The sequence below is a fragment of the Hemiscyllium ocellatum genome, chromosome 8 (assembly GCF_020745735.1).
Source record: "Hemiscyllium ocellatum isolate sHemOce1 chromosome 8, sHemOce1.pat.X.cur, whole genome shotgun sequence".
Lineage (NCBI taxonomy): Eukaryota > Metazoa > Chordata > Chondrichthyes > Orectolobiformes > Hemiscylliidae > Hemiscyllium > Hemiscyllium ocellatum.
This window is the reverse complement of record NC_083408.1, coordinates 38,931,199-39,052,251: the sequence shown is the minus strand read 5'-3', so window position 1 is coordinate 39,052,251 and position 121,053 is coordinate 38,931,199. Positions and strand designations below refer to the sequence as shown.

Below are 121,053 nucleotides of genomic sequence, written 5' to 3'. Positions count from 1 at the left end.
TTGTAAGAATCGGTGCCCAGCAGGATACTGAAATCGCTGTTGCAACTGTCCATCATACGCCACTAAAGTCTCCCTCTTTCCCGAGGTGGGTGGTTGGGCGGGGGATGGTTCACCAGGAGACAGAGCAGCGATCCAACTCCTTGTCATCACTGCTGAATGGTTCACTAGCAGCATGCGTGATCTACTGGTTATACTGGTCAGCCAAAGTTTTCCTGATTGGCCTTGGTTAACCAACGCAGTAAAGAATCTCATAGTAAATGAAGTCCACCTGGTTCCAATTATTACATATATCTTTAAGTTTTATAATGCTCCTTGAACCGCCTTGGGATATTTATTGCATTAAAAGGGTTTATAAATACAATGTTTTTTATTATTATGGCAACATTTTGAAATGCTTCTTAACTTTTTTTCAGATTACATTTGATATTTGACTTATATCAGGAATCTATCTTTTTTGTACTGGGGAGCTTTGGTAAAAGGTAGAATGGAAAGCTTTATTCGTCTAGGATTGAACATTGATTACTTTTCTATATCTGGAAAGCTCCAAACCTGTCTGATATTCCTGGACAAATACCAAACAAAGTGGAATTGACCAATGCTCAGTTCTATTGCAGTTGATGGAGTGTAATGGGTGGCCTATTTTATCATGGCCATTTTACACTTGCAGTCGGAAATCACTCTCTATTTCATCAATCTTGAGCAACCGTGGTCAAATATTAATGATCTTGTTTCATAATGCCAAGGTAAGCAATATAGGTGCTTTAATAAAGGATTCTAAAAATGCTTCTCCATCTCTGTCCTCACTCAATTTCACTCTTAGTGCCACATTGGAGGTGAGTTGTCTGCACAAGAATGCTCAACCACATCCTGAGGTCTGGAGAGAATACACATTCCATGCTAAATGACCCTCTTACAATTAGTTTCACCATTTTTCACAAGTTTTCCTGTCTTTCTCTGGTCTGTCAGTACATTGGTCATCAATCTTTTAAACATTTTTCTCATTCTTTCTAAAGTCCCAGTGTGTCAAATACATATAAAGGTACAATTCAGGAGTAGGAGAAGGCCATTTAGCATACTCCATTATCTGATAAAATCATTGCAGATCTGACCCTTTGATCCAACCAGTCCATGCCAAACATAATACCAAACTAAGCTCGTCTCACCTGCCTGTTCCTGCCCCAAATCCCTCCAAACCTTTCCTATTTAAGTACTTATTCATGTGTCTTTTTGTAATTGTACCTGCATTCATCACTTTCTCAGGAAGTTCATTCCACACATGAACCACCCTTTTGTGTAAAACATTTGCCCCTCATGTCTGTTTTCAAATCTCTCTCCTCTCACCTTAAAAATGTGCCCTTCATTCTTGAAATCTCCCATCCTAGGGAAAAGACACCTACTGCTTACCCTATCTATACTCCTCATGATTTTATAAGTCTTTAAAAGGTCACCTCTCAACTTACTACACTCCAGCGAACAAATCCCACTATATCCAGCCTTGCTTTTGGCAAATTTGCCAAAATGGTTTGGAATTTCAGTGCCACTAACATTTGTTGGTGCTTATTTTGGATTTAAGATATGGGTGAATTTCCCAAAATGGTTCCTGCTCATACACTTGGAAAATGAAGTTATTTCACCCACGTGTTTAAAATTGTGGGAAAATAAATTATTTCTGGGACACACCAGCAAAGAAAACTCTAAAACCATCTTTTAGCTGAGCCAGGGCAATAGAACATGAGTCAGGTATGTCAGGAGTGAATTTTGAACTGACTCTGGGAGGTTTGCCTTAACACACAGTGATCATACTGTTGTTGTAGCTTGTTGACTTTAAGGTGAGAGGGGAAAGATTCAAAAGGAACCTGAGGGATAACTTTATCATGCAGTACATGTATGAAGTGAGCTGTCAGAGGAGTTGATGAAGACAGGTACAATTATAACATTTATAAGGCATCTGGATGGGTAAATAAATAAAAAGGGTTTCGAGGGATTGGGCCAAGTGCTGGCAAACGGGATTGGATCTGTTTAGGGTATCTGGTCAGTGTGGACACATTGTATTGAAGGTTGTGTTGGCCGTACTCGGTGACTCTATGACTCTGTGAATCTATGATGTCCTGTTATCATCAGTTCTCTTCCATTCTTAAAAGCCAAACTAAATACATTGTCTTCTCATCTAATTTCCCAGATCTCCTGTAACTCCCTATCTCTTTCCATGCTCCCATCAACAACAGCAAATGTTGATATGACATCATAAATTTATATAGGGTATTAAAGTGTCCCAGGGATTTTCGCAGCAACTGATCCAAAGGAGCAGATGTCAGGAGGCAGCTGGAAGATTAGTGGAGGAGAAGAATTTAGGAGACGCCTTAAAGATGGAGATGCAGCTCTTACAGTCTTCAGCCTTTGAAGTTCATGTTTGTTATCACCTTATTTAAATGTATCTTCTGCTCTTTTTAATATTGGCTCAGAAATCTGGACAATATATTTCCACTTCAAGACTAGAGTGGTGCTGGAAAAGCACCGTAGGTCAGGCTACATCCAAGGAGCAGGAAAGTCAAATGCTGCCTGACCTGCTGTGTTTTTCCAGCACCACTCTAATCTTGACTCTGATCTCCTATACCTGCAGTCCTCACTTTCGCCTAATATATTTCCACCTGTGTAACTACTAACAGCCCTAATTCACTTTGTCACTGCTACTTTTGTCTCTCCAGGTCTAACATTTCCAATGTTTACCCTGTCATTTTCACCTTCATCCAACACAACCTCTATGTCATCCAACATATTATATATTCTAAGCTGTCCTGTCCCAAATGCTATCTTTACTGACCTCCACGAGGCTCTATCACTACTGTTTTCAAGAGCAGCATTCCCCTTTACAGATCTACGCATGGCCATGCCAAAATCTCAGCTCTCACTGTCCCCATTGTCCATACTGGCTGTGTGAAGTTACACATTCTCCCCAGGTTTTCTCCACGAAATTTGGTTTCCTTTCACTTTTCAAAGATGTGCAGGTTGGGTGAAATGTCCCATCATGTCCAGGGACATTTCTCATTCATGAACATATCCAAATGTCTTTTTAATACTATAGCTATACCTGCATTCAGCATTTCCTCTGGAACTTGATGGGCCAAATGGCCCGCTTCTGTACTGTCGGGACTCTATGACATTTATTGGCCTGCTGAATGTTTTTCACTTCCTCTCTCACTCTGTTTTAGTTAAACAGTAACTGATGGTGTGGGTCCTGTAACAATTTTTGTTTAATTTACAGCTGTCCATATAACATGCACGGAACAGCTAGATCAAAGTATTTAGAGGTGGATTAAAAAATAATTTTTAACAGATGAGGATTTGTAAGAATGCCAGCTTGGCCATTGAAGAATTATAACAGATGATACCAGGTGAACAGCTAATTGTCCTGTGCCCAATGCCAAAACAAGAATGCAATGGAATTAATACTTCAGCAACACCAAGTTAAATATGTTCTGTCTCCAGCACCTGATAGTAGATATCAATAATAATCATGGATGAACACTCTGAGGCATGAAATTCAGCTCTGTTGAATCCAATTGCTTTCTTAAGATACCCACTATACTGCCAGCTGCTTCTGGCATACCCTGTGTGAGATATCTTCCTCAAAATTTACTTCCTAAACATTACTTCTTTCCTTATGTTAATTTATTTCAATTTCACAACCTCACAAGAGGAAGTCTCAAAGAGACTTCTGTGTCTTCTTTGCTGAAGACTAACAAAAAGTACTTACTTAGCTTTTCTGTCAACTATCTATTTCTGATTAAAAATTCTCCTGTCTCTGCCTGTACTGGAATATTATTTGCCTTTCCTAATCTTGTCCTTTTTACATACTTATTTTACAACCCTATTTTATTTCATATTGTTTCTCTTTATCTGTTTTTGGTCCATCCTTACTGAATTTTAATATTCTCCAAGTCTTCAGGACCTCTACATTTTTGATAACTTTTTAAGCCTGTATTTGGTTCTGATACTAGCTTTAGCTCCTTCTGTTAGCTATAGTTCTCTTGATGTTCCTTATTTAAGTTACATTTGCCTTAAATTAATGCATGTTTTTAAAAAATTGACTGATTCTTTAAATACTAGCCATTGCTTGTCCACTATAAAGTGTCCTAATACATTTTTCCAATTTACCACAACAACTTGCTCCTTATACATTTAAAATTGCTTAGATTTTGACCTTAGATTGAGACTGACCCACATTTTCTTCAGTCTTAATAGAAACTTCTGTCACGTTATGGTCACTATTGCTTATGTGTTCTTTTACAACCACATTATGAATGAGTCATTTCTCATTGCAAAATCCAAGATCCGAGATAGAGCCTGTTCCCCAGTTGGTTCCTCAACATACCACTCCAGATATATATTGCTCACACATATTCCAGAAATTCTTCCTCCACACCATTGATGCTCATTAGATTTCCACAAGCAATGGCAGGCTGGGGTCCCCAGATGCATTCCCCGAAGGCTTTGAGAAATGTAGTCCCTAAAAGGAAAGATGTGCTTTTTCATCTATCCAGAAGAAGAAATCTTTCAAAAGGGTGACAGACTGTCACAAAGAGAACATTGGTCCATTGCAGAAAATTTGTAAATAATTTGATAAGGTCTGGAAAGGCAATTGGCAAACAAAATAGAAGATGTACAGAAAATGCTTATATTACAAGACAAAGATGACTTAGAATGGTGTCTTGGATTCTTCAACTTTTTAATCCTATATATTCCAAACTTGGGACCAAAGGATCTCTTCTTCAAAATCTTCTCAATGAAGACACACCATATATATAGCAGGAAGATAGAGTCATGTAGCATGGAAACAGGCCCTTCAGCCCAACTCATCCATGTCACGAATGTATGTCTCAGTCTCAAAAAAATGTTTTATCATTCAACAAATGTGTACTCCAACATCATGATCCCCCAAGCTCACCACATTGGAAATAAATGTATTAGAGAAAGAGTTCAAAATGTGAATATGACAGGGTGGCAAGCCCATTGCATCTGGTTCTAAGACTCTTACGACAGTTCAGGCTAACACTCCAACACTGAAAAAAGATTGCAGCTTCAGTTTTTAGGATACAACAGTTTCACATGTACCTATTTGACAAGTAGTTCATTGTTTATTTCAACCTCAACCTCACACATGCACCATGACTACAATATCTGCCTGTGGAGATCCAAGGTAGAAGTATCAAGCAAACTAAGTTCCCAAATGACCTTTTCCAATGATTTTTGCAGACTTCCAAACCCCATGAAGAACATTTGGTCGACAAACTATTGAACCTGAACTGGAATACAGTCTCCACAATGACCTCGTAGATTTTGGTCACATCCAAACACAACAGATTCAGCAAATTGGATCAGATCATGACCAATTGCAACAGCTCAAAAAAACCATCAACAGCAGGTGACCTAAATGCATCTCTGAGCTATTCTTTTTTAAAATTTAGTCACAGGACGTGGATGTTGCTGGCTCAGCCAACATTTATTGACTAGTTGCTCTTGAGAAGGTGGTGGTGAGCTGCCTTCTTGAACTGCTACAATCCATGTGCTGTAGATAACCCACAAGGGTTGGAATCCCAAGGTTTTGAGCCAGCAGCAATGAAGGAATTGCAATATATTTCCAAGTGAGGACAGTGAGTAGTTTGGAGGGGAACTTGCAGTTGGTGGTATTCCCATGTATCTCCTACCTTTGTCCTTCGAGATAGAAGTAGTCATGGGTTTGGAAGGTGCTGTCTAAGGGTCTTTGTCAAACATCTGCAATGCATCTGGTAGTACACACTGCTGCTACTGAGCATTGATATGTTCGTTCTGAGCATTTAAAGACAAATTAGTACTTTCCAAAAATGTAGTCTTCAAAGGCAAACAAACAATAATTTTGCAGCTCTATATCAAGATACACTTGTCCACAGATCTTATAGGTCAAATGAGATCAGAAAAGAAGCAAGAGGTTGGTACATGAATCCAAATTTGGTAAAATATATTTACCGTGAATACTAAAGGAACGTTGTCATAAGATTGGGTTTGACACATTGAACTAACAGGAATTGACATCCCCCTATTTCAGTATCCAAGCTAAGTGAATTCTCATGTAACCAGCAATCTGAAAGGTACCTCCCTTGGCATGTGGTGGTTCTCCCATAATGCAACAGTCCAAGATTCAAAAGGGGAAATCAGAATTGTGACTTCTTGAAGGACTTACTAAGGCAGAGTGACTTACTGACCAGAGACAGAGTGAATGAGAGCTAACAGAGAGAAGAGTGTGACTCTTACCCTTGCAGAATGGAGGCAGTCATTGATCTTCTTCCTACATTGCTGGCTATTTCTCTGGACTGTGGAAACAGCACTGACCTAGTTGATCACTTTGGACCACACAGTGCCAGTAGGTATTTCTTATTCCTGCCACAGGTTACTTTTATAAAATAATGATATGGCACTAACTGGGGTATCTAAATGGAAATATCAATAGCTTCAAACAATTCAGCATCATCTGTTGAAATAAGATTAAAGGCTGCTCCCTATCACTGGAACAGTGAAAAAGATTGAGTCATCAGTTTAGATTCACTATTGTAAAATCAACAGAAATGTTTTCAGTTGCAGTTAAGGCCTCTTGGGGGAAGCCAGGATTTTCTTTCAAGGAGTGCTCACAACCTACATTACTCATTGTTAGACATTTCCAGAATGGTTATCTAAGTTTAATATTTAATCTTTGAGTTAAACTGGATTCAAGAAATTCCCTCAAGTACAAATAGGTGTACATTCTCAACATCCTCGATGAACTCAACACAACAGTATTAGCATGTTACGACCACTTGTGCAGTTATAACAAATTACCTCTTCCTTGAGTGACACGTCTGAATTGAATCAGATCACTTGTTCTTTCCAGTTTCTTGGAATGATGTCTCTGTGCTTCTGAGTTTTTTGGTTTTGTTGAGGCAATGATACTGTGTGGGGGTGGGGGGAAGGGGGGTTGGTAATGAACAAAATTTGATTGTGTATGCTTAAGTACCTGTGATTTGCTCTTAAACTGAATCCTAGTTACTCAGGGTTTTGCTTTAGCTAAAAAGAATTGCAACTTTAAATGGTTTGAGATTTTTCAATGTGTGTACCTTTTTAAACTGAAGCAAAGATTGATGTTGACTTTAAGTCATTAAAAAATAAACAAAAACATCTGATGACTTTCCTTAGTTAGCCAAATAATATATATATACATTTTTAAAATTTTGAACATAAAAGAAGGCGATCCAATATTTACTCTGATGATCTATAATCCCTTTGTTCTCAATCTCTTTCTGTCACTTTCCCCCACCCTGATCTATGGGCCATCTGGGACACAAGTGTAACATGCTTATGGCTTCGGTCAATGATAATCTGAGATAACTGCTCAAAGGCCCACAACGCAGCCTGGGGTTAACAGCTATTTTACCAAATGCCTTTGCCCTGCAGATAAGCATCCAGCCTTCACTTAACTCAGTGGGGGAGTTGGGAGTAACTGGGAACTTCACTCTGGTGCTGCAATGCCATTATGTTGCAGCTGTACAGGATATTGGTTAGGCCACTTTTGGAATACAGGTTCAAATCTGGTCTCCCAGCTATAGGAAAGATGTTGTCAAACTTGAAAGGTTCAGAAAAGAATTGCAAGGATGTTGCCTGGCTTGGAAGGTTTGAGCTCTAGAGAGAGGCTGAATAGGCTGAGACTATTTTTCCTGGAGTGTCAGAGGTTGAGAGATGACCTTATAAATCATGAGGTGCATGGATAGGTTGAATAGTCAAGGTCTTTTTCCCAGAGTAGGGGAGTCCAGAACTAGAGGGCATAGGTTTAAGGTGAGAGGAGAAAGATATAAAAGGGACTTAAGTGGCAACGTTTTCATGCAGAGAGTGGTGTGTGTATGGAATGAGTTGCAAAAGAAGTGGTGGAGGCTGGTAAAATTATAACATTTTAAAGGGTAAATGATTAGGAAAGATTTAGAGAAATAGGGACCAAATGCTGGATAATGGGACTGGATTAATTTAAGATATCTGGTCAGCGTGGACGAGTTGGATGGAAGGGTCTGTTTCCATGCTGTATATCTCTATACTCTATGAATGTATGCTCAGCAGGAATGAGCTGATCCATTTTTATCATGAGTACCTCAGCTGTAAACTAAATGCTAACGTTCCCAGGATGACTTTACCTCTGATGGATTCACTGCAGCTGAACAGGAGACATTATATGAAACTTCCTTTTAATATTGATTTTGAATGTGATTCTCTTTCTCCATTGAGCATCAGCAAAGTTCAATATCATTCCTCTTGTGCGATGCTTTAAACCATGCGTCTGAATGGATAAGAGATTCCAGGGAGTGTTATTGCAATCTTTCCACATATGCTACTTTACTGTTCTCTGACTTGTTGTCACCTGGGTGATTGTATTCCAGTTAAAAAAAACATATGCCTTTCTAACAGCAAGTCTCTTGGCACTTTAATAAGCTGCAACTGTAAATCCAGTCATACAACTTGCACTCCATTTCCTGCAGCAATTTCCTTGCAAAATTCAATTAAATGATTCAAACTCACTCTGCCTTTACAAGCCCATGTTGATAGTCCATGACTTAATCAATGTTTTTGTTTTGAAACTTCATTTTGTTGTGGCTAAATCACCTTCAATTTGGTTGCTTATTTAGAAACCTCACAGACGATTAAGTACTGAAACAATTACTTAAACTATATTGCACAAAGCAACCAAAATAAGACCCCTCAAGTAAGCAAGTTAAGTCTCATAATTCAACTTGGCTTTCACCTGATTAATGGTAGAACTTAGCTGCAATTCCAACCAGCTATGTCTGTCTCTGATGTCCAAGGTTTGATCCTTGTGCAGTGTTGTTCTTTGAAGTTCTGCTGTTGAGGAATTCTGGTGGTTGGATTCTTACACAGTTTTTTTTATCCCTCATGTCCATGGTATGACATTACTGATGATCTTTTAGATTCTATCATCCACAATATTGCAAATCGCCAGCTTGCCTTCTTATCAGATGCAGCTTCTTCATTCCTTGTTGTTCTCTTCATGTGTAACAGTTTATCTGTGTTGATTCTTTCCATCTATAAATAGTTATTCAACTTCTGAAGTTTACACTATCAATTCATCCTATGTTAAAGCTTTACCCACAAAAGGAAACTAATTGGCCTTTTGTTTCTGAGCTAAACATGGTTGTGAGATTAGATACTCTCCAGTCCTTTGACACGTTTATTTTTTTTCCAAAAATGTCCTTGAAAACTTTTGTTGACACTTCTATTTTCTCCTTCCCAAGATTCTTGAATGTGCCTGGTAAGTTTCAGGCTCACCTTTTAATTATTTCTTTTAGTTGTCTGCAGCATGATGCTTTTGAATTCTCCTGTTGTCATCCTGTCAAGAAAAGATGGGTTGGATGTTTAGACACTGATGAGCATGACTGACATTGTTCTAATTATCCAGTTTCATTGTTATTTGATTTCCATTGCTACAATTATGAACTTTGATTGAATGTATTCTTGGAGGACTTTTTATCTTGAAACCTGCCCCACACTCCCACCATTGCTCAGCCAATGTGTAGATCAGTAGAACCCATTATTGCCTTTGGACAGCCAATGGATGTGAAACATTGATGTTTTAGGACACGTTGTGCAAGATGAGAGACTGAATACATCTGAGTGAATATATTTACCATGACCATTAAAGGAACGTTGTTGTAAGATTGGGCTTGACCACATTGAACTAATCGGAATTGACTTTAACCTCATTTCAGTACAAATGTTGTCAGGGGAACTTGGGAAGTGTAGAACAGGTTCTACTTATTGAAGTACGGAGCTTTTAAAATATGGTCTTGGGCCTAAAATGTGACCATCACAGTGCAGCACACAGTTTCATAAAGGTGCTGATCGGTGCTTGGCCTGCAGGGGGCATTCTGGATTGTTGTGTGACATGAGGCGACATTGACCACCGGACACTGCTTAGTAAACATAATTTTCAATATTCTCTGTACTGAGGCCAGGCCAGTCTCTCAATGTCGCACCCAAGCAATCAAGATGGGGAGAAATACAGAGAAAAATGGCAGACAAAACTAGGAGCTGATTGTATGATTATATCACATGTTGCGGCATGCATGTTCTCTCTGTGCATAAGCATAGCCATGCAAACCATTTCACAAGACCAACGTGTATCAGTTCCATCAGTTAAGTGCCTTCACAGTATGTTTTGGGAGGGATGGGGCAAAGGAAGCAACAATGTCTCCACCAAGTGGCTGACCTGCAATGCCCTCCTCCCATAATCAGAGCCCAATATCACTGCTCCCCTCCCACCCACACTCAATCCAATTTCTTCTTACTCTGCAATCTTGCCTGCCCCTCCACCCCACGGAAACACTGGTAGCAAAGTCTCCCTCTGCTCTGTCTTTCTGCCACAGGTTTGTACAGGAGATAGCTAGCCGCCTAATCAATTAAGCCTGGCTATTGGGCAGGAAAGCTGTTGCAAGATGTTCAGCCCACTTTGCAGTTTTCCCTTTTCTTACCTCTCCCTGATATACCGAATGTGCTTCCAAGGTAACATCAGGGCCTAAATGCATTTGCAATCTGTAATTTGCAAACTAAATTCTACTTTATTTTGTGGAGAGATTTATGTTTTAGCAGGTGAATTGCCAGTAAACTAGCTCAACGCTGAAACCTCTTCATCCAAAGTGCAAAGATAATTGGAAACAGAAGTTCTGTGAACAGGCAGAATTTAGGCTTAATGAGGGATATGTGACTTGTTGAATCAAGGTGAGATTTGGTTATATTTGTTACTCGATTAAAGCAAGCTCCAAATTTGCTATGGTTTAACTTTAAGTCTTAAGTGCCTTGCAGGTCCGCTGACTAACATTAATCAATGTTCAAAAAATAATGGGTTCAAATGATAAAATAAAGTTGAATTTTGTTTGATAAGTGATGGGGGGAATAACACCAACAGCCTACTCTTTGGAGAGAATATTGATAGCTTCCTGCATATATCATAAACCTACTTTATAAAAGTTACCACTAAAAGTACAAACAAAATAACTGCCATTTATTTTTGTATTCACAACTAGTAGGCCACAGTCTTTTTTTTTAGATCGAAACTCCTGTAGAATGCTTAAGCACCAACGTTAACTTAAACAGGGATAGGGAAGAAAAATTGTTGCAACAAGCTTGTTTGGCTGGGATCCATCACTGCAGTGAGTGTGCAGACAGAATCCAGGCAGGGTGGCATACTTAAAGTGCTGGGCACTTGTTTTCTCTCAAACTGGGCAAACTGGACTGGTGAAAAGATTATTGATGAGTTTCCAGCTGTTATGGCTTTTGTTTCTTCAACATCCTTCAATGTTTGATTACTTTCTTGTGCTAGAGCAGTGCCTGGGAATTTGGCATTTCATGAATTTGCCTGGATAATTATATCAATGCCTGAGTCTCTGAACCTGAGCAAGGTCTGGGTGCATGGTGGGCTCACCATAATATGTGGGCATGTGGTGCTGTCGGAGCACTATATGCATTTACGGCATTCAGTGTACTATTTGGATGTGTGACATTTCAAGTTAATGTGTAGACGTATGAAACGATCAGTGTAATATCGAATCAAATTGCACATCTGGCTAACATCTCCATGGATGCCAAATCCATGTTTTTAGTGTGGGGAGACCAGCAACAAGATGAGATTGGTGAGATTTGCCCTCTAGCATTGAGTATATCACCATCCATTCCTATTTGAGAATGAAGATGAAATCTGTACATATTTAATGGATACATTATTTCATTACTTTTCCCCCAAAATGTGCTTCTTCACAATTTCTCTACTATAGATTAGATTCCCTACAGCGTGGAAACAGGCATTTCAGTTACACAAGTCCACACCAACCCTCCAAAGAGTAACCCACCTAGACCCATTTCCCTCTGACTAATGCACCTAACACTATGGGCAAATTAGCATGGCCAGTTCACCTAACCTGCACATCTTTGAAATGTGGGAGGAAACCAGAGCACCCCCACACAGATACGGGAGAATGTATAAACTCCACACAGACACTCACCCAAGGTTGGAACTGAACCCAGGTCCCTGGAGCTGTGAGGCCACAGTGCTAACCACCAGGCCACTATGCCAACTGCAGAACTGCAGAAGTCATTTTAGACCCTAAGCTTTTTGTTTTCCTGCAATATCTTACATTCCTGGTTAAAGTTTCAATGGTCAATATCATCAGTAAACTATAATGTTATTATTTCTATTTATAAAAATAGAAAACAAAGCATGTTCAGTTACACAACAGGGATCATGTCAAGACCTACATTAATCTGATTGACTATCCTAGGTTCTGGGATTTACTTTCTGTAAGATAGTCATTCCTCTGCCTTTATCCATCCGACTGAATTCTTTCCATATGCCTTAATTTTCTTTCTCTTACATGGCACCTTATCAATGCCTCTGAAAAACACTTCTACAACTTCCTTCCCAATCCAGTTTTATTATCTTCCAAAAGTGCCATTACATTATTTAAACATGATCTGCAATTAACAAGTCTATGCTGACTGTTCTTGTTTCTTTAAATATTCATGCATGTCGTGTCATATCATCAACTCTTCGTGGTCTGATTTTATGATAGTACGTCACTGGCATGGAGTTCTGGCTACCCATCATGCATTGAGGGAGCATGACTCAGGATTTTCTGGAGAAAACCTACAACCATTGCGATAGATCATTGAAATGATTAGTTTTGGGCTGTGTGACGGGGTTGGGGGAGTGTTGGTAGTCGATATGTCAATTAAATACAGATGGTAATTAGAGAGAACTTTACAGCGTCACATGTCCATTTTTTGCACGCTACGTAACCTAAGCCCTGTACATCTATTCTAGTTTGAATCATAGAATCTCTACAGTGTGAAAACAGGCTATTCGGCCCATCCAGTCCACAATGATCCTCTGAAGAGTCTGACTTAAACCCAGCTCCTTATCCCTGTAAACTTGCATTTCCTGTGTCTAATCCATTTAACCTACACATCCCTGACACTATGGGCAATTTAGCATGGCCAGTTGACATAACCTGAACATCTTTGGACTGTGTGGAGGAAACTGGAACACCTGAAGGAAACCCATGCAGACACGGGGAGAATGTGCAAACTCCACACGGACAGTTGCCTGAGGCTGGAATCCAATCCAGGTCCCTAGTGCTGTGTGGCAGTGGTGCTAACTACTGAGCCACTGTGCTGTCCTCTAGCCATTCTCTAACTCTGTTTAGTTTTTGTTCTGTGTTTTCTCTTTTCTGTTAAAAAACGATAGTTATCTATTAATGCCATTTCATTCCATCTCTACCTAAGGTTCACTGAAAAATGTTCTCTCAGTCTGTTTTTGCACTAATTATCTCTAACTCTTCAACAATTTGAATTTTCATCTCAGTTCAGTTTATCCTTCCCAACCCCAACCTGTGGATTTCCTAAGCCTTTCACATTTGTACAGATATACCTTCATTGTCACCATCCCTCATGAGCCAGCTACAATTACTATGAACATTAATTTAACCTCATAACATTAACTTTGTGGTGTCTGGAGGTTCTTTTATAGCACCCCTCCTGATCCCTGTCTGAAAACTATTCTGGGTGATATCTGATTGCAACAGATCTGTTTCCAAATATGTACCATGCTCTATTTTCCTCGGTATGGTTCACTTGCCCCTCTTGTTTTGCATGAATTTTGTCATGCCCCTCGGATCCCAACGCGGGAATGATCAGGGATCCTGAGTCCAGACTTGTTACAAGCCAGACTAGCTCATTGCTTTTAATCAAAGGCCTCCTAACTGACCTCCTGCAGCCCTACATTCCAATTAAAGATGATGGGTAGGCTCTTGGTGCTGTTGGCTTAATCAGTAAGCCTCTGTAATGTCAGTAGGAGAAATGTGCACCACTGAAGCAAAACTTTGGAGAAGTAAGTATTATCAAAAGTTCTGGAAGGTGGAGGATGGAAGACCCAACTGGCCAAACGGGAGATTTATTGGATGGGGAACAAGGGCTGCCATGGAGTCAGTTTGACACTGAGTTCTATTCTTAGCTTTCCATCGTGAAGACCTCCTACTTTCCTTCCTTAACATCTCCCACCTCCTTGTCACATTCTGCTTCGCCTACTCACACATACTCCTTACTCGTTTACAAACCTGGTCCTGTCATATACTCCAGCTTATCCAAGATTCTGCCCCTCAAATTCAATGCTGCATAAAGGTCATTAATCCTGTCCTAGGTGAGCTGTGCTGGCTTTTAGTCTGTCAATCTCAAGTTTAAAATTACTATCCATGCTACTTCAATACAGTGAGTGAGATTTTTTTTCAATCTCTCCTTGCCCTTGCCATTCTCTATTCCAGCTCTAAAGGCTCTACTTTAATTTGTATTGCCGTGACAGTGACCTTTATGCAATAGTACCCTTCCTTTATTGTGGAACATAGGAAATTAAGACCATTTTCGAACCACTCCCCCCCCCAAACCTCCACCTCCAAGCCTTCTCTGCTATTCCATAAGATCACGACTGATCTGATTGTGGACATGGCTCCACTTCTCTGTGGAGTCACAACATCTGAATCCATTGCAGATCAAACATTTGGATTAGATTAGATTACTTACAGTGTGGAAACAGGCCTTTCGGCCCAACAAGACCAAACCGACCCACCGAAGCGCCACCCAGACCCATTCCCCTACAGTTAGTCCTTCACCTAACACTACAGGTAATTTAGCATGGCCAATTACCTAACCTGCACATTTTTGGATTGTGGGAGGAAACCGGAGCAAACCCACGCAGATATGGGGAGAATGTGCAAACTCCACACACAGAGTTGCCTGAAGCAGGAATTGAACCCAGGTCTCTGGCACTGTGAGGGAGCAATGGTAACCACTGTGCCGCCCAACCTTGAATATATTCAACATCACAGCCTTGGATAGCCCCAAGTTCTAGCTTTCTCACATGAGGGCAAATCTCCTCTGAACGTCCAACCTATCAACACCCCCCCCCACCCCCCCCCGCCCAACTCTGAATTTCAATGAGATGACCTCTCAAACATTTAAATTCCAAGGAACAAGGCTCAACCTTTCCCCAACAAGACAACTCCTTCATCCCAGGAATTTGACTGTCTCAGCTCACTTTCTGTGTGACCCTCAGTCATATGTTCACGACCTTCAGACCTAAATATTCCGATATACTCCCGACAGATGTCACACATTCTACCCTCCACCATGAGGTCATCCATATCCCCGCTGCCCATTCATGAAATGCTCGTGTGACTCCTGATCAAGAAAATATTTTATTTTAAATTCTCCTCTTTGCTTTCAAATCCCTCTGTGGCCTCGACCCTCCCTATTTCTAGTAATCTCCATCAACCCTATAAACCCCGCCGCCCCCGAAATAGCTGCAATTCATAATTTTGGTATCTTGCGTATCCCACGTTTTAATCATGATTTCTGGCCATCCATTTAGTTTTTGCCTAGCCCCCAGGCCATTGGAATTCATCTCTCCAACTCACTTGCCTGCTTAAAGCTCCTTCTTCTTTTATCATCTGATTTAATACCTTCTTATGTGACTGGTGTCTGTCATACTTTGTTCTTTTTCGTAATGTAAAGCATCTTGGGATGGTTCATTACACAACTGAGGAAAAAAAGTCCTCTTCAGCAATGACCGATTGAAACAACATATAAAGGACAGGGGTCTTAGAAACATTAGAACAAGCATTGACTATTCATTGTTGATGTATATGTTAACTCAATTTCCCCACCTTTTTTCCTTAACGAATACCTTTGCTATCAATCTCAGTCTTTCAGAGGAATTTGCAGAGTTAAAGTGTTGGAATGAAAAGCAGGATTTCAAAGGTAATGAATAATTGAAGCTGTTGTTCCAAATTTTCACAGGACCTAATGCTAATGTTGAAGCAGAAGACATGTCTTTGAGAAGTTAAATTTAATGCATATCTGTGTCAGGCTTGTGTGTTGTATCATATCTGAATGAGAATGCATATCTTTTCGAGTAAGAGACAGGCAAATATCAAAACCTTGCCTTAAATAATTGAATCCAATTATTCTGCATCCAGTCGATTGGTATGCCAAAAACTGACTGAAATGTTTCTCTATTTAAATCTGTGCTTTTTTATTCTACTGGAAGGAGATGACAGGCCCTCACACCAAGTGAATGCTTTTGGAATGTGAATACCCTTATAGCTATTTCAGAAGAGCTGGAACTGCTAAATCAAAATGCAGTTCTACCAAATATATTCATTTGGCACTCCTCTCCATTTAAAAACATAACCTATTCTGATACATCATGTTCTTGCAAAAAAAAACTTTGCCTCCCTTATGGTTTAAGTGGAGCTTAGAGCTTCAACAGAAATTTGTATTCAACATAAGTGGGGCAATACTTTCAATACACAGTCAGTAAAAGTAAAGAAATGGGTTAATATTTCAGGATGGGCCCATTTGCCTGAATGGGTGCAGCTCCAACAACACTCAAGAAGCTTAACACCACCCAATAGAAAGCAGCCTGCTTGTTTGGCACTACATCCACTCCCTCTCCCATCAGTGCTCAGTAACAGCAGTGTGTAGCAGCAAGATGCACTGCAGAAATTCATCAACGATCTTTAGGCAGCACCTTTCAAACCCACAATCACTTCCATCTAGAAGGCCAAGGGCAAAACGTATACGGGAACAAGTTCCCTCCATGCCACTTATTATCTTGATTTGGAAATATATCAGCATTCCCTCACTGGGTCAAAATCCTGGAACTCCTCTCCAAAGAGTATTGTGGTTCAAGCTACAGCACATGGACTGCAGCGGCTCCAGAAGGCAGTTCACTACCACCTCTCAAGAGCTACTAGAGACGGGAAATAAATACTGGCCCAGCCAATAATTCCCACATCCCATGTGTGAATAAAATAAAAATGTGCAGAAAGACAAAGAATAATGTGACATAGAAGTGAAATGCTATTATTTAGTACTTACTGAGTAAAGGGGAAAGATCATTCACAACAAATGGGGAGAAAGGTCCAAAAATGATCACTGAAAGAAAATGAAGAGCAACAGTAGTTAATTAGTATCTTCAGTGAGAAAAGGCCTTCCATCTGTGACAATCCTCTGATGCTAAGCCTGACCATTCACAACCTTATTGCTAAGGTTAGCTTCCAATTATATAGGTAGCCATCACCAAGCTCTGTTATTTCCAGGTCCGTAATACACTCCAACTCCCAACTTCCTTTACCTGCTTACCTGCTGCTGAGATGCTCGTTCATCCATTTGTCATCTCTAGATTTGAGTGTGTCAGTTCTTACCTCATCAATCTCTCATATTTTATCCAACATAATCTCATGCACATCCAAAACTCCACTGCTCATATCTAATATTGCATCTCATTCATCACCATTCTGCTAATATACTGGCAATGCACAAGTGAATGTCTCCATGTCAAGATCTTCACCTTTATTTCCAAGACATTCAGTGGTCTTTCATCTCCCTCCTGCTGCAAAGTTCTCCAGGCCTACATCTCTTTGAGATCTCTGAGCTCTTCTGATTCTGGTCTCTTACACATTCCCAATTTTTGTAGGTTCACCTATTGGAGGTCGTAATATCACGATTAACAACAGAATCCATGGTTATCGGAGTGGATGGGAACATAAAGTTAAGGCCACAACTTATTGAATGATGGGTCGAGCTCAAGAAGCCAAGTTACCCAATTTGCATGTCAGTTAGCTCTAAGTTTTAGAATTCCCCTCTTAAGCCTCTACAACTCTCCCCTTCTTTAAAATGTACCTTCAAAACCTACCTCATAGATAAAAATCTTGGTCAGCTGTTTTGATAACTCATGCTGTGGCTTGCTGTTAAAAATGCTTCCTTTTTTGGGGGTGGTGCAGTAACTCAGTAGTTAGCACTGCTGCCTCACAGGGCCAGGGACCTGGCTTCAATTCTTGCCACGGGCAACAGTCTGTTTGGAGTTGCACATTCTCCCTGTGTCTGTGTGGGTTTCTCCTGGATGTTAGATTAGATTACTTACAGTGTGGAAACAGGCCCTTTGGCCCAACAAGTCCACACCAACCCGCCGAAGCGCAACCCACCCATACCCCTACATGTGGGTGTTTTGGTTCTTCCCACATTCCAAAGATGTACAGGTTAGATGAATTGGCCATTCTAAATTGCCCATAGTATTCAGGGATGTGTAGGTTAGGTGCATAACTCAGGGGAAATATAAAGTAATGGAGTTGGTCTGGCTGGGATACTCTTTGGAGGGTCAGTATGAACTTGTTGGGCCTAATTGCCTGTTTACTTACTGTTGGGATTCTATGATAATAATGCTTTTGTCAAATGCTCTTCTGCATTATGTGTGCTATATGAATGAAATTTGTTGCTGCTGTTTATATTGTTTAACTGCAGGAGACTAGGATAATGAAGAAACCACCTGATAGCAAAGAGACAATGGATGGAATGACAGAAAAGTAAAGTCTTATAGATGCTGATCCACCACTATTCCATGACATTCCCAAAGGGTATTCTGATTTATAAATGTAGACTAAAATACATATTAAAGTACTCCTAACAAATCTTGAAAAAAATTACTTCAGATCATGTTAGCCTGATAAAACCAATTAACCTGTTTGTAAATAGAGTGCGGCTTTCTTATGTATTATTCTATGTTTCTATCTATATAATTGTATTTGTTAATAAACTACACTTGTAGTTATTAACCTGAATCATGTGGCTGTCCAATACCATATCTATGTCATATATTCCAACAACTGATCGGTATGTTATTCAACACAAAGCAAAGCTGGATGAGTATTAGGTTCATTAGGCTGTGGTTCAATTTGTAGGCATACCGACATTTGACTTTTATATTGTACACAAGTAAATACTTTTACAAACAAAAACCCTAAATTTTGATACAATGTATTTTCAGTTGTTTCCCTCATCTGTAACTAGAAGCATGTCTGGTATCATAATTTTTAAAGTGCAGTTAGAAAATTATGTGAACCTTAGTACATCATTGCTAATAAAATTATTTTGTTGTCAAGACAAATTTTAAGTGCACAGTTACATTCTTTGTTTTTGTCTGGTACACAAATCAAGTTAAAATTAACGCACTTCATATTTCTGAGGCTGCAATCAACCAATTAAACAAACTCTTATTCTAAACGTGACATTCAAAAATTATCTTATTTATTTGTCTTAAACAGATCGTGCAGAATTTTTCCAGTTATTGTCAGAGTGGTTTTTCAAATGAGATTTATTGTGGCTAGTTCCACCATTGTCCATGTCAACTTCTGTCATACAATCTTCCATTCTTCAGTCATAAATGCGTAACTGGTCTTTTTGGTGGCTGTCTCTGGGAATTGTGCAACAGGAGAGTTGGAGGTGCTCACCAATGCTTGCACTTTGCAATGTTTACAGTGCTGTTGCCACAGTTAAACCTGACCTGTACACCACTTCAGATGTTGCAAAACAGGAACCGCCTTCACACCATTCTGTTCCAAGTGTTGATCTCGACGTTTTGTTAGACAAGATAGTGGAGAGGAAGGTTGTCCTTTTCTCTGCTGATTAACAAAGAAGGTCACATCACCTGCTTCAGGACTGAGTTAGCAGCTCAAGTCAGTCCATCAATGCAGGGAAGGGGCACATGATCTGTACTCCGCAAGGTTAAATGCCAATGTCTTTTCTCTGCTACAGTACACTCATAGGGCTACCATTAACTCTAAGTTTATCAGTACACATGCCTGAGATCAAGACTCTACAAGTCTAATACTTACTTATATTAGGTCCATTCAACAGCTCTCACCTACCTCATCCTCCCATACTACTAACCTTTTTGTCCTCTGTACTTCCTACTCACTCACTGGAAACACTTTATCAACGCTCCTGTTCGTACATCATCATTAATTACTGTTCCATCCGCTATCATCATACTTAGACCCTCCCATTTTCTCATTCCACAACATCCTGACTGACGTGTCTATAATCCCAAGGTTGATTGTACCTGACCTGCAGGACTCACCATGGCCAAAGCCCTGGACTGGTACCAGACTACCCCCTTGACTGACAATGATGGCAAACTTTAACTGACTTTGGTTCCTCCTTGATCCCAAGGGGGATGTCCTTTGAGTTTGAGAAATGGCCCTTAGATCGGGGCATAAGTAAATATACCATGTAAGCTGACATATGCTGTAGGTGCAATATTGACATAGCACAGGACCATGCAGCAACATGTCCAACCCTTGACTACTTGGTGCTCTAACCTATGACAAGCTGCGAACTTTCCCTATGCATTAAACAGCAATGCAAGCCATCGAGTCTGGCAGCCTCTAGGTGCGCAAAATGAATGGCACCGAAATGAAGGGTCATGAGTTGCAGTGTGTGTGTAAATATATGAGATGTGTGTGTGCTCATACATGCAAACTGGCCCAAAAAGCTTGCAAGTCATAAGTGTCTCTGAGCTGCATAGTGAAGTCCTGAATAGTTGAGTGGTGTGTGGGTTGGGCTGAAAGCTGCCATGATTGGACACTGTCACCTTGCTTGGAGGTAAGGTGTAAAAAGATGATGTTCATGGAGCACATAGGGGCATTGTGGTGAAGACAGACAAAGGCCTGGAGAAGCAAAATGCAAGGTGCCACTACCAGGTTACTGCATTGACTTTCATGTTGGAAATTGATGTTATCTAGTTTCTTGGGGAAAGAGAGGAGAATTGAAAGAGGCATAGAAACGAAGCAAGCTTAGCTAGTTATGAGGTGCAAATGCTTGGAAATAAGGTAACAAGATTCAGAACTCCCTGTTTAAATATAAAAGTGAAAAAGCAGCATTTTTTTCTCGTGGTCAAGAGTCTGATATCTCTGCAATCTCCCAGCTTTGTCACCATTGCCCATTGTTCTCAAGGGAAGGGAAAACACCATCAATTTTCAATTTTGGTTCTCAATGGTAAACACATTGTAACAAGGTCAGGGCAGGTTGACCTCAGAGAATATGAGTTTCCTGATTGGTGCTGTTAACCTGGTCCAATCAGGGAGCCCTGGCTGACAGATATAAATAGGAATGTTTACGTTAGGGCCCGGGTGACCTTGGAGAAGGAGCACACGGTGTCCACCAACACCCTGGAGTTGTTCAGGGAGAGGTGGGCACCGCAGGGAGTGGAGTGCATCATTTCCCCCTCCAACTCTATTTTGATTTAGTCCCTGCCCTCCCCTTCACTGTTTGTTCACACAGCATTGCCCTTTGATGTGAAGGGCACTGCTTGTCACAGGCCACTCGGGTGTTTTCCTACTTTTCCTGGTGGTGGAAATTGAATAAAGATTTGTACACCTGTGTCTCTCACTGTGCCTCACACCTGCACACACACACCATGGGTACTGGGGATAAAAATAATAAGCACTACTGCAGTTAGGCGGTAGTGTGGGGGTTAAGAAAAAAAAAGAATAAAAGAAAAGGGAAAAAAAAAATAAACAGGAGATGTCACAGGCCACTCGGGTGTTTTCCCAGTCAGGAGTTGGACCAGTGGCAGTGTGTGCCTGAAGAAGGAGAAGAAGGAAGAAGGAAAAAGAAAAAAAAAGAAAAAATAAATAGGAATGTTTACGTTAGGGCCCGGGTGACCTTGGAGAAGGAGCACACGGTGTCCACCAACACCCTGGAGTTGTTCAGGGAGAGGTGGGTGCCGCAGGGAGTGGAGTGCATCATTTCCCCCTCCAACTCTTATTTTGATTTAGTCCCTGCCCTCTCCTTCACTGTTTGATCACACAGCAGTGCCCTTTGATGTGAAGGACACTGCTTGTTACCTGCCACTTGGGTGTTTTCCTATTTTTCCTGGTGGTGGAAATTAAATAAAGATTTGTGCACTTTGTGTCTTTCACTGTGTCTCACACCTGCTCACACACACCATGGGTGCTGGGGAAAATAAGCACTACCACAGTTAGGCGGTAGTGTGGGGGTTAATAAAAAAAACCGGAAGTGTGTGGTGTTGGGGAAAAAAATAAGCACTCCCGAGAAAAAAAGAAAAAAGGGTGAAAAAAAGAAAAAAAAACAAAAAGAAAAAAAATAAACAGGGGATTCACACCTGCACACACCCACCATGGGTGCTGGGGAAAATAAACACTACCGCAGTTAGGCGGTAGTGTGGGGGTTTAAAAAAAAGAAAAAAAAAACCAAAAAAAACCCAGGAGTTGTAAGGGCACTGCTTGTAAAAAAAAATAAACAGGGGATTCACAACTGCACACACCCACCATGGGTGCTGGGGAAAAATAAGCACTACCGCAGTTAGGCGGTAGTGTGGGGGTTAATTAAAAAAAGAAGAAAAAAGCGTATAGGAGTCAAAAATAAATAAATAAATAAATAGGAATGTTTACGTTAGGGCCCGGGTGACCTTGGAGAAGGAGCACACGGTGTCCACCAACACCCTGGAGTTGTTCAGGGAGAGGTGGGCACCGCAGGGAGTGGAGTGCATCATTTCCCCCTCCAACTCTTATTTTGATTTAGTCCCTGCCCTCCCCTTCACTGTTTGATCACACAGCAGTGCCCTTTGATGTGAAGGACACTGCTTGTCACTGGCCACCCAGATGTTTTCCTATCTTCCTGGTGGTGGAAATTGAATAAAGATTCATGCACTTTGTGTCTCACACTGCATCTCACACCTGCACACACACCATTGGTGCTGGGGAAAAAATAAGCACTACTGCAGTTAGGCAGTAGTGTGGCGGTAAAGGAAAAAAAAACAAAAAGAAAAGAAAAAAAACAGGGGAAAAAAAATAAGCAGGAGATTCCCTTTGTGAAGGGCACTGCTAAAAAAAAACAGGAGATTCACACAGTAAAAAGAAAAAAAAATAGGAGTGTTTACGTTAGGGCCCGGGTGACCTTGGAGAAGGAGCACACGGTGTCCATCAACACTCTGGAGTTGTTCAGGGAGAGGTGGGCACCACAGGGAGTGGAGTGCATTATTTCCCCCTCCAACTCTTATTTTGATTTAGTCCCTGCCCTCCCCTTCACTGTTTGATCACACAGCATTGCCCTTTGATGTGAAGGGCACTGCTTGTCACTGGCCACCCGGGTGTTTTCCTATCTTCCTGGTGGTGGAAATTGATTAAAGATTCATGCACTTTGTGTCTCTCACTGTGTCTCACACCTGCACACACACACACACACCATGGGTCCTGGGGAAAAAATAAGCACAAAGAGAGAAAAAAAATAAATATTTCTACCCTGAGAGCTGGCTCTGAGAAAGCCAGTGTAATATCAAAAACAGTGCATGCATAAAAACAGGGTGACTTGGTGTTGGGATACTGACCTCTGTGGACATGTTTCCAAATCCATATAATGAGTCTTACTCTTTACTCACTAAGAGCTTCATTCCTTATCTGTTTTTGATGTCGACAACTCTACCATTCATTAATTGCTAAAGTCATCAAAATAAAGAACAGCAGTTACTGGTTCTTCCAGCTACTATATACAATATATGTTCATAGTTATTATATTCAGCATTACATTTTTATAATAGGAGTATTCAAAAAGTTGTGGGGAGAAATAGGTCAACTCCGTTGCCATTCTATGCATTGACATTTGATTTGCATTGCCCCTCCCTATTAATTTCTTTCCCCATTCTAAAAGGTGCAGTTATAGAGGTACAAGCAGTAACTAGTCACTCAATATTAACATGTACAATAATTAGAAGGTGTTTAATGGTTAGGGAAGCGAGTACTGGTTTATTGGGTGGCACCATCTGGCAGAAGAGCACCTCAGCTGAGATGCGTTTACTCAATAGATGTAGAGATGAAGTCCAGGGTCATCCTGATCTTCATGGATCAGTTGCATTTAGTAACTGAGCCTCTACGGAGAATACAGATTCTATAAGTAACATGCAAGCTGCTCATCACTATATCAAAACCAGAATTCACCATCAGGTGTACAGAGACAGCCTTGAGTTTTTTTCAGAACTCATTAGAGAACCATAAGTTTATTAGACATAGTTATCATGTTAAGTGCATGATTGCCAGAGAGGAATTTTTCTTTGCAATGTTAACCATTTTCTTACATTAAATATTCTGTTACTTCAAAGCACATTGTAAGTAAGAGTGACATCACAGTGCGGTACTTATATGAACAGAGCATTTTGCACAGACATTGAGTAGCTACAGAGCCCTGAGTGGTAAATAGTTCATCCAGCACCTTACACAATAGGTGTCACTTAGGTTTTCTATTTACTAGATATTTATCACCTAAATATTGAATTATAATCTTTAAAGCAACAACAGCAATTTATTATTATATAGCACTTTTAATAAAGTACTTCATAGGAGTATTGTGTAATGAAACATGGCAATTGGCTATGTATGGGGAAATTAAGAGAGGTGATCTTATCAGAAATGTAGGTTTTAAGAAGGATCTTGAAAGGAGAGAGAAAACTTGAGAAGAAAAATGTTAAAGATGGAAGCCCAGAGCTTTACACCTATTCAGCTGAAGACTCGTCTGCCAGTGGTGGTATGATTAAAATCAGGGATGTACAAGAGGTCAGATTGGGAGCACTGCAGGGATGTGAAAGCATTGTAGGACTGGGGGAGATAAGAATGGGTGAGGCCTTGCATTGATTTGAAGTTTAAGACAAGAGTTTTAAATTTGAGGCTTTGCCACATGGGGTGCCAATGTAGGATATTGGGCTTAGTAGTGATGGGTGAGCATGAACTGAAATGGGTGCAAGTTAGGATATAGATAGCTGAGTTTTGGGATTAGCCTCAAGTTTGAATAGAGGGGAATATTGGGTGTTGGTTGGGAAGGCAATGGAATAGTCATGTTGAGAAGTTTAAAATAAATTGGGTGATGATTTCAGCAACACATATGTTGAGGCAGAGACAGAGTGAAACACTATTATGGAGATAGATATGGGAAGTTTTGGTGACTGGGTAGATTTGTAGTTAGATGCTCATTGCTTGGTCAAATTTGGATCTAGGATTGCAAATGAGCTGTTTAACCTCAGGCATTTGCAAAAGAGAGAGATGGACAAAGTGGAGTTTGTAGTACAGACAAAAGACAGCAACTTCTGCATTCCAAATTTTAGCTATCATTTAAAAAGTCATTAGAAGGGCCTCATTGTAGTTTCCAAAAAGCTTTGGTTGATGGATTTGAGTAATTCAAACTAACAAAGGTCACTTGTTCATAATTTGCCTGACTGTGATAGATAATCACAAATGATGTAGCAGTTGGGACCTTCCTTGCAGATGGAGTAGGAACACCAACAATCAGCCACAGTTCATAATCCTCATCATTATCCGATGCTAAATGCTTAGAAGCATTTGTGCAGATGTCAAGTGCGGAGGGGATTCATTATGATGCTGTCCACAAATTTAAGTGTTTAAAATTTGACAATTTGATAATGATGAAGTGGCTTGTTCATATTTGTTCTGCCACATGGTCATTACCCCTCACCTCACCACTCTGCACGTTATTACCAGTGATCAGAGTTAAGAGCAAGCAGTGAAGGGCAGCACTTTCACACAAGAAATTCATGATTTTGTATCAAATGCATGTGCCTGCTATTTAAAAGGAGGCATCAATCCACATAAAATAAGCGTCAATATTCAGAACAACACATTACAAAGATTCCAGAATATAAACCTTACTCTCACTACCAAAATGAAACTAGTATATTTCAAACATTGTTTCTCATTATCATAGAAATTATTGTAGGGATCAAGATAATCCTGTCCACTATTCTGATGATTTTACATTCTCTCTATTTAAATATATACCTAGTTTGAATTTAAATAATATTGCCATCCCAATCTCAATATTGTCTTGTGGTGAAACGTTCTATGTTCAAATGATGTCTTACAATAATTCCTGTAATTTTCTCCCTTTGCTCTTTATGTTAGTAACATGTTTAATTTTCTTACTGTAAGTAAACAATGCTTCTCTGCTTTTGGCACAACTCTGAATAATGCATAGAAATATAACTAATACTATACTTTATGCAATTTGTGTTAGAGAGGTTTGCAGTTAACTCACATTTGAAATAGAAGATCCATGTTGAGGTACGCAGAGCTATCAACATCAAGCATTACATTAGGCTCACAGCTCATGTCACACATAACAGCTTACCTCATGGATCAGAAGGATTATGGGTTACGTTGATCCTCATTAAGAACGATCAGCTACATTTGCCAATACTGTACAAAGCAAACATGTTGCACTGTTGCACAGTAACGTAGGGTATACAAGCCAGCAGTAGGTTCAAATTGTTAACTCAGATACCCTGCCTTTAAGTTAGATTCCATCTGAACAATATTCATCTGTACCATTTGTGAAGACTGTATATTTTATCCTTCAAAGGAAAGATATGTCACCGATAAGGCCAGTCTCTGTTGCCCATGAGACATTTATTGTGAGATGTCTTCTTTAATAGAATTTGGCTTGCTACGTCACTTAGGAGTCACCCACAAAGATGTAAGTTAGGAGGCAGGTATATGGGCAAAGACATAATACACATTTCCTTTCTCTGAATGACATTAATAAACTAGATTTTTTTAAAAAAAATAATAATGCTATAGTTCCATGCTCACCAAGACAGAGTCTAGCTTTTCAATCCAGATCTTTTTCCATTTATTTAATTAATAGAATTAGAATTCATGTTTTTGGGTTATAAGTCCTGTAACATAATCACTATAGTATCGTCTATAGGAATTACCAGTTCATTAGTTAGAAATTAGTTAGCATATGAATAGTGACCAGTTCCAGGTAAAGTAAGGCCTATGACTAATAAAAATAAACATTTAAGCTTTAACATTGTCATGTCAAAATATGTGATTTTCCAAGAAAATATGATATGCTTACCATACATTTCAAACCAGTTTTGGAATTATCAGAAGGGTAAAGAGAGATATACAAGAACACACCAGTTAGTAAATTACATTGAAGGTATCTCACGATACCTTCACTCAGTTATTTTTAAACTGAGTGTTAACGATGATTCTGCACCATTTTCTTTATTTGGATTCACGTTCCTGGCAGACGGTCTATTTAATCGCAATACATAGCTGTCTTACAGCGTTTACAGTCTGGCACTCGATGCCTTTACTACGTTTGGCAGAGACTGGAGCAGATCATCTTTGCAATGAAGATCACGACCGTAGCAGCATTTCAGCCAGCCTGATTGCAAAGCATTGTGGCTCATGCAGAACAGGAGACTTGGACGATCGGAACACTTTTCCACCTGCTGAAGCTCGGTCTTAAAGCTGACACGTGAAGTTTAGGAAATAGATGATGCGGGATCAGCCCAACCAAGTCTGACATCTCCATGTGGAGCAGCCGCGCCCGATACATTAACAGACAATGTAAACAGTTTTACACCCCCGTCAGAATAGCAGACAAACTCGTTCCAGATTAACGAACGAGGCGTTTGCACAGTACTGCAGGATATAAATAAGAAATGCATGGAAAGTAGTAGGCTGCAGTTAATTAAATTATGCAGCATATTCAAAACCTGCTACTTAAACTATTGGAAACAAAATGGAATACAGTGCTAATAGAGTGCAGGCTGGCTTTAAGGTGTCCAATAGATCAGGGGAATGGGACACAGGAAGAAAACATTCTCAGATTGTTTATATTTCCAATCTGCTAAAGACAATAAGACAGTCGCTGAGTTGAACTCTTATGGACAGCAATGACTGCTTAAAACTGTAAAAGCACAATAAATCACAGTGACATGCCATAATTTACCCCTCGACCAGTCACTGACTGTGCTCATTGGTTGAGAGTAAGGATGCTGCAGTGGATTTGAATGCTGTCAGTTATGAAGGGGGAGGTGGTTTTTGGTTGAGTGTGGAATGGGGAGGCGGAGGAGGAGGGTATAGCAGGGGGACGGCGAGGTGATGAACGGTGCCAAGGGGATCGAAAGTTACGGGGAGAAAGCGGAAAAACAGATCAGCCATGACTGGATGGCAGAGCAGACTAGATGGGCCGAATGGCCTAATTTTTGCTCCTGCGATCTTACGGTGGAGGTGACACATTTAGGGCATTGCTGGTGGAGCGGGGGTCAGGTGAGGGCGTGACTGGGCGGGCACCCGATGGAACATGAGTCATTTCCAAATCTTTGTCCAAATTCATTGCCAGCTGAGCTATTTCCCAACACACAAAAACACCAACAGAATGAAAAAGGGGCGGTGGCTGGGGGAAGCAAGCTTGCACGAATCTGAGGATGGACACTCCAAAAGCTGGTCTTGGGCAGGAGATGGAGCAGTGTGAAATTAAAACAACCTGCATTTAGGGGAAGGAGGGAAGGGGGCAAAAGGTCGTGGAAACCGGGAGGGCAGAACTCCCCAATCGTTAGGCATGAAGGAAACTATCCTCTATTTTGCTTCGAACCCTCTCGCCCCCCCGGGTTTGCTCTCAGTAAGGCTGACCTGTTCCTCTGCCATTCATGGAGAAAGTGAGGACTGCAGATGCTGGAGTATCAGAGCTGAAAATGTGTTGCTGGAAAAGCGCAGCAGGTCAGGCAGCATCCAAGGAACAGGAGAATCGACGTTTCGGACAGAAGCCCTTCATCAGGAAGGGCTTATGCCCGAAACGTCGAATTTCCTGTTCCTTGGATGCTGCCTGACCTGCTGCGCTTTTCCAGCAACACATTTTCACCTCTGCCATTCATGCCCATCATTAACATCGGCGGTTCACCCACATCCCTGCTGTTAAAGTTCCATTCCCACTCCCTTAGCCTTTTCCACCTTTCCCATTGGAGCTACCTGGTCTTCTCCCTATGCTCCCCCCCGGCAGCATTAAAATGAAACTCCATCACTGTGGGGTCTTTTAGCCCAGTGTACCTAACCAATGTCATAACGCAAAGCTGATAAAAAAAATTCAATAATTAAAAAAAAACTTTTCCGGCCACCTTCAGTTCTGAAGAAGTCACATTGGACTCAAAACATTGACTCTCTCTCTCTCTCTGCACAGATGCTAACAGACCTGCTGAGGTTGTGTGGTGATGTACAAAACTGGTGATTTTTTTGTTAGAGGGTGTGGCTGATCTGGTGTGTGTGTGTATGAGAGAGAGAGATTTTTATACCCTGCAGTGAATTCGACCAATCGTTAACACGTCTTAAATGTACGATTTGAAGGGTGATTCGAGGTATATTTAACCTCGACCGCGCTTCTCTCTCTCTCTCTCCAAACCGCTTCCAACTCTCTCTGTGATTTCCTTCTTCTGCTCACCTCTCTAGACACTGATCGCTTTAAATTAAAAACTGAATCAGGGTTGGATTACGTGTGGATGGTTCCAACTCTTCCGGGTCGACAATTTACAGCCAATGATTTTTTAAAGGAGGAAAAAAACACACACACACACATAAGAAGGGCAGATCGGAGTGTGTGGTGGACAATTCCTGCAATCAGTTCTGAGCAGAGAGACGGAAACAGTCAAACCAGCCAGCAGAAGGTGTGCGAGCAAACATGAGGTCTCGGGTCGGCGCTGGTGGCAGCAGCAACAGCTAAGAGATGGAAGAGAAAGCGGTGCCTGGGACCCAGAGCAGCTCGGACGCTGGGCGGCCAGGGGATGCTGGTGGGTCAGCTACTCCCCGGACTGTCTCCAAGTGCGAGCACGGTCAGCCGGACTCCCAGGGCACCCTTCACAGAGCCCTGGACTTCAAGCTGCAGGGCAACCAGTGCTACAAGGCGAAAAAATTCCGAGAAGCCATCGGAAAGTATCACCGGGCTCTGCTGGAGATGAAGGGCTTCCTGGCGGTCACCGACCCGGACTCGTCGCCGTCCCCGTCTCCGGCTGTCCCGGCGCAGCCTTCCTCCTGCGGGAGGGCGCCGGTCACACTGACCGAGGAGGAGAGGAGGCTGCTGGAGAGTAGCGAGATCGAGTGTTACAACAGTCTGGCGGGTAAGCCTCCCCCTCCCAAAAAGCCTTGTCCCGCGCAATTTATTGCTCTGTGTGTGTGTGTTTGTCTCTCGGAGCCACCTCGCCAAGAGTTCACCCGCTCCTTTTCCAGCCGGGATCAGCCGCCCCCATTCCTTGCCCCTTCAGCATCATATCCGTCTGCTGAGGGATGGCAATAATTGGTGGCATTTCTGAGTTCGTGGACCCTCAGGTTGGAACTGAAGTACTTCAGGCAACCCTCAAGCCCAGATATTCATATTCCAACTCCCTTCCCCTACCCCTGTAACTGGCGTTGCACTGGGATTTGCCAGGATGATATATTGGCTTATCATGTTGTGGAGAGCATGACATCACTGGGTGCAGTTTACACCCAGGGTTGCGAGACTAAGGACACGTTTAGAGGATGTAATACCAGCAGAAGTGATTCACAAGGATGTTATTCAGGGAATTGCCCCTTACCCCGTGGACAGCGTGTGCTGACCAATTCCCAAGGAAATATGCCACCGTCCTATAGAAGCCGGAATTCGGCATGTTTGGAACTGTAGTCACAGAGGAAGTGGTGGAGGCTGGTATAATTACAACTTTAAAAGACATAGAGATGGGTATATGAATAGGGAGGGTTTAGAGGGATGTGGGACAACTGCTGGCAAATGGGACTACATTAATTGAGGATATCTGGTCACCACAGACCAGTTGGAGCAAAAGGTCTCTTTCCGTGCTGTACATCTCTAAAACTGCAGATGCTGGAAATCTTAAACAAATATAGAAATTGCCGGAGAACCTCAGCAGGTCTGACAACATCTGTGGAGAGAAAGCAAGGTTAATGTCCACGTCCAATGCCCCTTTTTCAGAACTGGGCAGCACAGTGATTGGCATTGCTGCCTCACAGCGCCAGGGACCTGAGCCCAATTCCAGCCTTGGGTGAGTGTGTGAAGTTTGTACCTTCTCCCTGTGTCTGCATGGGTTTCCTCTGGATGCTCCAGTATCGTCCAAGAGCCCAAAGAAGTGCAGACTAGGTGGATTGGCCATGTTAAATCTGGGATTACAGGGATAGGTTGTGGGTCTGTGTGGCATGCTCCTTGATGGGCCAAATGGGCTCCTAATGCACTGCAGGGAGTCTATGATTCTGCATCTGTATTAAACCCAGCCAGTGATTTGGCACAATATCCAAAGTAGCATATGAAGCAGTTTACAATGTTCACAGGTAGTTAAGATAAGCTACCCAAGTATAAAACATCCAATGCAGAAATGCCTCTCTGCCATGTGTGTATTAGGCTAAAAACAGTCCCCACACTACATCCTGTACCTGCCCACCTACTTGCCCACCCAGCCACATTGTCACTATATGCCCAGTAGGTACAGATGAGGACCCCTGCAATTTTGTACAATTTGTAAGCAAGCTTTAACTCCAAGCTGCTGTTATTGATTGGGTTTGATCTCCATATTCTGTGCTATGAATATTTCAGAAGAATATATTAGCATAAAGCATAATGGTCTTTGGAGAAAAGAAAACTTAGAAACATATACTCAATCAAAATGTTAGTAAGCTTTTAGAATTAAATGATTGGAGTCTTATACTAATAAATCAATAACCACATATGAAGTAGCCATGTAGTGCTTGAATGCAAACTCAAATTATGCCTATTGATCAGTGTTGCCATTTGCATGCAAAATAAATAAACTCCTGATACAAAGAAGCACCAACACGTCACAAAGTACTTGAAATATGATTGGTTCAATTTGCTACAGCAATATTAATAGCTAGACTAACAAGGAAGTTAAAGCTAGTTTATAGGTAATAACCCGAGTTAAATCTAGTCAACCATCTTAATTGTCCAAGAGGTGGCTGGCCTGTCAATTACTTGCTACAAGAAGGTACCAAGACAGCTTGAGTCCACAGGCTATTTCTTTTAAAGGCTGCTGCTGACTTCGTACCATTCAATGTCCCTTGTTCACATTTGATAGAAAGTTTAGGCTAGTATCTGCCGATATGTTCCCATTGTGACTCCATTTTGACACATGAAAATGGTCATGACCACCTTGTTGGTGAGAGCTGAGAGAGTGGGGAACCTGGCTGTTGTAACTTGATGCAAACTCAATGGTAGCCACTACTGCTTTGTATCTCACAATCTCCCTTGGAGTACCGACCTTTGTTTTGGCTTACATCAGGGGTCAACATAAGAACAAAGGCTTTAGGAATAGGCCCTTTGAGTCCACTGTACTATTCAATCAGATCATAGCTGACCTGGTTGTGGTCCACTTTCTAGAACACTTGGCTTCTTTGTCGACAAAAAAAGCCTTGTAGCTCAGGCTTGAATATATTCAATGACCCAGCCTCCACTGCTCTCTAGGGGAAGAGATTTCCACTGACTAATGAACCTCTGAGAAAATAATTGTCCAACAATGTGCAAAATGTACAACTATTGCATGATTTTGGTTTCTGAAAGAATTGAAGAAAACCTAAATTTTGCTAAGTCTGTAAGCAGACGTATGCATCATGAGTTGATTACTGAAGTGGTGGTGTCCCCAACTCTCAACCATCTGCTGCAAGCATTTTAAAGTAGAAATGTCCCTAACTTGTAGCGAGCAGACATCAGCAACCCTGCAGCTATCATGAAGGGAGATTAACCTGCTTGAGAATTCCAAAATCAGCCTGTGTGTGTAACTACAAAATAAAACATTTAAATCAAATCTGAGATTAGACTGTGACAATGAAGAGCTTGATTGATGCAGAGACTTTGCAATACGTGCAAGTGTGTGACATCACACACTTGCTTCTAACAATTGCTTCGGACTTAACACTGCAGCTGTAAAATCAGAAAAAGCATAGTTTGCAGTGGAAAATGTACATTTAAAATATTAATGGAAAATCCACAGAATGAATAGAACACCAATGGAATTCATATAACATGAGAGAATCTTCCAGTGAGCCACACAAATCCACTGTAATCCACTGCTGGTAGCTGAGCTGACTCATACATTTGAGAAGGGGAAGTGGTACAATAAAGAAATTCAGTCCGTTCTTGAGGTCTTTGAGAGAGCAAGGTAAGTCTGAATGCAAATTTCGGACTGCAGTTCAATAAAACCTACAAAGTCAATGCAAGCAAAAATCAAGACAGCTGTAAAAAGGGTGGCTAATCCAATATTCTAACCTTGTGTATGCTATCATCACAAGTTAAAATGACCTGAGCCAGTATTGACAGGGACAACAATCACCTGGGGGAAAATCATGTCCTGTCTTCATTGTACATTTACTGGCACTTTCCAGTAACAGTGGGAATAGGAATTCTTGCTGGAGGAATGAAGATAATACTTGTGACTTATGCAGGTGAAATCACCAATCAAATTCCCCTGGCCCTTAAGTTAGCACTGATGTCTACAAGCAGGAGGCTGGAAGTACACAGCAAACCAGGCAGCATCAGGGGGTGGAGAAGTCACCATTTTGGATGTAACCCTTCCTCAGGACTTCACCTCTTGATGCTGCCTGGCTTGCTGTGTTCTTCCAGCCTCCAGCTTGTCTACCTTGGATTCCAGCATCTGCAATTTTTTGTCTCTCCTTAAGTTAGTACTTGCTAGGTCTCAATGCTGTGTGTGGATACCAGTGTTTTACACATTCATTTTGAAAAGCAGAATGTATTTCACAGTTCACAATGTTGCTATTTTAATACTGAGCAGGGCTAATTTTCTTAGATTGGAACTGATATGATTAAAAATGTGTTTGTATCAAACCATCATTCCTCCAGCATTGAAGTCCTCAATGTAAGTTTATCTGTCTTCAGGTCTCTTGCTTCCTTCAGAGTTGCACATAGTTATGTTTTTGTTGGTGTAGCTTGGTTTATATTTTTCTTATTCCCACTAAGGTTTTTTTTTGGTCATTATAACTTTATTCAAAAATGCTGAGATCAATTGTATTTAACTCTTGAGTATTCATCATAGTCCTAACATTCTCTATGAGCATGTGCCCCTTATTAGTTAAGCTGATTCTGTTGAATGCTAAAGCCACATATTTGCAGGCTAGAAATACCATAGTTTAAAGTCTCTACACTAACTGCGTGTGTTTCTGGAATGGGATCCAGGTTTGTGGGGGGAGATGGATGGACATGGAGAAACAATGGATAAAATGTAGAGGAGTGTTTTCCATCGCTGCGACAAAGGCTTGTGTTGATATAGTCAGCAGGGCTACTGTAGATGGCGCTCTTGTGTCATCTCACAATCTTCAGCAATGCTATTTGCAATCACCATAATTGTCTTCGGGGCAATGGTATTTGTACCCAGAAGGAGGTACCAAGGGGTTAATAAGAATTGAAGTAGTCCGCTTTAGCAGGAAAAAAGTACTAGAGACACTTGAAGCAATAAATTCTCAGGATAGTCTACATCCCAGGACTACATAGTTGTGGATGCAATGGTTATGACTTCCCCAGCTTCTAGATCAGGCATCATGGATTGGAAGCTAGCAACTGTTCCATCAATATTCAGGATGGGAGATAATGGGGAACATGCACGCCAGTTATCCTGAATTCCTGAGTTGTTGAGGAAGATGCTGGAATTATTAAGGAAGTCCTAGCAATATACCTTGAATCAATGTGATCAGCCAAATTCAACATGGTTTTCAAAAATTGTTTCTGAAATTTATTTATTGGTGCTTTTTGATGTCTCTATTCAGGAATGTCATAGAGTAATAGAGATGTACAGCATGGAAGCAGACCCAACCCGTCCATACGACCAGATATCCCAACTCAATCTTGTCCCACCTGCTAAAGGGGAACAAGTAGATGCAGAATACTTGGATTTCCAAAAGATGTGCAATGAAGAGCCACAAAAAAAAGCACAAGACAAGGGCTGAAGAAGTGGGGGTAATATATTAACAAGAGCAAGTGATTTGGTATGGATAGGAAGAAGAAAGTAGGGATAAGCAGGACTCTGTATGAGAAAGGACAAAGACAGCGGATGTTGGATGATCTTAGGTTGAAATCTTCTTGGAGAAAGTAAGGACTGCAGATGCTGGAGATCAGAGCTGAAAATGTGTTGCTGGAAAAGCGCAGCAGGTCAGGCAGCATCCAAGGAGCAGGAGAATCGATGTTTCGGGCATGAGCCCTTCTTCCTGGCTCATGCCCGAAACGCCGATTCTCCTGCTCCTTGGATGATCTTAGGTTGATGCAAGGTAGAAAATGAAAGATCATCCAGAAGAGGTCAGTTATTGCAGAAAGAACTCTCCCTTCCTGAAAGATGGACAAACTACTGGTTCACCACATGTATCAAAGGCATGTTGCCCTATCAAACTCAGTGGGGAATGCATCCATTTCTAAAGGCTGCTTACTTGTTACATTCATTAATCTAGGTTGCACGTGTGGACTCATTTTTCTTTCATAAGAAGTGGCCATTGCTGGTTATGTCAGCATTTATTGACTGTCCACATTTGCTCTTGGGAGGCAATTAAGGAAGTAATAGCAAACCACCTTCTTGAATCATTGCACCCTATCTACATCAGGCATATCCAGATGCTGTTTGAACGCAAGTGAAAAAATAGTAATATAATTCTAAATTGTGATGATGTATCTAGGAAGAGAACTTGCAGGTGGTGGTGTCCCCATACGGCTGAAGTCCTTGTATTTCTGTGTGGTAGACCTTGCAGATTTGAAAGGTGGTTTTGAACTGGGCTCAGGAATGTTGCTGCAGTGCATCTCGTAGTTGGTACACACTGCTGTCACTGCACATCAGGTGATAGAGGAAGTAAATGCTTAAGGTGGTGAATGGAATGCATGTCAAGTGAGCTGATCAGTCCCAGATTGTGCCCACCTTCTTGAGTTGTTAAAGTCAGTCATCCAAAAAAGTGGAGCACTTTCCATCTCACTCCTGACTTCTGCCTTGTAGATGGTTGACAGGTAGGAATCACGGAGAAAACACTCTAGTCATTGGAGTTTTGCCTTGCTCTTAGGAAGATTATTTTAGGTGTTGAAGAGAATCAACACATATGACATCAGTAGAGAAGTTCCACATGGTTGTATTCCCAATTCCACCATCTTAAAGTTGTTCCAACAATGACAGGCTTCAGAAAGTCAGAGCTGAGCTACTTGTCTGAGAACTTCCAGCTTCTGAACTGTTTTTGTAGCCAGAGTACTTACAGTTCTGTTTCTAATCAACATTAACCCCAGGATTTAGATGTCTGTGTGTGCCATAGACTGCCAAAGGAAGACGATTACATTCTGTCTTGCTCTCTTGTTGCCTAATACTTTTGTGTGGCGTGAATGTTTCCTGCTGCTTATCAGCCCAAGCCTGAACATTGCTGGTCTTGCTGCATATGGTAACTGACTGCTTCAGCTCACTTTGGCCTTATGAAGGAGGGAAGGCCATTGCTGGAACAACTTTAAGATGGTGGAACTGAGAATACCACCCTGAGGAGCTTCTCCACTGATGGCATTCGTGTTCATTCTCTTCAACAACTAAAACAATCTTCCTTTGAGCAAGGCACAACTTCAATGAATCGAGTGTTTTCTTCCTGATTTCTACTTGCAACAATTTTGCTAAGGCTTCTTGTGTGAAAGTGGAAAGAAGTGTGAGAGACTGGATTCCTGCCAGTTGTTGCCATGGCAACCAGTCGTCAGTCAAAGCTGCAATGAAAACTCCTGCTTTTTTTTGTTAGTTCTTATCACTAGATTTAGAGGCTTCAATTAATTCTGGCCAGAGAAGATATGTTTCAGCACTGTTTGATTAAGATAGCGGTTTATGGGTATCTAACTATAGTTGGGTGTGAACTTTGAAGGTGAGTTTTACAGCTTTAATACCTGGCTAAGGTGCTGATACGCTGAAGCTTTGCTACTTAGCCCAGTAGTTGCCATGGAAATTGTGAGCAGCCAATTAGAAAACACTCTGATAAGGTACAGCCATAAAATATGTGCTTGGGTCCCTAATAAGATTTTGCATTATATTAAATAAATTAAAATGCAGTCTTGTTTATTTAGATATTTTCTTATATAATGCAGCTTAGATTAATAAGGTGTAGCATTCAAGAATTCAGTCAATGGTATTTTAGCCTTAATTGCAAAGGGTTGGAGTATTAGAATCAGGAAATTTCTGATTCAATTTCTGACACTAGTTCTTGAACATTTTAGGTTAAAAGATTCTCTTTCAAATAACATAGTAATCATGGATTGCATCCAAGTTATAACAGCATAAACTCATACTCATATAATATAGCAGAATTGCACGTCAAGGACATTTTAATAATGTTTTTCAGAAAACAGGTATTCACCTATACATTTCAGGAGATGGCTTTCTCTGTATCTCAATGCATAGCCTATCATTGATGTAGTGCTTGCCAGTGATACTTGTAAATCACACTATACAAAAGCAATTGTTTCTTTTTAAGGATAAAAAGGTTCAAACTGCAGAATGGGATCTCTAAACATCTGTAAAATTTCCATCTCATTTAAAAACAGAATTTGATCTATTTATAGTCTGGTTAAGCAGTGGCTCTGCAGGGCTCAGAGTGACTAATCTGAGAAGCTAAAGATTGATCTGAGACAACTTCTTAAGTTAACCCGCTACATCCCCCCGCAAACCAGTGGGAGAATCTAAAATTGGGTTCAGGATAAGAGATTATCCATTTAAGACCGATGAAGAGGAATTTCTTCTCTCCAGTTGTGAATTTTAGAATGCTTGACATCAAAGTTGCTTAGGAGTTGTGTCATCAGATATAGGTGAAGCTGAGAGGCCATTTTTGTTTTAAAATATTAAAAAGCAAGGATTACAGGGAGCAGGAAAGAACGTTTTTAGATTCAGGGTTTATTGTCACATGTACTCAAGTGCAGTGAAAAATGTACAAAGTTGCCATTCCTGGTGCCATTTAGGTACAAAGGTACCTATGTATAAAATCTTAGGTAGAAAAATAAAGAAATAAGTTTAAAAAGTTCAACACTACAGTTCTTAGTATGGCTAAGCTCAGATAGCCATGATATTACTGAGTGATGAAGCAGGTTTGAGGGCATGTAGCCTACTTGTGCTCCTATTTCGATTGCTATGTACAGCACATACACTGCCACGAAAATATGATTTAGGAGCAAGAGAAGGCCATTTGTCCCCTCAAGCACATTCTATCATTCAATGAGATCATGGCTGATCATCAGCTCCACATTCTTGCCTATCCCTGGAACCATTGGCTCCCTTGTTAGTCAAGAATTTTGCACCCTCTGCTTTTTAAAAGAATTCAGTGAACCAGCAAGCAAAAAAAACCTCTCATTCTCAGAGCTTCCAAATCTCTTCATAATCAATGAAGTATTTTTGAAGTGTAGTCACTTTTGAAATGTAAGGAATATGGCAGCCTAGGTTATGTGCTCACAATATTCTGACTCAGTGGTGAGGTTAGTATTTCTTACCCAGCACTTCATGTAGTCTTGAGGTACAAAGGATCTCACTGAGCTTACTGGGATGAACTCAAACCTGTGGAGATTCATGGTAAACCCAGGATGAAGGGCTGAAAATGACAAGGACTTGTTCTAGAATTTGTTGGGGTTAGGTAGTTGATGTCTGGGAGGAGTGTCACAGACACTCAATGCCTGAACCACTACTACTTCCAATCCAGGATGTAAAATAGTAAAAAGCTAGTCAATAATTATTGTTCTTGCCATTAATATATTGCAGTTAATGATTAAAACAGATTTTACAAAATGCTGCTGAAAGTGATTTTTGTTGAAAAGATATTAATAATGTTTAAGGATGTTATGTAGGACATTCCTCCAATTGTTCTTGTAGATTTATCCATTGCTCATTCTTGTCTGAGTATAATTTAAATTACGTGGCTAAACAAACATCTTTTATGTAAACACAACCGTTTAATGTATTAACAGTTAGCCAATTATGATTTCAATAGTTTAAATGTGTATTAACGTATCTATTCCAATCTATGAAAATGATCTGGATTCAGAAATTCAATGTAATATTCTGGAAGATCCAGAAGATGCCAAACTAGGAGGACCAGTGCATTCAAAGAAGGCAGCTCAGAAATTACAGCAAGAACTGTGCAAAATGTAATAACTGCGCAGAACAGTGACAAATGAAATTTAACGGAGAAAACAAAACATTTTGCATGTCGTAGGATGCATATGTGATAGCGATATTTGAAGAAATGTGCTAAAATTGATCTGGAGGTGCCGGTGTTGGACTGGGGTGTACACAAAAATCACACAACACCAGGTTATAGTCCAACAGGTTTGTTTGGAAGCACACTAGCTTTCGGATCGCTGTTTTTTCATCAGATGACTGTGGAACATGACCATAAGAGACAGAATTTATAGCAAAAGGTTACAGTATCATGGAAACTGTAATGATATATTAAACAAATTTCGTCTTTTGGAATGATATATGCTAGTTTCGGTTCTTTAGTATGTAAATTCCAGAACTCCTTTACAATTATGTTCTTAAGATAGCTTCAGCCTTTGGAACAATAGGTGCCATCTCAGCTCAGGCAGTGCACTAAAGGTGTGAGGTTAAAGTCTGTTTGTGTTCCAATGTTGAGTCAGACTGGTTCTATTTCAAAAGTGGGACTTACAGAATCTTACATGGATTTATGCAGTTTTTGAGCAAAATAAAATGTAATTCTGCAAGTACAAATTCACCCCATAAACTTATGGGTGCATTTGCAGGAGAGACAGATTGAGTGTGTACATGTGAGTATGTGTGACTGTGTGTGTGTGTAAGCTTGGTCAAGTATGTGTGTGAGTGTGATGGGGTAGAATTCTGTGAGAGAGTGCGCGCTTGGGTGTGAGTGCAGGGTGTGTGTGTGTGTGTGTGTGTGTGTGTGTGTGTGTGTGTGTGTGTGTGTGTGTGTGTGTGTGTGTGTGTGTGTGTGTGTGACAGAGAGAGTGTAGAGCGCAGTGGGGTCACATGTAGTGTGACATGAACCCAAGGTCTCTGTTAAGGCCATCCCCATGGGTACAAACTTGGCTATCAGCCTCTGCTCAGCCACTTTGCATTATTGCCTGTCTTGAAGTCCGCGTTGGAGGATGGTCACCCGAGGATCTGAGGTCGAATGTCCCGACCTACTGAAGTGTTCCCTGACTGAAAGGAACACTCCTTCCTGGTGATTGTTGTGGGGTGTCCATTCATCCGTTGCCGTAGTGTCAATCTTGCCAATGTACCATGCATCAAGGCATCCTTGCCTGCAACGTATGAGAGAGACCACGTTGACCGAGTCACCTGCCGCGTATATGGTGGGTGGTGTCCCCACGTGTAGTGGTGGTTACTTTGTCGAAACTCTAACATGTCTTGCAGCGGCTACCGTGACAGGGTTGTATGGTGTTGTGGACGTATGTATAGGTAAAGCTTAAAGATCCTCAAATAATGTCATCGACCAGGCTGAACCTGCCCGACCAATGTAAAGTTGGTAATCAATAAAACTGGAAGAATGTTAGATGACAGGGTCAACGTAACAGAAAAGAAGCCAAAACCAGTCATGAGCAAATGCTTTTTTGAATGAGTTGAATGCTTTGATTGGAATGAAACTTGAATGAGGCACTCAGTTGTGGTTGTCAAGACACAGAGAACCTTTTCAAACGCTTGACACAAGAGAATGCTCATGACTAGTATCCAAGAGCCTGAGCTGCCTGGAAGACAGGAGGCACTCTACCTTTTGAAACTGAAGTAAAGTTCCCTGAGAGCGAACCTTACCAGTGACATAAGGTACTTGGGAAAACAACTGGGAAATCAGAATGTCTTACAATTAGCGTTGAATTTGACATGAAAATGCGATGCAGGTTCAAACATGGGGAGGAAAAAATTAAGACGAATATGGAAATTAGCTGTGCACATGAATAATTGTAATTTGACACAGGCTTCCCGATAAAGTAATAGAGGATAAAATGTCAGCAAGATTTAAGAAGTCATTAGATACTTAAAATAAGGAGACCTTTAGATATTACTACATTAATGCATGTGCGTGGATCAAATCGTTCTCTTTTTAATCCAAAAAGCTATCTTAATGCATTATGAATGGACAGGCAGATAAGAATCTGTTCCGGTTTATGGTATAGAATTGCCAGTCTACCAATTGGAGCAAGAGAGTGGGGAATAGAATGGTTTTGTGATGACCATCTCTGAAGTGAGGTATGTGAATAGAAATGAGTGTTGTTCAATTGTATTATAATAAATGAGTTGCTGCAATCAGTACAGTTTAGCATCAATGATTTAAAGCCATGGCACCTGCCATGAGAAAGATCTCAGCCAACCCTTCAATTTATTAAAATGTTGCAATTCAGTTGATGAAGAGGTAAGTGTTTGTACCTGGGCCTCCCAGCTTTGAGTTACTTTCTTCTATTCACTCATTGACAGCAGCTGCACAGCGTTCTGTTGACGGTTCCTTGTGTATAGGTTTCAGAAAGGAATTGCTTACCATCACTTTGGAATGCAGCCTGTTCAGTGCACATCTCATTAATTTTGGCAGAAGGTTGAGTTTAAGTGGGTAATGTTCCTGTTTAAGTGTGAACTATTTGTGGAGGATTGAACACAGGGATATATTGAAAGCCTCCATTGTTACCTTTTGAATTGTTTTTTTGTGTTCATCATTTTCTAAAGATGTCTATTTCAACACACCAAACACTACAACTTATTCTCATTTCACTAGCCCCATTTACAGCCTGTGATTAAAGGTGGCATGGTGACTCAGTGCTGCCTCACAATGCCAGGGACCCGGGTTGGATTCCAGCCTCTGGAAACTGTCTACATGGAGGTTGCTTGCACGTTCTCCCCATGTCTGTGTGGGTTTCCTCCGGGTGCTCCAGTTTCCTCACACAATCCAAAAGTGTGCAGCTTAGGTGGATTAGCCATAGGAAAGCTAGGTTACAGGGAGAGGATAGGGGGATGGGTTGCTCTTTAGAGGAGCAATATGGATTTGATGTGTTGAATGGCCTGCTTCTGCACTGTAGGGATTCAATGATTAATGCAAATCGTGCTAACACCAAAGCTGACTTAAGTCATGGTGTTATTACTCAGCTGATGGTAATACTGGAAATGTCTCCGAGAAATCTGGCCTGATAAACAACAAATTTTTATTTTTCCTTTTGTTTACCTTGGACATCAGTCACCAAACCTGGTTACAAAAGACTGACAATGTAATTCAACAAAAGAATATGAAGGTTAATTACACAAAGGAAAAACACCAACTATGTTACATTATAAAATAACTGTTCAAATAATCTATGACAAACATCAGAAGGAAATGGTCATCCACTTTTCATGAGTGAAACATTTTACAGGCATTAAACTTCAGTGAAGAGCTATCCCTATCAACATCTAAAGTTTCTAATTCAGCTGGCATGGCTGAAACTGGTTTCCTTTTGGCAGATTCCTGCACATTTGCTTGATGCTATTTTCTTCAGTTTCTATTTACCTCCCAGACATTTTTAAAGCAACTAAGCTCTCCTATTGCTTAATGTGTCCCCTCAACCCATGTCTTTCACAGCCTTGTAGGATGTCTTCCTCTCTGTCTCCTCCATGGCGTTATGCTTCTGGAACTTTCTTCACACATTTCTAAAGAGCTCAGTCCTTCTCTTCAGCCCTGACTGCTGATAATAGTACCCCTCTGTTGAATATTCTGTTGGAGTCGGCATTAGTGTTGGGCTCATCCCTTCCTTTTGCTATCTCTGCTGACAGCAAGGCAAGACCAAGAGAATTGCCATGGCTTGTAAGAAGAAGCACACAGGAGGCCGTGAATAAGGGATGAGACAAATGAAATATAGGAATTCGGATGTCAGGCTGACGTTGTACAGGATATTGGTGAGATCTCTTCTGAAATACTGTGTCCCATTCTGGTCGCTGTGCTATAGAAGGATATTATATTGGAGGGGGTTCAGCAAAGATGTACCAGTGTCTTGCTGGGACTGGAGGGTTTGATTTATAAAGAGGGGCTGGGATATTTTTCACTGGAGTGTAAGAGGTTGACCTTTATAAAGATTTATAAAGTCACAAGGAACATAGATAAGGTGAATAGCGAGGGTTTTGTTTACTTAGGATAGGGAATTCAAAACAAGGGGACATATTTTTAAGGTGAGAGGAGAAAGGGTTGAAAAGGACATGAGGGGCAACTTTTTTATATAGATAGTAGTTCGTGTGTGGAATGAACTGCCAGAGAGAGTGGCAGATGTAGGTGCAGTTATAACATTCAAAATACATTTGGGTAAGTATATGAATAGGAAACATTTAGAGGGATATGGGCCAAATGCAGGCATGTGGGACCAGTTTAGTTTGGGAACTTGGTTGGTATGGACTAGTTGGGCCAAAGGATCTATTTCCACGCAGTATGACTCTATGCATTCCCAGCCTTTTCATTCATTTTACGCTTCTGTCAACAAAGCCATCTCGTTGCAGTATGCCAAAAGAGATGGTAAGGAACAAGGTCAGCAAAAACAAAGTTTAGGACCCCCTAATGTAATCTAAACATTCAATCCCAGATAACATAAGAACTTAGGTATACCACTTCTAGTGATATCTACATTTAAACTGCTAAGGTATAGCATTTACCTAAAAAGAGAAGGGGTCTTAGGAGTACTATGTGATGGATTTGCCTTGGATGACATTAAGTAATCCCTAATTTTGGCCCATTTAATATATTTTCAAAATTACATTATATTACTATTTGAAATTGTACCTTCTAGTCCCCAATTTCAAGCCTGCACTTAAATAAAAACAAGTATTTGTCTGGGCTGTTATCGAAGCACACTTCAAAATCTCCAATGCAGAGAAGAATGAAGCATTTTTACGATCTGTCTCAAAAAGGAGCCACAGTTCCAGCCAAGTTGAAAAATCACTTTGCAGACTTTTGCAAATCCATATCTTGATTGAAATTTTAAACATTTAGTTCTCAAACTCCTAATTGTCAGGATAGCAATTTCTCCTTCCATGTTCCATTTCACCACCGTGAGAGCACACAGGATTCTTCCACAACCAGTTTACATCATTTAACATGAAAAGAACAATTATATATGATTTGTTATAATGCATTGCCTTACAAAACCTTTGAGTATGTGTGTGTGTGTGTGTGTGTGTGTGTGTGCATGGGCATATATAAGGTGGGGCAGGTGATCAGGGTAGAGAGATGCGAAGTCTTATGAAATAAGGCTTTGACCTGACAAAGGACTTGGCAATGTCTGAATGGAACTAGAATTAATTGTTCTGGTAAACTTGACTCTGCAGATTTAATAGTTCTCCAGCTGGGTGAGGGGTATGTCAGACGTTTCTCCACTTATTGCCCTCCAAAGATTGTTCTTGTTCCTACTGAATGGAGACACTCTCACTGCCTATCTGCCTCTTAAGCATTATCTCTGGAGTATAACGAATAGAATAGAATGTCACATATGCTCTAATGAGTGCAGTGAAAAGTTTACAGATTGCCACTTAACAGTGCCATCTTAGGTACAAAGGTACCTAGGTATAGTTTCTTCAGTCACAAGACATTAGAATAGAGTAATAAAAAGTCCAGCATTGTAGAAATAAATGTTCAGAACAATAGTCTTCCAGTCCAGACTGTGCTGACACCTGGCCTCCTGTCCACACCGGGCCTTGGCTTCACACCTCGAAGTTCATGAGGCTGGGTGATGGCTGTGGAATAACCTCAAGACTAGGAGTCCACACTGAGGCCATGCCAGACCGAGACCGCCATACCAGGTGAGAGGACGCCTTGGCAAAAGTGAGGACTGCAAATGCTGGAGATCAGAGTCAAGATTAAAGTAGTGCTGGAAAAAGACAGCAGGTTAGGCAGCATTTGAGGAGCAGGTAAATCAATGTTTTGGGCAAAAGCCCTTCATTACCCCTTGTCATGTCCACACAGAGTCAACTGGGAGCCAGGAGAGAAGGAAAAAGAAAAGCAAAGAGAAAAATAAGAAAAGGAATAGGTGAAGCAGACAAACTGAGGCTGGAGCATCCTACTCTGCTGCCATCTTGGATTGGAATCATGAGTGTAACCGCCAAGTAAATAGTCAAAACACAAAAAGCATCATGGAAACTAAATAGAGATATCAGTTCTTTATGACGGAATTGCAATATATAACAATTAATTTGCCCCATTCATTGGTATTTCGATTGTGTCTTAATGAGTATTAAATGTTGACCCAGCCAGTAAGGCCCCCTTATTCAATGTCACTAATGGTATTGTTGGTCAACCCACACCAAGTGAACTGCAATGGTTCAGGAAGGGAGCTCACTACTACCTTCTCAAGGGTAGCTAGGGACAGGCATGAAATGATGGCCAGCCGGAAAGGAATAGTGCATTGAAGCTTTGAGACAAAATGTTTGACAAAAGAGAATTTTTAAAGCTATAGAGGTAAGATCTAGACAGGAATATGCTCACCTGTCAGATTGCTGAGATCTAAGGCAGAACATTCAAGAGCTCTGCTGTTTCCTCTCCATGTTGACCGTTCAATGTTTCATCGCCTTTAAAGACTCCTGCTCCCATTTGTTTGAAGACTTTAAATAACAGCATCATGACTTACAGCTGGCTGTAAGTGGCTTGACTATTGGTCTATTTCACCAATTCTAAGAGGGTGTGGGTGATCCCTATGAAAGGGAGGAGTGTGCTTTTATGAAGAACATTAAGACATCCCAAACAGCCAATGAAATGTGTTTTGAAATACAGTTACTGTTATAAAATAGGAAATATAACAGCAAACTTGCACACAGCAAGATCCCATACTGTTGGAGTGACCGTGTCAGCTGTTTTCAGGGATGGTGTTTGAAGGATGAAGGTTGGCCAGGTCACATTGTCAAGTCAAGAGGGTAGACTCAGACCACACCTGAGAGTTCACTTGTTCTGTTTTATTCAATCATAGGTAGTGGGCCTTACCTGGCCTGGTCAGCAGTTATTGCCCATCCCCAGTTATCGTTGAGAAAGTGGTAGTATGATGCCTTCTGGAAACGCTGCAGCCTTCTTAAGCCCATCCCCACACGCACAGCAGTAGCAAAGGAACAGCAATATATTTCCTAATCAGGATGGCAAGGAGCTTTTGAGAGGAACGTGCGGGTGGTAGTGTTCGCAAGTGTCTGTCACCCTTGTCCTTTGAGATAGTGGTGGTTGTAGGTTTGGAAGGTGCTGTTTACAAAGCCTTCATGAATTTCTGCAATGTATCTTGTAGATGCTCCACACTGCTGACATTGCATCAGTGGTGGAGAGAGCTTTAGATGGTGTTAAGCCTCATGAGTGTTGTTGGAGCTGCACTTATTCAGACGAATGGAGAATATTCCATCACATTTCTGACTTGTGCCTTGTAGATGGTGGTCAGGTTTGGAGAGTCAGGGGGTGAGTTACTTCAGACAGATTCCGCTTCACATTTTATGCCCATGTTTCCACGTGTAAGCAATGCCTGGATAATAGTTTGTGTAGGTGCAAGTATCCATGGAATATCACTAACTTGACTTTTCCACATACATGTGCTAGTGGATGTTTATGGATATTTTCTAGTCAACCTGTTTAGAGGTGTTACTACACATCTCTGGAGCAGGTGGGACTTGAACCCAGGCCTTCAGGCTCACAGGTAGAGACATTACCTCTGCATCACAAAGGGCCCATTAGTGTATGTTTATATATAAATATTTGAGCAGACTAGGCTGATTTTCACTGCTGCCATCCTTCCCCCAAACTGAGTAATGGTAGGTCCAGGTTGCAGCTCTCCTACTGCAGACTGGGGCAACTCTCCCCTCTATATGGTTACCCATGGTAGCCTTTCCAAAATTTATGGTGAACTCCATTGGAACACCCACAAATTATTGTCATTGGGAGCAGTCCCTAGAGTCTGCAGCTGAGGGGCTGAAGTATTTTGTTGAAGTATTAGCTGTGTTTAAAGAAAAATCTCTGTGAATGTCTGAACAACGCATTTTGTTCTCTTCTGCAGACAGTAGCTGTATACACGGCTGTCTTTCTGTGTGTACTCTTCTGTGTCAGCCAAAGGTACAGATATTTAACAGAGAGCTGGGCGCAATGAGTTGTGAACTCATGCTTGCTTATGTATTTTAAAAAAAGACACCAGCTCCCCCATGCATGTAATGCCACGGGAAAGGTTAAATGAATTAGCAACTTGCATAGCATGATGTAAACATTTCACTGCAGTGCATGAGAACCCGTGTCCTTTGTTTTGAGTTTTGTTGAATTCCACTGCAAATCACACAACAAAATTCACCTTATGGGGAAGTCACAGGATGAAGGCCATTCACAATTAGGAGAGAGAAGAGCTTCTGGAGTCATTAGGAGTAAAGTTCATGTTTAAATGACGTGGAGGTGCAGTGTGGACTTGGGTGGTCAAAGTTAAAAATCACACCACATCAGGTTATAGTCCAACAGGTTTATTTGAAAGTACAAGCATTTGGAGTATTACTCCTTCATGAGGTCGCTAGTGGGGCAGAATCGTAGGATACAGAATTTATAGTAAAAGATCATAGTGTCATACAACTGATGCGATATTTTGAACAAGGCTAGATTGCTGTTAAGTTTTTAATCACTTAGCATGGGGATGCAGGTTTTGATTGATTTAATATGTAAATTCCAGAACTTTTTTCACAGTCCCAAGATAACATAAGGTTTAAAGTTTAAAAAACGACATCTCAACGTAGGTAATGTATTAAAGGTGTGAGGTTAGAGTCTGTCTGTATTTCAACCTTGAGTCAGACTGGACCTAATTCCAAAGTTGGAATTTATAAAATGTGATTTGGACTGACTGCTGACAAATTGTATGCTTTTTGAACAAAATAGAATGTATCTGCAAATGCAAATTCACCCCATAGATATATGTGTGTGTGTGTGTGTGTGTGTGTGTGTGTGTGTGTGTGGGGGGGGGTGGGAGCGGGAGAGAGAGTGTGTGCGTGTGCTTGATAGAGTGTATGCATGAGTGTGACAGAGTATATGCCTGTGAGGGGTTGTGTATGCATCTGAGAGAGAAGGTCTGTGTCAGAGTGATCATGTGTAAGAGTGTGTGAGAGAATGAAGAATGTAACGGGGTCACCTATAGTATGGCATGAACTCAAGATCCCAGTTGAGGCTGTCCTCATGGGTATTGCACTTGGTTATCAGTCTCTGCTTGGCCACTCTCTGCATTGTTGTGTACCCCAAAGCCTGCCGTTGTTGTGTACCCCAAAGTCTGAAGATCTGAGGCCAAATGTCCTTGACCACTGAAGTGTTTCCGGACTGGATCCCATCTGGTGATTGTTGCATGGTGTCCGTTCATCCATTGTCATAGCTTCTGCATTTTCAGATTTGCAGGGATTGTGATTTGAAAGAAGTTCTGATATTTACATATTAATTAATCAAAACTTGCATCCCCATTCTAAAGTGATTTAAGACTTAACAGCAATCTAGCTTTGTTCAATGTATCGCATCAGTTGTACGACACTATGATCTTTTATAATAAATTCTGTGTCCTATGATCCTGCCCCACTAGCTATCTGATGAAGGAGCAACACTCCAAAAGCTTGTACTTCCAAATAAACCTGTCTGACTTTAACCTGTGTTGTGATTTTATTTTCAACTTTGTTTGAATGTGCACTTCAGAAAAATCTCCTATTCTGACCTGGTTATTAACCTTATGAAAAGAAATACCTCACAGGATTGCATCAGGAAACATGATAGAAATATTGCACAATGCAGAGGTCACCCTGTCATGAGGAGGGGTAATGTTCAATATGAAAGAGAGAACCAAATTTCTCATCTAGTCATCACCTTCTGGTAGGTGGATCAAACATGCAGAGTAGGAGGAGCCTATTTGACCCTCAAGACTGCTCCCAGTGAGGAGCAAGTCAAATGTAGGCCAATCACTACTTAAAGGAGTGAACTACATCCTTTCCCTGATACATGTTGAGGAGAAAGCCACTGAGTGTTAGCTGGAATTCTTGATGGTTATGGCAATATTTATTGCATGGGCCTCCCTGCTGTTCTAGCCAGTAAACAACTTTGCCAGGACAAATAGCAGAACACTGGGAAAACAGAGCTCTAAGAGTGATGTTGGTGGTCAGGCAGGAAAGAAAGAGAAATTCTACATTGGCCGAATTAAAACCAAGGTACTATGGATATTGGAAATCAGAAATGTAAATAGCAAGTTCTGGAGAAACTCAGCAGACCAGTTTGAAGAAGAATCATAATAGACTCAATATTTATTCTGTTTCAGTTTCCACGTATGCAGCCAGTCCTGAGTTTCTCTAATACCCTCTAGTTGTATTTCTTTCTTTTTTTGCCTCTTCCAGCAAGGCTGTCTTCATATTGAGCATGATTTAAGACTCAAAATTTGACTATTGTAGATAATTCTAAATGACAGGATTAAAGAATGAAAAAGAAATTACAGCATTGCACAGGATAATGAATAGCTTTGTAACAGACAGTTATGTTTTTGGCAGTCCCCAATTCCCTTCCTGGCAACTGACAAGCAGTGTTTATAGAGAAAAAAAAAACTGTCTCAACTCTGTCTCTCTTCTTTTCCTGTCAGGTGGAGGACAACCTGAAAAATAGAGTCTCATCTTTTGTATTCTATCAGTTGGCAAAGTGTGTAGAGGTAGAAAGGAGCCTGAGGGGTAAAATGGAAGATTGCTTTTATTTAAAACAAGGCAAGTTGGTTTTCGGATCCATTTATCTTTCTGTCTTGTTCCTCATCCATTATCTCTTTGACAGTGTGCATCTTTTCCCCCATCTGTCCTGTGTAAAATTGTCTCCATCACTTTATAACCTTTGTATTTTCTAGGTCTGAGTTTCTTTACTGTTATCTGTACATCTGTCCATGTTGGTGTATCTGTCCCTCCCTATGTGACCATTGATTCTCATTCATTTGGCGAAAGTGCCAAGGTATTGATTGCAAAGTGATTATTTACATCAATAATACTTTGTATTAAGGCATGATTATAAATACAATGAAATGTCCTGGGGTACCCCACAAGAATATTATCATACAGCATTTGACACTGAACCACACAAAGTGGCAGATAGAGCAGGTGTCCAAAGGTGTATTTTAAGGAGTGTTTTAAATGAAGAGAGAATGATGGACAGAAAGAGGAGTTTATGGAGAAAATTCCAGAGCTTGTGGCCAAGGAAGCTCCAGAGTTGGGATTCAGAATGTCAAGAATGTGTAAGAGGTCAGAATTGGAGAGGTGCAGTGACCTCCGAGGATTGTAGGGTTGGAGGAGATTACAGTGATCAGAAGGAGTGAGGCCATGAAGCCATTTGAATGCAAGGATAAGAATATTCGACTCAGGGATGTGTTCATGTATCCTGCTCTTAAAGTAAGACCCTTCAGCTCGGGTGCTTGTTGTGGTTCTGTTCGCCGAGCTGGGAATTTGTATTGCAGACGTTTCGTCCCCTGTCTAGGTGACATTCTCAGTGCTTGGGAGCCTCCTGTGAAGCGCTTCTGTGATATTTCCTCCAGCATTTATAGTGGTTTGAATCTGCCGCTTCCTGTTGGCAGTTCCAGCTGTCCGCTGCAGTGGCCGGTATATTGGGTCCAGGTCGATGTGCTTATTGATTGAATCTGTGGATGAGTGCCATGCCTCTAGGAATTCCCTGGCTGTTCTCTGTTTGGCTTATCCTATAATAGTAGTGTTGTCCCAGTCGAATTCGTGTTGCTTGTCATCTGCGTGTGTGGCTACTAAGGATAGCTGGTCGTGTCGTTTCGTGGCTAGTTAGTGTTCATGGATGCGGATCGTTAGCTGTCTTCCTGTTTGTCCTATGTAGTGTTTTGTGCAGTCCTTGCATGGGATTTTGTACACCACATTGGTTTTGCTCATGCTGGGTATCGGGTCCTTCATTCTGGCGAGTTGTTGTCTGAGAGTGGCTGTTGGTTTGTGTGCTGTTATGACCATGCAAGGACTGCACAAAACACTACATAGGGCAAACAGGAAGACGGCTAACGATCCGCATCCATGAACACCAACTAGCCACGAAACGACACGACCAGCTATCCTTAGTAGCCACACACGCAGATGACGAGCAACATGAATTCGACTGGGACAACACTACTATTATAGAACAAGCCAAACAGAGAACAGCCAGGGAATTCCTAGAGGCATGGCACTCATCCACAAATTCAATCAATAAACACATCGACCTGGACCGAGTATACCGACCACTGCAGCGGACAGCTGGAACTGACAACCGAAAGCGACAGATTCAAACCACTACAAATGCCGGAGGAAAAATCACATAAGCGCTTCACAGGAGGCTCCCAAGCACTGAGAATGTCACCTAGACAGGGGACGAAACATCTACAACACAAATTCCCAGCTTGGCGAACAGAACCACAACAGTAAGACACTTCTCTTTTTGGTCTACAGTGGTAAGGAATCCTGCATCTGTTTCACTGAGACGTGACATCCTTATCTTTGTAAAGCACTGAATTATAAATAGCACTGAGGCATCTTTTCATGAAAGGGCTATGATTTTTTTTTATTTCTAATAGGTGCAGGTAGGTGTATTTTGTATAGAAACAATTTTAATATTTCTGTTCTGAGCTATTCCTGACTTAAAGGAACTGCTTTAGCCTTGATCAGTCGAGGCGATTGTCCGATTTCTCCAATGTCTCAAATCAAACTTGATGGGATCAATAGTTTGGATCGAGGGAATATTGTAGGGGAGTTAACATCCAACCACATTGAGTGGTGGCTGCAGGTGGTGTTTGACCTCCTAGCAAGAGATCATATGGTCTTGTCTACACTCCAACCCTGCTGACACTGTAAGTCAGGCATGTCTTAGCCAAGGAGAAAGTGAAGACTGCAGATGCTGGAGATCCGAGTTGAAAAGTGTGGTGCTGGTAAAGCACAGCAGGTCAGGCAGTATCCGAGGAGCAGGAGGAATGATGTTTCGGGCATAAGTCCTTCATGCGGGAGTAGGGGAGAGAGAGTTAACAACCCCAGTCACACATTCCAAGAAAGAATGCCCCCAAATGTCCGTTCATAAATTTTCAAATTCCTTTCACATTTCTTTCATATATTTGAAGTAAGTCTTATACTCTGAGATACTACATGTTATTTCTTGGTCAGGGAAAATTAAAGCCTGCAACTAGAGAAAGGGAAAAGGAAGAGGCTACAGCAAAATGGCAAGGAATTGTCAGAGGATGAGAGAAAATGTAAGAACCACCAGTGTGGCACAAAGGGAGCAAGACACTTCAAGGAAACCCTTGTCTATGACCCTCATTATAACAAACACATTGATCCAGCAAATGGCATTGACAATAGATCAGGGATATCTAAATGAGAATTTGAATAAAAGCCAACTTCCTCATGATGTGCAAATGGTAAAGTACGATAAAGTAAGCTGTCTGGCTAACGGGATGTTATACTTCTGGGAATGATTTTCGGTCTACACATGGGAACCAGACATGCTTAATATGTCTGGAGTAGGTAGTTCATGACTCCCAAGTAGAAAGGATTACTGCTATTTTGTTGTAAGGTTGATACCTCCAGTACTTCCACAGTCCCTGAATTAAATGCAGAAAAGGATAGTCATTCTATTTGGAACCTCACTGTCAGCCACAATTGTGAAGTTATCTGTGGTCTTCAGGGTGTGTCATTGTCAGTTTTAGTTGGTGGGGTATAGGCAGAATTTCTTGGAGTAACTCTGCTTTTCTTAAACTGAAGGTCAGCTCATAGTTGACTATGCTTCAGAAAATCAACTTTTGCTTCTGAAATACAGTCCAGTGTGAAACAAGGGCATAGTCACCAGCAAATACTGGGATATCATCATCTCTGGTATCTAAGGTGAGGATTTCAGTCATCTCAGGTTGAAGAGGTTATTACTTGACGTATATTCCATCAATATTTTAGATCAGTGCCTCAGAAAACATGGCAACAAACAGTATAATGAAGAGCACAGGGCCCATGAGACACATGTATATTTGTTACATTGAAGAGGTCAATGTGTTCACCACAATCAGGGACTCTCATTGCCACTCCATCGTTAAAATGTTTGGTCAGGTTTACAACTTCAACAGGACACCCAGGTTTGACAAAAAACTTCCAAAATATTTATTGTACTAAAGGCTTTTGTACTAAAGGCTTCCATCAGTTGTTCATCAATGCATTGTTGAAGGGTGAAGATCAGATCACAAGTTCCTCTCTCTCTCTTTCCTTGACTCCCTCTGACTTTCTGGCAGTTCTCAACATGTTCCGCTGAGTAGAACTTTAGCTCAAACCTTACCAGATATCACAAGCAGCAACATTCCTCTGTGCTTATCATGCAGAGATTTTTGTCCTTTTTTCCTTTTGTGCAAGTGAACAATTGCTGGATCCTTGTGTTCCTTGAGAAAAGATTCTAAGATCTAATTATGTGAATTTTGACGGCTGTTCAGGAGCCTCCAGATTTGCAAATTTCTCCGAGGCTCCTACCTGTGCTTGGAGCCTTCGTTTAAAGATTTGGTCATTTTGTCACCCTCCCTGAAGAGAGAGTTTGCTGGCCCTGTTTTCACTCTCTGGCCAATCTGGAAGCTTGGTTCTCTTCAATAACTGCCCTGCCTGTTGGGAAAGAACCTTCCACCCCACCTTAATGCTGAGACAGAAGAGTAGCTCCTGAGGGAGGATTGGACACAGTCTTCAGGGTTTTATAGAAATTCTTCATAGAGTCGTACAGCATGAAAACAAACCCTTTAGTCCAACCAGTCCATGCTGTACACAATCTCGAACTAAACTAATCCCACTTGCTTGCTCCTGGCCCACATCCCTCCATACTATTCCTGTATCTATCCAGATGTCTTTTAAATATTGTTATTGTACCCACATCTACCATTTCCTCAGAATGTTCATTCCAAACACGAACCAAGGAAAGAATTTACTCCTCCTGTTTATTTTTAATCTCTCTGCTCGCACCTTAAACATGTGCCCCCCGAGTCTTGAAATCCCCCATCCTAGGGAAAAGACAACTACAATCAACAAACTTGGTACTCTCTCTCTGGCTTGTTTAGCTTCTTGTCCAACTTGCATTCTGCATGGCATCTGTTCCAGGTTCCTTTGGCTGTCCTGGATTGAGTTCTGCATATCTTAAAAAAGTGAAAAACTTGTTACATTGTGTTGCACGTTGAACAAGATAGCCGTCAGCAAAGGTTACCTAATAGAAAGGGATGGGCAAAATAATACCCAGAGAATAGAGCCTTCATTTTGTAGCAGGCTGATGCAAGTATACTTGAAAGCAGCATACCTGTCACTATTTCCATGGTTCTGGAAGCCATTACCTTAGCTAAAGGACCCAGGAGCTCTGCTATTTTTCCTCCATCTCCTCACTCCATTCTATAGAGTCACAGCATACTGACTTTTCTATGACAGCACTCTCAAAATGGGGTGAAACTTCCCTTTTTTTTGCAGAAAAAGCATTTCTCTCAGGGCAATTTTCCAAATCAATATCAGCAAGTACATGACTAGGACATCTAGTGACAAGCTTAGAATATTTTAAGCTCTTGCATTCAAATAAGTTCAGAAAATCAGTGGAAAGGCCTCAAGCCTTGCTGTTCTATTTTGCAAAACCTTCCTGGCTGTTTTCAGTTTGTGGTGCCTTTTTCTTTTGTTCTTTCTGAATTTGTAAATTAGGATTGGGATACTGCGTCCTTTATGGCCTAAATCTTTGTTAGTGCTCTATAAAGGGTACTTGTCACAGCACCATTTAGAGACAAATTTGATGGTAGCGGGTGATTGTGGATGCGTGCTTTCAGGAAATTTGATATGTTCACTTCGTGGAATCAGGGACTGACAGTGCAGCTGTCTGGTTTTTTTTTCCATTTGTGCAGCTGTACTAGCCAACTGTTCCAAATAAATGTTAATTTCAAACCTTGTTGAAAGCTTGCCAAGAAAGAAAACGTGCAATAACTAACAGTACCTAATGCTTGATTTTATCTATTGCCACCACTTAGTATCTGTCCCTGCTCTGTTACTACCTATCACTCTTGCATCCCTGACTTACCTTTTGCTGTTCTTTGCTAGAGTTCCCTTCTGCTTTCTGTGCTATCTGATTTTGCCCATTCAAACTTTCAACCTCCCATTTCTGCATCTTTCACTCTCTGTAATTATGTCTCCCTCATTTCCTTTGCTGGCTATTTTTCCTCTTGTGGTGGAATTTGAGTATACCAAGTTCCGCCAAAGGCGAGTTGACCTGAACCCTAGAGCTCAAATTTCCCACCTTGTGATTTTCTCTGGCTATTGTGGCCATTTTATGTTTGTATGCGCCCAATTGCTGGTAAAACTTTCCCAGTTGCAGTGGTACCTCTGAATTTGTGGCTCAGTTTGATGGGGAGGCGTATGTGGGCACTATTCTTCACGGCCGGTCAGTCTTCTGTTCTTCCTTGTGGTACATTTTTAATGCTGGAAAGTGGCATTTAATTAAGTAAAAGGACAACCCCCATCATTACCCTCCTGTCTCCAGCCCGTGGATGGCTTTCCCATGGCCGTGATCCATCGACCCCCTAAATGGGCACTTAATGCCTCATTCCTGTCCCCTGCCACGCGTAGTAACCCAGTGATGGGCAGGGAGCTCACCAAACTGAGGCACGGCCATCTGGCATTGTTGCTAGTTCAAAGGCATTTGATGCCTGATCGGGGATGGAACCGAGAATGTTTGTTACCTTTTCTAAGAGGCTATTTCTACTGTGCCCATGGTTGAGGATCTGCCTCCACATCCCTCCCCACTCTTCCATTTCTCACCTGTACTTGGGTCCTTTCTTGATCCTGCACTGGGTGTCACACCAGCAGCAGCCACGATCTTTTCCAGTAGGACTGTTGAGTAGCGATGGCTTCTGATGGTTGGTGGCTCTTGGAGGAGGCACTTTTGGCCCCACCCGGGGTCTTTGATCCTAGGGATGGGCCTGGGGAATTGGCCAACTGCTGACTTTTATTAATTGCTTGACTGGCACAAGATGCGGCAGGGTCTTCTGAAAAGAAATGAGGTGGGAGATTTTCCCACATACCAGTTGACACCTAAGACCCCAGTCATCTCTGCAAGAGTCCATTGAGAGTGCCACTGAGTGAATGAGATGTGAGAGAGTGTTGGGGTGGTGTGGGGAATGGATGTAAAAAACACCATGAGTAGGTGGCTCAAGTTCTGAATAAGTCATCGCCGACTGGAAACGTGAACTCAGTTTCCCTCTCCACGCATGCTGCCAGACCCGTTGCTCATTTCCTCATTCCAGCCTCTGCAGTATTTTAGCTTTCATTAAAGATGGCAGCTGCTTCCTCACCAAAGCACAATGTGTGATGTCTGTCTCCAGGGGATAACCACACTCCTTTGCCTGTGGTTCACCCATTTACATTTTGAACTTGCAGGCTGCATATAGTTTTCATGAAGTTCTGACCTCCTGCTGTGCACTAGCCTCCTGGAATGAGTTGCAGACACCGCAGGGCTCCTAAGTAAAGTTCCAGAGTGCTGTTGGAAAATTTCCACTAATTGCTTTATTAACATCCTCTTTCAGCTTCCCGCTGCTGCTGGGTGTGTTGCTCTTAGAACACAGAAGCTGCATCCTGGAAGAGCAGGAGGAGGCAGGAACACGTTAGACAGGAATGCCAGCAACATTTTTCTAGTATTCCTCCTTACAACCAGAGTTCCTGGTAAAGTTCATCCCTTACCTGCGCTTCACTCTCTGCAGATATGTCTAGACCTTGCATCTGTCCATATATTGCCCTCACTACGCATCCTCACGTTCACATCAAGCACAACACACACCATACAACCCACACACACCAGCATACATGCAGCCCTACCCATACTCATCATCATTGTATACACGGACATGCCACCATCACATACAAACAAGCTATATATACCTCGTCACCATCTTTTGTCATTCCTTAAAACTTGCCTCTTTGATCAAGATTTTAGCCACAGTCCTATTAACTCTGTAAGGCTTGGCTTAGAAGTGTTACACTGCAGCAAATACCTTGGGATGTGATGTTTTAAAAACACTGTGCAAATGCAGAGCTGTGTTATCTTTTCATAGTGTGGATTCAAGCTGCAGACTACTTTCACAGCACTTAGCTGTTCATGTTTCCTGTCCACACTCAGATGTGTAGAATTAGCACTTAGTGCCAGAACTTCTGCTAAGTGTGTGCTATTGAATTTTTAGAAATGAGCATAGTGGGGGGATGTCTGGGTGATGGTGGCTGGTGTGGATGGGGACATGAGACGTGTGAGGAGAGACATGCTTTAAAAATTTCCTTGAACGTGATTTAATTTTACCAATAGGATGTTTGAACTTGTCCAACTTGTTTTGTAAATAACACAGAGTTCCCATTTAATTACAAGACAACACTGCTGAGATCTGTTAAGTTATTTACTGGAGATCTCTTACCCACGAGTTTTGATGTTACTGAAAGACCAAGGAGGAGGTAGTGACAGTAAATCTAATAGTACTAATCACTACTTCCAACAGCAAAGTTTAATAACACAGCATCACTTGCACTGCAGGCAAGCAAGGGAATGAATGGCTTGACTCTGACTCATTTTTATATAACTACCTAATTGAATCTGTTTTCACAATTGCCCTTCTCAAGGGCAACTGGGGACAGGCAGTTAGGGATAGGCAAAAAATGTTGGCCTGGCTATTGACTCCCATGTCATGTGAGTGAATGAAAAGAAATGGCATTTAACAATAGATAGGAATTGCTGGACAACAACAGAAGGTAACAAGTGGGATATAATAATGTGGTGAGTTTGGAGAAGGAATGGAACTATCTTTAATTAGTGGTCAGCACTGCTGACTCACAACGCCAGGGACCGGGTTCGATTCTAGCCTTGGGTGACTGTCTGTGTGGAGTTTGCACATTCTCTCCGTGTCTGCGTGGATTTCCTCTGGGTGATCCAGTTTCCTCCCATGGTCCAAAGATGTACAGATTAGGCGAATTGGCCATGCTAAATTGCCCATAGTGTTCAGGGATGCCTGGGTTAGGTGCATTAGTCAGGGGTAAATATAGGGGGATGGGTCTGGGTGGGTTACTCTTTGGAGGTTCGGTGTGGACTTGTTGGGTCGAAGGGCCTGTTTCCGTACTGTAGGGAATCTATTTAAAAAAAGAAGTGAAGGAATGCTTTCCTTTGGAGTTAATGGTGAAGCACATGGCTTTGAAGTAGCATGGTTGACCGGAAGTGAACTTAAATCAGCATGTTAGTATTTGTACAGAGAAATGGATCATTTGTTATATTTAAAAATAAATGATTTTGCAGTCTTGGTCTTGTACAGATCAGCATCCAGTCTCCTGCCCTTCAGCAGCGTTACCTTTCGAAGCACATGAAAGAAAATGAAATTCTTGTATTTATTGAAGTTCCTTTCACAGCCTGGGGATATGTCTCCGAATGATGTAGGGTCAGTGCAATGGAGCAAGCATGCAGTCAGTCTGCACACAGCAAAGTCTCACAAACAGTCATGAGATGCTAATTTGTTTATGGTGGTGTTTGCTAAGCTCCAGGATCCTGATGCTTTTTTTTGAGGGGGAGTGGGAGTGCTGTAGGAATATTTACATCCATTTTAAACAACAGTTTAACAATATCTCGTCTGGAGCATCTCTTGTCATCGTTAACTGATGATGCAGCTTTTCCTCGTCAGAGTGCCTGTCCTGAAGAACACATTGGCTCCTCCCCAGTTTCTGATGTCATGCTGATTGGGTAATTACCACATATCATGTAAGCCTGAGCCAGAGCATAATGCCTCAACAGAAGGTGCCACTGTACTCCATAGCATAGCAAGGCCAAGGGGAGGACTGCCCTGACCTTCAGAATCTTTCATGTGCCATTTCAGAATCATCTTCAAAAACTTCATATGTCTCAGTAGTAAATGTACCTTTCCAGCATTCGAGATAAGCTCTATCACAGCCACTCTCCTGAAGATCATAAAACCCTGACACAGAAGAAACAGGCCATTCAAACCATAGCGTTCACACCATTCCTCTGAAGAGCATCCATTCTCCCATTCTCCTACCCTATCTCTGTAACCCTGCATTCCCCATGGCTCATCCACCTAACCTGCACATCTTTGGACTGTGGGAGAAAACTGGAATGCCCACAGGAAACCCACGCAGACACTGGGAGAATGTGCAAACCTCACACAGCCAGTCACCCAAGGCTGGGATCAAACCTGGGTCCCTAGTGTTGTAAGGCAGCAGCGCTAGCCACTGAGCCATGCCCAGGATGTTTAAGCTGCCCTATGTTTTGCCATTGCTGCTGTCTGCATTTAGGTGAGGCTTCAAGAATCATTTATGAAACTTAAATGATGTAGCACTCACACAATACTGCACTGTCATATCGAACAGGAATATGTGCTCAAGGTCTGTAGTGGGAAGAGAGGTAGCAGACATTGAACAGCAATTAAAGGTATTTGGAGCTAGGAGACAGAAGGTCTAGTTCAAAGGCAGGATCTTCCAACACCATTAGGACAGTCTAAACTTGAACTGTGCTGGGGCCAGAATTCTAAAGAGTCTTTTAACTATAGAGAGAGAAAGCATTACAAACTAAATAACAGGATAAAAGGGTCAAATTTCAGAAGATGAGCTAAATCACAGGCAGTTGTCCTGGTTGGTGTTGAACTTCTTGGGTTATTAGATTAGATTAGATTACTTCCAGTGTGGAAACAGGCCCTTCGGCCCAACAAGTCCACACCGACCCGCCGAAGCGCAACCCACCCATACCCCTACATTTACCCCTTACCTAACACTATGGGCAATTTAGCATGGCCAATTCACCTGACCCGCACATCTTTGGACTGTGGGAGGAAACCGGAGTACCCGGAGGAAACCCACGCAGACACGGGGAGAACGTGCAAACTCCACACAGTCTGTCGCCTGAGTCGGGAATTGAACCCAGGTCTCAGGCGCTGTGAGGCAGCAGTGCTAACCACTGTGCCACCGTGCCGCCCATTGTTGGAGCTGTACTCAGCTCAAGAGTATTCTATCACATACATGAATTTTATGTGATAGAGGGATTCTGGGGAGTCAGGAAGTGAGTCACTAATGCAGGAATCCTAGCCTCTGGCCTGCTCTTGTAACAAGCAGATTAGATAATTGAAACTGGGGCATGTAGCACGCGCAGTGCTGTCTGGTCAAAGTTGCTCCATCCTCTTGATTTGCAACAACAGGGTGAATCTGATTGCTGCTCAGTAAAGAAGTGTGATCACAATATGCAGTTGATTGAATGCTTGGGAGGAGGTTACCAGACTACCCTATTGTCTGAATATTCCTTTAATCTTCCTGATCTAAGCCCCAAAACTAGTCTGTGAAAAGTTAGAATTGTGCCATATAGATGGCATTAATGGGAACAAAGAAAAGAGAGCACCATAAATTTGCCAGGAGGCAGTACCAACAGCCACACTTTCAAAAACAATGGTGGGCTTCAAATGATTCATCGGTACAAGAAGCAGCAATGGGAGATGTGGCAGCAACCTGTCTGCCTTGCAAACTGTTGGAGTATTACACACTGCTTCCTATGGAATGCCATGAAAGACGGACTGTCAGGCAGACCAGACAAAATATGAGCATGCTGTACAAGAGAAATTCAGCAAGTCTGGGAGCATCTGTCGAAGGAGAAACTGAGTTAATGGTGAGCGCAGTATGACTCTTCCAAAAAAAAAAGGACCTGAAGTTTGAAGAAGATTCAAACTGGAATTGAATTGCCAACTCTGATTCTCCCTGTACAGATATTGAGTTGCTTGAGCACACTGTGATTATCTTAGATTTCCATCATCCACAGTATTTTGCTTTTAGTTATGGCAGTGAACACCATCTGATTGGCTTCATTGTCCAAAGTGGGACCAAGTGAACTTGCAAGACATTGTCTTAATGTAACAAGAGGTGTAGGGAAGCACCTTTCCTGGGCCTTGGTATACTGCGATCCAGCTCCAAACATAAACCGCAAGCTTTAGGACACCTACTGACATTGGTTAAAGGAACGTGAGTGGCTTCCTTCCCCATCCTTGAAACCTTTAACTCTTTATGCATTGCAAAGACAGCTCATTGATTAAGATACTTTTTGAACTTAAGAATTTCAGCACACTCAATTGTGATAAACTCTCCCTATCTATTTTTTAAAAAATTTCACCCATACTCAATTTTTGGCTCTCGCCACTACTATATTCTTTGTTTCTTGTTATTTAGTTGGACTGCTTTTTTATATAAGAATAAAGACGTTCACCGTGGCACCTTGATATTCCAATTTTTAACAATCATTTAGACTTAAACAGACTGGGGGAGGAAGGTTAAGCCTTCATTTTTTTTTTGAAAGAAAAAGTGTTCTACACAGTTTGCATTCCCCTCACTCAAAGGCTTTTTATTTGTAAATCTCTGGCCAAGAGTGGGGGTGTGGAGTGATATTTCCTACAGGACTGGGATGCTGGCATCTGAACTGAAGGGCACAGGCCTGACTCGGAGGTTTGTCTCGCGATGTGAACTTGCTGAACTTCGGGACCTCCTGTTCAGCTGCCCAGCTCAGCTTCTGCAGCCGAGAAAAAGATATTTCTATAATTAACGTTAATGTATCGGGTTCGGGGAGGAAGGGTCACTGGACCTGATTTCTCTCCACAGATGTTGCCAGACCTGCTGAGCTGTTCCATCAATTTCTGTACTTGTTTCTGATTTCCAGCAACTGCAGTTCTTTTGGTTTCTATTTCTATGGTGTGTCTGTATAGTGCACTCTCATGTTAGCTGACTGACTGGTAGTATTGATGACAATTGTCTTGTAGACAACTTAGTTAAAATTTTCCTGAAATATAAACCTAACAAGCGAATGTATTCCAAATATAAGCAGTGTTATGTTGTGCGACGAATCTGTAGAAGGGAAAACCGAGTTAATGTTGACTCATCACGAGAAGAATCTGAATTTCGATAAAGATTCATACTGGAATTGAAGTGCTAACTCTGATTCTCCCTCTGCAGATGCTGCTGGATCTACTGAGCTTCTTGAGTACTCTGATTATTTCTAGATAATTGGATGCAATCTAATAAAGTCTAGGCCATTGAGTGAAGCTAATTGTTCCAACATTAACATATGTCACCTTTCTCATAATTATTTCTGTTTGGTTGTATCTACCTGTATTAGTTCAGCAATGTATATGATAATATTCCTGATCTTTCACAGTATAACAAAGGAAATCATTTACACAATTTTGTCCTTGTGAATGTCCCTACATCACAGTGGCTAGAGTCAGCAAACCAGCTGATACATCAATTGATGTTATGTATGGCATGGGAATAAGTTTACTGGTTCACTTTCCAATATTAATTGCTGTTCTAGTGTTTTTTGTTAAATCTCTTTTGTTAACAAATTTAATCTAAATAGACAAATGATTGGCTGAACAGAGGCTCAAAGTTAGCACAATTGCGTTGGAATAGGCACTTGGGGAATTAGACTCCTAATTGCATTAATCTGAGTATAGAGTAAATTGGAATCCATTTCCTTAGTGTGGTGAAGGCAAACTGGGTTCAAACTAACCCAAAATACAGCAGTCATTCAGAATGCACTTGGAGTAATGGGATTGGCCATGAAATAAACTGCTAATGTTGTACGCACTGAATGAACTGAAGCCGCCTCTGTGTAATATACTAACCTCCGATGCTTACGTTGTAGACGCTGAAGACAGTCAGTTAGTCAGAGAGACTGTATGAGACCATCATTCTGTAAGCTTGTGTGGAAATGATTAGTCAGATGATTGCTCCATGTGCTGTTTGATGTGGTGACCTCACGGAGGTTTATAAAATCATGAGGAACATGGATAGGATAAATAGACAAGGTCTTTTCCAAGGGCTGGGGGAGTCCAAACTAGAGGGCATAGGTTTAGTGTGAAAGGGGAAAGATATAAAAGGGACCTCAGGGGTAACATTTTCATGCAGTGGGTGGTGCGTGTATGGAATGAGCTGCCAGAGGAAGTGGTGGAGGCTAGTACAATTATAACATTCAAAAGTTGAAAACCACACAACACCAGGTCTTTAGTCCAACGGATGTTTTTGGATTACAAGCTTTCAGGTAGTTGATGGAGCCGTATCATAGGACACAGAAATTTTAGCAAAAGATCATAGTATCTTACACTGATGCGAGATATTGAACACACCTAGATTGCTGTTGAGTCTTTCATCTTTTAGAAGAGGTTGCAAGTTTTGATTCATTAATATGTAAATCTCAGAACTTCCTTAAAGTCACATTTCTTAGATAACTTAAGGTTTTATTTTTAAAAAGTGACATCTCAATTCAGACAATGCATTAAAAAGGTGTGAGGCTAGAATCTGTATGTATTACAATTTTGAGTCAGACTGGTTCTATTTCTAAAGCAGCGCTCCGTAAGCTTGTACTTCCAAATAAACCTTTTGGACTATAACCTGATGTCATGTGAATTTTAACTTTGTCCACCCCAATCCAACACCAGCACCTCCACAACATTAAAAAGGCATCTGGATAGATATGTGGATAGGAAGGGTTTAGGGGGATATGGGTAAAGTGCTGGCAAATACGACTAGATTAATTTAGGATATCTGGTTGGCATGGACAAGTTGGACCGGGTCTATTTCCGTGCTGTGCATCTCTATGACTTTGTGACTGAATAACTGTGCATGTTGCGAATATGTCAAGGAATCATTCAATAATAATTCTGACCACAAGGGCAAAATCTTATAAAGTTGCTCAAGAAGATGGCTCTGCCAAAAATACAATATAAAAATTTTTCAATGGAAGTAAGATAGCAAATGCTGGAAATCAAACAAAATCTGTGTTAGAAAGACATGGCAGGCCTGTCAGCTCCTACAAATAGAAAAGACAGGTTACTGTTTCTGCTGGAACTCCTTTATTGGTTGTGCCAAAGACTCTGGAACAGAACAAACCAGAAATGTTGTGCCACCTCTCCTCCCCTGAATGTTGAGGCATCTGTTTTATAATTCCGGCGTTTTAAAATTTTGACCACATGGAGGAATTGAGAGAATAGTGTAAAATGGATTTAAGGGAAGGTAGCTAAGTGTTTAGAGGGGAGAGGAATTGAACAATATTGTGAAACGGTGAGTCAAAATAGAGTGGGAGGAGGCTCACATGGAGCAGAAACATTCATTAGCCCAATGGAATATTTTGTGGTTATAGTCTGTTACTGAGTTCAATATAGCTCAAAGTAAAATTCATATATTTTTAGAAAAAAGGAAACATTGAAATTAGAAACAGGAGTAGGCCTTTCGGCCCTTCAAACCCACTGTGTCATTCAATATGATTGTGGCTGGTTCTCTATCTCAATGGCAAATACTTGTTTTTTTTCTCATACTCTTTGATGCCTTTGAACTCTTTAAAAAAAGGGCTGTCACATTCAGTGACTTCTCCTCCACAGGTTCACTGCTTGTTTGAGTGAAGACTCCACCCCACCCCATCTCAGTCCCAAATGGTCTGCTCCATACACTGATACTTTGACCCTGACTCTAGACTCCGCAGCTAAGGAAACATCCTCCCTGCATCCTGTACAGCCTTGTTGGAAATTTGCACATTTCAATCAGATCTCCTCTCCTCCTTCTAAACTCTGGCCAATACAGGCTCACTCTAATCAATCTCTCCTCATTAAAAAGTCCTGTCATCCACAGCATCAGCCTGGTGAACATCTGCTGCAATATGACAGGTATATCATTACTGGGTGCCACAATATGGAGATGCCGGTGTTGGACTGGGGTGTACAAAATTAAAAATCACACAATACCAGGTTATAGTCCAACAGGTTTATTTGGAAGCACTAGCTTTCGGAACGCAGTTCCTTCATCAGGTAGCTGTGGAGCAGAACCATAAGACACAGAATTCATAGCAAAAGATTACAGCGTCATGTAACTGAAATGATATGTTGAACCAACCTATATTGCTGCTATGTCTTTCATCTTTTAGAATGGGTTGCAGGTTGTATTGGGTGGGGAGACAAAAACTGCATGCAATGTACCAGCTATGGTCTTACTAAGGCCTTGTATAACTGCAGTAAGATAGCTCTACTTCTGACCTCAAATTCTCCCTCAATTAATGCCAGTAAACCGTTTGGCTTCTGCATTTGCCTATTTATTTTCCTTGGCCAGTGTACAAGGACACCCAGATCCCATTGCAAGTTTACACATCCTAATATATTGCCATTTAAATAATACTCTGCCTTTCTGGTTTTCATATTGAAGTGTACAACTTCACATTTCGCCAGGTTGCATTGTTTTTTTTTAAACATTCAGACTCCTGCTTTTGAACTGAGTCTTTTGGAGTGAAGATGTCATGTAGTGCTGCGTGACTGTGAGGAGCCTCGACATCATGGGTGTTTCAAGGACATTCCCCTGTGTATTTTCTGTCACGGACTGCATTTGTCACCTTCTCCCCATTGTCTTGTGTTCCAATTCTGTCGGCTTCAGATTGCTTTATGTATCTTCTCTTTCCTGCTGCTCATGTGATGCTATCTCTCAATAGGCATCAGTAGTACCTCACATCTGAAAGTCAAGCCTGAGGAAATAGAGGAGAAACTCATCAAATGCTCGACATAAATCTCTTAATGGACACAAAAAATGCTGAAGTTAGATGTTTGTAATAATGCACGCTTTACCTTTTTACTCCTGGAAGCAATTTTCAAGAAATGGGAAAATCATCATTTTATACAAAACCATTACTTCTTAATGCACTATTTATGTATGTGCTGGCTCTAACACTCATTCTGAATTAACCCTCTAAGTGTTTGTAAGTCATAACTAGGGAAATTAAATTTTGTGAAAATCAAATTTACTGCTTTAGTTAACCATCTTACACTCCATCCTGGATAAATTTGGTGATGCACTTGTCTGGCTTATATCTCATATATTATCCAATTGATATGCATGTTGCTATAAATCATGCAAGTCCCATGTCCACTCAAGCAACAAGCAATTTAGCCTAAGGCAAACAGTATTACTAGTCATTTTACAAATCTCACATAGGTAAAACATATACTGCATATTTCTGCAGTTTATACCTAACTACCCCTCAGATCCAGTGCAAAGTTGTCAGCGTCACATGCTTTGTTCACTGTTTTGCTGTATGTCATAGTTGGCAAATTTATTTTGGAGCAATGCAGAGAGGACACTACTGCTAAATGTGCAAGAGGTTTACTCAGGGTAATTTAAAATGTCTCAGAATTGGTAGTGATTGGAAACAGCCAGGTAGATGTCCTTGGGTATTAGATCCCTGATTGAGGTTGTTAATCTGGCCCAGAATCAGAGAGCGTTGGCTGTCAGATATAAACAGGAGATTCTGTAGGGACTGGCTCTGAGCTGGCTGGTCAGATTCCATAGACTATGCACATGTAAATAAAGGGTGACTCGGTGACAGGATACCGGCCTCTGTGCAATTATTTGAATTCCCAAACATGTGATCACACGTGATCTATCTCCATCTTTGCTCTGGACGTTTCTATCTCCGATACCCTTGTAGCTCCACCTACAGGCTTAAGCAGTCGAGAAAGATAGATCAGTGAACAAAAGTCAGACACACATAAATTAATCCATTGATTTCACCTCTTTCAATGCATTGTTAAATTTTGAGTACAGGTTTGAGCAATGATGGCAAGTGTGCTAAACGCCTTCTTAACCACCCTGTCTACAAGTGATGCAAATTTCAAAGTATTATATACCTGAACCCATAGCTCTCTGCAACACTATCCAATGTTCTGCTCTAAATTGTATAAGTCCTGCCCTTGTTTGTTTTCCCAAAATGTCATACTCGCATTTATCCAAATTAAACTCCATCTGCCACACCTCAGCCCATTGACCCAATGTCTTTGTATCTTTCTTCACTGTCCACTGTACCACCAATTCTGATGTCATTCACAAGCTTACGAACCATGTCTTCTATAAATCATGTATATAAATGACAAACAAAAGTGGATGCAGCACTGATCCCTGTGGAACACCACTGGTAACAGGACTCCAATCCAAAAAACAACCCTCCATCACCACACAGTTTCCTGCTGGTAAGCCAATTTTGTATCCACATAGCAAGCACACCGTGTGATCTAACTTCATTAATTAATCAACCATGTGGAATCTTGTCAAAGGCTTTACAAAAGTCCAAATAAACAATATCTATCTTTCTGACTTTATCAATTTTCTTGGTTACTTCCTCAAAAAAAAATCAAGTTTGTAAGATACAAGTTCCTCGCTCAAAATCATGCTGACTGTCCCTAATCATTCCTTGCCTCCCTAAATGCATATAAATCCTACCTTTCTGAATCCCCTCTAACAACCTACCCACTGCTGAAGTCAGCCTCACATGTCTATAGTTGCCAGGCTTCTCTTCACATCCCTTCTTAAACAAAGACACACCGTTGTTATCTGGTACCTCACCCATAGTTATAGATGATAGAAATATTTTTGCAAGGAGCCCCACAATTTCCTCCCTAACATCCCACAATATCCTGGGATACACTAGTTCAGGTGCTGGAGATTTATCCACCTGTATATTTTCTATGACTTGGTTCTTTGTCGCTTGATCTTCTGCAATGTGAACTGTTTTCAAAACATTGACATTTATTTTTGCGCAGTAAAAACTGATGAGAAATATTCATTTAATAATATCTCTCCTGTCTACTGAGGTTCAACACCAAGATGACCTCTTTGATCTTTAAGGGACCCTACTCTCTCTCTAGTTGTTCTCTTGCTCTTAATGTATTTGAAGACTCTCTTTGGATTATCCTTAAACTTATTTGCCAAGATTGTCTCATATCTCCTCTTTGCCTTCCTGATCTCCCTCTTAAGAAAGTCCCTACATTCTTTATACTGTTCAAGAGATTCATTTGAACCCAGTTATCTATATCTAATATGACTTTTTAAAAAAATTCTTAACTAGAACCTCAATATCTTTGTTCATCCATTGTTCCCTAATCCTACCAGTGTATTACTATTCACTATAGCAGGAACATATTGTCTCTGAACTCTTGTTATCACACTTTTGAAAGCCTCCCACTTATCAGACATCCCTTTAGTTGTGAACAGTCAACTTGAAGCTGTTTGTATGTTCTTCTTTTTGTAATTGTATATACAGCCTGTGCTTCATTCTCAGGAAAAGACTTTTCTATGTGCTAAACCAATTAAATTATCTTTGACTTGTTTATTTCTACAAATCAATTGCATCTTTAATGTGCAATGGGAACACATAAACTGAATAGCTCAGGAAAGTCAAAAAAAATTGTTTTTTGAATGCACATTTTTTCTGAATTCTCAGGTATTTTAACATGCCATTTATTTGTATACAGTATTCAAATATTTGTGCTATCTACCATTCAACTGATTGAAAGTTATTGCTAACACAACAGCCACTCAATGGTGATAGAAGAATGCATTCCATTGTGATTATTTCATGTTATGTAACCACATCACAGCCCTTGTTTTTTTTTTAGATGAGACACGGCCATTTTTATCAGGTACAGTCAATTTCAGTTCAGATCCATCACCTGGAAGAGTGGTGAATGCAGTTCATTACTTATTTGCGAATGAATCTGTGTCAGTGATGTAACAGAGATTAGACAATTCCAATGATTTTCTGTTTGATCTGACAGTTCCTAACCACTTCAGCCATCCCATCATGATGGATTGTCAGTTACAATCATATCACTGGGGACCTGTACTTGCAGTCTTTGCTAGAGAAGTAAGTGTAAACTGTTGAAGAAGCCACTCCCAAAGCTAACTCTGCTTCAGAAGTCTTTCAGGACAGCACAATAATATTTTTCAAGAGGTCTTCCTTATATGTTCCATTTAAGCAGTGGCTCTCCCCACAATACCCAGTTCTGAGTGTTCAACCTTAGGAAAAATTGATGAGGATCAATATTTCTCTCACTGCTAACAGCAGTGATCTGTTGGTAATGAGGAATTCTAGGCTTTTCCAGGATAGAACAAAATCAAGAAAGCTATAATAGGACTTGGACAAGATTGTAACAATTGCAACAATTGTACAGAAGATTTGAGTCTACCATAATGGTTTGGGCTGGTTGTTCAAGCAGGAACAACTAGAATACCTTTCCTGGACACCATCTTGTTCCATGTGACTCTGAGGATGACTGAGGAACCATTGGAAAGACCGTGAAGAGTGACTCATCATAAAACAAGGAAACCGATAACAGAAACAATCCATCCAGTTCAAGATGACAATAACCATGTCAATTCATTTGTCCCTCTTGCTGCTGAGCTTACTGAAGGAAAGTTTGTAATGTAAGACTCCCGCCACAACCAAAGTTTATGAGCAGCACAGTGATTAGCACTACTGCCTCACAGCACCAGAGACCCGGGTTCAATTCCCACCTCAGATGACTCTCTGTGTGGAGTTTGCACGTTCACCCCGTGTGGTTTCCTCCAGGTGCTCCGGTTTCTTCCTACAATCCAAAAATGTGCATGTTAGGTGAATTGGCCATGCTAAATTGCCTCTAGTGTCAGGTGAAGGGGTAAATGTAGGGGAATGGGTCTGGGTGGGTGGCGGGTCGGTGTGGACTTGTTGGGCCGAAGGGCCTGTTTCCACACTGTAAGTAATCTAATCTAAAAAAAACTAACTGATGCTGTTAACTAGCTATCATGTTGAGCAAGAGGCAATATTTTTGTGTATCACATAGAGTTCAGATTGTTTGAAATTCTGAAAGAATGAAGTGGCTACTGTTCAGAATGTCGTAGTTGGAAGGGGTGCAAAGTTTTCTTCTACTAGTCTCTGCCAAGATCAGAACATTTAATAAAGAGATCCAAAACCCAGGTATTTACTAAAACAATAAAACTCTAAAGTTCGTAGTTTAAAACATTGGGATTTTACTATACCTAAGGAAAAGAAAACTGCCCTTAAGTATTCTGTTACATCAAAGATATTAAATGTACAATGAACTCTGTAACTCGTAAGCTGAACTTCTTAAATAAAATATCCTACTTCTACAACCTTTTGGCTTACACCTACCATAGCACAATGAGATACTTATCAGAAATTTGAACATTAATGACTGTGTCTGAGGACTGTTTCAGAGATTCATAAAAGGTTTGAGTCTTTTTGGATTTTTAGCTTACTTCTGGTTAACAGGGTTCCTCTGACTCTCATCCAACTGTTCCATCCAGGTGTTGCTAGCATCTTACATTTGGATCGGAACTCTCCTGGTTCCATTAATCTTTAACTTTAGGGTCTTGCATCTAAAGCCCTCTTTTCTCTTTCTGTCCTGTTTGCAGTCCTGCACTTACACTCTTGCACTCATTCTCTTATGCTTATGCTTACTCTCACCCACCAGCTCTCCTTTGTTTTATTTTGGCTGTCGCAAAAGTTCACTGTATAGCTTGGAGTACTTTGGGTAAAAATATTTGTAAGCTCATTTAGTTCACATTGAAATTCAGTCAATCCTGTTTGAATGAGATGTTTCTTGTTCCAAATGAAAATCTTAACTGCTACAGAGGCACAACCGCAATCCACTCATCCCTGTAATTAATTTTGATTGACCCTTTGCTGTTCTATTTATCTCCTGCGGCAACCCAGTCACATGATCACATATTGGAAACCAAGAGCTTGACAGAAATTATATCTTAGAGAAATCTGGGTCTTGAACTGACCATCATCTGAACATTGGATGAGATTTTCCCCAAAGGCAAATGGGCCATAACACCATGAATGACTTTTGCTGAATATTAAAACATATTCTCTTATTTTAGGTAAATTGTCAGGAACCCTGCAGTTTTAGCAGATGGAACATTCCAAATCCTAATTAGTATTTAAGATGCATCCCTGTTTATGTCTACCAGGCCCTGTTAACAGCCGAGACAGATTAGCTGACAGTACCGAGTGGGAGCTGAATTGGTGTTCAATGTTATGATAGGGGCATGAGAAATGAGACTGAAGAAAACCAGAGGTAGGAAGAAGAGAGAATTGTAGAATGAAAATCAACTCCTACTGATTCTAAAAAAGGAAGTTTTAGAAAATTATATTGAAGCAATGTCTTATTTCAGGGGTTGAGGTAACATCGTAAGACACGATTAAAATTTGAATGGTTTATGAATTGCATTTGAAACCCAGGTTTATAGTATGGCCTCATTTCCCACCAACCACAGTTGCCAATAAAATTAAAACCTTGGTGATTATGGAAGTACTTTAATTTAAAGCTTTGAGAGTTTGTAAGATCACAATTAACAGCAATTATACAAAGCTTATAATAAAGACTGCAGCATGCTTTAAACTTAGCACACTTTCAGTATGCAATTAAACACCAGCTGTAGTTTTGTGGTGATATTAAATATAGGGTGTGAACAACGCCAGTAAAACTTCACAGTGCACAGAGAGCTCAGCAAGGAAACCTAGAGATGTGTTTTCATTTCTGTGTATGCTGTGTCAATTCACTCTAAAACAAGCTGACAGAGTCAGCTTGTTCTGTCTGGTCCACGCAGCATTCTGGTCAGAGGAAATAAGATATCAGTTGATTTTATTACAAATGGCTGGTGGGACAGTCCCATAGCTCGGAGATGCTACAGTAACAGTTTTATTATTGCCTTTGCAAAGCTAAAGAGCTAAGAGCCTGCTTCCCGGAGGTGGCCAAACGTCATTTGACTAAATTCATCACTGATCTAATCTACACAAAGCGATTTGCATCAGTTAGAAGCAGAAGCTGTCTAATCTGCTTTGCTTTGAGGTAAATGCTGTAGAATAACTGGCTTATTCTATGCAGACTTAAAAATGAATTAATAACTTCATTAATAAATGTTCACATTAATGTGACGTGTCCATTTATTTTCACTTTGCTTGCAAATTGTCGGTATATTTTATAAATTAAATTGACAACCAATTGCAGATCTTTATGCACCAAAAAACATCGTGGCTAATGAATAATTAGCTTAATACCTATTCATATGTACAGTAAAAGGGAGACAGTATTTCATGAGGACTAACAAATACAGCTTTAGGGCATAGTGTATTTAATAATGATCTTTTGCATAACATATTAGGAAAAGTGTGCAACATTATCTAGCTTTAAAACACTATGAGAGGACATTTTAATCACTGTTCAAATATTAACTTGATAGAACCAAGATATGTTGGAATTGAAATCACTTACAAATCTGTGGTCTAGTATGAGAGAATGTGGGAAGATGAGGTGGTGTGAGAGCAAGAGGAAGAAGGAAAAAGGCTTGTAACCCAGAGAAGGGAGTTGAGACTGGGAAGTTGGAGGGATTGGGGTGAGGGTGCAGGAAAGGAGAGGGCTCTGCAGATCATTGGAAAAGGGAGCAGAGGGAAATGGCAATGTGGGCCATGGGTAAGTGGGAGATAACATGGGGGTCCATGGGTAAGTGGGAGATGGCATTGTGGGCTATGGGTAAGTGGGACATGACACTGGGTCATGGAGGAGAAAGAAGATGTATTAGAGTTCATTTGCGGGGTGGGCGGGGGGGGGGGAAGTGGGGGGAGCAGAAGGATGGCCATGTGGATCATGGGTGGGAGGCAGGTGGGGCTGTGGGTCACAGGTAAGTGGGAGCTGGCACTGTGGGTCACAGATAAGTGGGAGGTGGCGCTGTGGGTCATGAAGTGAAAAGGAGATGTTACTGCAGTTCATTAGTGGGATGGGACGAACGATGATACTGTGGGTCATTGTGTGAGAGGAGATGGCACTGCAGGTTGAGAGGGGAGGAGGCAGGAGAGTAACAACATTTAGTTATCTCTTCTCCCAGCTGCTTTAACAAACAGCAGTGAAAACAGCACTCCCAATGCGTGTCAGGTAACTTATTTCTTAAAAGAACGTGCAGTAATCCTTTCCAAAACCCTTGGTTTTTAAGACCTTCTTTTCTCCATTTAAGTTCACAATTTAAAAAAAGTAAAACTAAACAATACGGTCATTATAACTGACTAGGACAATTCTATAATCCCGCTATCAAGCATTGCTATGCATCCATTTCCACTATGTAAGGGCACCAAGCTGCATAGCTTTACAGATGCACAGCACCTAATAATCAGTCCTAAACTGCATTTCAATAAACAACTGGGGTAGTGGGTTTAAAATATTTGTGAATAAATAATGAGCCTAAGCGAAGCTTAACTTCAGTGTCTTGCAAAATCTAGGTCTGTGTGTTTATGGAGAAGCCTGGTTTGGAAGATAAACCTATGTTCCTGAACACATTACACCCCATTGTTTTGCAGAGAGATTGGCTGGGTTTAAATCCTTTCTCTATTTCTGAGTCCCACTCTTAACACAGTTGCTTCAGCCTGAGTCAGGTATTCCTGCAGTGATGCTACTAGGTTTAATTTATGGAACCGAAACACTATGTGAGGGAAGAGTGGAATCACACAATCCAATATATTTTTAATTTATCACCTCAGGTTGCAAGGGCTATTTGTGACTGAACTGTAGTCAACAGCTAGATTTTGCTGCACTTTGGATGCTGCCTGAACTGCTGTGCTTTTCCAGCACCACTAATCCAGAATCTGGTTTCCAGCATCTGCAGTCATTGTTTTTACCTAGCTTCTCTATACTGACAATGAAGCTCAAAGTATATGAGTAATGGAGCTTAGACTTTATCTATTAAGAATGTTTCAAATGGATTCAGTATAAAATCTTCACACTCCTGTGATCTCATTTCACTGAAATGTTATGCCCAGAGCACAGGAAATGCTACAGCCATAATCCCAACTAAAGGGAAGTGTGCTGTATCAGCAGTGAAGCATCTGATACCACATTTCATTTCTGCAGACCTCCTGTCTAAATAATGATGTGTTCTGCATAATAATACATTATTATAATAATAACAACAACAATGCCCTTTTACGTAAGAGGTCAATTATAGGAAAGTGCCTGCTACATTAGAAATGTTGAAGCTTGCATTGGACATCTCTCCCAATTATCACTATTTCCATAAAAGATTTTGTTATGCTTTTCAGTGATGTTGGCTACCAAATGTGGAGGAATGTGTGTTCACTTTAATGCTCTGTTTAGTGCATTATGTTATTGTCATTCTGTAACCACTTAAAAGAATCATTTTTGCCACATTATTCAAAACCTGTTTTGGGATGGTCATTCACTAAAAATTGCTGGGATCCACATCATTTGTTTATAATGTCTGTGCTAGTTAATAGGTCTATGTGAAGTGAAGGTCAGCATGAAAAGGAGAAAGGGAATAGTGGTAAGACAAATAAAGGTCAATGCCTTTAAAATAGCCTCCTTTCTTCAAGTCGGGAAAACAATGTGCTGTGGTTCATGCTTAGATCTAATCTGTACTTACATTCAGTGTATATTACCATAGACTATTTAAACGATGTCACTACACATTTATCTCTGACTGTAGTTAAGAACAGATCACACTTTTTTGACAACTAATGCAGAGAAATCTGAAGTGGTCCATTTGGGGGAAAAAAGCAGTAAAATGTGGAATGAGGCACTTTAGTAGCCTGAACATATTAGAGAAGCTGGGATGTTCTCCTCAGAACAGAAAGGGTTAACAGAAGAATTAATAGATGCATTTGAAACTGAGTTTTTAATGCTTTAAACAATTTTAAATTGTTTATTGCTGACAGGAGAAGTGCTGCTGAAGCATAGAGGTGACTGTGTAGCTTCTTCACAGCATGAATGACCACATTGTGAGCCAGTCTGCTAAATTGTTACATCATAGAATCCCTACTGTGTGAAAACAGGCCATTTGGCCCAACAAGTCCACACTGACCCTCCAAAGAATAACCTACCCAGACCCATTCCCCTACATTTACCCCTGACTAATGCACCTGACCTACATATTTTTGAGCACTATGGGCAATTTATCATGGCCAATTCACCTAACCTGCACATCTTTGGACTGTACATGGAGAGAATCCACATAGACGTGGGGAGAATGTGCAAACTCCACACAGACAGTCACCCAAGGCAGGAATCCGAACCCAAGTCCCTGGCACTGTGAGACAGCACTGCTAACCACTGAGCCATCCCAAAGGGTGGGGTTCTGTAACCAGAGGATACAGATTGAAGATAATTGTTGGAAGATCTGTAGTGGGTCTGGAAGAGAATGTTTTGCATGTGGCGAAATTGTTAAGTTCAGGAATGCTTTCTGATAGGGTGGCAGAAACAGATTTAGTTGTGATTTATAAAAGGGTTGTGAATGTATTTTTGCCATAAAGACTATAGTAGGCTAAGGGGAGGGAAAGAGCACAATGTTCAGACCAATAACCAAGAACAAGGAGAGGCATGACTCTGTCTTGCTTTCACCAAACCGTAGGACAAGCTGAACTGAGCCACTAGCACTGAGGGTGGGGTTTGAAGAGGTTCGAGCTGCTGTTGCCTGGAATTCCAGGTAAACAAATGGGAGAAAAAGAATTGATAGCAAACAATCTGATTTATGGGTTTAACGTTTCCATGGACTGCATCAGCGATGGACAGGCCTCTCTGTGCTGAATGTCTTCTGATGAGATAGCTGACAATATTTTAATTGCTGAGCCCATTAGTCACACGGTTGCAGGCTGGTTGGCTGGTTGTTAATCCATCTCTAACACTTCATCAGAGATTAACAGCATAACCTACCTGCTTATATCCGCTCTACTGATTCTTGAAAGGAATTAACCCAGTTGTTTCGCTTCCCTGTCATCTCTCTAGCCTTTTCTGCAAGTCGCTTTGTAAAATATTCATCCATTTTACTTTCATTTAATATTTATGGATCTGCTTCTGTTATTGTTGCTTGTGTGTGGCATTACATGTTCTGACACTATTCAGAACATAAAAGAGTATTGTCTGGAACCCCCATTCTTCTTTCTCAGCAATTATGTTATGTTTGTAATGAAATACTTGCAAGGCCTGTTACAAAGTGAATTATTGAGCAAGGGTGTTATTACCATGGTAACTTGTCCTCCGAAATAACAGAGCAATTTTCCTTGCACTAATTATTTTCTCCAGCCATTCACTATCTCCCCTTCCTCACACCCCCACGCCGCAACTCAGCCACCATCCCACAAAACCTGCACTCCTCCTCCCAATTCTGAAACAAAAGCAGAAATTGCTGGATAAGCTCAGCTGATCTGGCAGCATCTGTACAGGAATTCCAAGTTAACGTTCCGGGTCCAGGGCCCTTCTTCAGAACACCTCCAATTCTGGCCTTGTAAGAATCCCCAACTTCTATGCCCCTCCACCCCATTGGTGAGCAGCATTCAGCTCCTGGGGTTCTCCATTCGGGAATTGCCTCTCTAAGCTTCTCCATATCACTGACACTCTCTCCATGTTCGTAACTAGCTGTATTTTTAAAATAAACTCGTTGACTAAGCTCTTCGTCATGGAGATATACAGCACGGAAACAGTCCCTTCAGTTCAACCCATCCGTGCTGACCAGGTATCCCAATTTAATCAAGTCCCATTTGCCAGCACTTGGCCGATATCCCTCTAAAACCCTTCCTATTCATATACCCATCTGGATGCCTTTTAAATGTTGTAAATGTACCAGCCTCCATCACTTCCTCTGGCAGCTTGGTCCATATGGGTTACCACCCTCTACATGGAAGTGTTGCCTCTTAGGTCCCGTGTAAATCTTCCCCCTATCACCTTAAACCTATGCTCATTATTTTTGGACTCCCCTACCCAAGGAAAAAGACTCTGGCTATTCAACCTGTCCATGCTCCTCATGATTTTATAAGCCTCTATAAGGTCACCCCTCAGCCTCCAATACTCCAGAGAAAACAGCCCCAGCTTATTCAGCCTCTCCCCTTCACCCAAACCCTCCAACCCTGGCCACCTCCTTGTAAGTCTTTTTTCCACTCTTTCAAGTTTCACAACATCCTTCCTAAAGCAGGGAGACCAGATTTGAATGCAGTATTCCAAAAATGTCCTACCAATGCTCTGTAAAGCCACAACATGGCATCCCAACTCCTATACTTCATGCACTGGCCAAAAAAGGCAAGCATACCAAATGCCTTTACTACCCAATGATTGTGCCTAATTTTTTATTAGCTGGCTAAGTGTCAGATTTTATATGAAAATTTTTCCAGGGAGCACAATGGGGCAGTTTCACTACGTTAAAGAGGAGTGCAAATTGTTATGACTACTAGCAAAGGAAATTATCTCCGGCAGTAGTTAATGTGGGTGAGGTAGCCTGTCAATCTTACTGAGTATTTTACAAAAGCATTTCAAAACAGGAAAGTGATGTTTATCTTTTAGGAAAGGATAATTTTCATTTCCCCGTCAGCTTGCAAGGATGTCACAAAAACAGGAGCAGCTGGGAATGTTGATATCCAGAGTGACAGAGGACTTGTGCTCATTTATCCAGTTCCCATGGAATCTGGGACTAACGCCCCAGAAATCATGAGACTTCAAAAATATCCAGAAAAAAGTGGACACCAACCTTTTTACAAACTATCCATTCCAAAGGGCATCTTGAGCCTGAGTTTGGCACCATTTCCGGTCCTGAGCACCCACTGGCAAAACTTTGTTTTCCCTTCCCATTAAAAACAGCGAGCAAATCAACAGGTAGGATCCTTATGGACTCCAAATGCTCCAAAAGATTCCAGCTTGTAATAACATTGTTATACTGCATCTCTGGACAATTAACTCCAATATTCTTGGAGCATTGGTTACAGAGTGCACTGTGTTAGGCAGATAAAATGACTCACATTTACACTGCATTTTTCATGAACCCTGGCTATAAAGCATTTTGGGACATTCAAAGAAGTAATACCAGACTTTAAAGTAGGATAGGGGGGTGGCTTGTAGCAGAGTTGCAGCTTCCCTGCCTTCGGTCCAAACGCTCCAGGTTCAAGTCCTACTCCATGATGTGTTGGCCATGAATGTTGCTTTCATAACGCGATAGATAAGTTGATTAGCAAGCTGCAGTATTTCCCTGTTGTGTAACGTAATAGTTATGAAAAAGTTATTATTGAGCTACAAAGCCTCACAGGCACAGATAGTGCCCAACCATAACAAAATAATGCTACAGCTGCATAACTGTAAGGTACTTTCAGAGAATGCATAGAAGTGGAATATCATTTCTGAGCAGCAAAAAGCCAAGTGTTTACTCATGATGTGATGGTAGTTGGATCTCTTACCTTATACCTAAGGCATTCCTCAGGGAAATTAATCCTTTAACAAGATTGTTTATTTATGTCCATGGGTAGTTCATGCATTTTCAGGTCAATACAGGAATAAGTGTCATCATTCTGTCAGATCCGATTCCGTGGCTGAAGAAACAGAAGTTATAGTTTATTAAGCTTACACTATATGTTCCAGGAGTAACAACTCCAGAGATTAAAGATGTGCTATGATTAACACTAGCAGTGAACAAGAGTACTGAAAATATACACGTGGTTCAGAATCAATCCTCTCACCTTTGAACTCACTTACATGTCTTGGCCTCAACATCCTTAAGATAGCAGAAAACATTTGACTAGTTTTCCAAGAACAAGTTCAGAAGCAAACTGTTATCAGCCAACAGGTTAAGGAGCAATTGGTAGAAGATGTAATTGGGCTGCCTAAATTCCTGGCAGAATTCCAAAATATAGAAAAAAACAAATGAATAAAGATTACCTCTAGTGACAAAAAGGAAATGTTTCAAATGGCCAAGAGGACCCAGTGGCCTTCTAGTGAAAAGAGGCTCCAACAGATTCATTAAGAACCAAAGGGTAACCCAATGTGCCACCATTTGCCAGTTTTGTGTTGAAGACTAAAAATCCAGTGAGGTGGCTGAGAATACATAGTTTAAGCACTGAGAGCATTTCAGAGTTATTGCTGACATGGGGACTGAAGACTAGTCACTCGAGCATCCCTTCAGGAAGAGATGTTGGAAAGAATACATTAGGGACATTTGGGCATTACCAGGTGTTCAGCTGAGGCTCAGACAGTGGTGTGATTGGCAGGGGTCTCAAAAGATCTGTTAACTCATTGCAAAGACTGGGAACCATCAGGTCTGGAAAATACTTCCATCATTGCTGAAGATCGAGCAGGAAATAAGTCTCCAGAGTTTGACTGAAGAAACAAAGCCCAGCAACCTGATAGAAGTTTAAAAAGTCATGAGGGGCATGGATAGAATAAATAAAGTATTTTCCCTGGGGAGGGGGAGTCCTCAAAACTAGAGGTCAGGGTGAGAGGGGAAAGGGACCTAAGGGGCAACTTTTTCACACAAAGGGTGTTGTGTGTCTGGAATGAGCTGCTAGAGGAAGTGGTGGAGGCTGGTACAAGTACAGCATTTAAAAGGCAGCTGGATGGGTATATGAATAGGAAGGGTTTAGACTGGTATGGGCCAAGTGCTGGCAAATGGGACTAGATTCGGGTAGGATGTCTGGTCGGCATGGGCAAGTTGGACCGAAGGATCTCTATGACTCTAGCATGAGTTAGCAGTAAAACCCTTCTGACATCCTTTTGAGGAATCATTGACTGATCTTGTTCAGACAACAGGACGCTATAGTAAACCAACTGATAAAGCAGATTTGACTGTGAAGATCAATAATGAAATAACACAGGTTCAAGGGCAACATTTCAAACCTTTAGTGACAGAAATAATTGTTAATTAAGCAGCAAACCTCCAATAACATGACTGAGGATGTGAACTAGAAAGACATCCACAGCAGGCAACTTAAGACATCTAACGTATTGAAAAAGTTGAAGCAAAAAGCCTACAAGTCCCAACACAAGATGTATCAGCAGGTTGAGAGTAAAGAGTCACTTGAACAAAATGGAGATGAGCTGCATTATAATTCCATGGAAGTCTGAGCCATGTCTACAGATGCAGGACATAGTGCAAAAGAAGAGATTTCTTGATTTGAACATCTGGGATACTGCGAAAAAATAGTTCCAAATCAAAAAGCAACTTCCTCATCCTGAAACCCAGATTTGTACGAAAAGGTATTCATATAATCAGAGTTGCTGTCTTCCATGATGGATAGAACATAGAACATAGAACATAGAAGGATACAGCGCAGTACAGGCCCTTCGGCCCTCGATGTTGCGCCGACCGAATCCTACCTAACCTATACTAGCCCAATAACTTCCAAATGCCTATCCAATGCCCGCTTAAATGACCATAAAGAAGGAGAGTTCACCACTGATACGGGCAGGGCATTCCATGAACTCACAACCCGCTGTGTGAAGAATCTACCCCTAACATCTGTCCTATACCTACCACCCCTTAATTTAAAGCTATGTCCCCTAGTAACACCTGACTCCATTAGCGGTAAAAGGTTCTTAGTATCTACCCTATCTAAACCCCAAATCATCTTATACACTTCTATCAGATCTCCCCTAAACCTTCTCTTCTCCAATGAGAACAGCCCCAAGTGCCTCAGCCTTTCCTCATAAGATTTTCCTACCATTCCAGGCAACATCCTGGTAAACCTCCTCTGCACTCGTTCTAAAGCTTCCACATCCTTCCTATAGTATGGCGACCAAAACTGCACACAATACTCCAGATGAGGCCGCACCAGAGTCTTATACAACTGCAACATGACCTCAGGACTCCGGAACTCAATTCCTCTGCCAATAAAGCCCAGTACACCATATGCCTTCCTCACAGCACTATTTACCTGGGTGGCAACTTTCAGAGATCTTTCAGAGAACTTTCAGAGATATTCATGAAACGTTCCTACACCTCCCAGATGAGGTTTAAGAGCCTTGATATGAGTCATCAGGGAAGAGTTCCTTTGTGAAGAAAATTCCAGCCATTGTAAGGGTCCTCCAGATAAAGTAAATAAACAAACTACTGGGCTTATCAGGAACTACATTCTCCACAAGTAGCATCCAAGAAATAGAAAATCCTCCACTGTAGATTCACAGTACGCTCAAGGTCAAGATCAGATTCAGGATGAATAGTCCTCAAGACAAAGACCTACCAATCTTCCAAGTCAGAAGGGAGTGTTTTCGAGAGGAATTGTGCAAAATCCAGACTTCCAGTATTTGTGTCAGAAAATCTGAGGGGGTGGGATGTGAGACTGGGTAGTGGTCAATGTCAAAGTATGATGTCTAAGTGTTTAGTATAAAATTAAAGCACAGCTTGTGGAACGATGTTGTATAAGGTATTACTTCTGGAAGAGTTAACGTTGAAGTTCATTCAATGTCACTCAATCTTGTATGTTACCCAGTCTTTGGGTGGAGAATTGGGCAGTCTTGCTTGAGATCCTGGGTTCCTGTCCATCTTAAGTAATTATACCTAATGAGTCAGTCTAACTTGTGCCCACTGCTAGTGTGCAATTAACTAACTTCTTCTGTAAGATAAGTTGCTATTCTCATTAACACCAGTACTGGGGAAGGAGGGAGCTGTTCTAATGGGACAAGCTCCCCCTGAATCATGCTAGGACTGGCGTCCTGTGGGCAAGGCTCTAAAATAAATTGGAGAGAGAAGGGAAATGGAAGTCAGTTGCTTGGAAGATTATCCACAAAGTTAAAGGGGAAGAGGGTTCAGGAGAGATTACTAAAATTTCCAGAACAAGTGATAGGAAAGAGAATATGGAATGGATTTGGGATATAGCTTCAGGCATAGCAAATAAGGGGAAAACTATGAGAAGAGATGTGCTCAATGCAGGACTGAGAGCATTATACTAAAATACACGCTGTGTATGAAACAATGTAAGTGAGCTTGCAGCACAGATTGAAATTGGTGGGTACAATGTTGTGGGTATCAGAGAGAGTTGGGGATCAGGGCTGCAAACTAAATATCCAAAGATCCATATCCTACTGAAAGGACAGGCAGGTAGACAGCAGGGGTTGTGTTAATAAGAAATGAAATTAAATCAATTGAAGTATACAGGGTCAGAAGGTATACAATCAGTTTGAGAAGAATTGAGGAACCAAAAAAGAGAAAGAACTCTGATGGGAGTTATATATGGACCTCCTACCAGTAGTCAGGATATGGGGCAGAAAATAAATAAAGAGATAGGCATTATTATAATAAACATATGGGACTTCATTATACAGGTGGACTGGGAAAATAAGGTTGGTATCAAGTAAATGAAATCATTGAGTGTCTACAAGTTGCTTTTTGGAGCAGCTTGTGATAGAACCACTGGGAAACAGGCAATTCTGGAATTGATGATGTGTAATGAGACAGACTTGATCAGGGAGGTTAAGGTGAAGGAACCCCTAGGGGCAGTGACCAAAATATGATAGAATTCACCCTGAAGTTCGAGAGGGAGAAGCTGGAATCAGATGTAATGGTATTACAATTGAGTAAATGTAACCCCAAAGACATGAGGGAGGAGCTGGCCAGAGTTGATTGGAAGGGGAATGTGATAGGGAATACAGTGGAGCACTGATGATTGAGGTTTCTGGGGTAGTTTGGGAGAAAGAGCAGAAATTCATCCCAAGGAAGAAGAACTGTACCAAAGGGAGGATGAGGCAACTGTGGGAAGTTGTTGACTGCATAAAAACCAAGAAAAGGCCTACAATATGGTGATGGTGTGGGAAGCCTTTAAAAACCAGCAGAGGACAATAATTTTTAAAAATGGCAAAAAGATTAAATGTTAGGGTAAGCTAGCTAGCAATATAAAAGAATATTGCAAGTGATTTTCTGGATATATAAAGGATTAGAGAGAGTCAAGCATAGATATTGGACCACTGGAGAAGTAGTAATGAGGAGCAAAGAAATGGTAGAGGAATTAAATAGGTATTTTGTATCAGTTTTCAGTGGAAGACAGTTGTAGCATCCCAGAACTTCAAGAAAGTAAGGGAACAGAGTAGTAGCCATCACTAAGGAGAGGTTGCTGGGGAAACTGCAGGTTCTGAAGGTGAATAAATCACTTGGACCAGATGGACGACACTCCAAGATTCTGAAGGAGATAGCTGAGGGGATTGTGGAGGCATTGCCGGTGGTCCTTCAGGAGTCACTGGAGTCAGCAAGGTCCCAGAGCACAGGAAAATGGCTAATGTAGCACCCCTGTTTAAGAAGGGAGGGAGGCAAAAGGCAGGAAATTTTAGGCCAGTTTGCCTAATCTCGTCCATTGGTAAGATTTTAGAATAGGTTATTAAGGACGAGATTGTGGAGTACTTGGAGGAATATAAGATAGGCCTGAGTCAGCACTGCTCCTTCAAGGGGAGATCATGTCTGACAAACCATTAGAATTGTTTGAGGAGATAATGAGCAAGTTAAACAAAGGAGAGCCAGTGGACATGATCTGTTTGAATTTCCAGAATGCCTTTGACAAGGTGCTACATAGGAGTCTGCTAAATAAGATAATAGCTCGTGGTGTTGGAGGCATGGATAGAGGAATGTCTGACTGGAAGACTGGTGACGATAAAGGGGTTTTTAATATTGGAGCTCTGCAGAGGTCAATATTGGGACCACAACTGTTCAAGTTATACATTAACAATCTGGACAAAGGAATTTAGGGCATTGTTGCAAAGTTTGAAGATGACACAAAGATGGATGGAGTGACAGGTAGCGTTTAGGGAATGGGGAGGCTGCAGAAGGACTTTGGATATGCTACGCGAGTTGGCAAAGAGGTAGCAGATGAAATACAGCTTGGGAAAGTGGGAACATTATGCACTTTGATACGAAGAATGCTGGCATAAACTATTTTCTTATTTGGGAAAAGCTTCAGAAATCTGAAGCACAAAGGGATTTGGGAGTCCTAGTTCAGGTTCTCTTCAGGTTAATGTGCAGCTTCAATTGGCAGATAGGAAAGCAAATGCAATGTTAGCATACATTTTGAGAGGGTTAGAATACAGAACAAGGATGTACTGCTGAAGCTGCGTAAGGCTTTGATCAGACTACATGTGAAATATTACAAATCATATATCTAAGGAAGGATGTGCTAGCATTGGAGGGAATCCAGAGGACACTAACAAGAATAATCTTGGACAAGAATGGTTTATCATATGAGGAGCAGTTGAGTACTCTGAGTCCGGAAGATGCCAGAGGGTGGTTAACCTGTGGAGGCTAAGTCATTGAGTATATTTAAGACCGAGATGGATAGGTTCTTGGTTAATAAGGGGATCAAAGGATACAGGGAGGAGGCAGGAAAATGAGATTGAGAAACATATCAGCCATGCTCAAATGGCAGAGCAGAATCAATGGGCTGAATGGCTGGCTGAATTCTGCTCCCATATTTTATGGTCTAATGGCCTTGCTGATAATTGTATATGTTCTTAGACTTGCACAGAGAGGTGGATTGATGGTAGCAATATATCTCAGCCATGCAGAGCCCAATATGATGAGATGATAGGAGCAGGAGGGAACTCAGTTCAGCCAGAGCCTGCTGAAGCCAATGGCAAGCCACTGCAGTACCTTGTCAAACGTAAATATGGACCAGCATGTGGCAGTCCACTCTCAGCACAGTCCTATCAGGGCGTGGTACCTGACGGAGAGAGAGCGAGTGTAGAATAGAAACTGCTGTTCTCTGTTCAGCCTTTTAAATGACAAATTGTTCTTGGCATGAGAGCATTGCTGGCTAAGCCTGCATTTACCCAGGCCTAATTTCCTAGAGGGAAGTTTAGAGTCAATCACTTTGGTTGGGAAGGAAATCTACCATCCCATCTGGTCTGGAGTCATTTGTAGGTCAGACCAGATGGGATGGTAGATTTCCTTTCCTCAAGGACATTTCGTGAATGAGATGGGCTTTTACAATAGTCAAGAAAAAGGTATATGGTTGCCATTAGGCCAACTCACTATCCAGATTGTTGTTGAATACAAATCCCAGCACCTGCCATGATTTGAACTCCTGACCCCAAAGCACTGGCTTGGAGTTCTGAATTGCTAGTTCAGTGACATTCCTGCTTTACCTGTACCTCCCTGGTGGCTCAGTGGTTAGCACTGCTGCCTCTTAGCACCAGGAATCTGAGTTTGATTCCAGCCTTGAGTGACTGCCTCTATGGAGTTTGCACATTTTCTCTGTGTCTGCGTGGATTTCTTCCCACAGTCCAAAGATGTGCAGGTTAATTGGATTGGCTATAGGAAATTGCCCTGTAGTGCCCAGGGATGTGTAGGTTAGATGTGCTAGCCATAGGAAATATAGGGTAGGGGGTTGGATCTGTGTATAATGCTCTTCAGAGGATTGGTATGGGTTTGTTGGGCCAAATGGCCTGTTTCCACATTGTATGGATTCCTGTAAAATTCTAATAAAACAATTTTTAAAAGACATGCTACTTTGCATATCACATTGCTCTCTTTTTAAAAAAAAGTGAAAAATACCAGTAAACTGAGTAGATTAGATTCCCTACAGTGTGGAAGCAGACCCTTCGGCCCAACCAGTCCACACCGACCCTCCAAAGAGTAACTTAGCAGACCAATTTCCCTCTGACTAATGCACCTAAGACTATAGGCAATTTGGCATGGCCAATTCACCTGACCTGCACACCTCTGGATTGTTGGAGGAAACCGGAGCACCCGGAGGAAACCCATGCAGACACAGGGAGAATGTGCAAACTCCACAGAGTCACCTGAGGCTGGAATTGAAACTTGGACCCTGGTGCTGTGTGGCAACAGTGCTAACCACTGAACCATCGTCCAGTCCCTATTCTGTAAACAGTAATGAAATTGAATGAAAAATACATTAGTTGTTTGTAAGTTACCTAGTTTGATGAGGATGACCTTGATTGATGTGTGTTCATTTTCACCCGTAATGGAACTTCCCCTTGCATTTATCCTGTACTAAACAATCCTAGGTGTGCCAGAATCACCGTAATATGTGCAGTTCCTTGTTACAAATTCATTATTTTTTGTGTTAGTGCTCCAGCGTGCTTGAAGAATTCTAATAATTGATCCCTTATGCTTCTTTGTGTTTTTTTCTCAAAAGCTTGCTTGCTACAAGCCGAACTGGTGAACTATGAACGAGTAAAGGAATATTGCCTCAAAGTCCTGAAGAAAGAAGGAGACAATTTCAAGGCCCTGTATCGCTCTGGTGTGGCTTATTATCACCTTGGAGATTATGATAAAGCATTACATTATCTGAAGGAAGCAAGAAACCGAGAACCAACAGGTGAGCTATTTCCTACTTTGTAAAACGGCGGGAGTTAAAGAGCATATTTTATGTGTGTGGGGATATATACACAGTTAAGTATCTCTTTCATTTTGATTGACGCTCAAAGTGAACAGCATTTCTTTTCCAAAAAGAGAGAAAAATGTGCACTCTCTGTTTCATATGAAGCTCTGGGTTAAGAATCTAACATATCTCATGCTTGCTTTAACCGATTGCTGGAGGACTGTTGCCTTTGAATAGTGTTGTCTTATCTGACACTGTATTGTATGAAATCTGGTGCACAAGTCTGTGCCTCCCTTAGATCAAGCAAGGATGTGACTTTTACCAGTTGGTGGTGAAAGGTGTACAATATATAATTGTCATATTTAGAAGCGGCATTTTAAAATAGAGACAAAGGAAGTTTGAGTCCAGTGAAGGTTTTTGATTTAAAAAGGTGCAAGTCTGGCATATGCTGCCTTGGAATGTAGTGAAGACCGGTTCAAGCCATGACATGCAAGAGGGAGTTGGATTATTATCTGATAAGTAGGAATGTACAGGGTTGTGGAGAGTGCAGGGAGGGAGTAGCACTAGACAAGTTGCTCTACATAGACATGGTGAACTGAAAAGCCTCCTTCTGCTCTTCAGCATTGAAACACTGAAAATAAAAGCAGGAGTACGCTGTTTGGCCCCTCTTTGAGCCTGCTCCACCATTCTCTATGATCATGGCTGATGATCTTACTCAGTAACCTGTTCCTGCTTTTTCCCCATAACCCATCGCTTTAACAACAATGTTTTGGTCTCCATCACTTTTTGTGGCTGCCAATTTCACAGACAACTCTGTAATTCTAAAGTAGTGAGAGGTTGAACAGGGAGGAAATATCTCTAATGCAAATAGATTGAGACAATTGAAATCAACCCATTTTGTGATAAGAAAGTGTTATTTCCGATCTTTCTGACTAATTTTACACATCATTGATGAATCTAACATGCATCCTGAGCTTCACAATTCTTGGTGTGATACCATGGTAACAAATGATCAGGTAGTGAAGGTTAAGAGCACCGTTGTTCCTTCATAATAATGCTGGAACAAGCACCACATCAGGCGTCTACTTCCTAGCTGGCTGTGGACAGATGTTTTAGAATGTAAAGCTGGGTAGCTAGGAACAACTCATGATTGATTGTGCAGCGTTAAGACCATGGAACAGTTCAGCAGTCTTTACTTCCACTGGGTAACATAGCAGAGGTAGATTGGAGCAGTTGAAATCAATTCTTTTCAGTATAAGAAAATATGTTATCTTTCATTGTTCTGAGCAATTTTACACAACATCGAGGGAACTGATGTGTATCTAGGGTTTCATCAGCCTGTCACAGGTACTCTGAATTTACTATTAAGATAATATAGTTCTGTGACCAAGCCAGCAATGTTGAATACACCAAATCTCAGTGGAATATTTTGAATAATCAGTAGGTTTCCAAACACAGTCATTTCTCAAAGTTAACATTTATCCTTCAGGTGTTTAAACTTAATGACTTTTTGGTTACTCATCTAATTGTTTCTGGAGTCTAGACCAGGAAACATACGATTAATAACTTCAACTGGAGACAAACTGTGTTCTAAATGTTGTTTAATTGTAATTGTGTTCAATGTTTATCTACAGAAACTCTCAACTTTGTGAAAGTGTCTTTAAGAGGTGCAGGAGTTGGGCCAATGCTGTACGTAGGATAGAACAAATAAGTGCGTGAAATTACAATTGATCCTTGATAGTCGATAAATCTTCTCTATTTTAATACCTTTTGTTATTTATCTTTGGTCAATCCAAACCCAGCACGGGTTCGTGAAGCCACGCTGTATCTTTTAGTTTCAATTCCACCCTTTGTGACAAGCTTGCTTATGCACACAATAACTAGTTTTTATATGTGTATCAGGGAACATTTGGGTTGGTTGAGAAGTTAGTGTTAACAATCTTAATCCTTACCCTCCTCCACTCCACTCTGATTTTACGAAAGGCTGTAGGGGGAAAGCAAACCACTAACTCCATGCCCAGGAGGTCAGCTAATTGGCAATTTTAAATAAAAGAAAGAGGCTGTCTGGAATATATTAATCATTTCACACTTTTTGTTCTGGCCAGGAAATCCACTGGTTGAAGTGAGTTCAAGTCTGCTCATTCTGAAGATATGTGGCTTTCCAGTGAGCTGGTGGATCCAGTGTAGCTGGTGGACCCAGTGAGCTGGTGGACCCAGTGTAGCTGGTGGATCCAGTGTAGCTGGTGGATCCAGTGTAGCTGGTGGACCCAGTGAGCTGGTGGATCCAGTGTAGCTGGTGGATCCAGTGTAGCTGGTGGATCCAGTGTAGCTGGTGGATCGAGTGTAGCTGGACTTGTTGCATTCAGAAACTACTTCATCCCCAATTCTTTCGATCTTCTCAATGAGACTCCAATTTTGCCCCGCCCTCTCACCCTGCACCCCAGATCTCCACGTACCCTCTGAAGGGTTCTGATCTCAATATCCACACACCCCTTCCTCCACCAGTTCCTGAAGCCTCCATAAAGTTTATGACACCCTCCATCCAGGCTCCAATCCCTAACTCCTCTATTTTCCCATTCATCTCCAAGCATCCTCCCAGGATCAGGCATTACTTGCACATGCACACCCTTCCACCTCAGGCCCTGATCCCACGATCCCTTTTGGCAACCAAACCTTTCACGGGATCACAAAAATTGAACCTCCCACACCAGACCCAACTTGTCCGCGTGTCCACCCCCCATAAAAAGAAAACAATATTTGTCCCATTAACATTGTGAATTTATCAAAATCCACGTAGACTAGGAAAGCGCAGGTTTAAGTCCTTGACTGTGCTTGCTTCAGCTGATCTCAACAGAGATGGCTTTGAAGGTCACACTACTGATTCTACTCAGGAAGGAGGAAAATTAGCGAGAGCACCCTTGACACTTCAACCTTGATGAAGCATGTAGGAGGGAGCAATAATCCCCTTGAATCTGTTCCATTTCACACCATTCTAGACTACAACCGATTATCTACCTCAAAGCCATACTTACGTCCTTTCCCAATATCCCTTGATGCCATGAGTAATTAGAAATTTATCAATCTCTCTCATGAACTAACTTATTGTCTGAGTTCCCACAGTTTTGTTGGTTACCTTTTAATCAAGTTGCCATGGTCTTGTCAGACCATAGGATTCCTCTCTCAATGGAGAGAGATGACTGGTGGTAGTTTCACCTGAGGGCCACTATACCTCAGGCGAGAGCGAAAAGGTTGAGAATGTAACCTCCACTGGTGAGGGGATTGAACCCATGCTGTCAGCATCACACTGCTTTGCAAACCAACCATCCAGGCAACTGAGCTAATTGCCACTTAATACCTTACCTTTGTTACTCTAGCTTGGGACAACCCAATACGTTAACTAGCAACTATTACAGCTCAGGAGCCCCAACAGAAGGCTTTGAAAACAGTTTACTGTCGTCATCATCTGTGAGAATAACACACAATGTTACCACTAACTACTTCTGTCCTTAAGTGGCTTCACAACTTGGTGAATCCTTAATCCTAAAAATACAATTGTAATGTTTGAGTTTGTGACTGTTTACTGGCTGATGAATGAAAGTTCAGAAATCCCGGATTTTTCTTTTCTTATCATCTGCAGGAAAGCTGTTTTGCCAAATAATTCAGTTTTTTTTTTGTTTAGACAAGCTTGACTGAGCACTTCCTTTCTCTCTATAGCATTGCTCAGGCACACATTGTCACACAGTTACTGCAGTATGGGAGTGGCCAGAAGGAAAGGAACAGCATGAACCACCGAGGTGTAACAGTTACCAATTGTGGTTGGTGACCAGTTACAACAATTGATGCCATTTGTTGAACAGTTCCTGCAGCTTGTGGTCCTCTCCTTGTTATATCAAGAACACAAAAAAAGGCACAAATCAAACTTTTGATCCTCCACGGTGCTGCTAGGCCTCTAGACTCTCTTTTTATCTCTCTCTCTCTCGTCCCCTGTCCTGAACCTCGCACAATTGTCTCTACGTCCTGCTGTGGCCTGGGGTCCCTCTCGCTTTCTTCCTCACTGCCTGGTCATTTCTGGTCTCTCCCTGGCCAGTATCACCACTCTCTCAGCTCCTTTAACATCTCTTACCACAGATGAGTGCCACTAGGCTAATTTTTTCAGGAGTCTCACTGAATCAGCTGCACTTCCCTAGCCCCTGTGAGTGAGTGTGTGCGTGCGTGACTGAAGGCTGAGTGAGTGAATTCATGAAGGAGGGCATGGTGAAGACTGGTCAGGTAGCTGGGTGGCCACTCACATGCAATAGATTCAACAGGCCTTCTCTCTTCAACTGTTTTCTGTTGAATGGATATGCATTTGTCTGGCACCAGGGACTATGCTTCATTTGCTCCAATCTAATATCAAAGCCAGTCTCTGTTTAGTCTTGTACTGTGGTCCAAGTAAGACAAATGAATATGTAAATGGGAATAGGCACCTTAATTAAAGCTGCTGTCTATTGCAGTTCTCGGGTTCGACTCATTTCTCTCAAATTTCCAAATGATGCATTTGATTTCATAATTTCATTGGATATAGGAGCTGAATGAGGCCATTCAGCCCATCGAGTCTGCTCCACCATTCAATCATGGCTGATATGCTCTTCACCCCCATTTTCCTGCCTTCTCTCCATTTCCCTTCAACCCATCACCAATTAAACATCTGCCTATCTCCTCCTTAAATTTACTCACCGTCCCAGCATCCACCCCACTTTGGGGTAGTGATTGATCAGGAACAAATTAAATACCCACCGAAACAAGTCTACCAGCAGTCAGATGCCGTGTGTAAGTCACCTGGCCTTTACTACCCAGTGATAAAAGTAACATTTGTGTAGAATGTTCATGTAACCAATAGATGTATTAGAATGAAGGATCCCAATGCCTTTGGGAAATGGTGAATGAATATTTAGTATTAGTATTTCTAACAAAAGAGGAAGTCAGCATTCTGAAAATTCCAAGGAAGCTAATTATGAATCAGGCAATAGGACTCATCAAAATTAATATGAGCAAACTAACAGTAATGAAGAAAATAATTGTGTGAAGGAGTGACAAGTCTCCAGGACTGAATGGTTTCTCGCTCAGGATTTTAAATGAACTAGGTGAGAACCTAACAGATGCCCTGCTTATTATCTTCCAGCTTTCTGTCAATTTTGAACCATTTCAGGAGGCTGACAAATTGAAAATGCCGCTCTATTTGCTCAGAAATGCTTGAGAGAGGAATTTTAGGGCGGTTAGCTCATTATCTTTTAGGGAATTATTAGAGACAATAGTTAGAGATGATGGAACAGCTTAAATTTTCAGCTGATCAGTAACATCTTTAATTGATCTCTTTTATTCGAAAGATAGAGGTCAAGCCTGATGAACACGATTATATTTTTTTGAAGACGTGACTGCAGTAACCAAAAAAGGGATTGTCTCGGGATGTTTTTTGTGTGGACTTCAGAACACACACAACCCCTTTAGAGAGATTGTTAACTAATGCTAAAGGATATATATGAGGTGAGAGAATCTAAGACTAGAGAGTAATAGTCAAAAAATTCAAGCAGGGCTTTTTTGGAGTGAAACTGGTCAACACTTTTATATGTAACTGGTGGTAGAAGTTTGGAATTTTCTTGCCACAAATGGCAATTGATGCCAGATTGGCTGGTACTTTTGTTATCACATAGTATTAGTGAAATGGATTTCAGTTCCAGATCAACTTTGATTTCACTGAATGGCATGACTAGCTCGAGAGGAGAAAGTGAGGACTGTGCAGTAGGTTAAAATCGACTAGCTCGAGAGGCTGAATAGACAGCTCCAGTTTCTACATTTCTATGCTCCTATTCCTTTTTCCTGGCCTGGCTCACAATTTCATAGCTGTCTATAGGACTTGGCATGAAAATGCCTATAAATCCATATGGTTAAACGTAATGAGCTGTGGTAGAACTTCACTGAAATTATTTGGTGCATGAGATGGGAGTAGACACTAGCACTCCAACCATTTGGAAATTCAGTCCTCCTTCATTTATCTGGAGTCTTCCAGGTTTAAAGATTTATCTTTTGGGGTGGGGGAAATAACACATGACTGGGACACTCTGCTGGAATACATTCTAGCCAGCCATTGATAACTTGGGGTTGATGCTCAGAGTTCAAACCAGAAACATCAAATGATTTTGACTCTGCTCCTGTAGGAGTTGGCAGGCCATCCATATCCTACTTTCTCCCAGTCTTAAAACCGGCTTACCTTTTGTGGAAGAAAGGAGCAGAATCCAAACCAAAGAGAAGGTTAATACAGGCAAGCAGGAGTCTCTGTGCCAAGGTGTGTGTGTCAGGCAGTGGCAGACATAGCATTGGCAACTGTATATGCAGTTTTCATTTGAAACAGTAACCTCTGTACCAGTTCAACTTCCGTATTTATCACCTTTTAAAATAAATGCACACTTAGAAAAGGAGCCATTATTTATTCCATAATGTCTAAATCAGTCTTAAGCCAACCCTATTACTCATTTGGGTTCTTCTTTGTATTAGGACCAAGCTTAAGTGGCCTACTCCCTACACAAAGATCCTCGTCCATGTTGAGTAATGACGAACAAAACTTGGGATTGAATTTCTCACTCTGGGAGTTGTCTATTGGAAGTGTCACATTGCAACAAAGAAATAAACATGGCTAAGAAGTGCAATTCCCATCTGGCACATGGGGTACATGGATAAGTAATGGCCTTTGACGGACTCTCTTTCAGTTATCTTTCCTGTGCTTCCTCAGTTTGAGTTTGTTTCCTTATTTTCTCCCCTCTTCATACTCTGCCATCATTTGGAATTTTCAAATGCTTTCTGTGACTTCCTGTTACGACGAGAACGAAAGAAAGAGCACCTGTTGAAGGAGCTGTCACTGCAGTTATCACCCTTCGTGAAGATGGTTGTTGCAATTGTTTTTATAGGTGGGTTTTGACTGTGCTATAAATGTTGGATATCTGGTCTCCAGTCAAGAAATGTCAAAACAAAACCAGGCCATTCCATTAGTGAAGAAAATAGAGTCTCCCTGTCAGGTGAATAGGTAGCCAACTCTCTACAAGCAGACCTTTCAATGTAAGCTGTTCGTTCTATTTAGTTTATATCTCTATCCCACAGGGTGAGTCTTGTCAGCACAACACTGATCACCTGCACTGCAGTCAAGTTGAATGGATGTAACTCTCTGGATTGGCTTGAAACTTTCATGCTGTGGTGACATTCCTCTCTACAGGTATTGGGTGTCACTCATTTGTGAGCCTTTCAACTCCGAGTTGCAAGGTTGTGGCTAAAGTCTGACTGCAGTCATGTGAAAACTTCATTGGCATCTAGCTACTTTTTTTTATTCATTTGAGACCTGGGTATTGCTGGCTGGCCAGCATAATTACCCATCCCTAGTTGCCCCTGAGAAGGTGAAGGTAATCTGACTTTTTGAAATACTGCAGTCCATGTGCTGTGGGTTGACCCACAATGCCCTTATGGAGGAATTCCAGGATTTTGACCCAGTGACAGTGAAGGAGCAGTGCAGTATTCCTAGCCCCTGACTGCTCTTGTAGCCCTGTGTTGATGTGTCATGTTTAGTGGAGTTTCTAGTCACTGGTAACCCCCAGAATGTTGATCGTGAGATTCAGTGATGTTAATATCATTGAATGTGAAAGGGTAATGGTTAGATTCTCTCTCATTAGAGATGGTCATTGCCTGGCATTTGTCTAATGGGAATGCTACTTGCCATTTGTCAGCCCAAACTGGATATTGTCCAGATCTTGTTGCATTTCAACATGCACTGTTTCAGTATCTGAGGAGTCATGAATGGTGCAGAACATCATGCAATCATTGACAAACAGCCCCACTTCTGACCTTATGATGGAGGCAAGATCATTGATGAAGCAGCTGATGATAGTTTGGCCTATGACACTGTCCTGAGGAACTCCTGCAGAGATGACGTGGAGAGTTTGCCCCGATACCCATTGATTCCAGTTTTGTTAGGGCTCCTTGATGTCAAGGGCTGTCGGTCTCCCCTCACCTCTGGAATTCAGCTCCTTTGTCTATATTTGAACTAAAGCTTTAATGAGGTCAGGATCTAAATGGCCCTGGCAGACGCCAAACTGGACATCACTGAGCAGGTTATTACTGAGCAGGGCAAAAGTGTGGTGCAGGAAAAGCACAGCAGGTCAGGCAGCATGCGAGGAGCAGGAAAATCGACGTTTCGGGCAAAAGCCGTAGGTACTGTTTGACAGCACTGTCCTTCCATCACTTCCCTGATGGTCAATAGTAATTAGCTGGTTGATGAATAGTAATTAGCTGGTTGGATTTATCTTTGCGTACTGGACATACTAGGCAATTTTCCACATTGTCAGGCTGGTGCCAATATTGTAACTATCCAGGGAGAGCTTGGCTAGGGGAGCATCAGGTTCTGGAGCATAAGTCTTATCAGTAATATTGTTGGTATGTTATGGGCCTATAGCTTTTGCAGTATCCAGTGCATCCAACCATTTCTTGATATCACCTGGAATGAATCAAATTGGCTGAAGACTGGTATCTGCAATGTTGAGGAGCACTGAATGAAAGCACAATGGATCATCCACTTGGCATTTCTAGCTGTAGTTTGCTGCGAATGCTTCAGCCTTATCTTTTGCATTGGTGTATTGAGCTCTTCCAACATGGAATGGAATGAGGTATTTGTGGAGCCTCCTCCTCCAGTGAGTTGTTTAATTGTCCACCATCATTCATGACTAAATATGGCAGGACTACAGAGCTTAGTTTGATCTATTTGTTGTGGGATTGCTTAGCTCTGTCTATCACTTACTGCTTATGCTGTTTGGCATGCAGGCAGTCCTGTCTAGAAGCTTCACCAGGTTGACACCTCATTTTTAAGTTTACGTGGTGCTGCTCCTAGCATGCCCTCCTGCATTCTCCATTGAACCAGGGTTGATGGTAATAGTTGAGTGTGTGTCGGGGGGTGGGGGGTGTATACCGGGCCATTAGGTTACAGGTTGGGCTGGAGTACAATTCTGCTGCCATTCACAGCCCACAACACGTCATGGATACCAAATCTTGAGTTACTAGAACTGTTCAAATTCTGTCCCACTTAGCTCAGTAATAGCATCCTACAACATGATGGAGGATATTCCCAATGCAAAGGTGAGACTTTGTCTCCACAGTAACTGGGTGTGGTCACTCTTACTGATACTGTCATGAACAGAGGAAATCTACAGCTGGCGACTGGTAAGGACAAGGTCAAGTATGTTTTTCCTTCTTGTTGGTTCCCTCATCACCTGCTGAAAATGTGTTGCTGGTTAAAGCACAGCAGGTCAGGCAGCATCCAAGGAACAGGAAATTCGGCGTTTCGGGCCAGAGCCCTTCATCAGGAAACACGTCGAATTTCCTGTTCCTTGGATGCTGCCTGACCTGCTGTACTTTAACCAGCAACACATTTTCAGCTCTGATCTCCAGCATCTGCAGACCTCACGTTTTACTCCCTCATCACCTGCTGTAGACTCAGTCCTTTAGGACCCAGCCAGTTCGATCAGTAATACTGTTGCCCGGCCACTTTTGGTCATTGACATTGAAATCCTCCACCTAGAGTACATTTTGCGACCTTTCTACCCTTCGTGCTTCCTCCAAGTGTTCTTCAACATGGAGCAGTGCTGTTCCATCAGCTGAGGGAGGATAGTACATGGCAATCCACAGGAGGTTTCTTTGTCCATGTTTACCTGCTGCCATGTAGCTTAATGGGATCTGGAGTCAATGTTGAGGACTCCCAGGGCAACTCCCTCCCAATTGTATACCACAGTGCCGCTACCTCTGCTAGGTTTGTCCTGCCAGTGGGATAGGACATGGATGGTGATTGTGGTGTCTGGGACATTGCCTGTGATTTGGTGAGCATGATTATGTCAGGCTGTTGCTTAGGCTCTGAGATAGCTGTCCCAATTTTGACACTAGCCCCCAAATGTTAGTGAGGAGGGCTTTGCAGGACTGTTTCTGCCGTTGTGTTTTCTGGTGCCTAGATTAATGCCAGATAGTCTGTCCAGTTCCAAATTTGGAACATTATCCTGAGCTGGTGAAAAGTAGTCTTCAAATGTATGTATGTCTTCCCTATGCTGCCTGAAGACCTTCCTGCAGGACATGTCAAAGACATCTAAAAGCCTGTATTGTGAAGCAGAGGGTGTGAAGGCAGACAGTCTCTGGAAGTTATAGGTCTAAGTTGCATGGTCTGTGTGTTTGTGACCTGGGGTATTGTTGATTTGAGATGGATGGTTTGATGCACACTCCTATGAAACACCTTGGGATTTTTTGGTATGTTAAGGACTGTATATAATGCAAGTTTTGATTAGCCTTTTAAATAATGTTATAGGGAAAAATATTCACAGTCCACATCCACTGATACAATTCACATTGCATTTCACATCAGTTCATAGCATTGGAAACAGTCACCAAAAAACTGACCCGGCAAATTTGAGACACTTCCCTATTTATAAGCACATCGGTTACTAATTCTTTACCATTTCTAGATCCCCCTGCTACCTCTGAAATCTCAATGCCTCCAATGGCAAATGAGTGGCTCAAAGACTGAGGTGTGAGAGAAATGGCTTCCGAGTCATAGAAGACTGAGGGATGATCTTACGGAAACAAGCATCACATGAGGGGGCTTGATGGGTTGGATGTTGAGAAGGTATTTCCACTAGGAGGAAGGCTGATGAGCCAGGAAGCATACCTATAGAATAAGAGCTCATTCATTGAAAACTGAGATGGATAGGAATTTCTTTTCCTAGAGGATAATGAAATCTGGAATCCTCCATCCTAGAGAATTGTGGAATTGGATTCACTGACAGTATTTCAAGAGGAGGAAGATAGATTTTTCAAATCTCAATGTGGAGGGCTATGACATAAAAGAGGAGTTGAGGCTTAGGGCATATGAACCATGATCCAATAGAATAGGAGTGCAGTCGGGGAGGTAGCAGGCTCTGAGGCACCAAATAGAGCTCCTGCACCTATTACTTATGTTCTCTCCTTGTTTTGAGGTACATTCCTTCAATTCGTTCTCACTGAAGATTCCCTACCATTAGTAAAGGAGATGGAAACTCCAATTTATTTGTGTCCCTTAAATCTCCCTTGTTCACCTTTATTTAAAAGCATTGAAATCACAGGATCAAAGTAAGACTGAGGAAGGATGATGTGTGGTGTCCCCACCCCTATCGTTGCTGTGAAAGACTATCCTTGAAACACCGTGATGACCTTGTGGGTTTTGAACTAGCCAGTGTGGTATAATTTAGGAGAAAACGAAGACCGCAGATGCTGGAGAGTCAGAGTCGAAAAGTGTGGTGCTAGAAAAGCACAGCAGGTCAGGCAGAATCTGAGGAAGGTACCTGAGGAAGGACTTATGCCCAAAACGTCGACTCTCCTGCTCCTCGGATGCTGCCTGACTGGCTGTACTTTTCCAGGGCTGCACTTTTTGACTGTGTGATGTAAATGCCAAGATAAGAAAGGAATGAGAGGAGGGTATGAGCCCTGAGGTGGGCGATAACAGGAGCACTCAGATTGGCACCAAAATAGAGGGAAGGTGGTAGACTCTACCAGAATGTCAGCTATAAATCTTTCTCTCTCAACTCACTGCTTTAATTTTCTTTGTATGGACAATATACACACTCAGTTATGAGGCAAAACCAAAATAATGAATCAGACTCTTGGCATGCCCTGGATGATCCCCAAAGCAGATGGTACTTGTGAAACTGTACCCAAATTTGGCACTACCCAAGGAGGGGATGTTGGGGACGGTTGGTGAAACTTCCTAATCCAAGATACAACAGTGAATGAATTTACATGTGTCGAGTGGCTCAATCTTATTCTTTTTCTGTCCTTGTTGAAATGCAGATACAAATGTCATCAGATACATCCAACTGGCAGAGATGAAGCTCAGCAGATGCTCGCAGAAGGAAAAAGAAGCACTTTAAAGGCATTCGATACTGCAGGGGTAGGAGAGGACAACTGCTGCGGTGACTGGTGGGCTTTGTTTCGCCATCAAACTTTATTCTCTGGATTGGAAGCTTGCCTGCATGAGACGAGCTCCGGTTCCCCAGCTGAGGAACTGCAGAGCCAGAGGCCATTTGAAGTTTGGCATTTCGTGTAACCAGAAACAGATTGGGAAAAGATCTTGAGGCTGTGACGTCATTACAAGAATTTTAGCAAGCTTTGTTAGGAACATTTTTTTTTAAATTGCATCGCTTGTTGAGGAAGGTAACGTGTTTAAAAAGTTCTTTTTTTTAAATGACTGTTGACAGAAGTTTACAGAGAAACTGAAAGTGGGAATAGTTTACCACTCTCTGTGGATAGGGAGAGAAGTAAGTTTGCAATGACACCACAGCAATCTCTCAAAATGGCCGACTCCAGATCTCCTGATTGAAAACTGGCCAAGGGAGATTATCATCAAACAATTGATTTGATGGACAGCATCCAAAACATTTGAGCAGAAAGCAGTCCTGTATATTTGCACTGCCATTTAGCCTTTACTCATTAAAGTTTTAGCAATTTGAAGGGAAGGTTGAGAGTTGCTGCTCGTAGAACCTGTTTAGAATAATATACGTGAATTATTATATTCAGATTTTAAGAAGTACCTGTACAGTGAGGGAACAAGTATCTATAACTATTATCAATTTTGATAAACATGCTTTAAATTAAAAAAAATACTTTTATTGAAGTGGTATAACACAAGTGTTGAGCATGCTAAGTGCATTGGCAAAAACAAAGTGGAAGAAGAGCACAATAATTGTTTGCAATTACCCTGAGATTATGTTGCAGTGTGCAAAATGCATAATGCACTTGTCTAGAGCTTCTCTATCCATTATTTTAGTGGAGACATTAAACAATTAAGACAGAAACGTGCACTTGGTAGCTGGAGAAATAGAAGAGAGAGAAATGTATTATTTTTCAACTAGAAAAGAAGATGGATGTTTTTAGGTCTCACTGATAGCCATTTGTTTCCATGGTGATAGAGTCCATTAACAACTGCACAGAAAACATAGATGTGTGTTCTAACACAGTAGACTTTGAATATCTTGGGACCTGAGGGTGTTAATATGTATCTGCTGGTTGTGAGACTTTACGTGTTAGTCAGTGCTCACAATTTCATTAATAAGTCATTGACTTTGAACAGTTGTTTAAATGATTTACTAGGAGACGGTCGCTATTCTAACAGGCACATTGCAAAAGAGAGTGGAAGCTGAACTACTCATTAATAAAATTACAAGTGCCAGGGCAAATGCTGCACTTGTCAATTTTCAAATAATTGGATAATGGATTCAGCTCTTATTAGCCTATGTTGTGAACAGTGCAAGCAATATCTTAAGGCAGTGCATGGAAGAGTAAAAGAATGTGTTATAGGATAAGAAAGTGTTGGAACTGCACAGTGAACATCTGAAAAATAAAAGATAATATTGTATGTGGTACCAGAGCAGCTGGGTATTAAAGCCATTCCCCTCTAATTTCAAATTTCCAGTATTTATAAATTTGTTTTCTCCAATTGATATAATGAACATGTGTTATTAGAGGAAAATATTAGAGCAAGGTATTTGGAAAATTTATACATCAAACGACTCGTCTACCGAACAATCTGGAAGAATTCCCAGGTTTGTCTTGTGCACAAAAGCAGGTCAACCCCACCCTTATCAGTCTACTCTCCATCATCAGCAAACTGATGGAAGGGATGGCCCTTACAAAGAAATAACGCATTCACTGATGCTCAGTTTGTATTCCACTTGGGCTGATATCATTACAGCCTTGGTCCAAACATGCACAAAACAGTTGAATTTTCAGAAACTAGGTGAGAGTGATTGCCATTGACATGAAGGCTACATTTGACTGAGTGTGGCATCGAAGAGCCTTAGCAAAACTGTAGCTGATGGGTATCAGGGAAAAACTATAGTTGGATCATGTCTGGCACAAAGGAAGAGGGTTGTGGTTGCTGGAGGTCAATCATCTCAGCCCCAGGGCATCACTGTAGGAGTTCCCCATGGTAGTGTCCTAAACTCAACCATCTTCAGCTGATGTAAGAATGACCTTCTTTCCATCAAAAGAAAAAAAATGGCATGTTCACTGGTGTCTGCTCTGTGCTCAGCATCATCGACAACTGCTTAAATTCTGAATCAGTGTCCACATGCAAGATCTGTACAATATACAGGCTTGGACTGATAAGTGGCAAGTAACACATCTCCAATGACAGAATTTAATCATCGTCTTGTGATGTTCATTGGCATTACCATCACTGAATCTTTCATGGTCAACATCCTGAGGGTTACCATTGACCAGAGACTGAACTAAACCAGCCAAATAAATATTGTAGCTACAAGAGAAAGCCAGAGGCGAGGAATCCTGCAGTAAGTAATTCACTTCTTGACTCCCTACAGTGTCAGTCCACTATCTGCGAGGCATGTTTTAGAACTGTGATATATACTTCACTTGCCTGGATAGGTGCAGTTCTCTATTACTGGGCGGCACGGTGGCACAGTGGTTAGCACTGCTGCCTCACAGTGTCAGAGACCCAGGTTCAATTCCCGCCTCAGGTGACTGACTGTGTGGAGTTTACACATTCACCCTGTGTCTGTGTGGGTTTCCTTCGGGTGCTCCGGTTTCCTCCCACAGTCCAAAAATGTACAGGTTAGGTGAATTGCCCGTTGTGTTAGGTGAAAGGGTAAATGTAAGGGAATGGGAATGGGTCTGGGTGGGTTGCACTTCGGCAGGTCGGTGTGGACTTGTTGGGCCGAAGGGCCTGTTTCCACACTGTAAGTAATCTAATCTAATCTAACTCCAAGAGTCTCAACACTTTCACAACAAAGCAGCTGGCTTGATTGACACTTCTCCTAACACTTTCCACAATCACTCTCTCACCAGCAGTACTATTGGCTACAGAATGTATTATCTACAAGGTACATTGCGGCAATTGTCCAAAGGTCCTCTGACATATCTTCCAAACCCAGAGGTTTTATCATCTGGAAGAACAAGGGCAGCCAAAATATAGGAACCTGCAAATTTCCATCCAAGCCACGAACCATCCTGACTTGGAAACACATTTCTATTCCTTAAGTGTAGCTGGATCAACATCTTGGAGCTCACGTTTGAGGGGCACAGTGGGTATCGCTAGAGCCCCAGGGAAGCAATGGTTCAAGAAGGCAGCTCACTACTATCACCTCCAGGTCAGTTAGGGATGGATAATGGATGTTTGCCTACACAGTGATGCTGCATCCCATTTGTGGTTTTATTTTTAAATTGTTGTGCTAGATTAGGTGGTATTCCTGAGTAATCCCAGTATTAGTCATTTTGAGGCCTCGCTCAGAGTTAAGGACACTACGACTGCACAAGAGCTCATGATATTTCTACCTGGTTTCAAGCTAGCTAGTGCAACGGCATGATTTCAATCATGTTGTGTAGGAGATGAAGGCACACACTGAGATCCCAAAATAAGAGGCTGGCTAATCTATCATTTGAATGGGCTAATTGAGGGAGGAATCTTGGAGTACACTGAGCTTGTTGATCTAATTGAACTTTAGCTTAATGCCTCATCTAAAGGACATCCCACTAATGATACAGCACTCCTTTAGTGCTGCCTTGGGCCACTAATGTCTTGAACCAACATACACCTGACAAAAAATTGGAAATGTTAAGGTACCACTTTCCTACAGTATACCCTTTTTCTTTTAAATATAATTGAGTATTCTCTCTCTTCTGAGCAATCAGTAAGTTATCAGCATATAGTTTAAGTAAACAGATGTAGGCTTTGTTGAAGGAACTGCTTGGAGAAATTATTGAATTTGACAAATTGTGAGGGAGCTAAATTACATCAGCACTGATACAGTCATCAGCTGGGAACATTTCAGTAAGTTCAGATGTGGCTATGCTGATGCAGCTTCCCCTGCTGTCAGACTCGATAACAACTTCTGAAAAATAATCACTAAGTGCGGCTCAGCTAATTCCGAGTGATTTATCATTACCACTAGTGACAAGGTTTGCTTTTCAACAATGAATTAGGTCACAAATCCATTTATTCAATACAACAGATTGAAGCACATAACGTTTATTTGTTCCCCCACACTTACAAAAATTGGGGGATGACTTGAGTCAAAGTAATTGCTCTGATCTGCTATAACTCTGTATAATTCTGCTTGAGGGAATCTCAGTGCCCATTGTACATGTTGAGAAAGGTCTCTTGTTAATTTGCTTTGCTGTGCTAAAGCCACGGTATTAGCTGTTACTGACAGACCACATCTTTTGCTATTTCCTGGTTAGTTTCAATTTCAATTTGGAAGAAAAATTTCAAAGCACTTAATTCTGACTCAAGGATAGGTTACAAATCCCAAAGTAAATGGAAGGAAGCGCAGGTAGAGTGAGAGGTGGAGCTAATAGCTACATCACACTTGCTCGATTTACTCAATGCATAGAAAATAGGTGCAGGAATAGGCCATTCAGCCCTTTGAGCCTGCACCACCATTCAACATGATCATGGCTAAGTGTGCAATTTCAGTATCCCACTCCTGCGAGGGCTCTGTCCAGCTCCCTCTTGAATATATCCAATAAACTGACCCCAACAACTTTCTATGGTAGAGAATTCCACAGGTTCACAACTCTGAATTGAAAAATTCTTCTTCATCTCAGTCCTGAATGGTTGACCCCTTATTCTTAGTCTGTGACCCCTAATTCTGGACTTCCCCAAAATCAGGAACACTCTTCCCTCACCTAGCTTGTCCAGCCCCATCAGTATTTTATATGTTTTGGAGTATTCCCCAATCTCCATCCAATTCTTCTAAATTCCAGTGAGTAGAAGCCCAGTCTTTCCTCACATATTGCGTACAGTTCTGGTCATCACGCTACCAGGTGGATGTAGATGTTTTGGAGAGGGTACAGGAAAGGTTTACCAGGATGTTACCTGATATGGGGGATTTTGGCTATGAAGAAAGGTTGATAGACTGGGTTTGTTTTCACTGGAAGACAGAAGGTTGAGGGGTGATTGGATAGTATTTGCAAGATTGTGAATGGCATGGATAGAGTGGAAAATATGAAGCTTTTCCCTAGGGCGAAACACAGGTTCAAAGTAAGTGAGGGGAGGGATGTTTAAAAGAGATTTTCGAGGCAAGTTTTTCACACAATCGGTAGTGAGTGAATGCAATGCCCTGTCAGAGGAGGTGGTGGAAGCAGACACAATAGCAGCATTCAAGAAGCACCTGGACGAATACATGAATAGGAAGGGATAGAGGGATACAGATCCTGTAAGTGAAGACGCTTTTAGTATAAAGAGCACAATGTATCAAGCAGGCTTAGAGAGCCAAATGGCCTATTTCTGTGCTGTGTTGTTCTTTGCTAGTCCTGTATGTTTCTTTGCCTGAGCACCAGCCTGGCACATAAAATCTGGAGGAGTAGTTGAATGAAGAATGGTCACCAGGGCACTTTTCTCAGCTTCTGGGAGAGATAGAAAGTGAGAGAGCACTAAAAGCAGAAATTGAGAGAAGCTGACAAAAATAATGGCCTCACGTCTTTTGGCTATACCTCGAGGGCAGAGAACAGAGTTCCAACAGATCCAAACTCAGTTTATGCTGCTTCGAGCCAATAGCTAGGTTAGGCACTGCATTGCAGTTTATTTTAAGGCCTTTTCTGTACTGAGACCACATGCTGAAAGAGAAAACTTTGCTTTCTAATGCTAGCGCATGAAAGCCATGTGGCAGTCACCTCAACGTGAGGACATAAATTTAAGGTGAAGAGTGAAAGGTATAGGAGGGAATGTCAGGGGTAGGTTCTTTACCTAGAGAGTGGTGGGGGCATGGAATGTGCTGCCTGTGGGAGTGGCAGAGTCAGAATCATTGGTGACCTTTAAGCGGCAATTAGATAGGTACATGGATAGGTGCTTAAGCTAGGACAAATGTTCGGCACAACATCGTGGGCCGAAGGGCCTGTTCTGTGCTGTATTGTTTTATGTTCTATGACTCCTTTCCCCAGACAAAAATCCACCTTTTTACTGAGTTAAGCTAATCCAACTCCCTCATTGTTAGTGTTAGAAGCTAATTTACTGTAGGTTGGCAACAGTTGGGTGAAAGCAGGATTAGGCTCATCTGCAGCAAAAGTAACCATCTGGCATTATATAGATAACCATTGGGAGATCATATCATATTGCCAATTTTTCCCGGTCTAACTCCAAACTCTCAAATTCAGTGCTGGAGTTGGCAAAATCACATCGGCAAGGGATTGGACCTGCACCTCTTCAACTCAACTATTCATTAATGACCTCGGAACAAATAAATTGAGTATTGAATATTTGCATTTTTTTTCCAGTTTTGAAAATTTCCAGAGGTCTGATGGTTCCAACTATTTGTTCTTCATGATGCCTCATTGATTTTCAACCAGGCCAGTCCTCCATATAGTGGCCAGGCTGTAGACATAACCATAAACATTAGTTATACATCATGGGAAAACAAGACGGTGTGATAATTTAAACTTAAGTGTATGGTTTTTTTGTTTATTCTGAATTGTCCTGAGTTGCACCATCTCCTATGTATCTACCTGGGGCTTTAGTGATTGGAAATGGGCTGATTTGGAGACCTCATCTGACTTGCTGTCTTCCTATGCCCTGTTGTAGCTATAGTATATGTTATAGAACAACATTTTTTTGTTACCACAAAGGACTGTAGGAGATTAATCGTAGCATGTGATTAGTGAAGGACATGATCAAGTCATCTCATGTGAACACCTGATCTTAGCACAACAGCCTCAACGTTTCTGAGCTACTGCATGTGTTAGAAAGCTGTATCCGAATTTAAGTTAGTTTTGCCTCCAGTGCATGCTCAAATTTGTGAAAGACTTAAAGGAGTTAGAGTATCAGTTTAGGAGTTACTCAGAGATGTTCAAAAAGACTTGTGTGCTCTTGGACACTGCCTTTATCAGGAGATATTGATGTCTAAATGATTTGATAAAATGTCTTGCCGAGGAGAAATGTTTTCTCTCATTGAAGTAAATCTCTTCCCTATACAGCAGTCTAGGTAGGGTCATTGACTATTTTTAAGACTGATGTAGAGAGATAGTTGACTGACAAGTAAGGCAACCATTATTGGGGTGGAAGGAAATGTGGAATTGAAGCCACAATCAAATCAGCTAAAACCTTATTGAATGACTGAGTAAATTCAAGGGACTGAATGGCCTACTCCTAATTTGGATGTTCACAGGAGAGGGAATAATTTAGGCTGTTTATTTTGTTTTAAGATTCACTTAACTTTGACAATGGTTAGCTCCTTAATTGATAAAAATCTTATAGCCTTATCAGCACTCATCACCAAGAGTCCTTCACTAATACTTCATAAACCTGTGATCTCTACAATGCAGGAGGACAAGGGAGGCAGATGCTTAGGACCACAACCTCTTGAAAGTTCCCCTCCAAGTCATACATCATCCTGACTTGGAAAATTATTGCTGCTCCTTCAGTGTCAAAATCCTGGAAGTCCCCTTCCTACAGCACCTTGGGCATAATCACTCCACATAGACCATAGTAATTCAAGAGATTGTCTCACTGTTAGTTTCTTGAGGGCAATGGGGAATGGGCTTGAAATGATAGCTCAGCCAATGATAACTGACTACTTCAGTAACATCACAAACCCTAAGTCTCAGGGTAATTGATTAAGGTCTCATTTTAAAAAGTAGAGCAAAGCTTAATTCCCAAATCCTTAACTGATTTTGTTTAAACTGGCAGGCATAGGGCAATTGTTGGAAATGTTTATAAGGTATATTTGCTCAATCATTCTTCAGCCATGATTGAATGGAAAAGGTAAATTTACTTGAACAAGCTGGTTATGGGAGCTCTGTCTCTGGTTGCACAGCAGTTAATTACTCTTTGATTTCACAAATATGAGACTGTCTTAAGGTATTTGCATAAACTGGCTTACACAGCATATGAAGTATGATAAGATCTGAGGACTTCTGTTTTCAGCATTGAGGTTCACAAACTAAGTGATTGCTAGACAAAACCCAGCTCTACAGTCAGCTTTTTCCACTGACAGCTCTCCTCTCCGGGAAGAAAAAGTGCTGGAAAATGCAGTCCATTAGACCATCCCAAAAATTAACACTCAGAATTTTCACACAGATCTTCACTTAATACATTTGGCCTCTGAAATTGGCCGTACTGAAAACAGGAAGAATTTGGTTATATCTTAATAGAAATGGACTTATGCCACATCAATATGTAATACCCAAGTGAAAATTGAGCATTAATTCAGTCTGTCTGAATTAACAAGCAAAACCTAAAAGCAGCAGTTCATGTAGTATCGTGATCTGGCAGAGTCTGTTTTGTTCTTGGTGTGTTCTACGTAACAGAGCTGACTCTGCCACCTTTTACATCATTGCACCCAAACCAGCAGTGAGGAATGGGATTCATTTGCTTTCAGGATTCATAGACTCTGGCATCCCTTATTACTATCTCACTAATCATGAAGAGATGTCAGATGTTACTGTGATAAAGTGGACGATGGTGTTGACCATAGCTGTGGGGGTACCTTGTCGTCTTGAACTGGGACGTGCCTTCTCTCCAAGGCTTTGTGTGCGTGGCTACAGATCAATTGTTCAAATCTGGAGGGTCTTGCTTTCCTTTAATGGTTTAAGTTTGCATACTGATCTCAGATTGTAGTTACTGACAGCGCACTGGCCTTAGTGGTTAGCACGGCTGCCTCACAGCGACAGAGACTCTGGATTGATTCCACCCTCGGGCGGAAGGCTGCATGGAGTTTGCACAATCTCCCCATCTCTGTGTGTGTTTTCTCCCCCAGTCCAGAGACGTGCAAGTTAGCTGGATTGGCCATATTAAATTACCCATCGTGACCAGGGATGTGCAGGCTAGGTGGATTAGCCATGGGAAAATGCAGGGTTACAGGGATGGAGTAGGGTCAGTGTGGACTTGATGGGCTGAATGGCTAGCTTCCACACTGTAGGAATTCCATGATATTGGTTTGCTGGAGCCCACTCCTCAGTCTTCACATTGGCCTTTGACGTATAAAGCACATCCACGTCCTTTTAGCACAGATTTAGGCTCAAACCTGATTCCTAGGTACATTGAGAATCTACTTGATTGAGATCACAGAAAATAGAATTATTTTGTTTGAGAAAGCGGACTGGTGTCTGTGCCTTTGAACCGTTACCCAAACATGAGCAAGTGCCCAAACGTGGAAGAGAGGACAAATGGGGACGTTTAAAAGGAAGGAAGTTTAAGGTTTGCTGTTTCTCAGCCAGGTTAGTGGATTCTGGTCATGAAGTTGATCGAGTGGGTCAGAACACTTTGTAACGCACAGCTCCTTTACTCTGTTCAGATGCAACATTTCAGGACAGTTTCGAACGGAAAAAAAAACTTCCTTTTAAGCGTCCCCATTTCTCCTCTCTTCCACGTTTGGGCACTTGCTCGTGTTTGGGTAACGGTTCAAAGGCACAGACACCAGTCCGCTTTCTCAAACAAAATAATTCTATTTTCTGTGATCTCAATGGCATGCTTTTTCCTAGGTCCCACCAGTCTTCTGGCTGTCATTAAATTGGCCAGTTTAAGACTGGAGTTGTGCAGTTTGCTCTTGGACAGCAGGAATCACCTTGACCCTGACACACACTGGCTAGCAGACAGAAGAAAATCTTCAGTCCTTTCTCTGTGGAATTTAAATCGAGGTACAGAAACTCCAGGGCAGGCAACAAACACATGGCTACCCGTGTTCTGATAGAGTGGGAATTCTTAAAGAAAAAAATGTTCCATGTGAGAGAACATTGGTTTTAGGGCGACACTGATTGCTTTTTACAAAAACAGCTGCCTCAGCCAAAACACAGACGATAAACAAAGAAACCATTTAGTCCAACTACGACAGATATCCATTAGCTGCATAGAAAGTAAAAAGGGAGAAAAGAGTGTTGAAACCAATTTTTGCCACAGCGGAAGAGATTAATTGAATTAAAAGCACTCAGCTGCCTGTCTCTCTCTTGCATCAGCATGTTGTTCTTATCAGTAAGCTCATTCGGTGGGGCCTAGCAAGCACATTTTTAATCAAATGAAAGGGCAGTGGTTCTGTTGAGTCAGTACGTTTTCACATTGCTGCAGTGTAACAACCTTTCAATTCATTTAGCATAAGAGCTTTTACAATGTTTTGGCATTCTCCTCCCTGCTCGCTCTCTCTTTGTTCATGCCACATGTGTAAGATATTGTCTCAGTTTGCAACAATGTCAACAAATGGTCACATCTGTTTTCCTCACGCATGGTGTCTGGAAGCACCTGTTTTGGCGACAAAAACGAGGAGGGGGGGGGGGGGGGGTTGACCAGATTTATTCATGACAGTGGGAACAATGAAAGTGAAAACTCGAGGAAAAAGCTGAGTGAGCATTTAAAAATAAAACCTCGTAGAACTGTTTCACATTTTAAATCAAGTTTACTGACCTTCACTTGGTCAATAAAACCAAAACAAGATGTTGCTTTTAGTGACTCAAACCCTTCACTTGGTACTTTGGGAGGCACATACTCTATCTAAGGCCCAACCGAAAGTGAAGATCACAGTCAAATCTGCAGGTCTAAAGTATTATTGCTTTAATTTCTGAAGCACAGTTCAGTTGGAATCGATACTGAGTTTATTTACAAGGACATTTTGTGTTTCTGCCTGGTTGATATATTTAGCCACACGCTCAAATCAGCAGCTGGACTGCTCATGATGTGGAATCTGAAAGCTGTTCGAGCCATGCAGGTGCTTAGAGATGATCAAAACAAGAAATAAAATTGCATCCATCTGAGGGAGGTCAAGCTGAAGCAACGTATGCAAAACATGATATGATTCCCTACGAGAGAAACACAAAAACCTGGCATGGATTCCACCCCCCATCCGACAAGGGAGACAAAATGTGATGCTGACGTTAACATTTCCTCAGGGTTCTCTTCTCCACTCACGAAGCAGACAGTGAGATCCTGCCCCTGCCACCACCCCTGTGCTCCCGGTGAACATGCGACTCAGGAGTAAGTCCCAGTGCAATGTCTGTCAGGTCCCAAAGTTCCACTGCGGGGATGGTCACTGTTTGGACTGTGGGTGGCAACAATGCTAGTTAGCCAGGGATGGGGAGGGAGGGGTAAGAAAGAATGGTGTTGCCTCTATTGGGTTCAAGGGACCTATAAAATAAGGATCTCCTCACCCTGTAGTCCAAGAAATGAAAAGTGGCACCCTTCAAATGGGGTCCCTTCCTCCACCCACCAGAGAATTGTTACAAGAGGGTGGGAAGAAGCCGTTAAGTGGCCATTAATTACCTCAATTGACCCAAAGGCAGCAGGGACATCTCACACCTTCCTCACCAGATGATAAGTTATGATCTATTATCCTGCCCCAGAGGATCATGTCATTCTGGGTCATTACATTGTTGAATATTTTACATCCTTCCATCTCATTACCCTTCTCTAGTGCAACATCTATCTTAATCATTGAGAGGGTGACAACACAACTGCTTCCAGGTCTTTACCATGAGTTCAGTGTAATTGGCCACTCACAGCTCCCAGAGGACCACACCATTCTGGTTAGGAGTTAGAAAGATCACAATAGTCATCAGAAAAATGCATGGACTTAAAACAATATTGTATTTTCCACATTCCTAAAGCAAAATTATGTTGTCATTAAATCTGTCTCCGACAAATTACAAAACCATGTTTTCTATACTTTATATATTCTGACCATTGATGAATATAATCTGAAGCCGTGTTCATATCCATTAACCTAAGATAGATGTGATCTCAAATGGGTTGTAAAATACCAAAAGTCTAAACCTGTGTCAGACTTGCAAAGACTTCACAGCATTGTGGTATTTTCTAATCTTATATAAAATGGTGTAAGCTTATAAACTCAATTTGAAAGTAAAGTTGTAAAGCTGCAATGGTAAATATTTATTTTAAATCAATAATAGGGCTCCCGCCTGGTCGATTTTCCTTAGCCCAGATTTGACCTCTTCCAGGAATCGAACCATCTTCAAAGCTCTTATTGCAATATCCTTCCTTCGCAAGTGTAGTAAGTGCAAGACAGTTCAAGGAATGGGATGATTAAGGTTGGCTAGTCAGTTATTTGGTGAACTTGGTCATTTCAAAGGCTCAAAATGGAAATAACAACTAATGACTTCTGACAGATTTCATCACCATTTTGTAAAATTGCCCTATAATCATAAACTCAGCTGTTACTACAGTAATTTACACTTGATGGAATAAAATAATTAGATTATTTTGTTTGGATTATGTACTTGTGCAATGTACATATCTGCATCCTTTGGATAATTTGTGATATTTTCTATACATTGGTGTAAGCACACTGATTCATGGGAATGATTGAATTGCCACAGCGGAAGAGATTAATTGAATTAAAAGCGTTTGGCTGCCTGTCTCTCTCTTGCATCAGCATGTTGTTCTTATCAGTAAGCACATTTGGTCTTGGGGCTAGCAAGCACATTTTTAATAAAATGAAAGGGCAGTAGTACTGTTGAGTCAGTATGTTTTCTACAATCCATGCTATTGCTTATAAAGGCACCCTCGACCCTCTCTCTGTTATATTCAGGCAGACTGGCTTAGTTTATTGGCAGCACTGTATACAGAATGCAATCAGTCTGGCTTAAAGTGAGTAAGTAATGACCATTTTGGTACAATGTCATCTCCACTACCTTGTGTCCCTCCCACCTCCATTCCCCCACTTGCCAACTTTGCTTCACCAAATTATCAACCACAGCCTTTACTCCCCACACCACCATCCCCCCCGCACCACCCCCCAACATGTCCCTCAGCTTAGCTTCCTTCTGACATTGCCTTCCTCTGCCATTACTTTACCTTAATCATTGAAACTATTCCCTTCTGGCTGTTGTTCTAAACTCATACTGAAGGCGTCCATCTAGTGACAGAGGTTGGTCAGTGCAAGGACTCGACATCTCGCTGCACTCACTATAAGCTTCCACTAGATGGAGTGTGATCAATCTAGAAGTACAGGTATATTTTTAAGTATTGTACGGGGTAAACTGTGTTGTATTTCCTTTGTAGTTAGTGATATATGTGTTGTCTAGAGTCTCGCAAAATATTTCAGCTGTTCATGAATGGTAAAGTACTTTAATTTCTTTTATTCCAGGCATAAAATATCCGAAGGAACATAACTCGGACTTTAACATTGAATTGTATGAGAATCTGATACTCACTTAAAGTCTTTTCTCTTAAAAGCGCAGCTACAACTTTGGAGTGACAAATTACTCTAATGCTCCAAACAGAAGCTGTACTTATTGGGATACAAATAAAATACTGCTAGGGTACAAGATTTTCAATTTGTGTTTTGAAATAGTTTTTGAAAAGCCCATTAGTACAGTGACAAATTCAGATTTTATCATAATGTTCATACCAAAATATCCATGTGCTATGGTTTATAAGGACACAGTAGCTGTCCAGATATTAATGATTAGGAAGAGTAGGAACAGCTCACTCAGTTGAATTCCAGCTTACTTGACTTACATTTATACAGCTTCTTCTTGTTGAGGACTCTAAAGTGCACAACAGACTACACATCTATTGTGCACCTCTATTCCTGATGAAGGTCATTTGTCCGAAACGTCGATTTTCCTGCTTCTGGATGCTGACTGACCTGCTGTGCTTTTCCAGTCTAATCTAGACTGCACATCGTCAACCTATTGGAGAATGAACATCATTGACCTTTGTTGAACCAAGATGTTGTGTCTTACAATTGATTTTTGGACACCTGAGTCCTCAGTGATCAATGAACTGCAAGATCAAACATCTTCATTGGAGGAAAAGGAGGAGGGGGCAAAGAAGGAAAGTTTTTCACATTGAGTCATTGCATTTGTTGAATATTTTGTATTCTTCCACCTCATTACTCTTCTCTAATGGAACATACATCTCTCTCAATGGGAGGATGGTGACATGTTTGCTTTTGGGTCTTTACCATTAGTACAGTATTATTGGCCACTAGGAGGTTTGGAAAAGTAGACCTTTCACCATGTTGAATGGCATGGAATGTTACATTTGGACTGATATGCCCAAACAATGGTCAACTATGATTGACAACTGGGGTTGATGTCTTAAATATCTAGAATACTTAGATTAATTATTCTGTCACACACACACACACACTTGTCTCTTATTTTAAAATGGTACATGGTAACTATGCAATCCAACCATTGAAAGCAGCCATTTTGGTCAGACAACCTTTTAGAGATTTCAGGGACACCCTGCCAATTCCAACCGGAGGTCAAAACAACACTTTCTCTGGTAACACTGTTAAAAATGAAACACAATTTGAGCTCACTGTTGCCTGTATAGTTGTTCATCATTTTATTTGTAGCTAAGGCAGGGAGAATCTTAAATTGGGACAAGCTATTGTTTCATAGAGGGAAATTAGAGTTGTAGTAATTTACCTCTTCAATCATGGGATGTCTGTTGCTGGCCAGGGCAATATTTATTGCCCATTCCTAATTGCCCAGAGGGCATTTAAGAGTCACCCACATTTCTGTGTTGTCTGGAGCCACGTGGAGACCAGACCAGGCAAGGATGGTAGACTTTCTTCCCTCAAGATCATGAACCAGATGGATTTTTCCCTGACAATCATCAGCAGTTACTTAGCTGCTGTTAACCAGCTTTCTATTCTAGATTTTTAATGAATTGCAGTTTCACCACCTACCATGGTGGGATTTAAATCCAAATCCCCAGACCTTAACCTGGAGTTCTAGATTGTTAGTCCAGTGACATTACTACCATACCATCTCCTCCCCTCCTTCCTCCCTCACGAACCTTGTAAATATTATATTCAGTGTTTATCTCTAAATGGATGTTATCATGGTTTAAGCTCATATATGGATCTTGTATTGAGGGCTTAATATGATGGTTTTCATTTGACTGCTATTTGCGACTGTAATGACTGCAACATATCTTTCCTCCAACAGTGTAACCCAAGACAAACATAGAATTAGATTTAAGTTATTTAATACTATTTTCATAAGTAGATTTCCTACGTACTGGACACTTTAATCTGAACCCAGGTCAAATAACCCAAAGTTTACATAGAGTAAGTGGCATCAATCAGGAGACAGGCAGGAAAGTTCGTTGACTATAGTTTTATGTTGACTTCTCCTTGCAAAGTCTGGTCAGTTGTATTTATTGATATTTTTAAAGGGCAGCTAATTTTAGAACAGGTTTGGGTAGATGAAATGTCAACAAGCATTATAGTAATTTCCTTTTCTCGTACAGTATTGCATAGAGTTCTCAGCTTTCAGACTGAACAATAGGACATGAAGTCTTTTCCCCTTCTTTAACAACAATAATGTAACTGAAGATAAGAATTCTCCATTTAAAACAACTACTGTGGTTTCGAGGGCATGGATTTACCCAACGTCACTCTATAGAAAAGCACAGTTTACGTCACAGAATGAGGCCACGTGGCCCATTTGATCTTTGTTTATACTTTATCCAGAGTATCCTCCCACTGTACGTTCTTCACTTCACTTTTTCAGTCAATCTTTACTTTCCTTCCTCCCTTGTGTTGTTTTTCTAATTTCTGCTTAAACGCCAATGATATTCACTCAACCACTCCAGGTGCCCGCGCATTCTGCATTTGGACCATTCTCCGAGTGAGTACATTTTTCCCCAAATTCCTTGTTGGATTTAATAGCAAGTATCTTTCATACCCTTGGGTGACACAAGCTCAGAAAGACTGGATGCAAGTGATAAATTCTATTTCTGCCTCCATTAGCAGCACTACAAGCTTCTCTATGTTGTCAAATAGATCCAGCAGTGTTTTACTTGCGTGTATTTTGGAAGGATGATCTTTGAGTGTGACATTTGTACAGACAGAATTGGGCTGATGGGTCAATTGACCTTTTTGTTTTGTTTGCTGCAAATGTGTTGCTGGTCAAAGCACAGCAGGTTAGGCAGCATCTCAGGAATAGAGAATTCGACGTTTCGAGCATAAGTCCTTCATCAGGAATAAGAGAGAGAGAGTAGCCGAGCAGGCTGAGATAAAAGGTAGGGAGGAGGGACTAGGGGGAGGGGCGATGGAGGTGGGATAGGTGGAAGGAGGTCAAGGTGAGGGTGATAGGCCGGAGTGGGGTGGGGGCGGAGAGGTCAGGAAGAGGATTGCAGGTTAGGAGGGCGGTGCTGAGTTGAGGGAACCGACTGAGACAAGGTGGGGGGAGGGGAAATGAGGAAGCTGGAGAAATCTGAATTCATACCTTGTGGTTGGAGGGTTCCCAGGCGGAAGATGAGGCGCTCCTCCTCCAGCCGTCGTGTAGTTGTGTTCTGCCGGTGGAGGAGTCCAAGGACCTGCATGTCCTCGGTGGAGTGGGAGGGGGAGTTAAAGTGTTGAGCCACGGGGTGATTGGGTTGGTTGGTTCGGGCGGCCCAGAGGTGTTCTCTGAAGCGTTCCGCAAGTAAGCGGCCTGTCTCCCCAATATAGAGGAGGCCACATCGGGTGCAGCGGATGCAATAGATGATGTGTGTGGAGGTACAGGTGAACTTGTGGCGGATATGGAAGGATCCCTTGGGGCCTTGGAGGGAAGTGAGTGTGGAGGTGTGGGCGCAAGTTTTACATTTCCTGCGGTTGCAGGGGAAGGTGCCGGGGGTGGAGGTTGGGTTGGTGGGGGGTGTGGATCTGACAAGGGAGTCACGAAGGGAGTGGTCCTTGCGGAACGCTGATAGGGGAGGGGAGGGAAATATATCCTTGGTGGTGGGGTCCGTTTGGAGGTGGCGGAAATGGCGGCGGATAATACGTTGTATGCGCAGGTTGGTGGGGTGGTAGGTGAGAACCAGTGGGGTTCTGTCTTGGTGGCGGTTGGAGGAGCGGGGCTCAAGGGCGGAGGAGCGGGAAGTGGAGGAGATGCGGTGGAGGGCATCGTCGATCACGTCTGGGGGGAATCTGCGGTCCTTGAAGAAGGAGGCCATCTGGGCTGTGCGGTGTTGGAATTGGTCCTCCTGGGAGCAGATGCGGCGGAGACGAAGGAATTGGGAATATGGGATGGCGTTTTTACAGGGGGCAGGGTGGGAGGAGGTGTAGTCCAGGTAGCTGTGGGAGTCAGTCGGTTTATAATAGATGTCTGTGTTGAGTCGGTCGCCCGAGATAGAAATGGAAAGGTCTAGGAAGGGGAGGGAGGAGTCTGAGACAGTCCAGGTGAATTTCAGGTCGGGATGGAAGGTGTTAGTAAAGTTGATGAACTGTTCAACCTCCTCGTGGGAGCACGAGGCAGCGCCGATACAGTCATCGATGTAGCGGAGGAAAAGGTGGGGGGTGGTGCCAGTGTAGTTGCGGAAGATGGACTGTTCCACATATCCTACGAAGAGGCAGGCATAGCTGGGGCCCATGCGGGTGCCCATGGCAACTCCTTTAGTTTGGAGGAAGTGGGAGGATTGAAAAGAGAAGTTATTCAGGGTGAGGACCAGTTCAGTCAGTCGAAGGAGGGTGTCAGTGGAAGGGTACTGGTTGGTGCGGCGGGAAAGGAAGAAGCGGAGGGCTTTGAGTCCTTCGTGATGGGGGATGGAGGTGTTTTGTTTTCCTGGTGGATTAGACAAAGAAAACCAGGAAACCAAGAAGCAGCAAGGAGATTGGGAAGCTTACTTGAATAATGAATGTCACCAATGATTTGGGATTTTAACTAGAATCTGCAATTTGAGGGCAATTTGTTTAAGGCGAGAGGGGAAAGATTTAAAAAAAGAAACTAAGGAACAACATTTTCATACAGAGACAGTGCATCCATAGAAGCAGCTACCAGAAGAAATGGTGAAGGCTGGTACAGTAACAATTTAAAAGGCATCTGAATGGGTACACGAATAGGAAGGGTTTAGGTGGACATGGGCCAAGTGCTGGCAAATGGGACTAGATTAGTTAAGGATATCTGATTGGCATGAACGAGTTGGACTGAAGGGCCCATTTTTGTGCTGTATATCTCTATGACTCTCCAACATTATTGAAGAGTCCACCCAGCACAGCACTCCACAATGCACAGAAACTGATTTGAAATGTTGCCTTCCATTGTAACGGGGACCATCGTGGTCTTGCGTTGGTGTAGAGTTTCTTATTGCTGCATTCAGCCTAGCGTCTGGCAGAGGTTAGAGAAGGGCAGAAAAGGGATCTGTCTGTTTCATGCAAAGGACTACTTCAAAAGCTTACTTCAAAATGAAGTCAAACCAGCCTTAAATTAGTTTTCTTTTAAAGTTTGTTCATGAAGTGTACGTGTTGCTGGCTAAGCCAGCATTTATTGCTCAGAGGACATCTAAAAGTCGATCGCACTAAAATGTATCTGGAGTCACATGGATCAGATCACAATTACAGATTTCCTTCTCTAAAAGGTAATCAGATTGTTGTAAAAATCAATCAAAAATTGCCATTGTTTGGGAAGTGATGACAGACTGTTTCTGAATTGACTTCATATTTCACCCTCTGCTGTGGTAGGATTTGAACTCATGTCCTCAGAATGCAAGTTCTAGACTGCTGGTTCAGTGGCACAATAACCTATCTCTCCTAACACTGTGGTATGTTTATACGTGACCATCTCCCTGCCACATGTGGGAACCACTGGGTGAAATTTCACAAGGAGTGGCTGAAGCTGCCAGGAGTTTTTAATATTTTTACTCAAACTTATTTTTAAAGTATTCTATTCAGTAGCTTGATCTAATAGTATAATGAGCAGTGAGTAAACTGACTGTAAAGGTTAGTGTCTTTTGAGAAGATGTGTAGCTTAGGTTGATGATAAGTATGTAAGCTTGCTGAACTTGAAGGTTTGTTTTCAAACATTTTGTCATCATACTAGGTAACATACCACCAGTGCTTCACCAGAGAATCACTGATTATGTTACCTAATACGTTAATGAAACATCTGAAAACAAACCTTCAAGCTCAGTGAGCTAACTTACATATTTATTGTAAAGTTGCAAAGATTGGAAAGGCTTATTGCAAAGATTAAAAAGAAACTTCAATAATTCTACATTATTAATGCAAAAATTAAAGAAATGATATCCCCTTCCGTCCATCCAGTTGCTGCATGCACCATGACTAATCTGCATTACCATGGATCAGCACCCAGTTTAACACATTTTTGTTGTTCACTTCTTTTCTCTTTATGTTCTTTTCTCTCGGCCAATTATTCTCACACGTGTGCACACACTGGATTTACCAGGTAGCCCTCCCAGGCAGGCAGATATATGCAGCTTAGTGGGAACATTGCCATGAACTCCAAACAACTAACAAGGAAAATTCCTGTAAAATTTCCATGTGACACTCTAAGGTAATTGGGCAAATCTTCAGATTACCATTCCTCTTTATTGAGTCGTTAGAAGATTAAATTCCACTGCTCGCTTGTGGCCTCAGCAGTGAGGAAGCCACTACAGTGCTCCCTTTAAATATTGATCATCCCAGTCTGTATTGGAGTCTCAATACTTATCCTACTAATCTTGTACTACTTGTTAACGTTTCTGAATACTTCCGGTCAGCAACTTCATATTGACCCTGACTCTCATTATGAACACATGTCATTTATCCTCCCCAGTGGAATGTAGTAGTACCTATGGAGAGAGAAAAAGAGTTAACATTTTGAATTTGGTGTAACTGTTCTTCAGGACAGACAAGGAGTTATGTTTTGCAGGCTTTTTGGATGGGCCAGAGTTGGCCAAGTCCACAAATCACATTCACTCACAGTGTATTTTGCAGTGCAGGAAAAATAAAGTTGTTTAACCCAACACAAACATTGATTGTGATCAAAAATAAGTGACCTGGCTGTTTTATAAAAGCTGGATGTTGTGTAATTGCTTTTAGAGATGATTTATCTATACCTGAGTTTGCCCTTGCTGCTGTCAGTGTTAAAAGTCAGCGTCTTGATACTAGCTTCAGTAAAACTAGCTTTTCAAGCCAGGTAACACGTTACATCCTCACTCTACCCTCACAGAAAAGGTATTTGAATTGAATACTTGCTAAACCCTACTTTGAACAGCAGCAATCTGCTCAGTGTTGGTTTACATTTATATTCGACCACACCTTCCTCCTGAAGATGAGACAGGAAAGGTAAAATGAAGACAGGGAATATGGTGAAATATAAATATGATCCTTCACCACCGTCATCACAACTCCTCTCACATTTTGTTCTCCATCATCATCTTCTCTTTCATCATCACCTTCTCTCCATCATGTCTCTGTTGACAGCATCCCCTTCTCTGTGTAATATTCAGACAAAGTGCCATTATCATTCACGAATGCTTCAGACTGGGACAGGCAATCCAAGGAGACTTTGTGGGGCAGCTGAAGGAATTGAGCTATAGCAGGCCATGCCGTTTATAGCACCCTTGCAAGTGGTCTCACTCTTCTCTCATGATATCGGCAAGAAATCAGCATTCATCATTCAATCCTGCAAGCAGCAAATTAATTGTTCTTTGTCACTGTTACAATGAATTATCCATTGATAAATTCTGCAGCTAGAATTGGGAGTCAAGAAGATTTTTATATCCATTAGTACTAGCTTATGTGCTTTTACATGATACTCTGGATAAGAAGCCACTTTAGATATAGATTAAACATTCGGGCATGTTAAGCTTCTACTTTAAGAACAGTATATACTTCATATCTACTCGGAAATAGCGAATATACATTTCTTTCAATCGTGGTATTTTCCCATCAAAATGTGCCATCTCACAAGGTATTTGCTGGGATACATACACTCTGAACCATTACCAGTTTGGTAGTTATTTGAAGTTTCTGTGGCTTTTAATGTTTGATACAGAAGCAATGTGATCATGGGGATGGCCCAGTGGCTCAGTGGTTAGCACTGCTGTCTCACAGCACCAGGGACCCGGGTTCAATTCCAGCCTCAGGCAACTGTTTGTGTGGAGTTTGCGCATTCTCCCTGTGTCTGCGTGTGTTTCCTCCAGGTGCTCCTGTTTCCTCCCACAATCACAAAGATGTGCAGGCCAGGTGAATTGGCCATGCTAAATTGCCAACAGTGATTGGGGTGAATATAGGGTAGGGGAATGGGTCTGGGTGGGTTACTCTTTGGAGGGTTGGTGTGGACTAATTGGCCCAAAGGGCCTGTTTCCATACTGTAGGGAATCTAATCTTAAAAAAAAGTACACCATAAAGTTGGTATAGGCCTGTGAATGCAAAAATGTTCAAACTGAGAGTTTGCATATGTAAGTGCCTCAGTTGTATGACAGCCATTGCCAGAAATGCTCCAAAATTAGTGTTTCAACAAATTTTAAGACAAATTGTTGTCAGGGATATTCCCAACATATTGCCATCAATAGAAGGTACTTTATTTTAAACATTTAGAGCAGGGCTTCCCAAAGTGGTACCATGAGCTAAAATCTTGAGGTCCCAAACTAAGGCAGTAATGGCCATTATGAGCTTTACTGTTGTAACCACTGAGCTTCTAATGGTGTCACAGTGGGATAACATTTCAGTGTTTAATTTCCAGAACATGCTGGTTAAACAAATTAACTTTAAATTCCTCTGTGTGCCATTTTAAACACACAGTCATTTAGATTTTTTTTAAAAAAAGTGAACATTGAAATGTGCACGGAAAGAGATTTAAAGTTGAAATGTTAAATCAATGCACTAAGAATAACAAACAATGTAATTAAGTACCACACAGTGTGATTACCTAATTAAGAGCCATTTCACAAACGCCAGATGCAGGCCATACTCAACAAAACAGTGTTTCTTACAAAGACGTTAAGGTGCTTCTTGAATAGGTTGGGTGGAATTTGGTGAATATGGGGGCATTCAAGAAGATGGGGCCGATAAATGAAGGCCAACCTATCTCAACAGTGAGCAAGACTCTGGGCAATGTCTTGCCGCTAATTAATCATGAAGTCCCAGGAGCTTCACATTGAGGAGAAGGATGCAGCATTGGATCAGAACCAGAACTAATGCCCCATGGAGAAACATCACCCCAACGTTCATGATATCTCTCAGTCTCTCAGACATCTATCAGACTTCAGTTAAATCAAGGCATTTGGTGTGGATTTGGTGCTATTGAAACTTTAGCCTGGATAAATTAAACTGATTCTTTGACAGAGCAGGCTCAAAGAGCTGCATTATCAACTCCAGACCCCTTCTTTATGTCCCTCTGTTATAAAATTCAACTATTTGCCTTTCTGTACTGTTCTATAACTTAAGATGGGCACCTTTCAAGATAGACCTATTAGAGCCCTCTGTGCTTTCTGCTTGACCTGCAGGTTCTGCAAGTTAAATAAGTGAATAAAGATAGAATGCAGTTTGTTAAATCATTGGAAACATTGCAAGTAAGTCCTTTTAAATAATACCATGGTGTCCAACAGTTCAAAATATACCAGGATTTCAGCAAGTATATGTTTGGCAAATTTTTATTAGTGTCTTCTAATACTCAAACTATTTCTCTTGGCTTTTTCAATGCACTTTTTCACCCCATGTCTAATGGCTTATGTATTAGAAGAAGAGGTTTCAGTTGATGTGTTTACTTGGGCACAGTGAATGAGAGGCCTTACCAACACTTACATATGTCATCTGTGAATCAGGAGGGCTCCCAGTAGTCCAGCACTTTAAAAAAGCCCATTGACAGCAGACCAATTTGACAGAAAGTCAGACAGAGACACCATTCGTTTAGTTGTCAGAGATATTTGGAGAAACTCCACTTTCTCTTTACAGATGCTGCTGAACCTGCTGAGCTAATGTTTCGGGTCCAGTGACCCTTCTTTGGAAAGCGCACTTGCCGAGATATCAATGCTAAAGATTTTTGAAACCGTTAACTCATTTTCCACAGGGCGTCTTTCAAATAACTTGATTTCACCTACTTTTGAAACAGATGCACAAAATGTTGAAAATACTCAACAGGCTAGGTAGTGCCTTTGGAGAGAAACAGAGTTAGTCTTTCAGGTCAATGATCTTTTGTCGGGACACTCCTTTTCGAGCTCACTTGTCTCACGATATGCTGCTGAATTCTTCCTCCACTGTCTGTCTTTCTCTTCCCCCAACACTCCCACATACAAAAGCTGAAATCAAAAGTAAATATTTGTGTCACAATTTGGTCATTTTACTGGAACCTAAGAAATGTGGAACCTTGTTGGAAGAAAGGAGTGTGTGGATGTTGCTCTTAATTTTAACGGTGCCATCACAGGAAGTACAATTTAAAATGTGCCTACATCCAAAGGCAAGGGAGATGTGAAGGGAGTGTCAACCATGACCTTGGCCACTTCCCTGCTCTTGCAAGTTGCAATTAAGAAAGGAGGAAAGATTTGCAATTATATAGCATCTTTCATGATCTCAGGATACCCCAAAGCACTTTGCACTTAATCATATCCTCTTGACATGTATTCACTGCTATAACATAGCAAATGCATCAACCAATTTGCATGTAGCAAGCTCCCATAGGCAGCAAAGAGGCAAATAGCCAG

General features: G+C 41.5%; 1 protein-coding gene and 1 long non-coding RNA gene across 2 annotated transcripts in view; both read left to right on the top strand.

Annotated features, from left to right (window-relative positions):
- The first annotated feature begins 29,053 nt into the window (after positions 1-29,053).
- LOC132818120 (tetratricopeptide repeat protein 9A) lies at positions 29,054-99,140 on the top strand. The gene is made up of 3 exons (XM_060828825.1): positions 29,054-29,878; positions 85,461-85,643; positions 97,527-99,140. The coding sequence occupies exons 1-3, from the start codon at positions 29,488-29,490 to the stop codon at positions 97,604-97,606; spliced, it is 654 nt and encodes a 217-aa protein (XP_060684808.1). The 5' UTR covers positions 29,054-29,487; the 3' UTR covers positions 97,607-99,140.
- An 8,814-nt stretch (positions 99,141-107,954) lies between these two features.
- LOC132818121 (uncharacterized) overlaps positions 107,955-121,053 on the top strand; it is a 21,259-nt gene continuing 8,160 nt past the window's right edge. The window contains exon 1 of the long non-coding RNA XR_009644963.1: positions 107,955-110,274. This is a non-coding gene — a long non-coding RNA (uncharacterized LOC132818121). The remainder of the gene's footprint in view (positions 110,275-121,053) is intronic.

Coding starts and splice junctions, on each gene's coding strand:
- LOC132818120 (XM_060828825.1), top strand. CDS start 29,488: ATGGAAGAGAAAGCGGTGCCTGGGACCCAGAGCAGCTCGGACGCTGGG. Junction 29,879..85,460: donor GTGTTACAACAGTCTGGCGG/GTAAGCCTCCCC, acceptor TTTTCTCAAAAG/CTTGCTTGCTACAAGCCGAA. Junction 85,644..97,526: donor AAGAAACCGAGAACCAACAG/GTGAGCTATTTC, acceptor GTTGAAATGCAG/ATACAAATGTCATCAGATAC.